The following is a 121,896-nucleotide window of genomic DNA, read 5'->3' as shown; positions in this document are numbered from 1 at the left end:
GGCAACCAAGTTTAGCTGATAATGTGTGAAGCATGAAAATCAACCAGAGTAGCAGCTTTCAAATATATAAACAGTAAAAACCAAGACCGCTGCTACCGTGTCATATTCTTGGACTTAATTCATCCAGTCAACTCTTAATACAAAACTAGAAGCTCTTCCGTAACTTCTACAGTTATCAATATATTTGTCATCTTTTCAATGTGAAATAATACTTTGAGATGATCTATGTACACAAGGTGGTCAATTCAAGTTGTAATATAAATATAAATGTTTTCTTTTAAAAAGTATTTTTACAGACAGCTAATGTTATATACATTTGCTTATTTTACTCCTGGGCTACGAAGGAAAATTAAGGGCACCAATGCATGCAGAAAGAAAAATTACATAAAATATATGGAAGAAATGCATAGGAAGTGAGAAAAAGTTATCTTTTAAAATCAGTTCCTTTTTTTTTGTTTGTCTAATAACAAGGGTACACTGAAGACAGTCCTACTCCAGCCAGAATATCAATTAGGCACCGTCGCTAATGAATTGTGACTAGTTGTAGTGTTTTACGTATCTATAATGAGAAGTAAATGTTTCTTACTTCATGACAGAGCAAAGCACCAAATGCTTTAACAAATTCTCTATGGGTTAATCAGTTCATTCTTATCTGAAAGTTAAACACTTAGTAAGTACAAAGCCGTAACAAGTATCGTACACAAGATACTACCACACAGACACATTCTCTCTCTCCCCACTTCCCCGCCCTCCCTCTGAATTTCCTCAGTTAAGACGTTCACTCCAATTTTGCCTGGGCTGTTAATTCATTTCTCAAGCTAAGTCTTTTTGTTGTTGTTTCTGAACAAAACACACCGTACTTTTGTTCTTGCCCATTCAAGTAAGAGAAAGTTGAAGTTCAAAATAATGAAAACAATTTCACTTTTGTTATTAATCTTTTGTTTTAATCATAGTACTTGATAAACAGCTGAACAGGATCCTAGTTTAACAGAAGGATAAACAAGAACACTGATGACAATTTGTTACAACTGCCTTAACGTACCTTTTGCTTAATGAACATTTGAATATGCAATAAAGTATTTTTGGAGGACACCCCAAAAGAAAACAACTTGCTGGTTGAGCAACAGAAACAATTTCCTTTTTGCTATTATGTTGAAATCAAAGTCATTTATATATAAAAATAAATGTTATGTTCTAACAAGAACATTTTAGACAATTACATCTGTGCTTAACAAAAAAAATATTGGTCACTCAAGATTAGAATAATTAATATTTTAAAGGTTTTTAGATTATCAGAATGTATGGATACAACTCAACACAAACTGTAGCTGAAGGGAACCAGGACTGAAAATATCAATTTGTCCATCTGGAATAAAAATGCGACTAAATTAACTAATTAAATATTTAAAATACTACCATGGAATGTGACAGTAGATACAGTCCATACCTACTGTATCAGAGGGAAGGGAAGTTTAACATGTAATAATTCGTACCTTACACATTTAGTTAAATATAAACATTTGTTATTTATACATAAAGTTGCTTCCAAAAAACTATTAATAAGTGATTTAGTTGCACTTAAAATCAGTTTCATTTCTCATTTGCCGAGTATTAACTTTTCTTAAGCTTAAATCAACTGTCACTAGTGCACTTTTAGTTAAAATTTCCCCTCAGGTAAGTTTTAATCCTTTTAAAAGAGCCCCCTTACCTAAACCATGAATGTACAAAGTGGCAAAAGTTAATCCCTTTTAGTATAATCATAGTTTATATACTCATTTTATAGCCGATAATAAGAATAGGCTTTCCTTTGCAAAATCTCCTTCACAACTTGCAACAAATGCCACGCGCTCAAAGGAAATAGTTAGGCGTGGCTAGCACTTGTAAAATGCCAAGGTCTGACAAGTCTTGTTGCTTCCTCCACATCAAGCATCTCTTACATGAAGGAAGATTCCCTTCAGCTTGCCAAAAACCTTCCACAAATCCAAGTTAGATGCTTCCTGGAAACAAAGATTTTTCAGCTCTGTTTGGCACAAGACTGATTCATCCTGCAGCTTTATGCTTTCCTCCACAGCACCCACACACCTCACCGCAGTGATGGCATGCTCTCAAGGGGAGGTAGCAGCACATACATGGAGCAATGAACGAGAGTGCCACCAGTGCTAACCAGCGTAAGCAGAACTTGTCATCACTAGTGTCACATGAGCAAGGATCAGAAAAATCTCCTTCAGAGTCTGACATGCAGTGATAAAGCATGCTCTCTGCGCAAAGCATGCAACTAACTTGGTAGATGCATCTTTTAATAGGATCTGGCGCATCTTGACATTTTCCTCTGCCATTATCTTCATGATTAAACCTCTCCTGGCAGTATATACAGCGGGAACGTTCACCATCCTCTTTTCTTCTTTTTGAGTTTTTAAATTTTGATGAGGAAGGCTGAGTTTTAAATACCACAGAACTCTTTGAGTCTTTCAGGGAATTCAACTTAGTTCCATCCCCACATGGGTATAAATAGTCAGATTTTTTACTGTCTGATTTAGAAAATGGTATATTTGAGTCTGCGTCATCCCTCTCCAGGTCGTTCTTCCACATATCAGGATGCCTGTAGTCTGCATAACGACGTATCAAAATGTCACGAGGGTTTATCCTAACAATTTCATCTTCATCCTGAAAACTAACATGTCTGATTGACTTCAGTGGCACCTGAAATGGCAAAGCAAGATAAGTTCACTACAGTGTATCCCAAATTTATGTCCACCTACAATGTAAAACTCAGATCAGGAAACGAAAAGCCAGGTTTTTTTTTTCCCCTTGCTGCTTGAAGATAAAAATTTCAGCCTATTTTCATACCAGTACGATTTATAGACTTCCCCACAATAATCATCCTTTTGCATGATATCAGAACCATGAGCTTTAGTATTCTTTCCTGACTTTTTTAGTACCTCATAAATGCTTTGGATATTTTGGTATCCACATAAAACTTCATACTGTTCTTTGAAATATGCTCAAAATTCAGATTTTAACATCTTCCAGTGGCAACTAATTCCACAGATCTATTACCCCTCACATGAAATTGATGATTTCACATCACATATTAGCCACTGCTTTAGGATTTCACATTCCCCCATACATACATTCACTGAGTTACTTGTGTTATCTAAGAGAAGCTTTCCTTTATTCCTGCTCTAAGTTTTCAAACTTCCTCCACTTTTGCAATAGGAGTATTGAATACTGGTTACTTATTTTCAAAGCTGTATTCCAGATAAGGATTTTACCATGTGATGAATAATATTCAGTGGCACGATTAATCAAAACTAATGGCTTAAAAATGCACACCCCCCCCCCCCCCCTTAGCTTATATACAGTAGTTAAATTGATTAGCTTAGGTCACTGGCATGCAAACACCCAACTACTTTTAAAATTCTCAACTTAGAAACTGACCATAATTCAAGTCCTTTTATCTCAAAAGGCAAGTAAAAGGGAATGTGCTAAACACATAGAAAAACAGCAGAGAGATAAGACAGAGTTCTTGTTTATTCTGCCTTAACAATCAAAGGGCATGAAAAAGTTGTTGAAGGTGTCAAATTTAAATAATCTAAACTGAAATGCGGCAGACCTTAGATATTAAGACAGTGAACTGCCACTAAATGTTACTGAAATCACGTTATAAGTGACCTTCAAGAAAAGGTACAAATAATGACAGGATAAACATTTAGGACGTGCATGGAAGGAGCTCATAAAAATATCAGATAGTGAGCAAAACAGAAGTCTCAGTATGCCCTTGTGTTCCTGCCTCATAGACAGGCAGATATTTTCCTACACTGTCGCGCTATTATGATCACGTCCAGAATATAAGAAAGCTTCAAGTCAAATTCCACCTTTTTCTCCTGTCAAGTGCACAGCCAACCATCTCACAGTGAAAACTGAAAAACACCCACTCCTTAACCAATTAGCCTTACAAAGTCTTCCAGAGTCATGAATTATTTGGGAATGCATCTTTGGCATCAGTATTGTTGCTTTGAGAATATTTACCTTATTAGTACTGATTAAATTAATGAGAATTAATGTCACTATTCCATTGTCTAGGACAACAGTAGAACTGCATGTTCCTAATCTGTGGTGTGTAGCAACAAGTTAACACTGTACTGTTTCACTTTGCACATGTCTGTGCTCCTACTACACTAAAGTCTGCAGGCACCTGGTTTTGGGGTAGGAGGCAGAGAAGGAAAGAGGGAAGACAGCTGGGAAAGAGAAAGGAATAGCTTCTTAAAATATGTCAGCTTCTGATTACATAAGAATACCTGTAGCCTGCTCTAACCATCACTTCCCTGCTTAATAATCCTCATGTGTTAAGTACAAAACTGTAATTAGAGCTGCTTTGCCCTGGTAGTTTCAACTAGAGTATGCTAACATGAATAATACTTTTTTTCTTGGTTCCAAGGCATGTAGCTGGACTTCCAGAGGGTCTCAAGAATACAGGATGAAGAAAGGTTATATCCTATTCAGCTAACATAAATGCTCTTCCACCCTTCCACAGGCTCCCACAGAAGCAGTTAGGCCCCCCCTTTGCTTATAAAAGCAGAGTGCTTCTCACTTCTGTTTTCAAACAAAAGCCTATTGTTCTATCATCAATAACTAGCTATGGCTAACTGGCTTTTCTGAACAGTTAACAGCATAAATTTACAGGAAAAACCATCAAAATGACATTAGAATTCTGTATGTTCCAGGCATAAAGGATCCTACTCAACTGTACATGCAGAATACCAGGCATGCATTTAAATGCATTAAATAAAATCCATTGTTTAAAAGTAAAAAAAAAAAAAAAAGAAAAAAAGAACAAAACCAAAACCTCCAACCAAAAAAACCCACCCTCAACCTCCCATTCCCCAGACATCTAATAGCCATTAAAGATCACTACAAATACTAGCAACTGTAAAACCTGACCTCTCCCCAGTCTTTGAAGGCTTTTTATTTGTTTGGGCAGAACACATCACATACACAGAACTCATTTCTTTTTCTCAAGCCCCCAGCCAAACACCTATTAAAATGCTTAAGGTCTGATATGCTACAAACAAGGCAGCATTATGTTCTTCATGCAACTGATACTAAGAAACCATTTTTTAAGACAGCAAGTGGGAAACACTGGAAACAAGTAGGAGAAATGTTGGAAAAGCTTTATAAACGAAGTGCTTACACACTGGGTGTTTAATGGGATCTATACGAAAGCATGAGATACAGGAAACCTTCACAACACTACAGAATCCAGATTCAGTTAGGTACAAATACCAACAAACTTCAACACGAATAATGCACATCGTCCTCTAGGCATTCAAAACTGTAACTCAGTGCAAGTGCCATCACTGTATAACAGCTGAATCAGGAAGGGAGGAAGAATATGACAGCAAACTGAAATCCCATAGAGAATCTCACTATGAACATGACTGACCAACTGGAAATTAGGCAGAAAATTTTTGTTGACATAACTGAACTCACTGGTATTACACCTTATTTGAACAGGTGCATCTTTAAGTAAGACACAGACGCTTGATACTGCAGCCTTTACTGCCTCCCCTCAAACAGATATACCTGAATTTGCCCAGCTTGCAACTCGACAACATGAGGACACCAGCAAAAAAATATATCATTGCCAGGTACTACATATAAGTCAAAGGGACATCAATGTATCAGAAGCTGAAGAGTGGAGGGACTTCCGTATTTTGTAGTAACAGCCAAAGGATTACAGGTAAAAATCTGAACTCTCATTAATGACTTCTCCGGGCTTTTCAACTTACTAGCACAGCCAAACTTATTTATACAAATTGAAACAAACCATGTATTTGCCTCAAGATCTGCTGTGCCACATGGTCACATACATGGCATTCAGCAGAGACAATGTGAGATTTTGCTGGTTTGCCTATGTTCTAAATGTGCAAACCACAGAACCATGCAGAAAGCATGGGGTGTCAGATGCAGGTGGTGCTATAGTATAAGAAAAATAATTTAAAGAACATCTACTTAAATTTCCATGGTATCTCCCGTAACTTCAGTCGACAAGGAATGAACTGTCATTTCCGGGAAATTCCTATTTAATTTTTATCAGACAGACGCTACCCAGAATACCATAGCTTAAATCATCATTTTCTCAGTAGCCAGTTCTATATGTGCTCTTAAAACACACAAGCATTTTAAGACCACCACACTTTCATTTACGATGAAGACTAATACGCATACATCACTGGTTACTACAGCTGTTAAGTGTTAGCCGCAATAACCTGACCACCCATCTATTCTACTCTATGATATTTGAAGGGGGGTAAAGGGGAAGAGGAAAAATATGTATCTCCTGATGCACAGAACAAACAAATATGAGGTGACTCATACAAAGAGATAACTGGAGTAGATCAATGATTAAAAATCGTTAAGTTCATTATTTCAAGTTCCTTAGTTCTTGCTTCTTTTGCCCAATAAAGCAGTTAGAAAACAGCTGATAACAAGGCTTTCATACAGTCCTTTCTTTCTTTGTAATAATGACCAAGGGTATTAAAAAGCTGTATTTCAAGTCGCATCATTTTCTGTACAAGTGTTCACAACTACTTGAACTTGTGTTCTGCTTTGACTTCTGTTAAGCTTATTCTAAAAAGCTTCCCCTGTGTTTGCTTCTAGGTGTAAGACCCTCAAAGTAATTATTATCCAACTCACTATTAAGTCTACTTTTACAGCCTTTAAAAACTGTCAGTTATTTGAGGCTTAGAAAAAAGCAAAATCTATAGTGTTAAAGGAAAAGTTGTAACATTGTCTTTCTAATCTTTTAAAAACATTCAAAAAATGTCTGTACATCAGCCTTCCTCCTGCTAGTGGGTTGTTTTCTGATTCAAGAATCTGTTTACCAATAACTTAATACTTTTCATGCATAACAGATAAACCATTTTCCTTTCTGTACCAAAATAGAATATTTTAGTTCAAACGGGCAGTAAGAAAGTATAAAACGTTTCAATAAACATACTTAGCAAAAGTGCCCCATGGTGTAATGCATCCAAGATATCTTTTAAAGATACCTTTCAACATTTCTAATAAAAAGAAAAAAAAAAATTGTATACATGCAACTGAGATCGAGCTCATGCCCAATCAACATTTTCTGAAAAATTTCAACAGCTTTTCGATGCTGCAGATATTGAGTCTGTAATACAGAAATAAGAGTTCAGAGAAAGTGAAAGATTTATTCATGCTGTCTGCTGCACTACAAGCACAGGTAAATACTTTCGCAAAGCCTTACCTCTGCCATAACAACACTAGTATTTCAGCTGCAATGCTTATATTGATCATTTCAAGAAGTTGAGAGTATAATGCTCCAATACAGGGACTTAGAATGAAAGTGCAGAAACTACACTCTGGTGTTAATGCAACAAGCAAAGTAAGAACTGCTTCTTTTATCAGTAGTCTTACCTGGTTAGGTTGGCTAGGAAAACAGGCTCTCCTGGTGTTGAAATCCTCAAATGCTGAAGGCCTTATATTTGCACTATTGTAAGGTTCACTGGTTACTACAGTTTCGTGTTGGAAAAGGTGATCTTTCATTAATGAACCTGATGTATTTTCTTGAGTAGTCTAGAAGACATAAGAACACCCTTGAAACGATTTTGCATTTACACAAACACACAAACCCCACAACGTTCATGCATGAATGCATTAATACTCTCCATAACATGCTAGAGGCATCTATAAACACAAATACTTTTAAATACACATTTTTAAAGTACTTATAAGTACAGAAGTGTTTTCTTTACTGTAAGTAAGCCTTAGAAAATACGAGTTCCTTTTCTGCTGAGCATACACAAACAACTCAGGCATTAAAGATCCATGCCTTTAACTCAGTTACCAAATCACACTAAAGAAGTTCTTTAAGGAAGGAGAGATAAGCCCAGTCTCTGTGATTATGCTTTCGCTAGCTACGCATGAAGCTGCCAGTATTCACATATATTATACACCTGGAGGAAAAAATTTGAGGCAAATAAGGCAAAAGCTAGTCTTTTTAATAAATTAAAACTAAGATCAGCTGAAAAGGAAAAGTCAGTTTCAACATAAAGTGGCTCAATTAAAATATCTAATTACAGCAAGTGTGTATTAAACAACTAATCACTGTCTTTTTGAAATTAAGGTTCTATCAGGTAATCTGATACAAAAATGAGACCATGTGGCAACATATAATGAGGTATCTGCAGGACATGTGCCATTGAGAATAAGGAAGAGGAAGTACGTTTGGGTGGAATATTGGCTTGTGACATGATCCAATTTCTGAAAAGAATAGAAAAACCAAACAGTTCTCATTTTTAAGCTTAACGGGCTGGGATATACTCAGGATACAGTAGAACATATTGATAAAAATCCCACTGAGCTGCCAAAAAAATGAACAATGTTGTTTTTGTACAACAAAACAACAATATTTTGTTTGCATTGAGAGATGCTGTAAAGTTAACTAGCTACTATCATCTGATATCACTGAGAAAATTCTGGCATCATACAACTTCCTGCAACAAGAATGTTATGTTTCAGCTTTAATGTAAGGATTTGTATATATATTAAGGAAACATTAAGGGGGAAACAATAAAAACCCTCCAGAAAACTACTGAGGCAGAGGCAAACCTGAAGGTTTGGCAGATTAAGTACTAATAAGTACACTTACTATCAGTTAAGTACACTGAATCATTAGTTTTATCAAAATACTTAAGGAACTTACTCTGGTATTACATTAGCACCTCACATACATAAAAGACTAATGTATCAAGTTCTAGTCACCTAGACAAAGTGCAAGTAGCTGTTCTGTAACTGATCTTTGAGAAAGAAAATCATCACATCACTAAGAATATATATATTGTTCAGAAGCACTCTGAGAGGAAAAACATTAGAATTAGTAATTAATAATCAGCTTTAATTAATACTGGAGAGCGCACACCCCATGAAGAACAAGGGCTCAGTCAGGTTAAGATTCTACTGAAAAATTCTGAAGACAGGCAAAACGCCAGGAAGAAGTACTTTTTGCAGATCCTTGGGCATGACACCACCAACTAAGCATTCAGCCCTGCTGTTGTCAAGATTAAATTTTCTGGTCAAACTGCTGGAAAAGGAGTACAAAAGAAACACTGAAATGACTGGCAAGAGTTTATGATTTTATAGATGTATTACGTATTTTAAGAGTAAACCCATCAAATATTAGTGCAGTATCAAACACCTTCCTAGCAGGAGGTACTCCTATAGGTACATTGCCCAATGACATAAAAAGCTTCCAAAACACTGGTTTAAACCACAGGAGAACTAACTGCATTCAGAATGAAGAAGAAATGCCTACAAATATTTTGGGTTTGAGCAATGTTATAAATGCTTACAACAAGCAGAAACTATTGAAACTAGGAACACACTTAACAGCTAGAAGCCATTTCACAGAAACCACAGTGATAAGCACTACCTAACCCCCTTACCTCCCCCCAGCTATTACCAATTTGAGTGGTCTAGGGAGAAGGATAAGAGCTGCGAAAACTACTCCTCCTTCTTTCCCAGGGGAAAAAAACCCACATACTCTTTACAAGCCAGTTTTATCCCTGAGTGAGATTTGCAACAGCCTGCATTATTTCCTGTTCCTGCAAGCGATTCACACCTTTTTTTCTTCAGAAATAAACTACCTACACTATAGAGCAAAAAAGACACATGCACATGCTCACAGACACACACATACACGCTCCCCTTGGCAGTTCAGGAGGGCTCCATTTACTAAAGGATATGGGCACTGATCACCCGTTACAGTGCTAACTAGCAGTGCCATACACTGATGTATGAAATACAGACATTAATCCTAAAGCAAGCATTTGTGCCCTATACACAGCAATTATGAAGGAATGCTTTTATAAAATTCAAACACAGACACCACAATTCAAGCTAATTGACTTCAAGGACAAATTTGGGGGTGGAAGGAGAAGGCAAAGAGAAAGGCATTTGACCTTTGTAAGGCAGACACTCATGAGACAGCTGTTCAGAAAGCACAACACTCAGCCTACCAATCTGCACACTACACGTAAGCGGGCACAGCCTAACTTCTGGTATTTATGCAAAATCAAAAGTGATCAGGTCACTTACGGTCTTATTCAGCCTATAAATACTCTGCACAACCTCAGAAATGCCAGATCAATTTCCTGAACTCTGTATTTTTAAGTAAACTTGTAGTTTAGATATAGCCAAACCATGTTTATTAGTATCAAAAAGCTTTCTTTGCATGTCACTTCCTGCTCCAACTAGATGTTCTATGACAAATTCATGAATACCTGAAAAACCACGTTTATAATGGAAACACCAGCAACCTGTAGGAAGAGGCCCTTGAAACAAAAATGCTATTGTATTAGAAATGCTTTAAAGTAAAAAGCAAACATGTAAAGTTTTCCACAAGAACTAAGCTTGGTATATCAAGTATACAGAACATTACACACAAACACAAATGCACACATTCCCCTTTTCTACTATCCAAAGCAATTATACCTCCCACACTCAATATCCTTTAACCACAGCCTGCAAAGTACAGTACTGGCATAGGTTATTCAGTATCATCTGTAGAGTAATCTACGCCAGTTTTTAATGCACAACGGAAATCTGGTTTGCTCCCAGCTGCTGGTATAATAATTACTGTCCTATGGTTGCTAAGAGATACTCTGAATTTTTTTCCAAGACTACTAAAACATTTCTGTGCGCGCAGGCAGAAGGATGCTGGGTAAAGCAATAAAATGACTCCAGCTGTAGCTCTCCAGCAGAATTCAAAACCAGATGACAGCTGTAGAGAAAATGAAAACCAGATTGAGCTTCTCTTCTTCTTCAAATTTTCTCTTCTTACTTCTCCCAGTTTGCCAAAGTCTGGGAGAGAATTCAAGATTGTTCTGCAAACATTGTTAAAAATGTTCTGCTCTAAGTAAGTTTAATGATTACACAGAAGGATGGATAAGAGACCACATTTCCGTTGCTTCCCAGTTCTTGTATTTACTTCCCATGAGGCCTGAAAATCTGCTGTTTAATGCTAACCAAAACAAGAAGCATTTAAATGTGGGATTATTTTTTTTAAATTGTGAATAAATGATAAAGATTTCAAAAACTTTTGAATAACTTCTGCTTTAGCCATTTCTAAGAGTGATGGAGCAACTATTTTCATATTTGGCAAAGAAACTATTATAATCAGGTATTTAGTTCTAACACAGACTGAAATGTTACTTAAATTACTCTGAATGTTTTGTACAGTGTCAAGTGAAAAAATAAGGCACTTGAGACACCTTTTTCTTTCAAGTCTGTTCTACCTGAATTATATTTTCAGCACACTGGAGGTTTTTAGGGATTCCAAGGAAGGAACTGGTAAACTAAAGCACAACTTTGTAACTTGCAAACAGGCTGCTAGGGATATGGCAAGTTTATATTTGGTAGAGGAAAAGAATCTGAGCCAATCCTTGAACAAACAAGCAAACTGACCTAAGCTGCTTGTCTGCTGCATTCAAATGCTTGGTTTTTCATCAAAAAATCCAAACCTCCTACAAATTCCTCATGTGTACTTCCATATAAGTATATATACATTCCCAGGATCCATTTACAAACATTGCAGGCAGTCATCTAACTCTGCATTACCTCATTTGTGTATTTCTATTTGAAATTAATCCAGTAAAACTAAGGTTTATTTAATGATTTAAACAATTTGCATATAATACGTCCATTCAACAACTAATAGTAATTATAACAATTTTAGCAACCTTTACAAGCAAGTCTGAACACCCTTAGGTGATGGAATTTTTTAATATTAAGATTTTAATATTACTTGGAAACAAGAACATCTAAAGAAGCTAAGTCTTCTTCACATATAAGTTTGGTCTTCTGTAAGAATGCTTTCTCTGTGAGGTTTTATTTAAAAAATATAATTAAAAAAAATAATCTAGTGACCCAAGATTCAAGATAGTGAGCAAAATGCTAGTCTAGAAAGCACAAGAGCTCAGTTTTTGAATTTGCATTTAGGAGTTGCACATACAAGTTTTAGACAACCCCTATTTCCGCCTGCTACATCCACAAAATGTGATAATACTTATTACTAGTAGGCATGAGGTTTCACAGCAGTGCCACTGACTAGATCAGAAGGCTGTGTGTTTTGACCTTATCTGTATAATTTTATTTGCTTTCTATAGCACCAAATATAACCAGCCAGTAAAATAAATTTATGAAGCATGTTTTGCTTTCACTAATCATCTTTACATTCTTAAAAACACAGTTAATGAAATTTATGTATCAAGTACATGCTACATTCATACTTGCACATATTCAAATATGCACTAAATACAGGATTCCAGCTGTGTAAGATGACTGCAACAGCACAGGCAAAACACCTTTACAGCAAATCATGTAACTGACAAAGACCTATTAATATTTTCAAATGTATGCCGGTGACATCCTGGGGACTTTATTTACTACACTAACAAAGAAAAACATGAAACCAAAGAATAACAATACACATGATAGTTACTACAGAGTATAGACAAAAATACAAGCACATTAACAAACAAGCTATAAAAAGTAAGCATGAAATAAACCTTTTCTCTTTCTGATATTCTGCTATCTTAGAAGCATTTTACAACTACTTAGTATTTTTAATTAACTGGAGGAGCTCCACTGCTTGATCTGTTGTATTTCATTCCTTAGAGATTACAAATTATAATTCTGGAAGAATGTTTTTATGAAACAACAAATATCCCACTGCCCTCAGATCCAAGTGTCAACCTGCTCTTTAACATTCTATTCACACTCTAAAATGCCCTTGCATAGATATACTCCAAAACTTACACAAAAATACTATTAGAGATTTGGGAAAACAGTTTACAGAACAGGAAAAAAAACCAAGCAAACAAGAAAAACAAAATATTCTTAGATCTTTCAAACTATAGTGGAATGGGAAGAAGGGGGGACAAGTCAACATAACTCTTCCAATATATAATGCATTATCTTTAAACAAAATGGTCTTATTAGTCCTTCAACTTAAAAAACCCTGGGGTATCAAGTGCCACTTAAAACAATATCAGTCTTGGAAGGGGAAAGAAATAAATCATTTGGAGGACAATGTACACTATTTGGTATGCCCCAGATATTCTTGATGAGTAGACCTGTGCCTGTAACTAAAATGCTGTAGCCTTTCTACACTGACATTCATAATCCTGCAATTACAGCTTTGTTATTGATACATGCACCTCATTTAGATGAAAAATAGCTAAACCAGGTGGGTTCAGCCTTCCCGGCCTTTCTGCCCCCACTCCCCCTTCTGGTATTGTTGCAGATAGGCAATTCTAGTATCATTTAGTTTACTTTGGTATGCAGTAATACAGTTAAGAGAGACTGGCTAGCTTTTTTTTTGCCCCTAGAAAGCAGGCAGTTCTTGCTATCTATCCAGAGCATGAATTTACAATTAAGTAGTATGTGTTGGGTGGTGAAGAAATGGAATGCAACTGATAATTCTACCAGCAGTTTATATTAAACAGATTATTTGTACCTCTAAGTTATATATAGAGAAAGCTTTTTCAAAAAATGTACATATTATTTTAAATATATATAAAGTAAACCTACATAATCTATTTAGTATCTAAATATATCTGTATTTACATTTAAGTGAACACACTTTTCTCCGGTTTCCCAACAAGAAACTTTGTAAATATAAAGAATCACAGACATTTGCTTCAATTTTGGCATCCTTATATAGAAATGTAACAACTAGGCAGCATAATCAAGAGGTAATTAGTCTCCTCTAATCTCATTAGGCCTGTAGAAACTGCTCAATTATTAATCCTTGCAACAAAGTGTGTTTAAACAAGTCTTTTAAAAGCTGATTAAGAACTGCATTAACTTTGGCACACATTTCCTCCACCCTGTCAAAATCTCACTCCTATTTGATATCCAAAATATCTAATATTTATAGCAATTTTACTTTAAAGTGCCTTAAAATAAAGCATTGCAAATAAAGAACAACAAGTGGTTGCACAGCCAACACTTACACAGATACATTTCTCCTACCATAAAATGGAAAGAAACCAGTAGTCTTCTGCATTGCCACTGCATTGCAGTACCCTTTCTAAATACTTGACCCTCAGTCTCCTACCATAATTCAATTCTTACCCATTCTTCAAAGCAGGGTGTTAATTTTCATGGGTTTGTGTTGCAAAGGTTCTACACTGCATCTACCTATGATAATTTAATTTTGCATAAATGACAAAACTCCCCCAAGAAACTAATTACAAATACTATCAGCTTTCTGAATAGTCACTAAGACGCCTGAGTAACTTATTTCTAAATCAGTTCCATTTTAAATTTCTGCACTCTGAAAATTGAATATATGTGCGAGTAAAGCCAAGGCTTTCCCTGAAACTGTAAATAGGAAAGAAGAAATGATACACACACGGACACAAGTACATTTTTACTCAGTTATATCTATTTAACATATATATGTATCCTTAATATCCGTTTATACCGACTTTTTAAGTACATGGATTCTTGCATATTACCAGGTAGTGCTACACGAGTGCTATAGTACCTGTATTTGTGTAAAGCATTACAAACCTGAAGCATAGCAGAAGATAAGTTTTTTACATTTTATGCCATTATGACCTATATTGAATGGTGTAAATATGGATCAAGAAAAATGTGAAACTCAGCAAATGACTAGTTTATCTTCAGTGTGTTTTTAAAAATTAGCTGAACTTCCACCCTTGTTTGGACTAGATTCTTTTAACTGTTAACTCAGCATCTTTTCCACTCTAAGTATATAATGTCAGAAGTGTCTATCACTGTAGAGTGAGATCTGGGAAAAAACCAGGACGTGCATGTAAAAGAAGAAAACTCCTGACCCTTTTATTCTTATTTTCCCAGAATAATATTTCACCTTCCCATGAATTAGAAGAGGACACCTAACCTCTTGAGAGGTTGTAAAAGCAGACATTGTAAACGTAAAAATAAAACTCAGGATGGTTAATCATCCTATTGACCAACTACTTGTCAATAGACAATATTGAAAGCCTTCTACGTAATTGTTCTGGAACTTATTTCATTAAACTGAATTTTGGCACTCCTCTTATTTTCCTTATTCTAATGGAAACAGCTGTTGAATTAATTAAAAAACCTGCACAATTAATTTAAAAATTTAAATGCTCACCTGAAAGCAGTCTTCTGCCACTTCAACATCATTTTGGGAAGGTGGATAACCTACAGAAAAAAATAAAAAGGCAAGGTTATTTGCTTTTTATTTACAGTTTACTGCTTCCAGTAGTCCACACAATCCTTCAATATTTGGCTATAGTAATATAAATATGCTGGCTTTTTTAACCAGTAGATCAGTGTATTTCAAGTTTCTTTTAATAAGTACCATTCATTTACACATTCTGCATTTTATACACTGAGTACTCCCCGCCACACTTCTCTGTCTTGTTGACACCTTTCTTATAAAAGCATTTTCAAAGTGTCATCAGAAGTCAGAAGCAAGGGAATATATTCTTGCTAATATAACATTTTGAAAATTAGAGGCAGATACTTTTGGTTGGTATGAATGCTCACTGTTGTGTATTTTGATATAAATCAGCAGAAATTGGAACTGTGAGACCCTAAGTGAAGAAAGGATTCATATGTTCTCCAGTTATTTCTCTTGCAGGGACATGGGTAGTATCACCACAGTTCAAAAGAAGTCATCCTAGTATGTCAAAAAGGATTTCCCTTCAGAAATGTTTCTCCCTTTGCTTGTATGGTATCACACATTAAATACATAAGTTTACAGTACATCAGTAGCTCAGAATATTTTGTTTAAATTTCTCCCTTTAAGTTACTTTTCACAAGCTTGAAAGAGATGTTCTTTCTATTCAATAAACACCTGTTCTCTTCCCTTCTTGCCTCTCCCTATGCAGGAGCACACTTATCGTATTTTCAGTTCAAAATCTAAGCTTGATGATGTTCTTCAGTTTGCTCACTAGTTTTCAGTTAGCCATATTAAATTCTTCTACTGTCCCATCTAAACCTCTTCTCAGAACTACTCTGTCAGCTGTTAGTAAACAAACAGAACTATTAAATGAAAGCGCATGCAGATAAAAGAGGACTCAAGGAGTCTCAACAGTTTATCCTTTAAGAACATAGAGGCTGTTACAAGCTTCTAGAAAGATCCAAGTAAGGCAAGTAACACTCTAGCTTCCCCCATTTCTTCATCACTAAAAAAAATAGAGGCAATGCTTTATTATGATGGGGTATTTTGAAAATTACCTCATTAGGGTCTGTGAAACAGTTTAAGACACTTAGATCAATGGCACTTTAGAAATGCCTGAAGTACTATTAAAAACCTGTTAAAATCTCAATGCGCTATAAGTCAATTCACATCCTTAAATACTGCCAGCATTAATGTTAAGCAAAGTGCTTTGACTTATTTACTGAACAGTCATGATACCGCCCCCTCCCCTGCCCCTTCATTTGAAATATGTACCTTGAGAAATATCCTCTACTGCTCTCCGAATGCCTCTATCAAATGCTCTTGCATCAGCAGGACTCTGAAATGTAAGGCCAAACTTTTTGTCATCAATCTTCCAGTGGTAAAAAGTAGGAGTAACTTTGTTGTAAACAAGGTCCTTCTTTAACGTGCATTCCAAGACAACCTTCCAGAAAGAAGACAGAAAGAAAAGATATCACTGACCAATATATCAAATTTGAGAACAAAATTTAGTCTTTGTGAGTTACCAGAAAATATACATCCTAAGAGTGGGTAAGGGGCTCTGTTCAAATTTCTTCCTGTTACAAGGATGTAATTTTAACATTGTTTCCATTATGGTCAAATTATTCACTAACCGTTGCTCATAGGTAGTATGGGTTCAGGACACTATTTTTATACAGAGTAAATCTTCCCACCCTCAAAAGTACATGATCCCTACAGCAAGCACTTCTGTCAGTACAGACTTGCTAGATATTCAGCAAATGAAATAGGCCACACTTCAAAAAACATTACTGTGCTGATATCAAGTATTACTCTATCGCTGGTTATCTCTCATTTGTATACTTATTCTATCAAACTTTTAAGCACCAGACTAACTTTATGCTTTCAGGCCACATCAGTTGTCTCCCAGAAAGGCTACCAGACAGGAGGACTGTTTCAAAAACTGAAATTAGTAAGAACTAAAATCTTTTTGAACCTATTACTGCCTGTACCTAGACACAAATGTATTTATGGCTCGTGCTCAACTATAATGAAAACAGTAATTAGGAATAATTAACAGAACTATTTGGCAACAAAAACATATACATGCACATTCAGTTATGAAGCAAAGTTGCAGCTTTCAACATCATTCCCTCACTCTAAATTGCCTGTTTTTAGAAATATCTGCATAATTCATTTATCTGCAAAATTTATGTTATGCAACATTGTTACATTGAATGTTTCTTGATTAAAAACAATCTAAGGTGAATTAGAGGGACATGCACTGATCTTTTCCTGTTGCACTACGTATAATAAATAGCACAGCAAGACAACCCATATTCCTGTATTACTACTAGATTCTAAAACCCTTACTGAGAGATGATTGAGGAATTACAATAGTATATCTTTTTAATATTAATGTAGTTCCAGAATTAAATATTTAATTGTTATGTATGCAGCTTTGAGAGAAAAATACAAAATTTTTTACAGCATGTGGAAAAATGAGGTTAATTATAACAGATAATATCCAAATTTCAAAAGAAATATCTGTCTGAATTTAAGATTATTCTTGCAAATCCTTTGTGTTCTTTCTCTCCTTTCCTTATCAACTGTATTGGAAAACAATTGTGGGTTTTTTTTCCCTCTTGCTCTTCATTACCCTACACCCCATCACTAATCATCTTGAGTTTTACTGCCTTTTAGCTCTGTCACTAGAAGGATGACATTATTTCTGCACATATAAACTCTTCCAGTTTATATGCCCAGAAATAATTTTTGTTACTCCACTCTGATTCCCTAAATGGTCTGCAAGGAAGGAAGCACAGGAAAGAATCTAAATATTTGCTGCAGATGTGCAGGAAAAGGTGCTGCAGGATTAAAAAAAAAAAAAAAAAAAAAAGTGTAGTTCTGCAGTTCTAAGGTGTGTTAAATGATCATTCTTTGTCCCTTTTGATGCTTTTAAATTTGTTTGCTCCTAAAATGAGGAGTTAAAATTTGAAGGTTTCTCAAATCATTTTCTAGGTCTGCGAGTAGTTTTGGGGGGATTTCTACTACATTTAACACCAGCTTTTTCACACTATATTTTGTGTGTAATTTCATACAAAACTTCAACAAGAAGTACTGCATTTTACAGCATTTTAGTGAATACTTCCTCCCAAAGGAGTTAATCCAGATTACTTCATACTGAAAATTCAAATCTGAATGACAAGCATTTTTAAAAGATAATATACCACTGGAGATAAACTACTGGATTAATACTTTACTGAGTCAAAGCTATAATTTTCAAAGAAATACAAACCAAAGCAGAACCCCCCCAAACAAAACCCCTAACCCAAAAAACACTTGTACCATCTCAACCTTCAAACACCCCCCAACCCCCAAACCTCACAATATTTCATAAAACAAATAAAATCGATCATTAACAAAACAAACATTCAATCATTAACAAAACTAGCAAACATCTTATCAAACACCATAGTTATTTTCAGATTGATTTGAGGAAACAAGTTTAATAGGACAGTACTGATTTTTCTGATCTAAAGCTGTATGAAAATAGGCCAGTTAACACACAAGGTAAGTCGTTAAGGGCACTGAAAGGAGAAAAAATTAGTTGCATCAAAATTGTATGTGCTATGAAATGTAAGAATCCATATAGGTGAGACTTTATGCCTGCCCAACCTGAGAGAAAACTCAAAAGACGTAGGTCGCAATTAGCAGCAGGACACAAGTCTATAAAATCCCTGCCTTCCATAGTTTTTGTTGCACATAGAAATATAAAAAACCTAAACCAATCAAAAAAAACCAAACCAATAAAAAAAAAAACAAAATCCCCCACAACCATCACCTAAAACATTACCCCATCATCAACACTTTTACGCTTCACAACGTATTCTTTTCCACTGTTAAACACAATGTCATCAAAAGCTTCTTCACGCTGAAGCATGTAAACCACCAGTAGAACTGGGGAGGCAGTGTCCTAATACATCTACCTCCAAAGCCTGGAACTGGAAACCAAGCCTTTAGCAATACAAATTTTTTTTTTCATGTCTTCAGAACATCCAAAACTCCACATATTTTTACTGACAGTCTGAACTCTCTACCTCACGTTTGAAGATGGTATAACACTCTCCCACACAGCTATCAAAAAACTGCCCTCTGAAACCCTTATTAGGTACACCTTCCCTAGGATGTCCAGTGAAAAGCACAACAAAAGCCCACACCATTGTAAATAAGTGACTACAGCTCAGAACCATAGAATAGCTAGGGTTGGAAAGGTCCTTAAGATCATCCAGTTCCATCCCCCTGCCATGGGCAGAGACACCTCACACTACACCATGCCACCCAAGGCTCTGTCCAACCGGGCCTTCAACGCTGCAAGGGATGGAACATTCACAACTTCCTTGGGAAACCCATTCCAGTGCCTCACCACTCTCACAGTAAAGAACTTCCTTCTTATATCCAATCTAAATCTCACCTATTTAGGTTTAAACCCATTACCCCTTGTCCTATCACTACAGTCCCTAATGAAGAGTCTCTCCCCAGCATCCCTATAGAACTCCTTCAGAACTGGAAGGCTGCTGGGAGATCTCCACACAGCCTTTTCTTCAGGCTGAGCAGCCCCAACTTTCTCAGCCTATCTTCATACAGAGGTGCTCCAGGCCCCTGACCATCCTCGTGGCCCTTCTCTGGACTTGTTCCAACAGTTCCATGTCCTTTTTATGTTGAGGACACCAGAACTGCACACAATACTTCAGATGAGGTCTCAGAAGAGCAGAGTAGAGGGGCAGGATCACCTCCTTCGACCTCCTGGCCATGCTATTTTTGATGCAGCCCAGGATACAGTTGGCTTTCTGGGCTGCAAGTGCGCACTGCTGGCTCATGTTCATTTTCCCGTCAATGAACACCCCAAGTCCTTCTCCACAGGGCTGCTCTGAATCTCTTCTCTGCCCACCCTGTAGCTGTGTCTGGGATTGCTCCTACCCAGGTGTAGGACCTTGCACTTGGCATGGTTAAACTACACGAGGCTGGCATCAGCCCACCTCACAAGCATGTCAAGGTCCCTCTGGATGGCATTCCTTCCCTCCAGCGTATGAACCGAACCACACAGCTTGGTGTCATCGGCGAACTTGCTGAGGGCGCACTCAATCCCACTGTCCATGTCAGTGACGAAGATGTTAAACAAGACCGGTCCCAACACTGATCCCTGAGGGACACCACTCGTAACTAGTCTCCAGCTGGACATTGAGCCATTGACCACAACTCTTTGCATGCAGCCATCCAACCAGTTCTTTATCCACGGACTCACTCATCTACCAAACTGATGTCTCTCCAATTTAGAGACAAGGATGTCTTGTGGGACAGTCTCGAACGCTTTGCACAAGCCCAGGTAGATGACATCAACTGCTCTACCTCTGTCCATCAGTTCCATAGCCCCATCATAGAAGGCCACCAAGTTGGTCAGGCAGGTTTTCCCCTTAGTGAAGCCATGCTGGCTGTCACCAAGCACCTTGTTGTTTTTCATGTGCCTTAGCATGCCTTCCAGGAGAATGTGCCCCAAGATTTTGCCAGGCACAGATGTGAGACTGACTGGTCTAACAAAATAGGTTGTTTTTTTTTTTAATAAACATGGGTTACTGTTCTGAAGGTTTTCTTTATTTAGAAGCTTAATATAAGACTTCAACACCAGCACAAAGCAGCCACCTCAGCATGTTAATGGGAAATGTTGCAGTTATCAGACTCAAACCAGAAGAGCTCCAGATCCACATGATCAAGATCTAAATTCTCAGAGCATAAACAGGGCTTTGTCTACTTACTACTATTCAATGATAAAAAAATAAAAAATAAAAAATCCTTTAATATCCGTGTGTCATTACGTGCAAGTTCACAGCTAACCATAAAAATACTTGCTTGATCCATGTTTCTTTTCTCACTTCTACAAGCTGTATTCTTTAAAGATATTAGAAATTATTTGCCTTGTATAGACAAGATGAATCTCTAAAGTGAGAAATCTTAAAACTCAACATTTCAAACCCAAATACTTTTTAACAAAAATGAGCATATAGGATATTAGCATCATTATCTAGGGTTTATTTCAGAAACAAATAAGCATTTGAGATAAGATTCCTTTTTATCTCAAATAATCGAACCCTACAATCGAACCCCATAATCGAACATGTCTAGATTCTGGATCATAGAATCGTAGAATAGTTAGGGTTGGAAAGGACCTTAAGATCATCAAGTGCCAACCCCCCTGCAATGGGCAGGGACACCTCTTAGGGTTGAAAAGGACCTTAAGATCATCAAGTGCCAACCCCCCTGCAATGGGCAGGGACACCTCGCTCTAAACTGTATCACCCAAGGCCTCGTCCAACCTGGCCTTGAACACTGCCAGGGAGGGAGTATTTGCAACCCATTCCAGTGCCTCACCAACCTAACAGGGAAGAATTTCCTCCTTATATCCAATCTAACCTTCCCCTGTTCCAAGTTTTAACCCGTTACCCCTTGTCCTATCACTAAAGTCCCTAATGAAGAGTCCATCCCCAGCATCCCTATAGGCCCCCTTCAGATACTGGAAGGCTGCTATGAGGTCTCCACGCAGCCTTCTCTTCTCCAGGCTGAACAGCCCCAACTTTCTCAGCCTATACTATAGTAGTACTATTTTTCCGGTTTCTAGCTGTACTTTCAACAGCTTAAATACAGTATTACATGTAGGCAGATTCTCAATTTTTCATTCCCAGCCCTAATCTACAAACATGTAAGCGCATAGGTTTGGTGAAACTTCTGAATGCCTTTTCTACTGAACACTATCAAAGGCTTTTCTCTAGTCTTGGGACCAAGAAGCATGACCCGAGTATATTCACGCTATACACTGTGTGGCCCCAGTGACATGATTATAATCTTGTGTGGGGTTTTTTTTTTTACTAATTCAAAAGGAAAGATAATGTAAGGGCTGTAATACCTCTCATGAGAATCAATCTTTTCTCAATCTTTAAAGCCAATTAAAAAAGTAAATGATTTAAGTTTCTGAACAGCAGATTTTTAGAACAGAACAGTATTGGTATTCAGTTTCAGCTTTGTATCTTCCCCTTTACACAAGTACCTCTTCCTCACAAGAAAGGTTGTCAACTTTGTCACTCCCAACTCATGACCCAAAAGATACCAGTCACTTCTTGTTTTCTTTCACAAAAGACTTGCATGGCAAAGGACTGGAAAATAAAAAAAAAAAAAAATCAAGCAGAAAAGTCTGTTAGACTTTTCATTCAAGAAATGAAGACCTTTAAGTAAAGATCACACTTCTTACTTCAGAATGCAAAACTCACCAAACCCTAAAAAATTGTGAGGCTGAGCCTAAGGTATGTTTAACACTAATACTAGTAAGTCAGAGAGAGCTACTGTAAACACAGTAAAAGAGAGCAGGAGACCTGACCAGGTTAGGAGGGAGTGCAATTGTTCCAAGCAGACTGGCTGGAGCCAGATCTAGGAAGGTGAGTATAACAAAGGAAGAAATGTGTAATTATGTCAGTCTTCCAAGAAATACCCTTACATTCCAAGTCAGATCTAAACAACCTGAGCAAACTACTGGGGAGCATTCCCTTTCATAAATTAATTCAGTGGTGCTACCACTTTGATTTTTTTTTTTCTCAGATAACTAGGATGCTTTTTGTGAACCCCATGACATGTTTTAAGTAGCTTGGTTCTGCACAAAATCGTTGGAACTTCTACATGTAGACTGGAAGTAGCTCATAAAACAGCTGACAGCAATTTAACTCTTGGGTATATAAAGAAACAACAAGAAACTCTCACCCTCCTCCACATTCACTGCCTGCATCACCACTCCACCCCAACAAGAAACTTCAATATTTTGATGGTCAGTCCCAAAGTATTTAATTTATAGAGCCGAGTTACTGACTGGGATCTAGTGTCTTTAATTAATTATTATTAAATGCCTACATAACCTATAAAATATATAGAGAGATCCAACACATTGGAATGGAATTGCAATGCAGTGTCAGAAGCAGTATTTGGAAGTGCAGCAACTAAAGCTCGTTTACAACCAAGAGTAAGAGAAGAGATAAAAAATATCTAATTCTTTTTTATTATAACTATTAAAAAGGCACCTGGAAGATACTGCCATCAATACCTCACCTATGGATTTCAAGTTGCTTTGGAATAAATTCTACCTTCCTACTGACACATAGGCTGACCACTAATACTGGCATTATGATTTCCATATACCTTAGGTAGAAGTAACTATCTGAATACCATTTGCTCTCTAACCTGAGGTATTTCAAACCCCATGCTTCCCTGTGTCCCAGAAAAATGCTCCAAATTTCATGCTGTAGGCTTTCTAGAATAAGGGAATTTCTAAACCTTTTCTGGAAGCTGAGCCAGTTCGAAAAAGATGGACTTATGGGCCAGAGGAAATAAAAATATAATCTAGTTATAAAGGTATTTTAACACTGTATAATGGGGGAGGGAGAGGTGTGTAGAGCGAGGGAAGATTTCATTTTTAAAGATTCCTTTCTTTTTTAATCCATAGGAGTATTTTCAGAAATGGCTGTGCGTACTTTGCAAAAAAAGTGAGTGGCTTGGAAATTGTGATCCAGATGACTGAGCTGTAATGACTTCTGGATACTACAACAGCTTAAGCATTCCTGAGGACACATGCTCAAAGTCTGAATAACAGAAACGTTCAAAATGATTTATGGTTGAGGAGCTTTTTTAAAACAATACTGCCACTTTCTCTCTGCAAATACAATGGCAGAGCAACCAAGTAAACCAAGTACAACTAACCTCAAAGATTATTCAGATATACAGATTTACACACTAAGGCCATTCTAAAATGAGATTAGAGTGATGCTGGAGCATGGAAACAGCTGATTCAGTGTAACTCTTTTTCAAAATCAGATGATCAAAATACCTAGTCCCTACTCAACAGTGAACATGATGAACCCGTAACAACTTCGACTTCATTTTTACAGAAAAAAAAGAAGAAAGTATTTTGTGTCACTGAAGTAACCTCTCTTAGAGAACACAGCCTTCTTCACCCTTCTGTTGAAAGTGTTAATTGCATTTCAACTTCTTGGTGTTATTTTTCTTGGTCTTTGTGTTATGAAATATAATAGTCACCTGTCAATTCTATTTTGACCAAAAACCCAGCTGTTTCACTTCATTAAAGGAAAGGTTTAAATGTGTGATTGAACAGTGAATGTCTTCAGAAAAAATGTAAAAGCATTAATTATATTGAAAACCAAAACAGGGACTGGATCAACAACCAACAGAATTTCTCTTCCACTCCTTGTTATGGTCCTTCTGAAAAGGTGTTATCACCCAACAAGGTCCTCACATACCCTGGCAAAGGATCTTGTTTCTTTTATGCCAACAGGGGTATTGTTGCATACTGTGCAACTGTTGTTAATTTGTTACACACTATTTGTTGTTTATAAATGCATTATTTGAAGTCTGAGGAAATACACACATATACAGCTTCATTTTACTCCTACCAAGCATCACTTGCTCTACAGTATTCTTCCCCATAGCCTTAATCTGAATTTGTTAGTTCCCTAAACTTTATTCAATATACACTGGATAGATGTTCTTCTTAGCTGCATTTCTTCCATCTTTTATCCTATGTTTCTGAGGAACTGACTTCCAACAGCAACTTCCTAAAACTGCTGCAAGATCAAAATCCACAGTGGCAGACTAGTTAGTCACATTTGTGGGCAGCAGGGGGGAGGCCAGATGGACACAGGATGGGGGACACACAAAAAAACCAAACCAAACAAAAAAAAAAAAAAAACACAGTAAAAAAGAAAAACCAAACACCCAAACCAACTGTTCAGGACAGTGTTTGGAAAGCATTCATACTAACCTGAGCTCAATTTTGGACAGGAAGAGGAGCAGAGACATTTAAAGCCTACTACCAGCAGTGGAAACAAAATAAGGCTTGCCTAGGGGAAGCAGGAGAGTGAGTGCAAGCAGATCAGGATGCCGATAGCTATGGCATTTTCATATGCATGAGGGAGAAACATTAAACCAGCTTTCAGTTCTGAGCATTTTACTACCCTCAGATTCTGAAGGCAAGCTGTGAATGTCAAAAGTATTAAAAATTAAGAGAAAACTGTCAAGTATCTCTAAATGCAATTAAGCTCCTCAAAACCAGCCTCAATAAGGCTAAAAAAAGTTCTAAAGGGAACTACTGCAAAGTGAGGAAGGAACTGCAGGTGCACATGGTTGTGCAGGAACACAGGGTACTCTTGCTAACAGCACTACGCCTCCCTGAAACAACTGAGTCAGCAGAATTTCTATTTATATGCTCTCTTCCTACAACAGCCACAGTAAGGCAGAAAACTTCTTCATAGAAGTCATTAAGATGGAGGTTTTGTGCTTTCCTCACTTCTCTTTGTTTCCACAGTAAGACACCGCCCCCATCAGAAACCTATTTAGCACATGAGTAGCCAAGCAACCCTTATGTCTTCCATAGGTCTGCATGTAGAAATGGCTGAGATCCTACCCGTTTTCCTTTTATGAGGCTATTTAAGGCAAGTTTCTGGTATTTTATTTAATGTAGCTGATAAATGAGTACTGTCTACTGTTCATCAAACCAGATCAATTCTTGGGCCTTGTAAGCTTCATGCTTTCATCCAATATAAAAGTTGTTTTCATGTACAATTGATATGTTTTGCCACAGGGAAATTCCACAGTGAATCATTACTGAGGAATTCTTCCAGATCTGTGTTTTTAACAAGTTCTAATTTTCCAACACTCCTATTATACACAGTATCATCGGTGTATAAACAGGTTAATAAGTAGTTTTAACTTTAACCCCCTATTAGAAAAAACACTTGAATAGCAAACAGTTTCCCCAAATGGATGGAAATCTGCAGTGAACAAAAAGTATCTTCTAAAGTTTATAAAAGATCAACGTGCTTAATTCTAGAAATGCATGGTATTACACCTAAAACAAATAAATGGCTCTTTAGGTATATAATCATTGATATGGACAAAAGCTGAGCAGCAGCATTAGGCTGAGACTATAAATTTACTTTCTAGTCTACAAGCAACAATAAACAAACATCTACTCTTAGGTCCTATGTGGTTTTAATAGGAACATTAAACAGATGTAAATTGTTACCGTTTTATCCCTGAGTCGTTCTCCATGGATAAGAAAATCAGCACAGCTATTCTCTTCCTGGGGAATGACTTTGAAGACTGTGACACAGCTTAGTCCACCCCCTCCAAGTGGTAACCATCCACCACTTGAGTCATCCCGGGTCATCACCACAGCTCGCACTCGTGCATAACTATTACTGGAAGAGATGCAAAAGAAGAAATTAGTTTTCCATAAACAAAACCCAGCTAAATGTAGTTAAATAAAAAACCAAAACAATAAGAATAAACAATTATAAGCCCACAACCAAGGTCATGATAACATTGTGGAGGTTCAATCCTTCCGTAACAGTCACCTAAAAGAAACCAGTCTAAGACAACCCGCTAAAAAAAATGTTCCTCTGTATTTTTATGCCTTCATTAGGACTTCTTGGGGCTTACATGCAATTCGTTTTAAAAAAAGCTTAACCAGACAACGTAGGTCCTCAGAGTCAAAACTGATAATCGTCTAAAAAACTTTACAGTCAGTGATCTAGCTAGAGGGTCAGGGATGGGAAGAGAGTAAGAATCAACTCCTGATTTATTTTAGACTAATCATAAAGCCAGTCAGCCACCATGAAATTGCACAGAAAAGAGAACAAGAAAGCAGAAAGAGGTCAGGCCTTCTGCCACTGAAATTTAAACAGGAACAGGCTTCTAGCCAGAAACCCTGCTTCCTTTCATTCCTCCGTCCCTCTTCCCCACACACATAAACCGTCCTTTGCAAGGGTAGGTCAGGACATACACACCGGGGGGTTTGACAACAAAACCAGTTATGGCTACTTAAAACTTACTGTTTGCAGTATCTACTAGCTTGTTCTCTCCTGTATTTGCAGTGTGTGGAAAATTATTTGCATTTTACAATTTAACAGCTTTTTCCATGACTTAATGTTTTTATAAAATAAACAAAATGGTTATTACTTCATTAATTAAAAGCCATATTCCTTTTCCAGAGTCTTGGAAAAATGTTTTGGTGACGCTCTCTCTCAGGTTTTGTTTCTTTTAAAATAATGACACATTTTAGCTTTGGTTATGAATTTGCTGCTACATCAGCTGGAAAGCCCGAAGGCTTACCAAGGACGCTACAAGATCCTACTTTCAAAGTATGGTTTACTGCATGAATGCAACAGTCCATGAATGAAGATTCCAACACTTTGAAAGAAATAAGCTTTACAGTATCTTGTGCAACACACTGCTGATTGAGGGCTTAAGTATTTATGCCAGTTACCATTAGTAATATCAAATTTATGGACTGGACAGGAAACATTAGAAAACAAAAAAGTTGTTCCTTCTGTACGAAATTATTTGTGATATAACCATTTATCCAATTGTTGTATTTTAAAGTGATCACTTCTTGCCTTTTTCCTATTTTCCAAAATGTCCCAAAAATAACTGAAGGTAGGCTTCTTTGCATACTTAATATATTACGTTCTCACACACATGATTCACACATATGATTCACATATAGATATATATATATATAAGAGAATTTTGCTGCAGGCATCTACAGCTTAAATGCATAATGGCTTGCAAAATGGGAAATAAAACAAGACTATCTAATTTTAGTTTATAGGCAAGTGAATTTGTTTGTAGAGACTTTGTTTGCTCCCTCCAAGCAAAAAATCAGCCTCCTCCTCCCCCTAAACCTCATAGTTAAAATGACAGTTCAGTCAACGTTTCTCACCATTTCTGTACCAACATCTTTTAGTGACTTCTCCCACACAGCAGATAAATATAATCAAGAAAATTCCAATCCTTCATTGTATGCATCTATCAATTCTAATAGCCACAAATAAAAATGGCTGTATCTTGGTGCTTAATAAGATTACTGAAAATTGGTCTCTATTACTGTATTTCAGTCAGAGATAAGTTCAGGCTGTAGTTGTACACTTCAGACAGATTAAGTTTTTCTCTCGTATGTCTCAGGTGAAGAGGCCTCTTCTTACAGAAACTGAGCACACTGGGACTTTCCTGTGAAACAGAAACGGGATGCACCAACTAGTTAAACCTACACACTCTTCTCTATTCTCCACTCAAGTGAACCAACAATTTAGCTTAAAAGTTATTCATTCTATAAGTTTGGTCATAAATCTTAGTATTAGTGATCTCTTGTATACCAACAGACCACAGCAGCGGTTTAGTTAAACATCATTTAGGGATATCACAGAACTTACAGAATCACAGAACTTCACTCAGGCTTCATGAAAAAACTTGAACTATAACAGAATAACTTTTTCAATATTTTTTTTTTTTTTTTAATGAAAGTTTACACTCCACATCCATTTTCTGCTCAAGGATTGCTAAGGAGAAGCTAAGACGGAGGATACATATCATACCTCAGTGGCTTTGTTACTTCCATCTGCCGTAAGATTTCTGTCAGTGTTGGGTTTTTTCCCCCACTTCCCTATACAGAGCCACCTAGTCTGGTTTACTTAAAGTTTTTGTGTTTTGTTTTCATGTTTTCTAAACTGCTTTCAACACGATTTACCCTTTCAAATATTCTAGAAACTACTGTCAAATCCACCGCTTTAGTGCAAGAGCCAAAATAAAGCTCCCCAACAGGCAATACCTAATGAATACGTCTTAAATGAAAACAGTTTTTCAGAGAACCACCCTGTAAATTAACTAGAAAAATTCACTACTGTACTTGCAACAATGCCAAAGACTATGAAGAGATTGCTTAGGTTTTGGGTTGCTGCTATTTTTTAAATTTTACAGGGACTCAAAACTGGCAACAATAGTTATTTTTAGTAACAATACAAGCTGGCTTGCAATTAGCCACAAATCAGCAGAAGAACTTATGAGTGATTTCTATTTCCAAAATCCTCTGCAAACAAAACAGCATCTGCCTGGCACATCCCTGGTGCTACCCAAATGCTTGTATCTCTAAGCGTTTTAGCCCCCATCCACATTTGGGAATTTTGTAACAAACTGCTGAACTGCTGATGTAGTTTACCTGTGGGAAAAAGCCACACAAGGCCTCAGTGTTTTCTGGCACCACACCTACAATGTAACATTTCTACCTACTCTTGCATGTTTAACAGCTCTATCAGGAACAACTGAACAAAAGAAAACCAACCAAACTGGGCCATCAGTTGAGCATTGCTCTTTATTACTACCACAAGCATGTGAAACATACCATGAAGAGCAGCACTGCAACAGCAGGCCCAGACCTGTCGTATTACATACAATCTTTCCTGAGATCCCCTGATTTTGGTTGTGGCAACTGGAAACTTGAGGCAGAAAAGAAGTCATCTTAAGATAGAGTAACATACTGTCTCAAGTTTCATTCTAGAAGTATTAGCAAATGAAGATGATTCTTTTTCCAAAAAATCAAAAGCTGGAGTGGGGTGAGCTACAAAGCCTGAGAAAGCATTCAGGGGCAGACACAAAGGGCTACAAACCATAGGTGGATGGGGAAGATCCAAGACTTACAGTCCTTGCCTGCCAGCAACTTTAAGAGCACCAAGCATTAAAATCTGACCACAGGCTTTAAAGGCACTCTCCTCCCTCCAAAAAACTGTGTTTATACCAGTATAATGCTCTTGGGCCCAAAATGACTTATGATCTGGATGACCAAACTGTTGTTCAAGCCCAGGAAGCAAGCCACTGATCTTGACAGGCTGGACTTCAGCTCAGCAACTAATCTTGCATTTGGCGGCTGGGGGAAAGAACAGAATTGTAATTTCATCACTAATTTTTTTTTAATAAAAAATATTTTGATAATTTGTGGCATTCCTTATGTGCAATACCAAGCCAATTCAAGATACCGAACATTATTACAACATTTGGATCACTGATGGAAGAAAGGACAAAAGAGAATGAAGGTTAAAAATTTTCTGCCAAAATATTTTTCCCAAAGAAAAAGGGGAAAAGATGTTAAAGGAGGAAAAGAAAAAAAGCAAAATCTTAGAGAATCATAGAATGGTTTGGATTGGAAAGGATCTTAAGATCATCTAGTTCCAACCCCCCTGCCATGCTTCTTGCATTACATTTATTTTAACCCAGTTCCAACAGTATACAAGTCTTCCCTCTCCTAGATTCAGATTAAGCATTACCATTATTTTATTTGTATTGCGTCCTGCACATTACTATTTTAATACAGGACTGAAAAATAGTAACAATGATCTCAGAAATGTTTGTTAATACAATTGAACTGTAACTGCAAATTGCTTTTAGCACTATAAATCTTACTACCATCATCATCAAGAAACCTGGATTTTCAATGGGAATTATAACCTAAACTATATGAGAAACAGACTCTCTTAGCTTCAGCAAAAATATTTGACATTATGGTTTCTTTCAAAGCTGGAAAGCAGATCTGCAAAAAGGGACCTTGGGTTTCACATGGACAACAGGTTGACAAAAAGCTGGCAATGTGCCCTTGACACAGTGGATGCCAGCGGTGTCCTGGCCTATCTTGGGAGAAGCACTGCCATGAGGTCAAGGGAGCACTCTGCTCAGCACTGGTGAGGGCATACCTGGATAGCCACGTCCAGTGCTGAGCTCCCCAACACAAAAGTGATAAGGAGCTACTGGCAGAGTCCAGCAAAGGCGAGTTAAGATGGCTATGGGACTGGAGCATGTGTCATGAGGGAAGGCTGAGAAAACTGGAACTGTTCAGCCTGGGAAAGACTCAGAGGTATCTTATCAACATACAGAAATACATTTTAACATCAGGAATGACTTTTTCACTGTAAGGGTGCCTGAGCACTGGCACAAGTTGTGTAGAGAAGTTGTGGTGTCTTCATCCTTAAGAGATATTCAGAAGCCTCCTGGATATAGTCCTGGATAACCTGTTTCATGTGGTCCTCCTTCAGCAGGGTGTGGTGGCTAAGATGACATTCAGAGGTCCCTTCCAACCTCAATTATTCTGTGATCCTTTCTTTTATTTAATATCATATTTCAAAGCATAGCAATTTCAATAAAATACAACTTTATAAATATAACAGGTTAATTTATGGGAATTCATGATGATACTTTGAAGTACGAGTTGTCACTATGAACAACTGCTATTTAAACACTTCTGACAAGGCTGAGAAGAAAAAGGCGTTCTGAAAAATCGTGACACACTTTGCTATGAAATTAAACTATCTTTGCTGGCATGCAAAGTAACAACTCCAGGCTGATCTCCAAGTCAGAACTGATGAACCAGTCATGGATCAAGGCTCTTTACCTTTGACTGTCACTTTACACATGTACTTTAATCCCTCTAACTTCTGGTGCAATATACTTGTGCGATTGTAGCCTCACCCAAAGAACATACATGAATCACACTTGGCTTTTTATGGTTCTTACTCTCCAAACATCTTAGCAGGAGATTTTACAATTCCAGCTAGGGAAGTGCTCTTGAGTATGTGCATACCCAGAATACCAAAAAGTAATACCAGATCACTGAGCTGAAGTCTGGTTTACTTGCAGATAACATTTCTTGAGTATTGACTCAATCTAGAAAAAATAAATTATTTCACCGGTATCACATGAACATATCCCTTCACTGCTGATGCTATAAATCCCTTTGTTTCTAAAAGTTTAGAGAATGACTGCCACTGGCACAAAACATTAATGACTTACCTAGAACAGAAGAACACACAAATATAGCAAAAAGACAACATTTTACATCAATAAAACATGACAATATATCCTATTAATTTTTAGGAAAAGGAAACTATATATGTTTTGCCATAATAACAGATACTACATCAGGCTCTGCCTTGCATGACTTACTTTTCTCCTCTCAAAATTGTACCAGCAAATCAGAATGTACATCAAACTATTATGCTCATAGAAGGCAAAACATTGCAGATTTTCTCCTTTAAGACAGAGGCAGGAGGTATTCCTCACAGTTAACACGGGAGGTAACAGCAACCACACGTGGCTACTATGTCTAGGAAGTTTATTTTATGAGTAGCTTAGCAAAAAAAAGACATGGATTTCCAGGAGGAACTATAGACAAATACTGTTGCATTTAGCATGCTGGTACCACATTGATTTACTGAAGAGCTTTGGACTTTGCAGAAAAACCTGAATAGGACATTCCTGCTCAAACAAAAAACCCAACCAAACCAACATAAAATTTTACTTACATAAACTTAACTACCAAGCAAAAGGGCTAGAACCCAAAATGGCAAAGGAAAAAACTATGCGAAAAACTCCACTGCATAACGAAGGGATAACTGGTATCCTGCAAGAGCCAAAAATACTTGATTACACAATTACTATTTATCAGAAGTCTTGTAAAACAAGGAATTTTGACAGTGCACCTACAGTTCAAAGAGAATGAGACACAAATGAACAAGTGTCCAGAATGGGAAACTGTTAAAAACAGTATAGTGCTGTTACGAAGTGTACTTTAGGACACAAAATCAGAAAAATAATAATAGAAGCACTAGAACCACATTCGTATTTGAATACAGACAACTTAAGATTTGTGACTATGTAAAGTAGCCCATGCTACAAGGGATAGTAGCTACTACCGCACAAGTTTTTGCAAAGCACAAGAGAACATGAAGAAGCTGTTGTAAAGAGCTGAAAACCATGAAAACTACAAAGTAGATATTTGACATTTCTGTGAATAGTATTTTAGCCTTGCTCCCCAGCACCTCCTCTTGTTTAGTAATTGTAGCCAGTTTCTATTACTTCTGTATGTCATCTGTGAGGACTGGTTAAATGAAGTAGTATTTTAGCACATTAACTGAGATCATGACACATGCTTGCATTCCACCACTTTTAAAGCAACTGCCTTCTGGAGGCCTAAGTTTTCGTAATAGTACAGATTCTGTAACACCGTCCCATTAAGCTGTATTACTTAGAAAACTGCATCTGATATCAAATACACAGCAAATAAAAAACCCAAACTTGTTTTTCTTTCTACACCTCCCCACAGGAGTTAAAAAGGATCAAAGTAACAGTCAAAGATGGGTCCACAGGTTTTGGACATGCATAGCTGAGCTAAAAGGATGGTTTACGCAGTTCCCCTTTGTAAGAGCTGGTAAGATGAGCTGAACATGGAAGATGCTTTTTAATGCCTTCCACAACTGCCTGCTTAACAAAAGAGGACTACTGGTACCAGGGACTGCTGGATCCATCCAGTTTTAGGGAGATGGGGTGACACAATTTGAGTGGTCAGATCTTGCTATGTATATGCCCAAGTTTAATGTGCTTTCTCTGGAAAACCCTAAAAGTGTTTCATTTTTTACAAGTTGACAGCCACAAACTCCAAGAATATCCACTCTTCATCCCAGCCAGACTTCTCCCCTCTCTCTGTATTCTCATGTTTTTTTTCTCTCATTACCTCAGAATTTCTGTAAGATCCAGAGGAATCTCTTTACTCCATTTACAGCAGAGAACTGTCTGTACCCTCTGCTAAATCCTGTGAAATCACTACTCACTTCTTATCAAGTAGCAATCAAGCTATTGGGTACTGATGCCATGTGTTGTGACTTGCTTACCATGCAAACATGTAAGTAAAGATGAAAAAGTCCACAAATAAGAAAGAATTAAATTTTCAGAGAAGTTACCAATTCTTTCCAACCTAGTAGAAATAGAGGAACACCTAAAGAAATGGTAGGAGACAAGCTTTTCATTTTCCTCCACACTTCAGCAAACCTGGTACAAGCACAAGTTTGTAGCTTAAGGCAGATTCCGCTGAAGCTAAGACAACACTTCCACTAAATGTCAGACAACATCCATCCAGTCTAGAAGGAAACACCTCTTTATTTATTTAAAATTAAGCTTACAGATTCAGATGTGTCTTTTATTTTCCTTGAAATAGCAATGATTACTACAGTTTATGATATATAATTAAAGGAAAGTTTTTCAGGTAATAGTTATATCTGAACAAGTCAGAATTCTCTTTATCTCAGGGCCATTTTCCTCCAGTCTTACATACACACAAAGTCCCTGAGCACTCAAGTACAAAAGTACAATGAGATCACCCTCACAGTCAAAGCTATTTGTCATCTAGCCATCAAGATTAAGGATGGCATAATTCTGGAGACTCTGTTAACATGAGATGTGAACGCATTCATCAACAAGTCATTTTGTAATAAGGTTCCTGACCACTGGAGATGAAGGTAACTAAAACATTGAAAGGAGACCTAGTATGATTCCTTGTGAACAACTTTAGCTCCTTTAAGGATGTGTGACTTCTATAAGAAGGCTGTACTGAATGTGCTATTTTTAAACCAGCACTTCAGTACTTTTTATTTCACAGCCCCTTGTATTTAAAAGGACAGCACTACACAAATAGTCCAAAAAGCCATTATTCTCCTCCTAACACACCTAAGGACTTACTTCACAAAAATAAAGGACAAACCAAGCAGACCCTGCTATACTTTCTCTAACACACCAGAAAACACTGTTTCAGATTTTATATTTATTATATCTGAATTTCTTTCAGCTTGTCAAGGACTATACATTTGCTGGAGCAGAGACCATCTGTAATGTATGCAATTCAATAAAGACCTCAGTACATGTTGGGATTCAGTATACACAGTGTAGCTGGTGAGCTGCTACACACTCTTGATTTTTTGGAAATACACTTATGGAGGAAAAAAAGCCTCAGTCCTGCTGAGCTTACTCACCTCAAGCAACACTTGGTATTCAGTAAGCAACCACAAAATTTAATTTTTAATCTTGTCACATTAAAACAAATTTATAAAAGGTCCAGATCATTCCTGGCATGCATTTCCCACTCAGCCTGCACAAAAAAGGAACAGAAACTTAAACCAAATAAAGCATAACCACGCTTACAAAAATAATCTTCCTTTATCTGCCTTGCTAAACTGTAAGATTGCTAAATGAATGTTGTATAAGAAATAATGTTTTAAAACTATGTGAATTAAAAATGTAATATAATTTGTTGATGCTGTTAGATCTAAAGCTTGTCTCAACTTTTACACTGACGTGGGTCTTCAAGGACTTTAACCTGACCATGTAAAAGTGATCTTGCAAAGTAAATTATATTCAAGGATCCCTAATGCTAAATTGCTCTTTTTAACATAATCACAAATAGACAAAAATTCAAAAGGATGTTTCAAACATATACAAATGGACAAATCGTGAATGCCCAAACCAACAAAACAGAAAGACTACAAGCCACACTGCAAAATGCTTAACAAGTAGCACCAAAACTGGAGTAAAGAAAAAAACCTGAACAAGTTTTAACAAAAATAGCTTGTGAACTTACAAATCTATTTCAAAGGTCTATGTTCAGTAACTGAAAAGAAACTCCTACTCCTTTGCTATGCAGCACCACACTTTGTGGTTTGAACTGGTCTTTTTGTAGTGTTAACAAAACATGAATATTTGGGATAGAGGAAATAAACTAAGAGAAGAAAAAAACAAAGAGAACGACTTCTATTACAATAGTCCATCAAAGCAGAACAAAAGATTAACAAGATTATACAAAATGTTTTAATGGTATGCCCTTCATAACTGCGGTATGTCAGCATGAACAATGTGATCTACACTGCCAATATATACCTGTATGACCCACGTTTGATAATCTCAGTAAAAATTAGCATCCTCACCAGCAGTTTCAAGCACAGAAACAGGCAATTCACAAGTCCTAAATTCAGAGAACATAGGAATACTAACAGTGCATCAAAAAAGCATTAAGTAAGCCTTGTGCAGCTACATTCCCTGTTCCAACTACTACTAAAGCAACACCTTCCACAAATTTCTACACAACGCTTCATACATAAGTCATACATGAGCGCAGCAGAGCAAACAGCACACTGAAAAGCCTCTCAGTTCAAAAGGAAGATTATTTAAGTTGTATTAGTTGCTGCTGTTATAGCAGAGAAGGTTAAAAACTTGTAACCACATGCACAGAAAAAGCACACATGCACCCCCCCACCCAAATATGTAACAAAAAAAATACATTCACACTTCATAAATGATAGCTAGCCATGAGAACTCCTACAGTAATCACTAAATTTCTCAGTCTCCTCAGCAACTGAAAAGGGATCCACCAGATTAATTTTCCTTGTTTTGGCAACAACAAAGTCCTAAATCAAGTATTACAACACTGAGATCAGGAGATAATTTAGTTTAGTTAGTTTCTGGTTATATTTGGTTGCTTCCTCTTTGGATTTTTAAAATTAATAATATAATTAGAAGATACGGGTTTAGGGTGGGATTTCACCGTAAGAAGGAAGTTCTGAAAAGGGTGCTGGAGATACCGAAGTTAAAATGCACAAATATATGAGTATCAAGAAAGCAAGTGCAACATGACATGACACAAACTCAAAACAGGTTTTTAGACAGTAAAATCCAAGCAAGAATTAAAAGTCTTTCTGCTCTAGTCAATCTATAACACAAAAATGTCATGTAGGAACAACTAGGCAGATTTTTTTGGTGCAGCTCTAACATCTATGTTGCACAGTTTTACTAAGCAAAACAGATTGCCGACACTAAAACTGTCTGAAGTGGCTATTTGCCACTTCTATTACACAAAATAGGATATGATAGTTTATCAAATCTAGTATAAAGTAAAAAATAGAAAAATCTTACTAAGTCAATAAGATATTCTGACTGCATAATTGGAGAAATACAAATAGAAAATTGAGTATCTCTGCTTAGAGAGACAGAAGACAACATTATATATTCAATAAATATAGAAGAAATCAGACTGGTAGAATGGAAGAACAGGTATAGAAGAGGAAGATTAAGCTCAAGAAACAGAAATTGAAATTTGGCCATTTAATTTGTACTGATGTATTTTGCTAGGGACTTTTGTTCTTATTCCAGCAACAGAGGAACCTTCTCTATTCATATCTGAAGCGGAGGGTCTACTACTGAAACAGGAAGAATTAAAATTCATTTTCCCTTATTATAAATGACACTGAATTTTGAGTATTTATCTGCAGTGAGATTGTCCAAATAATCTCAGTAAATTAGAAGTCATTAACTGCTTTACTAGCTAACAAAAACCAAACAGCATTGTAATATGCATACTAAAAAGCAAGGCCAAAAGACCAGTAATATATTACAAGTAACTTCTTCACTGATGCTAACAAATTATCTAATTTTGAGCCAAAATTTTCACTAAGGAATTTTAAGCCTGAAGGACAGGCTGTGGCATGAAAGTTCACCTGGCAGAACCCTGTAGGCTTTGCTCACAACCCAACATTAGAAATACATTCATCAGCATATAAACTTTCAATACAGGATATACAAGAGTGTGTTTGAGAACTCTGCTTTTTGAATTTGGTTGCTCAAACATTGCAAAGCAATTGTATTTGAAGGGAAGAGAAGATATTCCCTAGTCATGCAATAATTCCTAGTGTGCATTCATTTGCCTGTGATTTTTATCCATTACTCCCAGTGTAATTAAAGACTTGTTTATTAAAAAAAAAACCCAAACAACTACTGACTAAAACAAAAATCAAGAGAAGCGATTGTTTCAGTCAAAGGATTGTAGAATTGTCACTCTGCAATTTTAACTACCTGATGAGTAAAGTAGCTCATCCTTGCTTTCTTCACCCATATGCTGACTGGAAAGTGTTGTGTATTCAGTATTCCACACAACTATACCTTTAAGGCATTTTCACAAAAGACTTAGGGGAGGAAAGATATAGAAATATATATATATATATATATATAGATTATTCCACATAAAAAGCTGATCTTTACAAAAAAAAAGCTGACACAGTTGCTTCTTTAGGAAGCACAAAAAAGAAAAGATTGCCCAAGAATTATTTAAGGGGAAGAAAGGGGAGCTAAAAACGCCAGAACTCAAGTAACAAAAATGAAGTAATAGAAATTTCAAAAGTCAGTGACATGAAAAGACTGGGATGGGAGAGAAGAATACAGCTTGCGTAAATTCTTCCCTACCAAGTAAATAATATTTTAAAAAAGGGGACAGGGGGACGGGGGCACAGGGGGGGAGAGGGAGGAAAGGATATGAGGGAGAGAGGAAACAACATCTGCTTTTTCCAAACAAGAAGCAGTCACATGAGGAAAAACTGTGTGCCCTTCTTTAATGTGTACAGCACAAACACAAAGTATTTAACTGTATGAGAGAAGCATAAACACAAAGCATATCACTGTTCAGCACGCAATTCATATGCTATGGCTTTCCACAATAGACTTAATTTTTTTCTACATTAAAAGGGAAGTATAAGACCTTGTAGCTAAATCTAAACTAGTAAAAATTTGTTAGATTGGGTCCAATTAAAATACTGATTTTTTTTTCATTTTTAACTGTGTATGAAGTAATTTTCAGTGAATAAAAGCTATTATATGACAATCGCTATCAAATTTTTTCCTCAGCACTGGTGAGGCCATATCTTAAATACTATGTTCAGCTCTGGCCCCTCCCTGCAATGAAGGCATCAAAGTGCTGCGGCAGGTCCAGAAAAGGACAAAAAAGCTCATGAAGGGTCTAGAGCACAAATCTGATGAAGAACAGCTGAGGGAACTGGGGCTGTTTAGCCTGGAGAAGAGAAGGTTCTGGGGGGACCTTACTGCTCTCTACAACTACCTGAAAGTAGGTTGTAGTGAGGTGGGGGTCAGTCTCTTCTCCCAGGTAACAAGCAACAGGACAAGAGGTAACAGCTTCAGGATGTGGCAGAGGAAGTTTAGATTGGATATTGGGAAAAAAAAAAAATTCACAGAGAAGGTGGTCAGGCATTGTAACAGGCTGCAGATGGAAGTGGCGGAATCACTGTCCTTGGAAGCCTTAGAAAAACGTTACACTATCTAGTGATGGTTTTGGCAGTCCTGGGGTAATGTTTGGACTTGGTAATCTTAAAGCTCTTTTCCAACCTAGTTGATTCTATGATTCTATATTAATAGTTTTAAGTAACACAGGTCAATAACTTCTACGGATCGTAAGGGAGTGGAAAGAAGGGTTCTAAGAAGCATCTCCACAGTGAGTAAGCAGAGACAGATGAAAGTGCACAGCAATCACATCATCTTATTTTTCCTGTAACCACTTTCTGCAACCTCATTTCAGGAGAACAAAGACTACTGAGAAAATATAAAAGTGGTGACCATTCTGCACTATCTTCTACTAAGAAGTCCAAGGCAACTTTCATACCTGCACTTACCATTATTGTTGCAGCATTTTAAAGTTACATGATTTGGCCCAATTGCCAGAAGCACTCTCTACCCTTCTCTTGCCCCAATTGTTTATTTATTCCTTTCTTCACCATTTATGCAGCTTTGCAGTGATCAACACTGGGAAGCTATCTGAATCAAAAGTAATCCAGAAGAAAGGTTAACTTTAATACAGAACAATTATCCAACTTTAATCAGTAAATGACTGGTTTTCGTCACAAGGCTCTCTTGTAACTGTTCAAAGTGGGTCTGTAGATATCCTACTTCAACACAAGTTCCAGAGCAGTGTCTGAACACATGTATGACTGCTTCTCCATCTGCAACTGCTGCCAAACTCTAATTCACATAAGTCTGTATGGATCAGGAAAAGAAGGGGTCAGTCATATTACAGCCCAGTTGGAGCTTGATTGCTTCCCTACATTGTATATGTATTTTGAGATTAAGCCACAAGCAGTCATATGAGAACCTAGGATTCAAGTCACAAAGTCTGATCTCTTTCTGCAGTATCAACATAACTTATGTTTTAAATTTTTATTTTTTTCTGGCTTCGTGCCTGTGGGATGATGAGCACTAAACGTGTAACAAAGTTATGAATATTTTCCTTCCTCACAAGAAATGTACATTTTCTTTCTCAAAATTCTTACCGTGAGAGGTTTTGGCCCTCTTTGTACTTAGCAAAGCCTAGCTTATATGCTAACAAAACAAGCTGAATTTCCTTTATGCAGTGACTAAATACACAAAGGGAAAGCCCTCTTGATTCCAGAAGATGCAAGGGGATTAACTCTGATAGCACAGAAAACAGATACTCTGAACACTGCAAAAAGTTTATCCCCCAGCGTAGTAAAAACAAGATGCAGAGAATCCACAATTTTCAAGAAACACAACTGAAAATATATCACAATACCAGAATACAGGAATACAGTACACTATGCACAGCACATAAATGCTACATAGATCTCTCATTTTGTGAGGTGCTTATTAACTGTAAGGTTTTATTTATAGATATCTAAACAGTCATACATGAATTCTACCAGTGATTCTGCATCTGTAGGTCTGCAGCAAAAATTCTTTGATTTTGTAGAATAACAGGAAGGCAACTAAACCTACTTACCTAACTCCAGCCTGAATCCCTAACCCTTTTCTTCTCCAGACTTTGGACATAGTTCTGCTTCCTTTGTGTTAACTCAAATCAGCATGCAACTGTGAAGCAAGCTGCTCGTGCAACCAAAACAGAAAATCCATCATGCCAGAAAGATTGTTCTGACAGATCAGTGCCCCAAATCACCTGCAGTCATGTGCCCTTTAGATGTTAAGGCCAAGGCTGCGTAGGTGAATACAAACTATCCCCTTCAGCAGCAGCCCAAAACTATACTTCATCATTAGAGATGCAGATCCACACAACTATTTAAAGACTTATCTAAATTATTCATTTGGGGAGGGGGTGGGGGATTTATATATAGATTATTCTTTAATTCAGAGGAAAACCATAGAAGTTGTTCTCTGGTCCATACACAAATTTTAATTCTAAATAGATTTCTTTGGGTTTGTTTTTCTTTTTTTAACTTTTGTTTACTGCTTTAGCTCTGGTTTAAATCAGTCTAACTGATGACCAACAACACAGCCATTTGTGCAACATAAAAATCTGTTTGTTCTTCCTGTACTGCACTGGAACAAATAGACAGAATTACCCCTTTGCTTTTTAAGATACCTAGAAACTAAGAAAAATATTCTGTTGCCTTTGGCGTATTTCAATCACTGCAGATACCCTATGCATATTTCCACCACCAGGTGTGAATCTTAGGAAAGTCTCATGTCTCATTCAGTAAAGTTATTGCTACAGTAGCTTTCCAGATACAGCCAGCAGTGCTTACATTCAGTTGTACATAAAGTTTGAAGAAAAAAAAAAGGGGGGGGAAATTGTTACTAATTTCACAATAACTAGAGGCTGAGAGCATCGCATATTCTTTCAGATATCAATTACTTTTATCATTATAATTTGAAATTAGCCCTCTGAGTCTATTTATGCATTTACTCTTGATCCTCATGTTACAGCTTCCAGCAGCAGTTACACGGTTAAAAGCAGATGCCTATTAGAATAAACTTCTGGTGGGAAGTGCTAAGAATTCACCCTGCTGCCTACCAAACCATCCAGAAATCTGTTCTCACTCCTACTTCCTCCTGTCTGTTCCTTTCTGAAACAGCAGTAGAGGGGCTGGGAGTTTGCCTTTCCTCTACTGGATCATAGTTGTGTACATGAACTATACTGGACCATTTGGCAATCTCTTTCAATTCGTAAGAGGCAAAACAAGCTTCCTACCAACCCAATCCAAACGGATCCAGGTAAGAGAGAGCCAGTGTTCACAGCTCCATGTTCACAGAGACGGGTTACTAAATTCTGCCAATATATTAACGTAACAAGAAGGAACTACAGAAATGCTGCTTCAGGGATAAGAGCAGCCATGCCCATATTCACACAAGCATTTACAGTATGCTCCAGCTTCTCTCCCCACCACACACAGAAGTAGCTACCTGCCTATATGCAACTTCAAGTAGTCCAGAGAAAAACCAAAGACTCAGATGCACTATTCAGTACACAGGAAGGCTTTGACATAAAGAAAACTACTGAAGGAAACACAGTGCCTGTTTAATGAGCAACACATGCAGAGGATAAGCCTACTCACAGGAGAGTGAAACTGAAGAACAGAAAGGTTGAAAGCTGAAAAGAAAACAACGGAGCTGCCTGGGAGCTGCCAGAGACAGGCCAACCAGAGATGTAGTGGAGATGGATTTTCCTTTCATGACGGGAAAACATTAAAATTTTATTGAACACCAAAGTGCAAAAATCCAATAGGAAAACAACCCCCAGACTCACCACCTCAGGAGAAATCCCACTACTCACTCTCAATGAAAAGGGGGTAACTTCTCAAAAGGGTCCAAACTCTGGATACAGGAAGTTATGTTTAGCTCTTTCGTAAAATTAGGACTGTCTGATCAAGTACATTGAATAGGATCTTGCTCATCTCCTTTTCTAGAAATTAAAACAGATTTTTAAAGATAGTTGTTTTCAATCTTACAAAATAATGATTTCATTTTACGACTGCTTTTAGGCCAGCAACCAAGTTCTTGTGTAAAACAGCACAAAATTTTGTCTGCATTTCCACACTAAGTTTAAGGGCACAGAACTTACATAAACATACAAGGAACCAACATGACAGAAAATAGGTTCCTCAGCTGGAGCTGCATAATTTTTACTTTTTAGTTTAATTCAACTAGTAGAGTCATTAATTATACAACTAAATTATATGTGTATAACAAGACACCTAATCTAGTTTTCTTAATTTTACTGTTCACTACTATGTTCTGAAGTTCTTTACTACGACATAGCTTAATAAGAGTAAGAAGCATCTGTATCAAATGGAGAAGGGAGCAAACTGAAAGCAGTATAAGGTGATGCCCATTACCTGCCTTAAAGAAAAATGAAAAACACTAAGACAGGCATCTGCCAACCAGCAAGATATATCCAGGATCTAACTCTATTAAGACATAACTACAATTAAAAAAACACCTCGACCATGGTTTGCCATTGCATCATTTCTTCTTCAACTTTAATATTGTACACAATGTAGAGAAAGACTTGGGCCATACAGGATAAGACTGAATAATATTCTACCTTTAATTTATAGGTGTTAATGCACCTGTAATCTGCAATCATAGAGCCATGACATTTGATATAATAATACCAGAAGTGCTATTGTAAAGAACAATTCACTCCTGATGTTGAGGTTAAATATTCATCCTTCGCAATTTAAGAGAACTGAGTATTTCTCTCTGTTCACATGTCATTAAAAAAAAAAAATAAAAACCTGTAAGCAATTAAAGAAATAAGGAATAAAGTGGCCAAGAGATTTTGACAAAAATCTCTAAGCACTAAACTAAGAAGCATGATCACATCTGTACTTGCCTTAGAAAAAGTCATACTTTATGGAAACACTGCCCTAGACATAACAAAACAGTCACTTCCAGAATAATGGAGAAAACCAATTTTCACTGATAAGCAGCTATAAGAAGGCACCTTTGTATTTCCTTAGTTCTGCTTTCTGTCATAGTTGCATGTTAAGAAGATTAAACATCCCAAAGCCTTAAAGGGTCAAACGTTAAGTGTCAAGAAGCTGAAGAGCTGTAACTTTCCCTAACTTAAACCTTAGAATGAACACCAGCAAGAGGATGTCAAAGGTGTCACTGGCCTATCACATTTGCAACATTCAGAAGACAGCTGTAAAAAACCAACCAACCAACCAAAAAAGCCAAATTAAAAAACAGAACAAAATCCCCAAAAAAAACAATCTTTGAAGAAAATTCAAAATCCATGCTTAACAGCTGTCGTGGTTTAACCCACAGCCAGACAGCTTGTTACCCACTCCCCCCCCCGTTTCTTGCCCTCCCCTTACTCCTGGAGGGACAGAGAGGAGAATCAGAAAGAATGCAACTCCCACGGGTTGAGATAAGAACAGTTTAGTAACTAAGGTATAACACAAATCACTACTGCTACCACCAATAATAGTAATGATAAAGGAAATAACAAGGAAAGAGAATACAACACCCCATCACCAGGCGACTGATAACTCGCCCCCCCCAGCCTGACCAAGCACCGACCGATACCTCCTCCAACCCTGCAGTCCACCCTGTCCTTCCGGCTAACTCCCAGTTACATCCTGGGCATGACGTGCTATGGTATGGAATACCTCTTTGGTCAGTTTGGGTCAGGTGTCCTGTTTCTGCTTCCTCCCGGCTCCCCTCCTCCCTGGCAGAGCATGAGACTCACAAAGTCCTTGGCCAAACCAAAACATCATTTTTATCAGCTTTGTTCCCAGCTGAAAGTCAAAACACAGCACTGCACCAGCTACCAAGAAAGAGAAAAAATGACTGCCACTGCTAAACCCAGGACAACAGCAATGACCTAAAATACTAAATAGTCTAAAAGTTAAAATACTAAACTTCAGAAGTCCTACAGATTTCAGAAAGCTCACAGAAATTCTTTAGGAACAAGGTTCTCTAATTCACGCCACAATAATTTAAGGTTCAGTTAGTGTCAAGCACCATTTCTTAAGGGCTTTTCTCAGACAGATTATGTGTCAAATAGATTTAACCCCAGAGATGTAACATGATCTTATAATAGTTATGACTAAATTACAAGTTTTAAAGTAGACAGCCATCGAAGTAAGGAGAACAGGCAATCTTGGATTCAGGAAATGTACTTTCCTCCATAGTCAGCTAATGGCAACACTAATAGGATGTGATGGACCTCTCTCCACCAGGACAAAATACTGCCTGCATTTCTGCTTCAACAACCCACACCAGCTGACTAATGGAGTTATATTTTTGTCTCGTATGAGGATGGTTACTTGCCCATCCTCTAGCAGTTGCAGAATGAAACGCTAACAGCAGCTGTGGAGAAAACAGAAAAGCTGCTCTATTTGGTAGCCAAGATTCAAAGCACGGGCCTTTCCCCTCAAACAGTGGAGCTCATTTTCTGTTACAATGTGACAAAAAGACACAGCACAGAACAAGGCCACTTTTAGGGCTTAAACTAGCTAGCTGAAGATACTTTTAAGGAGTAATAAATCTTCACAGGAGGATTTGCAAAAACCAAAATTAAGGTTCTCGGACAGATAAGAGCCCTGGGGAGCCTAGAAGTTGTTATTGGAAAGAAAAACTGATGAATCAAAACAGGTTTCTTAAAACAACTCTTATCAAATACTATTAAACGTAAAAACTCTTTACCTTGGCATAATAACAATGTTAATCATATCAGACCAGTCCCAAAGAAACACTTCCGCCACACTACTGAATAATCAGCATATGCCTGCAACTAGAAGCATCTTTTTATGCAATCACTTGGGCTTCAGTCCTGCAAAAATTTAAATATATCACTCTGAGTAGACCTACAGATCTCTGTGGAAGTCTGTAGAGTTTATCACACACATAAAAGCTAACACATATTTGTAAGTCTTGCAGGATAATTGCTTTTGGCAGAATATAAATAACATTGCTTTAATGTGTTTCAGCATCATGGTCTCCTGCATTAAGAACCAGGTGCTCTGGTGAAGCCTGTCATTCTTCATATAAAGAGTGGCAGATGCATAGCCCACAGAGACATTTAAACTTCCCTTTGCATTTTCTTTGAAGTTTCAGAATAGTGTTTGGGCATTATTTAAAAGTAGCAAGAAAGCTAACAAATGAAGCTGATACAAATTGCCTAGAAATGCTTTCTTACTACCGCCATGGATACCACTGATGAGACTGGAGGCAATTCTTAGACAAACTATCTATAGCCTCCAACACTTCCAAACAGTACACCAACATAGGCTGTGGAGTTTACTAGGTATTTTTCCAGAACCCAATGCACTGGGTGACAGGGAAATAACTCAATATGAGAAGCAGTCTTAATAAGGGATTCTAATGTTCACTGTACTACTACTCAGTGAAAAAGCTTAAAAGACTGCTACAAGAAGAGCTTTCAGATAGCAAGACAGGCATCTGAAATAATTTTAGAAACTTAATGCCAGTAGTTTGCCTAATTAACTTTAAAATGCATACCTAAAACTAGGCCTTGGATTTCTCTCCTTGTCAGTCTTCTTGATCTTTTCAGCATTGTCTTCCTGTCTCTACCGCCTTTCACTTTAACTCCCAGCAAGGATAAACTTGAGCAAAGAATAGGAACTTTGGTAACTGTCAATGATATTGAGAATTAAAAGAATGGTATGTATCACCTCTTGCAGTCCCTACTGCTTCTGCAGGCCCTGCTGGAACAGAAGATCTGTCTCGGCAGAAGGCCCAGCTCTAATAAGGGGAAAGGAATGAGTATATTTTGTAGACACAGGCAGCTCTTACAGCAAGGTTAACTTTTGTCATTACATTCCCCCTCCCTCCCCTATTTTTATTCAATAGGTTAATCGCACTAATCACACCACACACCAAAAAAAACCCACCAAGCAAAAACCAGGAGTTTCACTGATGATGTATCATAAAGATTTTACAGCTGAGAAAGTGTTTCATGCAACAGCAGTCCAACAATGCTAACAGCAATGAGGGGGAAAAAAGTAATTTAAAATACTCAGCAGCTCTCTCAAACCTGTGACTTCACATTCAGAGCTTGTAATTCGTCCAAATAACCACTTAGAAATTCCTTGCATCAATTGGTTTCCATTAAGCACATTTTATTTTGTTCACAAAAATGACACAGACTCACAGGTAAACTGGATAGACAGATATATTTTTAAGTGCTGACCTAACTCTTTCACAATAAATCCTTTGCTTGCACCTCAGATGTTACCCAGTGTAAAGTAGCATCTTACAAAAAAACAACCAAACAAACAAAAAACCCACAAAACCACAAGTATTTTCAAGAACGGGAAAACAGATGACACAGGGAATAACAGTCCAGGCAGTCTCACCTCTGTGCCTGGCAAGATCTTGGAGCAGATTCTCCTGGAAGGCATGCTAAGGCACATGAAAAACAACAAGGTGCGTGGTGACAGCCAGCATGGCTTCACTAAGGGGAAATCCTGCCTGACCAATTTGGTGGCCTTCTATGATGGGGCTATGGAACTGATGGACAAGGGTAGAGCAGTTAACGTTACCTACCTGGACTGTGCAAAGCCTTTGACACTGTCCCACACGACATCCTTGTCTCTAAATTGAAGAGACATCAATTTGATGAATGGACTACTCGGTGGATAAAGAACTGGCTGGAGGGCCGCACACAAGGAGTTGTGGTCAATGGCTCAATGTCCGGCTGGAGATCAGTAATGAGTGGTGTCCCTCAGGGATTGGTCTTGTTTAACATCTTTGTCGCTGACATGGACAGTGAGTGCGCCTTCAGCAAGTCTGCAGATGACACCAAGCTGTGTGGTTCGGTGGATACCCTGGAGGGAAGGAATGCCATCCAGAAGGGCCTCGACATGCTTGTGAGGTGGGCTGATGCCAACCTCATGAAGTTTAACCATGACAAGTGCAAGGTCCTACACCTGGGTCGGAGCAATCCCAGGCACAGCTACAGAGAAGAGATTCAGAGCAGCCCTGTGGAGGACTTGGGGGTGCTGGTCGATGAGAAAATGAACATGAGCCAGCAGTGCGTACTCGCAGCCCAGAAAGCCAACCGTATCCTGGGCTGCATCAAAAGGAGCATGACCAGCAGGTCGAAGGAGGTGATCCTGCCCCTCTGCTCTGCTCTTCTGAGACCTCACTTGGAGTATTGTTGTGCAGTTCTGGTGTCCTCAACATATAAAGGACATGGAACTGCTGGAACAAGTCCAGAGGAGGGCCACGAGGATGATCAGGGGACTGGAGCACCTCCCATTATGAAGACAGACTGCGAAAGTTGGGACTGTTCAGCCTGGAGAAGAGAAGGTTGCATGGAGACCTCATAGCAGCCTTCCAGTATCTGAAGGGGGCCTACAGGGATGCTGGGGAGGGACTATTCATTAGGGACTGCAGCGATAGGACAAGGGGTAACAGGTTAAAACTTAAACAGGGGAAGTTTAGATTGGATATAAGGAGGATGTTCTTTAATGTGAGGGTGATGAGGCACTGGAATAGGTTGCCCAGGGAGGTTGTGAATGCTCTATCCGTGGCAGTGTTCAAGGCCAGTTTGGACGAAGCCTTGGGTGAGATGGTTTAGTGCGAGATGTCCCTGCCCATGGCAGGGGGGTTGGAACTAGATGATCTTAAGGTCCTTTCCAACTCTAACTATTCTATGATTCTATGTTTCTATGATTCTATAAATGGGCCACCCCTGAATGTCCGTATTCAAGGCAAAGCCCAAGAGCACCCAAACCTCCCCATCTCCCTTCTCCTGCCAAAACACTATTTTAGCATCAGAAAGCAAGCAGATGACACTGACATGACCATAAATTCAATGTATTTCCTAACAAAGCTGAATTACTTAAGTTTTTTCCCCTAGAATATCATGCTAACCATTTTATTTCATCGCCTTATTCACATGATTTGTGAAACACAGTTTCAAGAAAAGAAATACCTATGCAGTACATAATGCTCTGAAATACTGTTTAGATGTTAAGACTAATTTCAAGTTCTAACATTCAAATCTGAACAGCACAGTACACCAAAAGATTAAAACTGAATAATCTGGCACAGCAGTTTCAGTTCAGTTCAACTTCTGGATGCCTGAAAACACACTTGTATTAAGAAAAGATAAGGCACCCAAAACTAAATTGCTGCTAAAGTAAAATGAGGTCCTACCAAACAAACACATGTCTACATTTTCCACTAAATAATCAAGAAACAAATATATTTCAGCTTAAACTTCCTGATGAGGAAAGAGATGCATGTGGAATCTAACCAAGTATAGCAAGCAGAAAAGTCAGACAAAGGACTGCCAGATCTTTTATGGCAATTCTTATATAAAGCATTAACACGCATTAATATTAAGGTAATACCAGCATTAACACTTCACAAATTATAGTACTAAATTATTATTAATTTGTGATGTCCTTAGAATACTTTGCGCAGATATTAATTGCATCTCTGAAGGTCTTCAGGATCTCAGTTATCAAGTTTCTTCAACATTCTCAAAGGGAGATTTCTAACCTCCCAGAAAGGAGAAACCATAGCTGACCCCTTTGTAGTTTTATCACGTAGTTCTGAACCATAATCTGCCTTGTCACAAAAACTTCCCCAAACCATTTCAAACCACAGATCTGCTTTAAAAAGCAAACAAGTGAGCAGTTAAGTTCAGTGGATTTTAAATAAATCTACTCCCACTCTTCCTCATTAACTGATCTCTACTGTAAATTTGCTTTAGATGCTTTAGGTGGCTATTAACTGTATAAAGACAAAGTTACTTCGTGTGTCAAAATGACAGCTCAAGTACTATTTATTTAGTGGAACTGGATTTGTCAGTGTTAATAAATCACAAGGCATTAATGGAATTCTTTGTATTTCTGTCTTAAATGGCTTGTGTACTTATGCAACTTTAGCTTATTCTGAAATACTTCACGTATTCACAAGAAAGAATCTGAACACACTTCCCTCCAAAAAAAAATATAAATCCTAAACCCATTCTGAAGAGTCAGATTATGTAAATAGTCTATGAAAAAACATTAACATAAATGCACCCACAGCAGGTGTCAGATACATCACTACAAAAATTCCTATTGTTTGGGGCGGGGCATTTATAAAGTAGTTCGGATTTATATCTCAAAAAACCCCACAGAATTACAAAGATTTGCTTGCAAGTACCCTTTTCTCAACAGTTTTACAAAGGAACATCAACTTCTAGACCTTCAAACTTACAGACAGATAATTTAATTCAATCCCAAATAGTATCATTAATACTGAATTTGACTCTATTCCTGTGGATCTTTGAACCTCACTTGCAGCAGCCTCAACCACCAGATTCAACAACTGCTGCTGCAAGGCTACATACTGAAGTGAATAAGCCACACACAAAGCATTGCCCATTCTGAAGGAAGTTGTATGTAACGGAGCTCACAAGACTGAAGATGAATGAACAGAAGTTTTATCTTTAGGAAAAAATACCAAACCATAAAAAAAAAAACAACAAAGAAAAAAAAACCCCACAACCAAACAACCCCTACAGAAGTAATGCATAATCTTCCCTACTTCTGTCAGATATTACAGTAATTTCTGATAGTGAAGGCATACAAATACTACCTGATTATTTAAAACTTAAGATATATCTGAGCTTCATGTGATTCTACTGGAATAATACACAAAGAGAACTTCCTGCTTTTTGACCAACATTGTTATTGACAAGGTCAAACAGAAGCAATTCCTGACAAAATTATTTGCTGAGCTATATTAAGAACACGTTGCAGAGGAAAGGAAAAATAGTCCTTTGGAGAACACCATTTTCCAGGGTAAATAAAGACAACAAAAGTTGCATCCTACTGAAGACATAATACAACTAAACTGAATTTCTTGGTTAATGATAAAAGCTTGAATAGCATCCTTCAGTTTAAGTGTTAAAACAGCATTTCTCAGGAATCAAATATTTTATTATATAGACAAAATAAACTAATATCTGTCTCAGACAAGGAATACCAAAACTGGAAAGGGAAAAAAAAAATATCCTCCTCACCAAATACATCCTAAATCACAGATATTAATGCTGCAATAGGGAAATGACAGTTATACTCTCTCCACTGTAAAATATCTAAACTGTAAGTTAGACAAGAAACAAAATGTAAAAAGCAGATGCATTCTACATAGGATGCAACCATTTCTGCACTATCTGGTTGTAACTGCCTTGGAAACCAACTGTGAAGCAATCTCAGATAAGCTGGCCAAAATTACTCCTGCCCTTGAGAAGTTACACTTGTTCCTTCTTTTGGCACTGGAAAGTTAGTTAGAACACCTCTTACAACTTCTCTACTGAAATGATCTTTTCCTGAAGTACATGGAGAGACTTGGATCACCATGCCTTATTTGGGATGATACACTGATCAAAGCTCACTGTTTGCACCCTCCAGTTGGAAGGAGTGTGACGGCTTTAAAGCTTACTTAAAAGATTTTATTTCATTCATTGAGCTTCAGCTGTGGGATCAAGCTCATGCAGCACAGACTTGCCAAAAGCCAATCCTGTACCTTCCAGTAGCTGCTCAGGTCTAAAAAGCCAACTGAAGTAAAGATATAGTAAACTTATTTCCAATCATTCCACAAGTCTAATCCATACATTTTGCTTTTGTTTTGACAAGCTACACATATAGCTGTAGTTCTACTTCAGGAAGATTTGTTCACAATCATAAAAAGTTGCATTTTCTGCAGTAGAGAAGTCACTCAGCATTGATTTTCAACAATACTGCAATTTCTTCTCCTTTCACCCCTGAAAGGAGGATGAACTTGCAGCCTGTGGGAAGCATTCTGTCTTTCTTCAGCAAAGGAAACACATCTTTTTATTTAGGTTATGTTTTTTATGTCCCATATTGGCAAAACACAAGCTTCTTGCTAGCACTGCTCAAGGGTAAAACCCTGGTATTAAGACCTGTGAGGGTGCTCAGTGGGCCAGTCAAGATGTCTTGCAGAGACAATAACCAGTGTCTTTGTTTTCCAGAGAAGCCTTTCAGGATAAGCTGTATGAGAACACTGATTCAGAGAAATGCTCAGAAAAATGTCTTCTAAAATGCTAAAACCAAAACTAACAAGGATAGCTCTCTCTAACAGGCAACACACTTCAAAACACAGATATGCCGCTTTCAGCAGTAAAAACCAAAAACCCAAACAAACCAACCCAAATAATAATAAAAACCAAAAAACCATAAACAACAAAACCAAACCCTCCCCCACCACTGAAAAAAAATGCAAACAAACAACAAACAAAAAAACCCCAAACACAACAGCCCCAAAATAGTTAATAACAAAATAACTAATTCAGGAAAACTACAGTTTTAAAAAGGTACAGCAGACGAGAGGGAGAACCTGAAAAGCTCCTTTAATTAGAAAACTAAGCTTACTGGTCTTCCCCTAGTTAACAACTTACTCCAGGAGAATAAAGGAAACTCCCATAGGAAACTACCCTTTACTAAACTATAGCACTCCAAATTCCTGTCTTTGTTCTGGAACAGCCTCCCTGAATAGACTTGTTCTTCATTCAGAATTCAACTAACAGCTGAAGAAGAGCTCATATTTTCTACTTTGCTTCAGGGAAACGACTGTGGGACATATTCTCCCTTTGCAAGATTTGCAGGCAGCCAGAACAGAGAAATAAAAGGTAGTGATATCCTGCAGTGTGAACCTAGGGACTTCAAAAGAAAAACAAACCTGGTGTTATATCAGGGACAAACATTCAACACACTTGCACAAGCATCACCTTCATGCTGTGCACAGCACCCAAAGTGTATCATATGAGGCACTTAAAAGCACATGATGAGGCAACATTACTGCAACTTCTGAAACCATCTCCAAAAAGTCCTCTTCACCCCCAAACAATCTGAAAACAGAGAATCATCTAATCAGGTAACACAAGATTCCCTCAGCCTGCCTGTAGCCAAGAGGCCAGGGTGGAGGTATGGTCATGGACTCAATTTTCAGTGCCCCAGGCAAACGCTTAACTGATTTCTACAAATCCTCCATTACCTAACGCAGGGTTGTTAACATGCACGATTCCTTTCCATCACCATAGTAACAAAGCAGGTGCATTTTAAGGTGCATATGGGGGCTCTTCTAGAGGATGTGTCAAGTTGAATACAGATAAGACAATATAAGATATTTTAAGCTTAGACCCGTTCAGTACAAATACAGAAAGCATGAAAGTACTGTGATAAGAGATCATCACAGGATTGTTTAAGCAGTGGTTACACATCCATTAAAAAGTTTTCTGAAGGCTGAAAGAAGTAGAAGATGAAGCAAGATTCAGCCAGGACATTTATGCGCCTTAATGCGTACGAACAGCTGTGTAACAACAGCCTGATTTTAGACTCTCCAACATCTTCAGGAACCACAGAGCAGAACATAGTAAATGTTTTTAAGAACATTTTACCTGTCAATTTCCATTTAAAAAAAATCTACTTAGGAAAACACATTTACTGATGAAGAAATTACAAGCAACTGGCATTGTAGTTTCAATGACAGCTGCAAGTACTTTGCACTTACATGCCTGAAGTATGACGCTATTCCTGTAGGACACACGAGGACACCACAGAAATCCAGTCTTAATGGCAACCTGTATGTAAGGTGCCTCCATGGCAATTACGGTCATACATGCCAACAGCCTAACCAGCTCTGCGCGACTGACATCCCACGGCGGCACGACTTGCTCATAACAGATGTCATTATTGCCTTAAAAGAACCAAACCAAAAGTCCAACATTACTAAGATGTTATTCCCTAAAATAATTTCTCATACTACACTAGAAAGAGCTTCCAAACTGGGAGGAAAAAAAAACCCAAACCAAACAGAAAACACTACCAAACCCCAACTTCCAAATAGGAAGAAATAAGAAAATCATGCTCGTGAAAGCATGCAAGAAATACACTACAAGTCCGGTTAGAATAACAGCAGTATTACCGACTGAAATACTCCCACAGTTGAAATGGAAGGATTAAAGACCAAAACAAGACTAAACTGCAGAAGCAAACAAACAATAAAAAAAACAAGCAACACCTAACAACCCCTAACTAACTTAGAACATTGCCTTTTCAGTATTAGTATTTATAGAATTTTAGCACTTATTAAGATGCAGTCTTCAATTTCACAGCACCACCTGTGTGTGATCAGAAAGTACAGATCTCTGTGGCACAGGATGAGCAGCAAATGAAGCAAGGGGCAGAAAAAAAGGAAATGTGTGTTTCCTAGTACTGAAGTTTCCTAGTACTGAAGGTTTGAGAGCAGAGCCCAGGCAACCTGATCATACTCCTGGCTCTGTCTCATTATCAAAATTATCAAAATTCATGCCCCCTGGCCACATGGATTATATCTGCACAAACAATCTCAGATCTCAGGCCTGACAATTCTCAAGCATTTAATTTTACAACTTTACATTTCCTTGGCACACTAATTATGTGTACACTGGTACCAGCCATCATACATCACAGTTTCTTCTACAGTTGTTCGGGATTTTGGGGGGTTGGGTTTTTTTCCTAAAAAAAAAAAAAAGAAAAAGAAAAAAAAAATCTACATTTTCAAAAAAAAAAAAAATTCTACAAAATTAAAGTAAGAGACAGCACCCCAGTGTTTTTTTCTGAATCACATCAGTAGCACAGATCAGTAACATCTGAACTACAAGTGGAACTCGTAATAAAATAGGTAACTAAAATAGGGGAGACTCAGTCTGGACATGAATAAAAAATTCATTACAAAGAGGGTAACAAAATACTGGCACAGACTGCTCAGAGTGGTGGTGGATGCACCATCCATGGAGACATTCAAAGCCGGCCTGAATGTGGTTCTGGGCAACCTGATCTAGTTGAAGATGTCCCTGCTCATTGCAGGGTGGTCAGACTAGATGACCTTTGAAGGTCCCTTCTAAACCAAACTGTTCTACAATTCTATAAACTGCTCCGTGAAGAAGGCACAAACGTACCTATCTCTGTTCTACCCTACTAGGAAACGTCCAGTCTACCTATTCCTGGTCCTACAGGGAGCAAAGACCAGTGATTAGCAACAGTAATTAGTGCTTAAAAATACATAGATTTGGTACATAAGGTCAGCCACTTGCACAGATTAAAAAACCCAAAACAAACCATGATTACCCGTTTTAAAAGGGTAATAAACCTCACCTCTATATCCTGAATTACCTCCTTTACACCTTTCAGAAACACATTCCTGTCCAAGCTGGAACATACCACAGGCTCAAGCTGCTATCACAGGCTTCATATTACAACATGCTACACTGGGATCCAGAGTGAGCTTGCTGCTCACAGAAAGATATACCTAAGGCACAGAATACTTTATCATGTCTGAAAGAGTGAAAAGTTTCTACGAAGCTACATAAATATTCCTAAATCACAGCAGACTCTGTAATCCCACTTTTCCCTACCCTTACTTAAATCCTTTCAAAAAGTTAAAGGGAGAAGTCCCTTCTGCCCTCAAGGTTTACACCACTTCACCAAAACAGTTCTGTGCAATTTCTGAAAGAGAAAAAATCCCAGGCAGGAATCCTCATTGGGAATTGTATTTCACCAGTTTTCGGTTTATTTAGGAAAGGCAGGCAGTCTCAGTAACAATTTTTACTAACCCTTACCCCCATTTTCAGTAATTATTTGCTTTATTAATAAAAGTCTCAATCCTTCTTGTTGCTACACTTGTTTATTCACAGCATCTGACTTTACTAAAACTTTACTAAAACTGAAATAAATCAGTTTAATCTTTTGCCTTGACAAACTTCAGTTAGTGTAGCAACTTGTCAGTACAAGTGAAAGAAAAAGGGTAACTGTCAACACTTGTCAGATCATCCTGTAGAAAACTTATTAAACTTCTTTATTTGGTACCATTTTTCTAGAGTTTCTTAAAAAAAAAGAAAAAAGAGAAAAAAGGACAACTCTGCCACAGACCTGACACCTGCTTTCACAAACCGTTCAAGCCAGACATTGGTGCAAACAACTTCTTTATCACAAATAGCAGTAGCCAAACATTTCAAACACAAGAATGAATACACCTGGGAAGGTGTATTCATTCATGAAGGAGGGGAAAAAAATATTACCACCTCATTTTTCAGTCGGTTTATATGTTTCAACGGCACACATTTGGAGAATTCTTGTGTACCTCACACACAAATATTTTCTTCTGAATGGAAGTCTGGTATCAGCCAACAAAGCAGCATGGAGTACAGTAACTGCGGAAGTTTTTATGGCCTATTTTCCTTGTTTGAATTGAAGTATTTGCTGTCATACGACAGTGAGTTCTTAGAGAAAAAAATGCTTGTGATCTTCTTGCATACATAATGCATTTATCATCATCATATTGGGACATTTTTCTTATTTTCCCCACCTTATTTGGGAATTTGGGCCTGCAACTGTGTGCAGCAAGTCAGTTATTATTTAATCAGAACACATTCATAAATAATTTTAGTACTCACAGCATTTAAATGCACATCTTTTGTCCCCTAGCATATTTAAAGATGTATTGGCTAGTTTTTTTAAATTCTTTTCTTGTCATACGTAGGAAGAAAACAGTGAATATAAAGCACTGAATATAAATAAATGAATATACATTATTTTAATAAACTGGTATCACAGATAGCAGCATGACCATTGTGTGATAAGCTTGAAAAGATGTGAAAACACATGCACTTAAAATGTCTGCTTATTTCCTACACGGAAGTGCTTCTCAATACCATCATAGTCTTACAGACTGATTCTTATCACAGATATTTGTCAAGTATGAGAGGTACCATGTCTACCATAGACCATAAAATATGTTACCATATATAACATAATACTACCTCACATATGAGAAAAAACACAGGGAGTAATGCCAGCCAACAGATTTTACTAGATCAGAGTCTAAGCACGAGCAGAAAAACAACAAAAAAAATCTTCTCTTAGGGAGTATAGAAAAAGAGAGCACAACAAATACACGTACTTGCATTGTCTTAAATCTAGAAATATATGTTAACATAGCATACTGATAGAGCAGCCAGTTCCCTTCCTTCCCTCAAAACCAAACATCGCTAAAGATTATTTCTGCTGAATACCAAGACTGGTTAGAAGATACACCTAAAAAAGTATTAGAAAGCATAAAATAATGTTGCAAATATGTTAACATCTTACTGAATTCTAATTGTAATATTTGTGCCACATTAGTCGCCAATACCTAAATAAATACTTCACGACTAGAAGTGCTTTCAGAAAGAGAAATGTGTATTTCCAAGGGAGAGAAAGGAGGAACAGATTTTGTATTTTCAGGCACCATTTATTTTTTGTTTACAACCAATTCCAGCCATTCAGTGACTGTGCAAACTGTGCTAGTTAAAATTTGCTTGCTTAAATATTGTTGCACATTAGAATAAAGAGGGAAAAGACACAGATAGCTCCTTTTTAATATAACCCTAAAGAAACTGGGATCCTCAAAAACATGGCAACTCCCAGCCATCTTTCAAATTCCTTTAAGGAAGCTGCAAACACATTTCAATTAAGAAAGAAGAGTAGCAGGGAGAAAGCAGACATTTAAACATTAGAACACCAATATTTAAGCCAAAATACATTGTATGCCATATCACAGTTACATTTTTTCAGTCGGGGAGTAAAAACCAAAAAAGACAAAAATATTTCCTTTGACTCCTCTTTAAATTTGTGCCAATATTCTAAAAGGTATTTTTTGTTTCTGATGTTTCTCATATCCCATCAAGTCATCACCAATGCATACAACTTTCCCAGATGTACACAAGACTGGGTAAATAAGAAACGAAAATGCCAGTGTTAAGCCTAAAACCCACTAGGAATGCCCTCTGCTTTAATCCCATGACTTCTTATCCTATCAAGATGTATTTCTTTCAAGAAACACCTCTACTTTTGAAACACAGGCTGGTGTCTTCACTGCCACTTAATGCTTCAAGAATGTTAAATTTTAATTGAATAAACAAGGCAAACACTCAGCATTTTTTAATTCAAGTATCATCACTGGCTCCAGTTATGCTAAAACATCCAGAAAATATTTTTCTGCAATACCACAGTAATCAGGAAATGCTAAGGTGAGAAAAAAAATATTCCAAACCCAAAACAAACAACAACCAAAAAAAAAAAACCCCACAAAAAAAACAAAACAACAAAACAAACAAAAAAAACCCAGAACAAAACAACCCCCTGACTCACAGATTATATAACATGCAAATATAGTTGCACCTTCAAAATAGTGTCGTGTAACATAAAGCCAAAGAGACAGCAAGAAGTAGTTCATAAGACTGGAAAAGCCTCCCCAGGACTCTATAGGAGCCATTCCCCCAAAAGAAAATATATCAGGATTGCAATGATTTCATATAATCACTTGGTTTAGAAGATGTTTTCCTTAACAAAAATAAAATCTTGCCTCTTTTTACAAATTACATTAAGGGATGAAGAATTCCAAAGTTTATAGATATGCCCTAAATAGCAGAAAGAAAATTAGCCTGCTGAAAAGTGTTTAAACCCTCCAAGAGCTAATAAAACCAAACTAGTTGGCTTTACTTTCTGCCATATGATTTCATGTTTATCTTTCAGTATTTAGGCATGTGATACAAGAAGTTCTGAAGCACAAATGAAGCATAAACAGCATTTTCATAAATACTGAAGGAAGATGTGAAGATACCAAGTATTTTAAAAATTTAGTTCAGCTTTACTTTTGAAATCAACACTGAGGATATTTATAACACCATAATCTAGAAGCTGTTAAACAAATAGCATTAGTATGTATCTGTATATCTGTGTTTCTTTAATTTATAATCTCTTTAACTATCTAGGAAAATGAGTGTAAGATCACCTATATCTATGTAGCAAAATAATTAGCATATGACAGTCTGAATCTGTAGAAGCAAAGTACACAAAACTAACTCTGGATATAATTCAAGATCATAAGCATTCCCTGAAAAGGAAAGAGGCCACCTGCAATACAGAGGAAAGTAAACAAGCCAATAAAACAGCATGCCTACTTTTCAATAGCAGCAACTCAGACTCCATCTTAAGTCTGTCATCATTCATCCCTGCTGAATGGGGACTACCTAATGTAACAATCATTCTGTTTCACCTAACACTGAAATTCAGTAGCATTTATAGACAGCAATAAAACCTGCCACCAAATCAGGAATTTTGGTACAGTGCTTGCTGACCTGCCTGCTTTGACATTATTATGTTAAGTTGCATGAACAGCAATTTGACCCACAAATCCCACTAACTGCTTCCTTTAGAAACTGACAATATTTGTGAACACCACACTGTGTTCATGCTGACCACAGTGACTGCAAAACACTACCGGGGAAGCAAAAGGGGGAGGTAAAACTATCTGGAGGTACAGAAATACTCTTATTTAACTAAAATCTAACTGACAAAAACAACAACATACAAGAACTGTGTGAAAATCACCAACGAGGACTCATTCATGACAATCATAATTTTTCATATGGCTGCCTTGCATATGCTCATGGCTGACAAGAAACCTAGTAGTTCTTAATGCAGCTTTTTTAATTAATCTTTTTCACCACCAGTGAGAATCTAACATTATTAACTTAGGTCAGATTCTACACACTACAAGTATTTATATCTTACTCCATAACATGAAGTTTTATAAACAGAGAATAATGTTCAACTACCAGAATACTCCCAGTAGCCACAATGACACAAAATGCACTGCAAAGTACCCTTATTTACCCTTATATGCCAAGAGATTTGTTAATGAAGTCAAGGCCGCTGATGTCACCAATTATACTGATAAAATCAAACACAGTGAATTTTTAATATATGATGAATCTCAATTGGTAGATCCACCTTATTTTCACAAATGGATGTTTGGAGTTCCAAGCATATTTCCCCGTCATTTCAAATGACATGTTTGTGCTATGTGCAAAATAAACCAAAGAGAAATGACAACTCTGGCCTCCCCAAAAATGCTGTCAAAAAAAAGGGCAACTGAAACAGAGAAAAGCAATATTTTTCTTATTTTTCTTCTGATATTCTCATAACCAAAGTTAAAAGAATCTACTATTTGAGAAAAAGCACTGTTTATAGTGTAAGGTTATACACATTCAGCTTTATAACACGGAGTTAACCCAAACCAAATACTGTACATAAGATTTCCTTTCTCATTTTAAGTAAAGATTAGTAATCTTTCAGGTATTCCCTTAAATTGCACTACCAACAGACTTCTCCACTCCATAAATGTACAATTAAAGATCACTTTAGCGTAATTTGTTAAGATAATTAAATAGTGTATTCATGAGCACTGAACATCACCATTTTAACACTGGCACCACAAAACAGTTACATCAAAAAAATACACTCTCTGCTTCAGGAATGATTCATCAAAAAGTTTCATTCAATTTGTTGCTGGTTTGTTTGGGGTTTTTTTGATTTTAAAAATATTTAAAATCAAAGTCAATGCACTGCCCTCTAAACAGTTTCTGCCACATTAAAACATTTCTCTGTTATTTCAGAGGTTTCTTCAGCCACGGCATAGGTTAAGGAGAAATGGCGACAACTACCCTCCTGCAAAATCCTCAATGAAAACAGGGAAAAAAAAAAAAACAAAAACAACAAACCAAACCAAACCACAACTGCATTGCTGATTTCTATCAATTTAGTTGTCTTCACTGTTACCTGCATTTTGTAACAGGCAGTATTTTCATGTCTCATTTGGTACGATCGGTTTCCTTCCTACACTATGCTGATACCTTGCAGATACAAGACGATATTGTTCAATAAAATGTAAATTGGCCAAAATGTATTAACATACTGTCTTGAAAACACGTTCACAATAACGACTATGATCTTCAATATTCTGGTTTTGAGTCAGCGTCTGGAAGGGAAAATATTTCAGTGTTTTATGAATAAAACTCTTCCCTGCTTAAATGTTAGACGGCACAGCGACAAGGCGCTTCCGAAATAATGCTTCTTTACAAGAAAACGACAAACACACGCTATGAAAATGCCCACTCCCCATCTTCAGTGCGAGCTCCCCTGCTCGCAGCCAAGAGCCTTCTTTCTGCCGCCCTCTCCGCTGCGCCTGCCGGCCTGGTTCCTCTCCCTTCCCGTGCAGGTCTGATCCGCGGAGCCGCTGAATGCAGAGGCTGTGCTGCACTGTGAATGGACAGCCAGGTATTTTATGAATGGAGCTGATCACGTGCTCCCAGCACCTCCCCGAGCTGATATTTCCCACATAACTGTGTCAACAACCAGCGAGCAGCACATATTAATACAGCCGGTCCTGGAGACCTTCCTCCGCCGCCCGCGGGAGGGTCCCTGCACCGTAGCAGCAGCTCGGGGCATTATGCAGGGCAGGTTCTGCCGCAGGTCAGCCGCGATGACGGCAAGGGTTGGTTGCTGGTGATGGGTTTTTTTTCTTTTTTTTTTTTTTTTTTGAATGGAGATTGTGGTATGTAAATGAGAGCGATTCACAAAAAAGGAAACATGGCGGCGGCCTCGGCTCCCCGCTCCCGGCCCCGCGGGCGCCGCAGCAGCTCCCGCCCGGCCCGGCCCGCGCCCCGCTCCGCGACCGGCAGCGCGGAGCTCCCCGGGCTCGCTGCTGCTGCCCCTTGCCCGCACAGCTCCCTCGGGGCCAGGCCGCCACGCTTCGAGGAGCGCCAAGGAAGCCAGGCAGGTTTTACTGCGAAAGACAGCGAAGCGGGCAGCGCCGCGCTCCCGCCGCGGAGCCGCTTGGCGGTCGCTGCCGCCCAGGCGCACCACCGACGGGCGCGGGGCTGCCGCCGCTCCGCCATGGCCGCGGCCACCACCCGCATCATTCATAAAATCTGCCCGAGCCAACGCCGGCACTGCAAGTCGTAACGCTAAGGCTCGGAGACTGCAGCGACCGACCTTAAACGTCCCGATCGCAGCGAAAGTTTCAAAATACTTCTTGTTCGCTCTTCAACGCCATAAAGAACTCGGATGTTTTCTGACAAGCATTTATCTCCTCCGACCCAAAATGTATTTCAAAGACAGACTACATGCAGGGGGATACAGCCGCGCGCACACATACTCTCTGGATTTCCTCCAAACCAGTCACATTAAAAATACTGAGAGCCTTGAACTGTTCCCTTCCTCTTAAAATAATAATAATAAAAAAATAAATCAAGAATTAAGATCGCAAGTGCTTATTAAAAGGGGAAAAAAATGCTCCAGGGTAGGTTTTAGCTGTATTTACATTGACTGACTCATCCAATTAAAATTCAGGAGCAGTTTCCTGCAGGATGAAGCTCCCACACACTAGTTTCCATGTAAAATATCTACAAGTAATAGGATTATTATCAGAGGCAGTACGTGCCGATACCTCTCTCTGGGCATTCGCAACCCTTCCCCTTCCATCTCCCCCGAGACACTGTCGTTACCTGCACCGTTTTCTATCGGGCTTTAATTAAAGCACGCTTTCCTGACCCCCCGCTCGCAGCCCTTCTGCACTAAGCCCCTTCACAAAGAGAGAGCTTCAGGGCTTCCATGGACGCGAGCAGAAATGCGCAGTACGCGCAGCGGTTGACCAGGACACGTACGTGCGCAGCGAAAGGCCCCCGCGGGCGTGGAGCCGCGGGACGCCCCGAGCCTCGGCCCGATCCCGAACCCGGGGGGGAGCCACCGCGGCGGCGAGCAGGGGGAACGGCCGCTTACTCGTTGTTAGAAGTCGCCGTCTCTTCGCTCATTTTCTCCTCACCGCGATCCGACAGGGAGACGGAGCAGCACCGACGCAGCCAGGGCGCAGCCAGAACTCACCAGAAACTTCACCATTGTTACCCCCCGGGCTGCCGCCCCCGGCCAGGCCCTGGCAGCGCTGAGAAGGGGGGGGGAGGAGGACGGAAAACGGTGTGGTGAGCGATCTTTATCCTGGAAACAAGAAATCCTGTTGTCTGGCACTGTAGTGTATTTCCCCTGTCTTTAGAGATGACGATGATGATGGTGGTGAAGGCAGTGGTGGAAACAGCAGAAACAACCACGGATCTTCTGCTCTTGAGCTGGTTCCAGTTAAAGGTGGACAGAGCGGCACAGACGAAGGAGGGCTCCGCGATGCAAAAAACTGCACCGCACCGTCCTCCCGCTGCAGCTCATCTCCTGTTGCAGCTGCCTTCACTGCTGCTCGACTGACTCCCTCGCCCAGCCGGGGCAGGCGGCGGCAGAAATTCCTCCAGACACCGGAGCCACCACAGGCAGGGGCAGGCGCGGAAGGGGGGGGAGGGGGGCCGAGCGGCTCGGCTGGGCTCTCCCACCCCCTCCGAAGCGACGCTGAGCACTGCGGAGGGAGAACGAGCCGGCCCCAAGGAGAAGGCTGGTGACGGGGGGAGGGAGGCGTTTTAAACCAGCCTGGGGGTGGGAAGGTGGGGGGGGGGGGCGACGGAGGAGAGGGAGGATGCGTCACGGCTGTTTGTGTGAGGAGCGGAGCGGGGAGCCTGGGAGAGAGGAGCTACCAGGGCCAGAGAGGAGCCCCGGCCGCAGGACGAGGGGCAGGGGAGAGAGGAACCCCGCGGGGAAGTTCAGCGGCCGCGCTGCCTCCTCGGCAGCAACTCCATTAGCTACCGTCTCGGCTCGTCGCAGCCGCCTCCGCCTCCGTCTCCTCCTCACAGGAAAACTGGGCGGAAGCGTTGACTTCAAGCTCCTTCCGCCGCCACAGCTTGATCCAAAATAACCAGGGGGGAAAGGGAGGAGGGAAAAAGAGGGAAGAGCGAGGGGAAGAAAAGTAATCCCCTTGACCCTGAGCCCGCGTCGGACGGTCCCGCGGCGCCGCCCTCCCAGCGGCATCCGCCGCTGCCCTGAGCTCGAGTTTCGTGAAAGTAGTTCCCTCCCTGCGGCGTTGCCTCGCGCTTCCCAAGCAGCCGCATCCGCCGCAAACGCACGCACGGCGCCGCGGAGGGATACATGAGTTGTCCCGCTGTCGCCCTCCTTCCTGCGCGGAGGTCGCGGGGGAGGCAGCGCGCGGGAATCTGGGTGTGTGGGTCTCGTCCCATCAGCTTCCAGCCCAGGCCAGCCCGGCCCAACCGGAGCGCCGGGCTGGCGGCAGTCTTCAGCGCGGGGCCGCGCAGACCCCGGGGCAGCCGCTGCGGACCGGACCGGACCGGACCGGGCTCGGGGTGTGGCGGGCTCGGGGGCCGTCCCCGGAGGTGCCGAGGGGCTTGGGGCAGGCGTGACAGATCACAGGCGGGTTGGGCTTCCACTGTTTTAACTAACTTCTCTGAGCTGAAGCGTGCGGCAGCCCCTGGGGAGCGGAGGGTCTGGCGAGTCGGAAACCCGTGTCCCGTTCCCTTTAGCTGGCGCCGGTATCCCCTCCTTCAGCCAGCCGTGCAGCGGCTAAGCGGGTGGACGGGCGGAAGAGGAGGTGCGGGGAAGGTAACAGGGGTCTCCGCTATTCTAAGGGGTGCCGTGTGAGGGTGGTAGCGGAGTACGTCCATGGACGAGCTGTGCGAGGGTCACCGCCGCCTCCTGGAAGAGGAGGGAGCCCTTCCGTAACGAGTTCCCTAACTCTGGAAGCCTGAGCGCGGTTCTAGCTGGGTGATGGCATCGGGTTGTGTACGAAACCGTGACCTGGCCCTTCGCTAAATGCGCGCTGAAACTGAAACGTTTGTAGTTGATCCCAGCATGCAGTGAAATGAAGCAGCAACAGAACACGAATCCCTTTTCAGGAGCTTGGAAGGTAAATGTACTGCTTGATCTGGTGGAGAAGTGGAGCAGTGCTGCAGACCCCGAGGACTTGAAAATCATGAGTCAGACCATCAAGTAAATTAGGTTATAATAAAAGATCAGATTGTGGGTTTGTCTGTCGGTTGGATTTTGATTTCCTCCTGCCTAGTCTTCACATGCATGCCTGCCAACTGATACATCTCACTGTCCGAAATTTATGGAGTAAAATATGGCAGTGCTTCTGTAAGACATTGCTTCCCTGGTGCACATTTGTTACCCTCCGTGTACTCGCTCACTTTTTCACAGCTGCTCTCCATGAGCCTTCTCTGTCAATGCTAATCCCATTCTGTTATTTTCCTGTAATTGTGGGATTTCTTCCCAACTCTGGTGGTGCCACAGGCACAGGGATGAGCTGTTCTCTCTTCCTGTCTGAAAAAGATGAGGTGATACTCCCTTGGCAATTGTAACACGACTGATTCCCACACTTCTGTCGGTTGGCTGCTTTTCCCAAGGAAGAGAAACTGGACCATGGGAAATCAGAAGGAATTTTCACCCTTTCAAGGGAACCTGCAGCGCCTCACGTCATTGTAGGCCGGACTACAACCTTGAGTCATCTGAATGCTCAGAAGCAGGGTTGTATTGCTTTTACCAAGGGTATTTGTTAAGGAAATTCTTCCTTTTCACTGAAGTTTCAAGGTACCAATTCGTCTATGGGTCTTAATAGTGTCCAAAATTTTTCTTGAAGGCTTCCTTTTCCTGTGATTGAAAATGGTAAGAAAATGCTGCAGTGTGGAAAAAGCATATATGGTTTCTGTCAGGATTTTAAACATAAATTTCATTTTATCTTAGATAGCAGGCAAGAAAAGACACATTTAATTTCTAGATGTTATGTTCGTTGGCATTCCTATGGGGCAAAATTCTGTGTTTCTACAAAAGAGTTCTCCCATAGACGTAATGGAATAATTACAGTAAAAAACAGCTCTCAAGCTCTCTCTATATGATAAAAGCCCTGTAGTGCGTTTCAAGCAGCACGCATCCCAAACCTGCAGTAAGAAAGCTGGCTTCCTTATTTTGGGAGGCTTTGAGAGGAAAATTTCCAATTGTTTTGTAAAAACTGCAAAAATGGATCAGTTATTCATGGCATGATCTCATCCCAACACTAAGAATTCATTACAAACCCATTTTTATGCTATTCTGCAATTCACATAAATCAGATTGAGTATTTGATTGTACCCCCTCAAGGGCTTTGAAAATCAGTTGTGGGGACATAATATTCTCCTTAGCAGTGAGAATAGTTTCAGCGAACTTCCTGTCTTGTGACCGGCTGGTAGTATGACTTCCTGCTAATTTAATTCTGATTTTCTACTGTCTTCAAAGTTGAAATATGTAACATTCAGTAAGCTAATGGCTTTATAAAGATGATTTGATTAATACAATCCTGTACAAGAATGCCCAAGAATCAGCTCATTTGGTCAGATGGTGGTATAGCTCTATTCAATGCATCTTATAAAAAAGACACAATGACAAGAAAGACCATTAATCTGGGTACATTTCTTTAAATTTCTTATATATATTCAATGTAAAAGTTATTTTCATCATGGCCATTCAATAAAATACGCTGTTTTGTAATGTAAATAATTTCAAATCATTTCAGTCTCCTTAAGGTTTTCATGAGTGTCTTTATTAATAAAATGTGTATTCAGTTGTCAGCTGAAAACTGTGCCTTTTATTTGTCTTTGTGGAGGAGGAAAGGGGAGACAGATCCACTGCTTTTTCACCTGTGGCTCTTCAACTTCTGCAAGCAGTCTCATGCTGCAGTATGCATAGCAGGGATGTTGCAAACAGTTTATCTCCCTTCCCTTAAAGACCATAAAGAGGACAGAAAATCTGCACTAGTCTTGAATTTGAAACCCTGTTTGTTCGTTTACGTTTGCCCAGGTTGGAAAGATGGGGCAACACAATCCTGGAGTATCGGTGTCTTTTGGCTGGCAGCAGGTTCTTTCAGGGCTGGTTTTGTTTTTTGGGTTTGGGGTTTGGTTTTGTTGTTTTTTTTTTTTTTTTTGAGCAGAAATAAATAATCAGGTGTTTTCAGTGCAAATGGTTTATTTCAGGAATATGTGTGAGCCCTGCCTGTGCAAACAAGGCAGAAGTGGGCTAGACATGGGTGACACTGTTCAGAAACCTTAGACAAGTGACCACTTTGTGTTCCAGGCACCACATGTTTTGAAGTCTTGTCTTTCTTTGCACATTCCGTGTCTCTCTGCTTTCTGTGTGATTTAAGTGATAATCTGTTGTTGAAATCTGGCCTTCCTCTAGATGACCTGGAAAAGATACCTCCAAAAAGGAAAGCTGCTAGTCCTTGTCACTAGCAATGCTGAGGTATATTCACTTTCTGGTGTAGGTACAGATGACTCCTTAGCTAAAGACAGGATAGGCCCAGTCAGTACAGAATGGGGCAAATGTGGTTAAAAATCATCATTTCTTTACAGTGCTTTTGCTATTTTCCTACATCCAATGCCTACTTTAGTTGCACTTTACAAAAACTATATGTCAATACCACTGCCCCATTGTAACATTTTGATAGGTGTGGACCTCTGAGGTGCAAATATTCTCTGGGTTGCTTCTAGAGACCCTTGTAAATGAGAAATGGGGAAGCAATAGTTACTTCTAAAGGACAATGAAGACAATGTATGTAATTAGGAAGCCATGTGCCATGGAAGAAGAAATCTTATGTAAGCAAAATAAAAATCTGTATTCTGAGTTTCTCTATTTTTGTCATTTTCACACATGTATGCATCCCAAACTCATCAGCGTTTGTCCTTCTGTGACTAACACTAGTCTTAAAAATGCTCAGTTAACCAGGAGTAATTATGATGAGGCAGCAATCTCCTCTGTGTTACAAAACATGTTTACTTGACCAAGTGGAACTAAAGCATTTCTCATATAGTTTTGCTGAGTGTAGACCCAGCATGCATTTGGCCCAGTATGCTTATTCACCATTTCTTGGAATGGTTCCCTGTGTGTCTGTGGTTGTCTCTGGCAACAGAGGTGGTTAGGAGTGGCCATGGAGTAGCAGGCCACAGTCTGTGGCAGAAAAATTATGCCTAGAAGAGCTATGAGGGGAGGTTAAGTTGCATGAATTCTTACCAGATTGCATTCACACTATCTTAAAATCCCTTTCAGGATCAGTGGAAGTTAAGTAATGACATCCAGATTAGCTGGTCATTGCAGGGTTTAAGTGACCAATTCTCAGTTGAGGTTTTAACTCCTGAATACGAAAGTTTTGAACTCTGCCTCCACTAAACACAATGATGCTTATATTTTTATCTAGATACTGATGATAAATTTACAAAAAAAATGAAGGCTGGATGGATGTTCTGCCATTTTGAGGAAAATTACTAGAGGTCATTTGGGAATTTCTTCTGTAATAGCTTTCATTCAGAATCCTAGTGGGAGTTAGACTCTGGGTGGTCTTTACACACATCTTAATGAGGATTTAGCTAAACTGAGCAGATTAAATCTATATTAGTCTTTCACCAAAGTCAGATTTTGTGAAGTTCTAACCAGGAATCCTGTTATTGCATACAAGATAAAAAAGTTCTTGTTCTACTTGATGCTACTGTCTCAAAAAATATTTTCCAACAGAATAAAGACCACATTAAATTTTTTCTCAATTCCAATATATTTCAGATGGAGCTAACTCATGGGAATATCAGTTTTGTACATCATTCCAGTTAGTGATTTGTAACAACATAGAGCTATTTATGTGAGATTAAAAAATGCTATCAGTTGCTGTTATGTGTTGGAAATGTATGCTATGTATGCTGGAAAAATGGAGACCAAGGTGGGAGGATGCAGCGGACATCACATGACTTTTCAGATGTATCAGCTGTTACAGCTTTGATGCGGCAAATGTGACTGGTGTGCACAGCAATCACAGTGGTGATCTGAGGTATCTGTTTTTCAGTAACTTCATTCTTGCCTTTTTGGGCATGCTCACAGGATGTTTGGGGATAAGCATATGTTCAGTTTTTTGTGGAACCTTATATGCTTTGTGGAACCTTATATGCCTTAGGGTGGCCAGCTAGGGCAGCACTGCCACTGAAAGAAGCAGCCTCACCTTCCTCCTACTCTGCTCCCTTCCCTATCTTGCACCTTAGGTGGCCCAAATATTTGTGTGTTGAGCAATGAACTGTACTGGGGAAGCCACCCAGATTAAAACTAGCATGGGAAATAAAAACTGGTTACCCTTTCAGTATTTCCAGTTAACAGTGCAACTAGATAAACAGCCATGCTTGCCCAAGAATGGATAACAGAGAAGGGGGAGCAAGAAAAGGGTGGCACTGCAAAACTGCTTTTTATGGAGGCAGTGGTGAGTTGGCCAACCTGAGGTGAGGCTTGATAAAATACTGCAAAACAGGTAAATAAACAGAAGAAAACAGACAATCTTAGTACACAAAAGAATGAGTGCAGTCTCATTGGTTTGCTAATGGTTATGTTAAGCAGTAAATACTCTGTGAAGAACATGCAAAATAATGTCATTCTAAATTTAACATAATCTTTCATGTTTCTTTTTTGGACTTTTTGGCCCATTATTATCAATAGTCACTTAGAAAATCATGCCCCAGTATCCTCCAAAAGGAAAGTCCCAAATATACTCAGAAATTACAGTGGTGCCTGCTGGCCAGCAGCTGAGGGCAGATTCATTGCAGTCCTTTCAGTTTATATAAAATAGGAACTGGAGACACATTTCTGTTCCATATGCAGAAATGTGTTGTCTAGAGGAAATTGTGGTCTAATGCTCCAAACACAGAATGACCCATCAGCAGTTCTGGTTCTCCTCCCAGCCCTGCCACCCTTGTGTTGTGCGGTCTTTGGCAATTCATTTAAAAACCAGTGGGGTATGGTACAGTTGAACAAGAGCTTCAGCTGAGAGGCTGTGGTCAATTGTATGCAAACTTTTAATTAATTTCAGGGCAGAGCTGGGCGATCAGTTTCAACCCTCCACCGCAGGGAGTTAAAGCAAACCTGTTTCTTTTGCAGCAAAATGAACAAGGAGAATCTACACATCTGTTTAATATGTTCAGCCATCAGGAAGTAGGTTCCTACATCTCTCAATTTCCATGGTAGAACTTCCATGGGACCCTGGTTTCGCTCACTTCTAGAAAATCCACTTTATTTTTAAAGGTGCCTCAGAGGTTCAAATGGATACTTAATTTTCTCAAGCTTTTCCATTCCAATAGAAGCAGAAGGGAGGCAGAAATGGATATGTAAGGTCTGAATGGAGTGTTAGCTCGAGTGCAAGTGAACGTTGCACATAATCTTTGCTGTAAAAAATAGACTGCACGGTACCAGGGTTGCAAAGAGAGAACTTGCCCTGCACCACTTCAGGCACCCAGTTACTCCTGTATCTTCTTCCACCATGCTTATTATTGACATTTTATTGAACTTGTTTAATTTAAAAGAGTGATAAAACCTGAGACTTTCTTCATTGTGCTTGTTTTTTTTCCTACAAATGGGTATGTGCTGCAAAGCAGTGCGACAACTAAGCTGTATATGCCATTATTTATAGGAGCCGCACAGAGTTGTGCTAAATTAACTAATGGCATGATTATACCATCAGACAAATACAATTAAATTGTTATATGAGCATACTGCTTTTTGTAGAAAAACTTTAACTTGGGGAAGGAAAGTAAAAATTTAAACCAGCAGCTAATAAACTAATTTAAAAATCAAGCATCCAGTATGGAAGGTTTTTTGGTATTTATACTGCATGTTTCCATTCCTCCTTCTTTACTACAAATCAAATTCACGCTTCTATTTAAAAAATCACAGTGTTTCTTCTTAAGTAATGGAGATTATGAATATTACTTTAGAATTGTAGCGTACTTCAGATTTGGGATACTTTTATTTCCAATTGCCTACAAGATTTTTCCTTTGTCCAAGAAGGTCTTGAAGCAATGAGTCCTCTTGCTTACTTCCCCAATTCAGGCTCATCATGTGTAAGCCTAGAAACTCACTGTTTCTAGTTATCAGCACTCAGGCTAGGATGTATCTCTGGTTTAGTGACTGGCTTAGAGCAGACACCCAACTTTTAGACGGCTAAATGAAGTCTACTTACAAGCACTTTCTATACTTTAAAAAATGATCAGTCTAGCAAATTGGTATCATTTTCCAGGGTCTCTCAGATCCTGAATTGCTCTGATGTCTCTCAGCTGAGAAATAAAACGAGGTCCTGATTAGCAGTGTTTATTAAAAGCCCTGTGGCACTTTTTGCCAGAGCTGACTGTAGATGGGTAATCACATCTATGGTTACATAACGAAGATAAACATTTGATGGCGTTATAAACTCTCCTGCTGTGAAGGATAAGCCACCCACCAACTGCCTGATTTTAGGAAGAGCCCTCTCTGTTACATAAGTGTTCAGTATGGGGGTTTCTTGCACCTGCCTCTGAAGCATCTGGTACTTGTCACCTTCAAAAACAGGATTTGAGACTCGATGGACAGCTAATCTGAGCCAATGTGGCAAATTTTATGTAACCGAAGGCTCTTTGTGATAGGAGGATGTGCCATAGTTCTTGCTCATGTATTTGCCAAATTCCCAGGGCTATTTAAAAGGTGTATTGTATGTTCTTCCTTAAAAGTTCATTTTTTAATGTGCTCAATGCAAGGTAATATTGTAGGATTCACTCTACAAATGTGCGAATGAGTGGGACTGTATTCATATGTGTGATTGTGGGTGACTTTTAAATACATTCCTGTTCATGAAGAAGCAATGAATTGCTAGCAGAGAAAGTGGGAGTACTATTACATAAGTTGGAGCTATCCAGGATATCTTTAACTCGTTCTCATGTGCTTTGTGCATTTTTGCTTTCTTTGCAGAAAGGGCAGCACAGGTGTAACTGTTTAACATCGGCTGCCCCTCACCCTAGAGTCAACTCCTCCCTACAGTGCTTAGCTAGTGTGGATTCTGGTTGCTTTCCCAAGTAGATCACACAAATGCTATCAACATGCCTGTGAAAGAATTTACACAAGAGATCTGTATCAGAGGATTTTATCATTTATAGGAAGAAAAATTTTATGTACCTTATACTGGCGTAGGATCTTTGCTTTCAAAGCAGTCTTCAAATTAGAAACCTGTTATTTTTCATGAGAATGTATTAGGCTCTGCAATGGTAAGTAGTCATGTTTAAATCAAGATATTTGCCTCTTAGTCCCTGTTTAAGTTTGACTGATGTTTCTGAGAGTTAAGCACATGCATAAAGCTAAGCACATTTTTGACCACTTTGCAGTTTTAGGAGAGTGTAACTTGCTGCCTGTAGCAAAACACAGCATTTACTAAAGTCTCGTAGTGCATAACAACACGGTGAAACTTTTTGTTGTGGGACATTAACAATACCATATCTAATTGAAACATAACACTCTAAATAAAAAATTGGCAGCACTAGATTCTGTATACATGTTCCTTGGTAATGATATTTAATATTTTAAACATTAGATTAATCCAAAGCTCTCCAACCAATAGACTTCATGAAAAGTTCTCCAAACATTTTCATCCATTTATGTGGGTTCTGAATGTATCGGTTCTTTGTCTTTTTCCTGGTTGCACTGATTGCAACTGTCACTGAGTCACACAGCTTGCTTTTGGGCCTGCCGCCAAGTTGATTACAACAACTTGTGAACCATAAAAAGGTAGTCTCAGATCGCAGAGCTGAATTATAAAGAAAAAGGACACACTAAAATCAGTTGCAAAAAGGGTGGACTCAGTATTTTTGCTTCATTCCCACGACTTTCTCAAGGGATAAATTAGTTATCAATGGTGAAAATAATTATTTTGAGATGCAGCTAAAAATGAAAAAGACTTTGAAGCTCTCTGTGGTCTATCAGATGTTAGAACAGTACCTGTTGGTGGAAAGGTCACAGACACACAGGTTTAAGGGCAAATGTGCCAAAATAATTTCTTAGTTACTTTCAGTGTATTTCAGTGTTGTTTATTTTTCAGTAAATTACTGCTCTACCAGCTGTCTAGGAATATTTTGACATCTCCTGGGTGTAAACAATAAAATTAAGAAATTACTTTGTACAGTAACATTTACACCCATGTTCTTTATACAATGGATGGTAAACATACCAAGTCAGTAAGCTGCTGTCTTCTTGGGGCCCTTAAAAGCACTGTTATTAAGAATAATACCACAGCCTTTTATGGATGACTGACTAAAAAGTTTTCTCTTCCACAGCACAGCATGGCTCACATAAATAATTTTTGGGAAAAATACTGGAGTTCCCAATGTTTTAACCCATATATTTTAATTGCAGGAATTCAGTGTAGATTGGTGTATAGATAAATTTTAAGGGTTTCAGTCCATATATTGAAACGCCAATTTAAAAATGAAGTTTTGCATTAGATAAGCTAAAAGTAGTCTGTAAAACCACACAGAGCAAGATGTTGATGTATGTGGCTCTGATGACATGAGCACCTACGTTACATAATATTTCTTCTGTATTGACCAAACGTCATGTTAGAGCAACCCAATTTGTTTGCTCTCCATACTCACAGTGAGAAGCTGATCTCTGTCTTCATTCCCTAATTAGGAGAAAATATCCTAACTTCCAGCCTAAATTTGTCATGAGAAGATTATACCCACCTGTTTTCACGACAGCACTGTCTGCTATTTTAAATAGTTAGTTTCTCCCTTGATACATTTGTAGTCCGTTATATCAGTCCACATATTCTAGAGGAACCAGATCATAGTCTTCCATTTTATTCTCATATGCCAGTCTCTCCTTTTCAAAGACCAGTTGAATAGCCCAACTCTGCAATGACTTCAGCTTGAATTCATCCTTCTTGAACATGAAATGCAGTAAGTGTGCAGAATAGTTCATGTGAGGTATTGTCAGTGCTGTGCACTAATGGTATTAATCCTTCCATGTCTCTGATACTGCGTTTCACTGCTTATAGCAGATTGGCAGCTCAAATAGTTTTATATCCAGTTAATGTATACATGTAATTCTCCTCCCCAGTTGCCTCTAGCTGAAGACCTTAGATTTTATAGAAAAATTTTTGTTCTCAGTTTTTGAGTGCTTGATTTTGGCCTTTGAATTTCACTTCACTTCTATTACTCCAGTCCTCAAAAGTTACCCAGTTTTTCTGGTGCTATATCTTCCTCTTGTGATCACTTTGCTTTGGCAGTCCATCTCATAACCACAGATGTTTTCTGTAACATCTACATCCATTCACATGCAAATAAGACTGATCCCAAGAGCAGTGCTTAGTGGAGAGAAACTCCACTAGCTGCCTCTGTCCAGCTTGATGCATTGATTTCAATATTTGATGAGGATCATCTGCTTTTTGCAAGGTGACATGGAGACCATTGCTCCTGCTTTCATTTTTAAATGAGATTTTAGGATGCATTTTGTAAACAGAAGAAGTAGAGATAGGATAAGAGTTTAAAATCCTCATTTAAGGCCTTAAAGCTATTTTAATCAGCTGAAGTTCCCCCTGTTCTCTCAGATTGCTAAGTTTTGCAGGCAATTCACTAGTTTATGTGAGATCATTTTAACAACTTCAGAACAATTAAGGTCAAATAATATTAATTTTCACATTGAGTATAAATAATTATAACCTAATTTTGATGCTTCATTTGATTCAGAATTCAGATTGGAAGTCATTAGAAAACCTACAGCTTGTCTCCCCTTTCATCCAAGTTTGAATAAAAATTATGGAAGTAAAACTAAATGCCTTTGTGACAAAGAAGGTTGCCAGGTTCATTCGGATCCATGAATTCAAATACATCTTGGAACAGTAAGGCAGAAACCATACTTATTTCAGTTTAATCTGCAAACCACTAAGCTGCATCAGAACTAGCAATAATTTATATAATTCTTTACAGTTTCAGTATACAAGGCAAGACCTAAAGACTAAACTAACACCTACTATCTGCTTTCTCTCATTTCTTAGGTTGTAAACTGTTTGAGGTAGGGCTAGTTTTAAGATTATTCTGTTTCCATAGTGCTTAGAAAAATGGGCTCTTATTCCTAGTTGGCACTATTGCAGGAAACACCGTTTCTGAAGAAATATGGACAAAAACTGCCCTGTTGTCAGTGAATCATGTATAATAGTAATGCTTTACATATTTCCTCTTAGCCTCCACATTCTGTAAAGTTAAAGAAGAAAAAATCTTCCATTGTGAATAACAAAGTGCATGTCTTTGCTGTACAAAGAGCAGTGTTCAGTTAATGTAATGACTAAATCCAATCCACTAATACACAAAAAATTCAGTCAGATTTTAGAAGCTATTTTTAATTCTTTCCATTGTACACACAAGCTGCAACATATATGATCTGACATTCCTACATCTCTGATCTCTATAAGAGAAGAAGGGGATTTTAAACCCTATTCTTGATTTTCTGGGATCGATTAAAATGCTTCAGCACAGCTGAATTGTGCAGGTGTAAATTGTCTGTGTGTGGGAGGAAGAGACAGAATTGCTTCTCTTCAGCCTGATCTGACTTACACTACAGCAAACAGCCTTTTCTCCTCTACAAAATGTGTGGTAGTCAAGAAGCATCCTGCTTCTCTTGTGATCTGGGGTACTGACAGAGTGTTTCCAGTTATTCATTCTAGATGGGAAATGCAGACAAGTACAATGCATAACACATGGCTGGAAATGTGCTTCAGGTCTTTGGTGGAATTCTTCTCTTAAATGTATATGAAGAGCCCTTGTTTTTATGCTTTCATATACACATGCTCATTCACATACACGCATGTATAGCCATGCACACAAAGATGTGTGTGTGCCCACAGATATGCATACATATGCATGAATGCCTATCTGAATTGTTCCTGAAGAATGAAGCATTTATAAATTAATAAACCTTTTCAGCTATTTTTCTTACACAATATTTTATTTACTTTGCAGACTTTGAAGCTGCTGGTGTCAGTGCCTACAAGGCTCAAAGACGTGAGCTTCGCTTCACTAGCCATTGATGTGCCCACAGGAGAATAACCAAAAAAGAGTGCAAGTCCAATAGCATTTGCAGACAGTAATAAGAGGCACATACAACTAGTATTTGTCCATTGTGTGGAGATTAGGGAAATTAGACTGTAAGTAGAGCACTTAGATCATATGACTGAAGATATCTGTTGTATATTTTTTCATGATTTTAGTCTTAATATGTTAACCACAAATCATTCGCCTGCTATTACTAGAAAATATAGACCTGAAAATGCTGTCTATCTGAGATGCTGGGGACTGTTATTTAGCTTGTCTTGCTATGAATCAATTTAGAATGGTAGAACTGGGCACAGTAAAAGTGGATTGGTAAAGCATTTTGGGAAATTGAGAAATTTTAAAGGCCCCAAGGGAGAATCAAAGAGCAAAACTTTCTTGGAAGTCAATGAGGAGAGCAGCTGATTGACACCTATTTCATAGAGAAATCAAATCCACCCTGTGTGCAAGAACAGTTGTTAATGGAAAAGCAAATAACCTTTGTCTTAGATCTAGTCACTTGGCTAGAAAGAAACTTGCTGTTCACAGGACACAGACTACACGGAGAGGTACAAAGGGTCATCCAGAGGAAAATACACTTTGAGGATGTTTTCAGGCACAGCTACAGGCTGGGCAGAGAAGAGATTCAGAGCAGCTCTGCGGAGAAGGACTTGGGGTGTTGATTGATGAGAAACTTAACATGAGCCAGCTTCAGTGTGTGCTGGCAGCCCAGAAAGCCAACAGTATCCTGGGCTGCATCAAAAGGAGCGTGACCAGCAGGTTGAAGGAGGTGATCCTGCCCCTTTATTCTGCTCTCGTAAGACCTCACTTGGAGTACTGTGTGCAGTTCTGGTGTTCTCAACATAAAAAGGACATGGAACTGTTGGAACAAGTCCAGAGGAGGGTCATGAGGATGATCAGGGGACTGGAGCACCTCCCGTATGAAGACAGGCTGAGAAAGTTGGGGCTGTTCAGCCTGGAGAAGAGAAGGCTGCATGGAGACCTCATAGCAGCCTTCCAGTATCTGAAGGGGGCCTATAAGGATCCTGGGGAGGGACTCTTCATTAGGGACTGTAGTGATTGGACAGAGGGTAATGGGTTCAAACTTAAACAGGGGAAGTTTAGATTGGATGTAAGGAGGAAGTTCTTTACTATGAGGGTGGTTAAGGCACTGGAATGGGTTGCCCAAGGAAGTTGTGTATGCTCTGTCCCTGGTGGTGTTCAAGGCCAGGTTGGAGAGAGCCTGGGGTGACACGGTTTAGTGTGAGGTGTCCCTGCCCATGGCAGGGGAGTTGGAACTTGATGATCTTAAGTTCCTTTCCAACCCTAACTGTTCTATGATTCTATGATTCTTTGGACTCTTGTCTGTTTAGATTCCTGTCAGTGAAGTCTTGAGATAACATCTCTTTGCTGATGTGCCCTCCTGAATGAACATAGTAATTACCTCTATTAAAATAGGAAATACCATCTGAGCAGCACTCCTATAAATGACACTTCAGGTTTCAAAACAAAACCAAAAATTACATCTATCTTCAGCAATTAGGAGGAGTCAAGCAAAATAGTCATTCAGGACATTGTCACTTTCCTGTGCCCTAATCTGCTGAAACCGTCACAAAGATTTTGCTGTGGTGTTTTTCATGGTGTTAATAATCTGATAGGATAAATGGCATTTCATAAAATCATAGCATGTTTTGGGTTGGAAGGGGCTTTAACGATCATCCAGTTCCGACTCCCCTGCTACAGGCAAGGACATCTCCCACTAGACCAGGTTGCTCAAAGCCCCATCCAACCTGGCTGTGAACACTGCCAGGGATGGGACAGTCACAACTCCTCTGGGCAACTTGTGCCAGCACCTCACCACCCTCATAGAAAAAAACTTACTCCTAATGTCTAATCTGAACCTACCCTCTTTCCATTTAAAGCCATTCCCCTTGTCCTTTCACTACATGCCCTTCTAAAAAGTCCCTTTCCAGCTTTCCTGTAGGGCCCCTTTAGGTACTGGAAGACTGGTATATGGTCTCCCTGGTGCCTTTTCAGGCTGAACAAGCCCAATTTGTTAAACAAAAAATTAAAATTCCAGGAAGAGAATACCTGTGACAAAGACGTAGTAGAAAAATATCAAGGAGTGAATTTTTCTTGGTCTAGTGCTAAATCTCTTAGTACTTACAAGCTTTCAAAGATCAGCTGCTCTATTTTGCAGTGGAGAACTTGGATACAGTACCTAGAAATATGTTTTTGCTGGTTTTTATTAGTATAATGTTGTCGTGGTTTAAGCCCAGCCGGTAATTCAGAACCACGCAGTCTCTCTCTCACTCTGCCTCCTTCCTCCCCCTCTGCTCCCAGAGGGATGGGGAGAAGAATTGAAAGAATGCAACTCCCAGGGGTTGAGATGAGAACAGTCCAGTAACTAAGGTATAACAGAAATCACTGCCGCTACCACCAATAATAATAATGATAAGGGAAATAACAAGGAAAGAAAATACAACTGCTCACCACCCACCAACCAATACCCAGCCAGACCCCGGCAGTGCTCTCCCCCTTCTGGGTAACTGCCCCCAGTTTCTAAAGTGGGCATGACGTGCTGTGGTATGGAATACCTCTTTGGCTAGTTTGGGTCAGGTGTCCTGTCTCTGCTTCCTCCTGGCTTCCTCTCCTCCCTGGCAGAGCATGAGACTCAGAAAGTCCTTGGCCAGAGTGAACATTACTGAGCAGCAACTAAAAACATCGGTGTTATCAGCACTGTTCCCAGGCTGAGAGTCAAAAATACAGCACTGCACCAGCTACTAAGAAGGAGAAAAATGACTGCTAGGGCTGAACCCAGGACAAGTGTTTATGTAGTTTTTGACTCTAACAGCTAACTTGGACTTTCAAGCAGTAATTGTGTATGGCCTACTATTCTTTTATGTGTTCTGAAGTTCTATGTCATGAATCCTGGCAGGACTTTTCTGTCCTCTATTACTTTTCTAAGAAATGTTGCTAATATTCGAACTGCCGGATATGCGTATGTTTACATGTATGTATTCAGTTTTTGCTTTTAGAAATGTTACTGTGTTTTCTATGGCTTACAAAAGGTTTGGGATGAAATTTATCCTGGTGTGAGAATGTAGAATTGTATTACAGAAGAAATATTAGCTCATGGCAGTCATAAATGTATATGAAATGTAAAGAAAACATAATCTTCTAGATTACAGAAAATATGCTCTTTGATATCATCTTCCACCACCCCAGCAGTGCAAATGACATTTCTGGAGGAAAGACATTGTTACTGGGAATATACAGTTCTGATAAAAATGCAGTCTCTTGATCTAATGTTTTAGTTTAAGTTAAGGCAGCCCTGAAGCGATCTGACCTTGGGACCAACAACTTCAACAGTTGGGGAATGTAAAAAGAGCAGTCTCTTGCCACTACTAATTCTCTGAACGTTGAAACTACATTCAGCTAGACCAGAGGGGTTTTCCTTTGTCATTTAATCCTTCCACAACTCTTTCTTCCTCCAACAATGTCAATGCTGTTGGATTTTGTTTTATTTTCCATTAGTAATAGGGTCACAATCAATGGCTTTCTGGATTGGTGAGCAGCTGACATTTGCTTTGGGATTACCCCAAACTGTCAGACTGCTGCTGTCTCCTATGTTGACCATGACCACATTTCACTGCTTATACAGATGCTAGCTACTATATGGTGATTGCTTGCATTAAATGAAACACATGGAAGAAGCTTTGCCAGCATCTTGATGAATCTTCTGAGAACAATTCTCTTGTGGTTCAGCTGCCTTACTATAGTGCCCACATCACTCCTTTTCAAATCTAGCACTTATTTTTCCACAGACTTTTGTCATTTGCTCACAGATAAGGCAAAGAAATGTGAAGTCTGAGAGTTGGTGTATGCCGTTGCTTTCCAAATCCCACACATATTCTTCAAGCACTGTAGACCACAGTGAATTCCTTAGGCAAATCAATCTATTTTAAAGGAAAAAAAAATCAGATGCAAAAAATGCTGATGTAAAATTCTATACATTTATGATTAAAGTGCTCTCATGGGATACAGAAACACACGGTATATGCTGCTCTCAAATTACTCACAGGTTTGTTAAAGAAGTCATCCTGTTATTCTTAGAAACAGTTCTGAGAACATTTCTTTTGCTGTATGATCACAAATAAATCCTCCTTCATCTCAAAACCCACAGAGATTCAGAAGCCCTTTCTGTGCCACAGATTGATCAGGATACCTCATTCCATGATTTTGTATGAATCACTATATTTTTGAGCAAGATTGTTACTATCACATAACTGCCACCTGGATAATAGAAGTCTAAAATGCTATCTCTCATTGCTGACTGAACAATCACCAGCTGGAAAAAGCAGTAGCTGGTACCAGGCAATACACAAAAGGCAGGAGAATCAATATTCATCAGCCAATGTGATGAAGAACTGAGCTGGAGTATTTTTCTCTAGCTTCAAATAATTCTCTTTATTTTTCATATTACATTTTGAACAGGAGACTGAATAACTGTATAGTCATTCATGTGGAGGCTCTTACATGAATCATGGTTCTCAGGCTGCACCTTACAAGGTTCAATCAGCATTTAAAGTAAAATCTCTTTCCTGACCAGCTTGTCTGCAAATAATATTTTAAGGAGAGATCCCCTGTACAGGACATGAGTTGTTCTGCTCCTGTTTGTATGTGTTTGAAAGTGCTCTTTCTAGATTTCAAAACTGTCCCTGACTTGGCTTCATACCTTCCTGATTTTGTGTTCTCTTCTTCCCATCCCATTCATTTCCCAATTTTAGGTTTTTTTCTCTCTTTCTGCCTTTCTGTGAATAATTCTTCCATATGTACTACACATCCTTTCTTCCAAACAAATGTGGTTGGTTAACTCTTATATGGAAACTAGAATTGGTGAAAACTGGAGTAATGCTTCTGAAAAAGCTACAAAATTTTGACATTTTCCTAATGGTTTCACTGAAGATCTCAAGTTCTACTTTAAATACACTTTCTGTGCAGTATGTTAATAATTCAGTATACTGAATCTATATACATAGATATACAAATCTATCAGGCTTTGTAATGCAAAAATACATAAATAAGCAAGTTCCTAACAATCAGAAAGAGAAATTATATCTTCACAGTGAACAGAAATGTCCACTAAGACTGACAGTCTTAGTGTATAATTGTCCCTTAGCCTTCCATCAGACTCTGCATGAGAAAGCCTTCCCTAGTATAGTTCAATTATACAGTGCAGAATATTCCTATGAGGCATATGGTTAAGGTTTCTTGTACCACTTCCATGTTGTGCTATTTTGGCATGACCATCATTAGGCTTTTGAGGTCTGAAACAACCCTACAATAAAACACTATTTTTTTAGTATAGTTATGAAACAATCACAGCATGAAGTCCATCACTGTTTCCTCATACACCACAAGTTAGGAAATGGTGCGGGATCACATATGCCTGTTGCTATTTCCTTAATGTAATTTGTATTTTTTTTTATTTATTTTTATTTACAATCCTTGTATTTTCCACAGAGGAGAGTGAGCTACTGGAAACCAGCACACAAAAAGCTGCTCAAGACACATGACAAAAAGAGGCCAAAAAACCCGAGAGATGAGACAGGTCTGAGTAGAGCAGTGCTGTGTTCTGTGAGAAGTAGGCAGTGAAACATACTGATCATAAGTAACGTGTGCCCATTCTTCTTCCTCTTGTTTGAAATGCAGTATTTGATGCTGTCTGAGATTAGAAAAAACACAAAACCAAATCTACATATGCAAGTAATTTAATCAAAGGGATGGGAGGGGTGACTAGAACAGATCAAATGCCAAAACCATAATTTGCCACAAGAAAAAGTGTGGAGCTAGGAATGGAGTGGGTAAAAAATTTAGTCCACGTGGTCTAATTACTGATGTTCAATGTCTTTGTCATATGCCAAGTGCAGGGAGGTGCAACTGCAAGTCTGTTGTCCTGGCTGAACTTTCTGATGGTTGCTTTCTCCATATTTCTGTTAAGAGTGCTAAATCACCATGAACTACTGCATAACATTTTCTTCTTACTCAAGGAAAGGCTGTGCCTCCAGTCTTCTCTAATAAATACAGAGTCTATGGAAAGAAGGGCAAGAGGTCGTGGGGTGTTTCTTACTGCCTGCTGGTGGCACCTAAGGGGGTGCTTTAAGCAACATAATTTTTCTTCTGATTTGGCAAAGATTCAGTAGTAAAACCACAATGTACTTTTGAGAGCCCTTGGATCAGGACAAGCTTCCTGCCAACGGGACACATGCAAGAGTCCATGCTGAGCTTGCTCAGGGAATGTAGAAGTTCTGGTGTTCAGGGAACTGAGCCAGGTGACCTCTAGAAAATGGACCTTACAGTTATGGAGAGACCAGTGAGATATTTTCCCACTGACCATAACTGTTTACATTATCCCAAATTCTCTCAAACTATAAGATAAGGATTGTGAAACACAGGGGCAGACCCTTTGATGTGGTTCCCCTCGGAGCGGGAAGGAAAAGTGAGCAGGAGGTATGAAACCACCTACAGTTTACAGGGTTAGCATTCAAATACTGCTTAAATAGTTGACACCATTGTGATTAATTCTCATAAGCTATAACTTCAGACTGGGAGCTGTGTGGCACAGAGACAGTGCTGGCAGTCTTTTCCTTAGGATTCAATTTGGCACAGGGGTGCGGGATGGAGGATGGAGGGGCTGTGGGACCCAACTGGCTGGTAACACAATACAGGTGAGCTGTGCTGTGAACAGCTTGGTACTCGTCCTCCAGGTTGTCTCATTGTTCTGGTGCTTTATCACAGCTGCGTGGGATGTGTTTTTCCCTGCTATGAGAAATAAATTTATCTCGCAGTACTCCTATTACTCAAATGGGCTGAGGCATACATGTTTAATATCAGTGCTGGCATTTTTGGAAAGCTTTCCAGATTATGTTTCCTGCTGTGTTCAGAATTCTCATCTGCTCAATAAAACAATTTCTACCCCTGTTCACCTCCCCTCCCAGGCAATCACAATTGCCAATTTTCAAATCAAAATACTCTAGCTCTTTTGAGCTTCTTCCTCTTAGAAAAGGCATATCTAGTGCCAGTACTAATAATTAGATTTAGTGCCAAGTTTCTGCTTGATTCAGTCACACATATTAATCGAACTTTCAGAACTGAGTAAAGCATTAAGCACACTTATTTTACTATTAATTCTTTTGTGAGTTATTCAATAAGTATAAAGCAATAATTGGCTACTGTATGTTGTGACAGATAGCCTCCACCTCCACTAAGCCACAAGTATTCAGACTCAGGTTGTTCATAGAATCATAGAATGGTTATGGTTGGAAAGGACCTTAAGATCATCAGGTTCAACCCCCCTGCCATGGGCAGGGACACCTCACACTAAACCATGTCACCCAAGGCTTCGTCCAACCTGGCCTTGAACACCGCCAGGGATGGAGCATTCACAAATGTATTGTTGTACAGATTTTTTTTCCAGGTAGGCCAATAGCTGACATCACCACTTATGGGCAAGAGCATTTTAATCCAGATAAGGATTAAACATCCAGCTGATGTTTACATGAGTTTTACCAGCAAATTCAACAAAAGCAAGGTTATCTTTTAAACAAACTGTTGGAAATCGAACCAAATGCACTTTTACTACCCAGATTTTAATCACTTATGTGTTATTGGTTCCAGATAAGTTCAAGTCCATGAAAGGACAAGTATCTGTCATTTAGCCCTCTAAAAAAGGTGTTGTATACAAACTGCAATTTGCACCTTCCTACTTCAGTAAAAACGGTATGAATAGCTCTGATCAATGCAGGGAACTATGTTGTGCTGCAGAGCAGTCTAACCAATTGCCAGTTATTAGTTTCCAAATCAAAGCTGATTATTAGACATTCAAGAACAAATCTATGGACAAGCAAAAGTCTAATTTTTAAAGGAACCTGAATAACTTAGAAATAGCTCTGCTTACCAGGTGAGAAAACCCAATGCCATGAAAACTTGAAGTAACAAATGTGTTCCCAGGCTGAAAGTTCTAAGGTTGCAGGAAAATTTAAATATTGTCTATAATTTCATATAAAGTGGTTAAAGTATTACCATTATAGTTCTGAATATTTGCCTTTCTTGCATGAGTGTAATGACAGTGAGACCTATACTGCTCAGAATAATCAAATTGTATTGTGATGATACAGAGAATAAATATTGCAAAGGAAATCATATAATTTCTTTCATTAATTCTGCATGGCATACTCTCTGGCTAACTATAATAATGTCAGTGAAACACAGAACACCTTGTCTTGCACATATTACACTTTAAATGAACCAAACCTGATAATCTAATTAACAATTATCTTGATATAAAAGACCTTCACTCCATTTTAGTATGTTAAAAAATACAATAAAGATTTCTTAAGTTTTAAATCCGTATTTCATGCAGCAAACAGGGAATAACTCTGCTTGTGCGACACTGTTATCCTGGAACTTCCCCTTCCTAGCAAAGATCAGTCAGATTGGTTGTACTGGTGACTGAAGTGTTGCAAATGTAGGGAGCCATATGTGGATTGGCTATCTGTGCATATTTAGGAGTTCTCACTTGAACTTATGCGTGTGTTTCTGTGCACACATGCATGCACACATGTGTATGCACAATCGAAGATGGAGGGGAATGTTATAAGTAACTTGTAAATAAGTAACTTGATAGGACACCTGCAAAGAGAAAGTTACCTTAGGGGCAATGCAAAAGCTTTATCTGTAGCTTTGCTGTAGTGGAAGCAGCTGTGTTGACTGTATTTTTTGCAGTGAGATAGCAATGTTCACAGAAGCTCCCTTAAGGTAGATTTAGACTTTAGACAAGCTCATTGAAGGATTTTGTGTGCTGTAGAGAGTTTATGCTCACTATTAACCTGAATTAGCTTTTTTTTTTTTTTTTTAGTGTTGAGGAAAAGAGAATCAATGTAATTATACCAAGTTTTAAATAACAGTTCTCTCCTCTTAGGCACAGGTAATAAAATGCTGAAGGTAGCACAGTTACCAAAGGTTTCAGGAAGTGCTTAATTTTGGTTAAAGGCTGGCAAATAGGTTAACTGATTTTATGAATGAATTTAAAAAATTTCAGGCTAGTAATATATTGAAAAAAATCCCAACCAAAAACCAAAACAACAACCCAAACCAAAAGCCATTTCAGAGTTTCACAGTAAAACCAGTCCTATTTTATAGCTGACCACAAATATATTGCCAGCTATTGCATGACCAGTGATATAGTTCTGAAATGGAGCTTTGACTCAAAGCAACATGACAAATAGTGAAGCTGCAAAATAAGTAACAGTAAAAAAACCTCTTTGTTTGTGTTGAATTTATATGTTTTACCCCATAGAGCATGTAATATAAGCAGAATAATACTTGCCTTAACTTTTCTTCTTGAAGTCTTGTTTGCCATTCATTTTTCTCTTGAGTAATGATTTGCACCCGAGCTAACTGAATGCAGAGAGTGTAAAATAACATCTCCACATTTAGAATCATTTTATACCCAATCTAGGCTGGCATTTGTGGAATTGTTGTGCAAGAAGAACAATGAGTGAAGCTCTTCAACTGTAAAAATGGATGATTCAGCAAACTGTTACTTACATGAGTCATCCTTACTCTGCTGAACAGATTTTTGATCTTAATCACTCTACACCATCCTGAGAAAGCATCCTGAAGAAAAGCTGTAAGAGAAGTAACTCCCACCCATTGAACCCTTACTTTGCAGGCAAAGAGTACACATTACCTATAATGGTCTGGATCCAGCTGGCAGGTAATGAACTGGCTGTGTTCAAAATCACTCGTCTTGCTACAATATCCATATTCTCAGGTTTCTTGTTCTTGTATATAAACCCAGTATTGCCAAATTAATCTGCAGCACAGAATGGTTTTGTTTAACAAATTACTAATTTATCACTGGGACAAAGCTCATTTCTATCAACCAGCTTGAGCAGTTAGTCTAGTGACCTTGTGTTTGCATAGAAATACTAAGTGAAGGACTTATTATGCATTTCATACAGCATGAAAGGATAGAAAAGCGAGAAGATGGAGTTCAGAAAATATTTTAAATGCTTTTTAGGGTCAGATTTATCTGCTGACTCCTGACAATTTAACTTCTTAGTTACAGAAAGGATTTATTGCCCTTTTGGTAAAATATTTTCTGGAATGACCTCCATGTAAATTGAATTCTCAAATCAGTTTTTGGTTCCATATGACCAAAACCTATCAGTTGAAATTGTGGCTTTTATTCTCAGGTAGACATTTTCTATGCAGGTCATAAAAAGTTCAGTCCTAAAAGAGAAAGCTTTCAAAAGTTGTGTCCAATTACAAAGCAGTAATTTAGGTGAGCATGGCTGCGTGGCCAGTTTGTAAGGTGAGATGATGCAAGGACTGGGTAACTGAGTTCACCATGGAAATGGTATTTTTTAAAAAAGGTAAGCCTAATTTCCCGAGGTTGGTTATTTCTATATTTGTAGGGTTATTTATCCTAGTAAAGAGCACTGCTCAAGTCTAGGAGTCTTTGATTTCTTATCTACCCTATTTAGATAATTGGCAATGACCTGCGTGTGAAAAGTAGCAAAGAATTCATTCACTTTTCTGTGTTGAGAGGCATCTGCCAGAACTGCATGTTGTCTTTAAAACTGGAGGTACTTTCTGATTAAAAAATACTTTACTTGGCAAATTTCAGTCTTAATCCTACAAGCATACATACCAAATGTGGAAACCTTCTAAATCCTCTGACATTTCATTTATATGCCAGAACTAAAGGTGTAAAAGGTCATCCATTTTGCTGGAACTCATCAGATAGACTACTCCTCCATGCCATACATCAGCTTGCCAGGATGTCTGTACTCATGAATGGGTAATTACTGGGAGGGCAACAGCTGCAGTCCAGCCAGTTTTGACACCCACAAAAATGCTTTCTTTTTGTGCCTATGATGAATGGCACATCAGAAAGGTTTCTTCTTTTTCTTTATTGTTGGCATCCTACTTCTTACCTAGATGAGTGCATATGGTACATATCTAGATGAGTACATATGTGTACATATTGTAATATGAGTACATATTGTACATAAGCTTACAAAATATCCAGCTTTAAAAATCTGTTTTCTTACTACCTAAATAATAGTTTAGAATAGTCATTAGGCTGAGTCCAGAGGAGGTTGCTTTTTTAAACAAACATCTCTGAGCAACAGTCTTTTGATTTTATTCAGTACAATCACTAGGGTAATGCATTTTCAAAATCAAGTACTGATCATGTTCACTATAATAAAACTCAGGTACTATAGAAACATTTTATGGATTTATCTTGGCATACTTCTTTGTAAAGTTTAACACCATTTTAGAGATAGGGAAACTGTGTGAGAAAGATAAAGTGACAAGGCTGAGGCCATGAAATCAGCTATACAGAGGCAGAAAACAACTGAAGCTGTCAATGTCAGAGTACCTGAGCCACACTGATGTGGGATTTATATCACTGAATCACAGAATCATTTGGGTTGGATCTTTGGGACCTTAAAGATCATCTAGTTCCAGCCTAGTTCCTTTAGTTCAAGGAACACCTTTTACTAGATCAGGTTGCTCAAAACCGCATCCAACCTTTCCTTGAATATTTCCAGGGATGGAGCAGCCACAACTTATCTGGACAACCTGTGCCAATGTCCCACTACCCTCGCAGTAAAGAATTTCTTCCTAATATCTAATCTAAATCTACCCTCTGTCAGTTTAAAGCCATTCCACCTTGTCCTATCACTACATGCCCTTGTAAAATGTCCCACCTCATCTTTCCTGTAGCCCCCCTTTAGGTACTGGAGAGCTGCTATAATTTCTTCCCTGAGCCTTCTCTTCTGCATCCTGAACAACACTAAGTTTCTTGGCTTATTTTCATAGGATAGGTGCTCCAAACCTCTGATCATCTTATCTCATGGTACTCTACCAAGCAGATCCCTGAAAAGGGCAAAGTCTGCACTCCTCAAGTCCAGGGTGGTGAGCTTGCTTCGCACCTTCCTTGTGGCCCTAAGGATCTTGAACTCCACCATTTCAGTGCAGCCAAGGCTGCCCTCCATCTTCACATTCCCCACCAGCCTCTCCTTGTTAGTTAGAACAACGTCCAGCATAGCCCCTCTCTTCATTGGGTTCTCTGTCACTTGGAGGAGGAGGTTATCATCAATTCATTCCAGGAACCTCCTGGTTTCCCTGATGTGCTGTCCCTCCAACAGACATTGATGTCATTAAAATCAACCATGAAAATGAGGGCTTGTGAATGTGAGGCTGCTACTATCTGTCTGCAGAGGTCTTTATCTGCTGCTGTTCAGGCAGCCTGCATCAGACCCCCACTGTAATGTCATCTGTCCCCACCCTCCCTTTAATCCTGACCCATAACTCTCAGTTGGCTCTTAATCCATCCCCAGGTGGAGCTCCATGCACTCCATCCAGTCACTGACAAGAAGAGTGATGTCCCCTATCATTTTTGATAGAAGAGTTTCAAACATTGGGTTCTGCTCTCAGCTTTGGAATTTTGAGTTGTGATCTCAGCTGAGATTTGTCTCTAACTAACTGATTTATGGCTATTTAATACTAGATTATCTTTGGAAGAGTGAAAATATACGTACTGTGTCTCATATTGGCTAATACCGAAACATGCTTGAAAAGACAGGGAAGAGAAGGTAGATTAAGAGGAAGGTGAACACAGCTAAAAAATAAGTCTTTGTGTTTACTCAGTTTAGGGCTTAGTATACAACCGAGTCCCACCAGATGACAGGTCACATTCTCCTTCAGATGTGGTGACTCTGGAAAAGAACAAAGAATGGACAAAGAAAAAAAACTTCATTCAGAGAAATAAAAAGATCACTACTTAAACACCAGTTTCAGGCAGACATGAGTCTGACAGGTATATATCCACTTTCTCCCAGAGAGCCATTTATGCCAAGTCTTTGGAAAAGGGAAAGCTGAAGATATTGTAGCCACTGAAGCTGCTTTCTGACCACCTGGGAGTTCTTTATATATAAAGCCTATCAACAGTTAAAACTGTTTTGTCTCACGGGAGTACTGCAGAGCTGCTAAACTGGCCTCAGGGTCAGTGTCTTCATATTACAGATGAGAAATTCAGAGCCTCCTCAAACTATAACATCAAGTAAAGAAACCTGATTTGTGGCCTTCATAAATCCAGTCTTCTATTTAAAGAAGAAAAAGGCTTTCAGGTTGATTACCCATGCCAAGGAGGGATTTGGAAATATCAGAGCAGAAACCTCTAGCATTGCTCTAGTTCAAAAAGATAATTGTTAAGTAAACAGAACTTTCAAAGCAAGAGCTTTGCTCTACATAGCAAATAAGCACTTAATCAGGCATGTAAATGGAAGAGAGGCATCTCAGGTATTTTCTGAAGGTAATCTAGGGGCACTTAGGACTGCTGTTATGTGCTCCAGTTGGTACCCCTACTAGATTTATAGAAGTGGTCAAAAGAAATCTTCTGAAACTCGATAAAGGTTCTTCAGAGTTGCACAGAAGACAAGATAATCCTGAAAATGCCAAAATTGATGGGTAGTACTTCAGATTTACTTTTCCTCCTTATTCCTGGAAGAAAAGGCTCTGATTAGTCCTGTGTTTGAGGAACATGGAAAGGTTCTTGCTAAAGTAGAAAAAGGGTAGTATGAAAAACCACAGAAGCTGTGTAATAAAGAATTGAATTGTGCATGTGTATATTTGAAGTTCTGTATTCAGAAGGAAAAGAAGGCAACAAAGGACATGAGAAAATACTGGGAAGAGAATGAAAATATGCTGACGGGAATTATTGTTGCTCATTTCTCTTCCTCAGCTGGTCAGGCTGCTTTTGGGGAAATTACTGAGAAGATGCGTCACAAATTACATATCTATCACTGCAGGGATCCTGCTTAAAGGTGGACTTCACACATGTAATTTGCTCAGGTCTGTTGCTTACAGTAGGGGTGGTTGGGAAAGATGGGTTCCTAGCTGAGCAGGAAATGTAGCAGCGCAGGCACTGGCAATGCCTTCTGGCAGGAGATCACTGAAGGCTGTACCTGTACACAGAGGTATCTATGGGTCTGCGCTCCTAGCCAGCTGACCCACCTTCACAACTCCATTAGGTTTTGGGTAATGTTACTGAAGAAGGAAGCAACATGGTTGTTCTCCACTAAAAGGACATGTTCTCTAGGAATTCTCCAGTGCGCACACAGTGTAAATTCACTTGGGCAGCTGAGATATGACTCTGGAAGCCACTTCTTCATGTTCTGCATTTCCTGTTTAGCAGCGATCCCCACCAGTTTCCATAAATACTTAACAGGGTGCAATTGAGGTATGTTTTCCTATGGATATACCGAACATGTTTAGAACAATCACATTATTGATTTCCCTCACTTTTTTTTTTCCCCCAGTACTGTGAAGGAAAGCGATCTCACTGCCAAAATTGGACAAGATTTGTCCAACTCGTATTTTTTTCAAATTTTGACTTATGCATCCATAAAAAGAAATTAATTCTAAAGCTAACAGAATTTTCTTGTTAGCTATTCACATTTCCAAATGAAATAAATTGCTTTTAGAGACTGTCTCCCAAATGAAGCTAAGTTCAGTGGATAAATTGAATGATGTTTTTCATGGCTCTTCAAATAAAAATATCCTTTGTTAAAAAAAAAAAGCAAACAAAAAAAGAAGAAAAAAGAATAATGAATATAAAAAAGAGCACTTAGAGTAGAAACAAACATTTAAAACCAGGCTGAGTCTTCAGCCCATACAATAAAAGACACGTACCACCAATGCAGGATAATTCAGTGGTTCTTAAAATTACAGTCTATTATAGTGTGCCAATCGTTTTCTAAATCTGCCATCAAAACCACATACCTCACTAAGAGAATTTTTTTTTTTTTTTTAAGGCAGCAAACCTGTTATTTTCATGACTTAAAGCCATATGGTCCCTCTCAGACTTTCCTCCGCAGCACAAATTCACTTGTAATATTGATATTAATTCTCTGTTCAATAAATTAAATGCTTGTAAATCACACCTTTACCCATCTGCCATCCTGTGTCAAAGAAGTCACACTCCTATATCCACAAACATTTCATTCACCTTGTTTTTTTGATTGTTGCTCTCAGACTACATTTTCCACAGATTTTATTTTTATTGATTTTTTAGTTTCATGGCTGTCTGTCTCATGTGTTCAGCCTCTTGCAGTGGATACTCTAAAATGTGATTGTAATTGGTGAAATCACCAGACTGCTGAACTGGATTTTCTGAAAACAGGCCAAATGATCCCATTTTAATAGACAATAGATAATAAATTGTCCTCCCACAGGAGTTCTTTGTATCACCATTAAGCAGTTGTGCTTGTAAATATGTAAATATTACTTTACAATTTGCAATTAATTAACTTTATTCTCACAAAAACTGATTTTCTTCCCACGTGATAGTAATGTCCTTAGGTTGTTTGCAAAAAAGCGTATAGAATGCAATTCTGTGTTGAATTTTGATTCTTCTTAAAGCATATTTTGGCAACTGTGAGTACATTACTTTCCAGTTGCCTACTGAGTGAAATAGGTAAGGTTGCTCTTTAGGAAGGAGACGTTCCTTTTCTCTGTGTGTGTATATATCTATACAGAGCCTTCTATAGTCCTTGGAGATGCCAGTCCTTTGCTGGAGCTCACAATGCCAACTGTATAATAAGAATACTGTGACACTGGGAGGAGAATAAGGAACATAAATCAACAATGTTTTATGTTCCTCATGACCTTTTTTAATAGATACAGGTTGTAACTAAGTTGACACCATGCTTAAAATATCGAAGACCTGTTCTTGTTCCTGTTTTCCCAGGTCTTGCCACTGTTATGTTAGAATTAGAAACTACTGGCTTTACTTCCCGTGTTGGTTTTCTTTTTTTCTTTTTTTTCTTTTTTTTTTTTTTTTAATTCCTTTTTGCTACATAAAAGGCTGCTGACATTTCAGATGGCAAATCTAGTTTCCTCCAGTTCTCAAAAGAGGAAGCCTGACTTCAGTGAGCATGTGAATCAGATACTGCTGCCAAATGGAAATAGTGTCTTTTGGGGCTAAAGCTTCTAAGAAGGGATCCTGTATTAGCAGCATTGTGCTTACTGCATATCCTGAACACAAAGCCAGGTAATAACATTCAAATCTGAATATGCAGAAGGTACCTTTACTACCAGGTCTCCCAATTCCCACAAGAAAAGAGGGCTTTGAAGCCAAATTAGGGAAGTTCTGCAATCACTCCCATGTCCATTAGACAAGGAAAAGCTGCACCAAGGTATAAAAGGACAATACAGGTGAGTAGTGAGGTGAATGTTATTTTTTTCTGTCCTTTTAAGTGATAAGAGGAGTCACTGGATAGATAAATTAAGTCACAAGCCACAAGGATCATTTGATGACTCTTCTACTTTGTTAAAGCTCAAGTGGCAGGGAAACAGGAGTTCAGTGAGTTTGCTGAATTGCAGAGATAAAGCTACCCATTAGTTTCACAAAGAATTTTGGTATCTGAAGAGGGAAAAATTCCCTTCTAGTGAAACAGCCTGCACTGTTTCTCTATCATTTGTCTCTACAGGGTTGCCTTTCACAAGCTTTACTATGACTGGGATGCAAATGAAAAGACAGGGTGGGGAAACATAAATTATGACCTATGGTAGAGAATTTTAAAGCAGAGAGAAACTTAAATACAAGTGTAAATAAAAACAATGCAGTGTAAATAAAAGTAGAGTGAGTCACATCCACTCAGCACAGTCACTGCTGATTTTATTGTGGGAGCAACAAGGTACTCCAGCAGAAGCACAGATTCCTGCTGTGCTCTCTGCTGCTCAAAGACAGAATGTAACGGGTATCTCTGCCACCAGGAGCTTCTAAGTACAGCCTAATTTTATTCAGCGTCTTTACAGAAGAATGTGTTCTAAAAGAAAGCCACGTTTCTTTGGAAGAGTGAGGACACCGCAGAATATTACGTGCTGTCATAAAAGGAATTGTGTCAGAAATGCTTTCACTGATTCCATTGCAAAGAGAACAAATTTATATTTATATCTTTCTTCACATAGATCTCTTTAGATATCATGTTATTTTCAGTACTCAGGAAAGTACAGCCTTTCCCAACTCCCTTTTGAGAAAACTATATAATTATGGAACAGCGCTCAGTGGCCTTGGAGCAAAAGTGTCCAGTGTGTTCTGAAAAAAACTATATAATGTGTAGGAAACTATATGAATCATCTTTATTATCACAAAAGGAAGCATCCAATTAGAAACAGACATCTGAAATTTTGAGTGAGGTCATGGTAGACCACAGCGATCGGTAAAGTGAGGAAAAAGCATAATAACATGCTTGTGTTAGGCTGGTATACCATTTGGTACTAGTGCAACTGTGGATCAGAAAAATGTTACTTGCCAAATAGTGTTTTTGCTTTAGTGGTCTGGCTACAGTTACGAAGTAACTGTGAACGACAATCTTGGCATATAAATCGTTAGCAGATATGGCAATCTTGGCATATAACTGCTTAGCAGGTATTAATTCCAGAATTTAGGCAGCTGTCTGGTGCAACCTGATGTATTTTGTAAGTAGTTTTCCACATAAAATATCTCACAGAAGGCTTCACAGTTAATCATCCTTTGGGTATGCATACACAAGAGGATAGCAGTTGCAATATAATCCGGTTTTGGCATATAGAGGTATAGTATAGGCAGAGGCCAATCAATTAGGATCTACTGTAAAAGCAGACACTAATAAACAGCAGCTAATTAAGAGTTTATCTGCATGCCACTATGCACAACAAACCATAATATTTCAGCAAAGCATAATAGCGTGTGCAAATTCAGCTGTCATAGCTCGTCAGATTGGAGGTTTATGTGAGGTGAGGACATGACACTGCACACAAGACTGCTGTATGTGGGAGTAGCAGGGTAGAGTAGGACAGGATGGTTCTGCTGTACATTCTCTACACTGTTTACATTTTTCAGGATTAAAACCTTACAGAAATGCCTCCTCAGTACAACCATATACCTTTAGTGAGGTAACCCATTGTGCTTTTTTTCCTGAAGTCAGAAAGCAAGAACGGAGTGTAATATGAATTAATACAAAAATGTAATTAATATGAAAAAGCATTCTACAGCATTAGAAGGCAGATGCTTTCACAACACCAAAGAGGCAGCAGAACAAAGGAACACCATCATTAAGTGCTTCTGGACATTCAACAATGTGCACAGTGCTGCTGGACATTCAACAGTGTGCATAGACTCTTTAGAAAAGACAGGCCCAGCAGACGGGGAATGGGAATTGCTATTTGTGTCAGTGGTAGGCTGGAGAGTATGGAACTCTGTCTGGGGACAGGTGAGCAGTCAACAGAGTTTGTGGGTCAGGGTTAAAGGGAGAACAGTGATGGGGGACACTACTGTGGGGATCTATTACAGACCACCTGATCAGGAGGACTCTGTGGATGCACTCTATAGACAGATAGGAACAGCCTCACATTTGCAGGCCCTTGTGCTTACTGGAGACTTCAAACCCCCTTCTATCTGTTGGAGGGACGATACAGCCCGGCACAAGCAATCCAGGAGGTTCCTCGATTGTGTGGAAGACAACTTCCTTCTGCAAGTAATAGAGGAGCCGACAAGGAGAGGTGCCATGCTTGACCTTCTGCTCACTAACAGGGAAGGGCTGGTTGGAAATGTGATGCTCCAGGGCAGCCTTGGATGCAGCGATCATGAGATGGTTGAATCTGAGATCCTCAGGACAGTGAGAAGAGCATGCAGCAAGCTCACTGCCCTAGACTTCAAAAGAGCAGACTTTGGCCTCTTCAGGAACCTGCTTAGTAAGGTTCCATGGGATATAGCCCTAGAGGGCAGGGGGGCCCAAGACTGCTGGTTGATACTCAAGGATCACCTGCTACAAGCTCAGGAGTGTTGCGTCCCAACTAGAAGGAAATGGGGCAAGAAGGCTGGGAGACCTGGATAAGGAGCTGCTGAGGAAACTTTGAGGGAAAAAACAGGCTTATAAAAGGTCGAAGCAAGGACAGGCGGCCTGGGAAGAATACAGGAATGCTGTCCAGGAAGCTAGAGACCAGGTCAGAAAAGCTAAGGCCCAGTTAGAATTAAACTTGGCTAGGGATATTAAGGATAACAGGAAGGGATTCTATGGGTGTGTTGCGAATAAAAGAAAGACAGAGTAGGGACAACTTGGGCCCTCTTCGGAAACTATCAGGAGAACTGGCTACCCTGGATTTGGAGAAGGCTGAGGTTCTTAATGACTTCTTTGCCTCAATGTTCACTGGCAAATGCTCTGACCACAACACCCAAGTCTTGGAAGGCAGACAGAGGGACTGTGAGAATGAAGACCTTAGGCCCACTGTAGGAGAGGATCTGCTTCAAGACCATCTTAAGAACCTGAATGTGCACAAGTCCATGGGACCTGATGAAATCCATCCGTGGAACCTGAAGGAGCTGGCGAATGAAGTTGCTATGCCGCTGGCCATCATAAAATCATGGCAGTCAGATGAAGTTCCCAACAACTGGAAAAAGGGAAATATAACCCCCGTTTTCAAAAAGGGGAAAATGGATGACCCAGGGAATTACAGACCAGTCAGTCTCACCTCTGTGCCTGGCAAAATCTTGGAGCAGATTCTCCTGGAAGGCATTCTAAGGCATATGAAAAATAGAAAGGTGCTTGGTGACAGCCAGCATGGCTTCACTAAGGGGAAATCCTGCCTGACCAATTTGGTGGCCTTCTATGATGCAGCTATGGAACTGATGGACAGGGGTAGAGCAGTTGATGTCATCTACCTGGATTTGTGTAAAGCGTTCGACACTGTCCCACATGACATCCTTGTCTCTAAATTGGAGAGACATCAATTTGATAGGTGGACCATGCGATGGATAAAGAACTGGCTGGATGGCCGCACACAAAGAGTTTTGGTCAATGGCTCAGTGTCCAGCTGGAGAACAGTAATGAGTATCTTGTTCAACGTCAGTGACATGGACAGTGGGATTGAGTGCGCCCTCAGCAAGTTTGCAGATGACACCAAGCTGTGTGGTTTGGTTGATACGCTGGAGGGAAGGAATGCCATCCAGAGGGACCTTGTGAGGTGGGCTGATGCCAACCTCGTGAAGTTTAACCATGCCAAGTGCAAGGTCCTACACCTGGGTCGGAGCAATCCCAGGCACAGCTACAGGTTGGGCAGAGAAGAGATTCAGAGCAGCCCTGAGGAGAAGGACTTGAGGGTGCTGGTCGTTGAGAAAATGAACATGAGCTGGCTTCAGTGTGTGCCCACAGCCCAGAAAGCCAACCATATCCTGGGCTTCTTCAATAGGAGCAGCGTGACCATCAGGTCGAAGGAGGTGATCCTGCTGCTCTGGTCTGCTCTCGTGAGACCTCACTTGGAGTATTGTGTGCAGTTCTGGTGTCCTCAACATAAAAAGGACATGGAACTGTTGGAACAAGTCCAGAGGAGAGCCACGAGAATGATCAGGAGACTGGAGCACCTCCCATATGAAAACAGGCTGAGAAAACTGGGGCTGTTCAGCCTGGAGAAGTGAAGGCTGCGTGGAGACCTCATAGCAGCCTTCCAGTATCTGAAGGTTGGAAAGTTCCTTTCCAACCCTAACTATTCTATGATTCTATGTGATGTGACAGTACAAAGTATGTAAGCACATCATTCAGTGGGAGAAACATGACAGAACTAAAGTGGTGCTTCTTAGGCCAGTATGAAGAATACTGTCATTTCCTTCCATTTTCTGTTAGTCTTACAGAACCCTCATTTTCCTCACCACAGAGTAGCAAAGACCGCACAGCAATGATATCATTAAATCATAGAATTGCAGAATGGTTTGGTTGGAAGGGACCTTAAAGATCATTTAATTTCAACCCCCCTGCCATGAGCAGAAACACCTTCCAGTAGACCAGGTTGCTCAAAGCCACCTCCAACTTCGCCTTGAACACTAACAGGGATAGGACATCCACAACTTCTCTGAACACCCTGTTCCAGTGTCTCACCACACTCACAGAAAAGAATTTACTCCTAATATCTAATCTAAATCTCCCCTCATATATGAAATGGATACTTTCTATTTAACACTTTAACTTGTTATCCCTCCATCATAATCACCAATTGCGCACCTTAGGCCTCATTCAAAATCTCATGTATTGCTGAGGGGTCAGCTAGGACAAAGTCAAAGTGTCCTGAATGATCAGACTTCAGTCTGGCAGTGGGGAGTCTCTAACTGTCTAATATCAGTATCATTACAAAGTCCTGTTTCCATGTCTTCCAGATCTGTTTTCTCAGAATTGGAAGAAGATTCATTACTCACTAGACAGAAAGTGCTGCTGAAATCCAAAAACTCTGAGGATAATGGAGGAGCCTTTCATCTGGAAAACCTCTAAGAAATGAAAGAGACTGTCCTTTCTCTCAGTGCAGAAAGAAGACCTGATGGAGTCGTTTGCCTCTTGGAAAGGGAAAATAGGATTCAGAGCTACATCAGAATCCAGCTGACTATAATTTTAAACCTTCTGACATTTAGTAACAAGGACCAACTCTTTACAGTCTCTATCGTATGTAGAAAATACTGGCTACCAAATGAGGATATTAGCACCCAAGTTCAAAGCACAATGTATAGTGGACCTGTGGAACTTGTTACCAAAGGACACTGAGGGTGCTGGAAGTTAGAGAATTTCAGAAAATGTTGGCTAATGGGGACAGATATTTGTTGGTGGATCACTGAACAAATGGTATCAGGCTTTGGAAGCCTTCCAATCTGAAAGAATCAAGGGGGCTCAAGGAGTACTAGAGAGTATATGTTTGATCTGTTTTTACTGGGTTTCATGCATCTATTTATGGACATCTTTGGAGATAGAATATGGGGCTAGACAAACCCTAGGTTCTTCTGTTCTTATGTCAAGAAATTTCTGAATTACCAGCTGCTGATTATCAGGATCTTTCAAATACCAGGGAATGCTGACAATATCCTATTCTGACATTCTTCTATAGGTCCCTGCTGTTGACCAGTGCTAGAGACAGGATGTGGGACTACATAGACCTTCGAATCTAGTGTAGCTGCTCTCATGCTTAACAACAGCAATCTAATTCAGGATACTACTCTTCCAGTTACCTTTTTTATCAAGACTCTTCAGAGTAATCCAGAGGCATCTTCTGGCATACCCTATTACTTTTCATCTGTCAAGTAATCTCTGTGGGTAATTCCAGAAATGGGAAGTAAAAACAAAGTACTTAGGAGAATGACTGTGATCGTGGCTTGGTTCCACAGCTACAAAGCTTTGAAACTACCCCACTGTTCACAGTCTCACAGAATATAAGACCATTACAATTGGTCTCAAAGATTTGAAGAATAGTTCATATAACAACCCTTTTATCTTCAAACAATGTCTTTTGGTCTAAATACTGCACCTATGATCACAAATTTCTGCTTATTATGTGGCTTAAAATAAACAAACAAAGGACAATAAAAAAATTGCAGTAGGGCCTTTTGCTTAATTTCCTGAAAATACAGAAGTGGCTTCTTGGTGGGACTTTCCAGACGTATGTACTCAAGTCAGTATTCTCTGAAACCACAAAAATGTCTGTTTGTAATTGTACATTTTAGAATGTTTCTGATTCTGTTAGTCAGAACTTGATGAAATATTACAGGAATGTGTACTTCATTTTTTTTCTTATGCTAAAGTTAACAAATGATGATTTTCAAAAAATATCCAAGTCAGGCATCTACTCTCCTTTTCAGAAGTGAATTTCAAAAGTGAATTTTCCATTTAGCATCCAAAGTTCCAATGAAAATGAAAGTCATGTATTTGTGAGACGTTTAATCAAGGAAATAAATGTTTTAAGTAACTAGGACTGTTTTTACACTGAAATGTAATGTCATCTGAGGTCACCAGCTAAACATGTAGGAAAGGCTTTTTTCTACTCATATTAGTACTGCATGTAAAATACATGGTAAAAAAAAAATTACCAGAATGGGAATTTGAAACACAACTTCAATAATGTCAGAACAGAGACACTTGGTTTCTCACCATCTTCTACATTATGAAATTTATTAACGTCCATGCTTATAAACACAATGAGCCTGAATAAAGGTTTCCAAAGGCCCATGGTGACTTTCAATGACCATGAGCAGCAAGGTAGCAAATACCTAATTTCAGCTTCCTTGACATATCGCCGCTTTCTTTTTCACTGAGTCATGGTGGAATGTGGCACTTCCTCCATGTAATGAGGACTATGTATCTTACAGTCTGTCCATAAGCATGCTTCAGGTAAGTTGTGGTCACATTTTTCTTGTTTCATGTGAGACACTGCAAATCTAAAATATGTCAAACTTTGTCCTCAGTATGTAAAAAGCATGTTCTGTATGCTTAAAACAGCAAGTATTCTGCAATGTAACTATTTCTGTGTCATATGCATTTAGTATTTCATTGAAGATATGTAAAGATTTTGCAAGAAGGCACAACTAATGTAGCTTTACCAAAGAGGCTGCTAAGTTAAGTGGCAGAGATTTATTATACTAAATGTCATTGTTCACTAACTTACTCATGTGCTTTGTGTACATGAAGTTCTTTTCATGTTGACCAACTGAAAAGAGTTCCTAGATTCCTTTAATAAAACTGTATTAGACCATAAAAAAAAAAAAATCTTGAGTTAAATAGGAAAGAAGAAGAGTGGAGGTAAAACTTCAGAACCACATGGCTATATTCTGGAAGCACATAACAAGTGGCATTGCTCAGAATCACTAAAATCCCCTAGTCTTAGTGAGTCTGCATCTGACTTTATACATAAATGATACAAAGACTGAGTTTCTAGTTTTTAGGAGGATCATAAAGAAGTTTTAGAGGATCATGAAGAAGACAATTTCTCAAGTAGTTTTTTTTTGGTTTTGCCTTTTTTTTTTTCTTTTCTTTTTTTCTCAAAATAGCACATGGGAAATGGCAGCTGAGAAAAGGAATTAAGCCTGAGAGGCTTTTGGGAATTTAAATGGGAATTGACCTGCTGTGAATGAATGCATTTGTAAATTTTTTGGTAAAATTTACTGGAGAAAGATGTAAAAGCACAGTCATTTATGACTGATAATGTAGGAGTGGTTACATTCATTTTGCAATCTTAGTTCTTGCTAGCTACCTCTAATTTCTCATAAAATTCCAAGTAAAGCATGAATAGAAGGTCAGGTCTCATCCAGAAAACTTGAGCCATTTTTGTAGATTTACGTTTCAGTCCTGTTTTTAAGCATTGTAGAGCATATGGCTCAGATTTTTGGCTATTTTACAAATACCCTGAGAGTATCTGGTACAGAAATGGTCTAGTTCATCCATGAGATGATAAACAAAAGAAAGTTTACCCTGAAATTCAGTGTATCTTGCAGCCCCGTTCATAGAACAAACATGTGAAGTAATTAAGAAACAGACAATCTGCCTCCAGAAGAACACAGTACAAGTTGGTCTCTTCTAAAATGAAATAGGACAGCTTTTCCTTAATTTGCAAAAGAATGATTTTTCAAGTATATACATTTTTCATAGGTGTCTTGACAGAGAACTGTTCACAGCTGTTGATGTTAGATTTTGGCCTCCACATGCTCACTTAAACAGGGAAGCAAGTAGACTGGTGAATGGGCTTGTATTTGAATAGCTAAGACAGAAGTGATTCGTAAATACAGATTTTGAAAATACCAAAAGCAGAGCCTCTCAAGGAAGTGTTAGGAAAATTCTGCAGTACAGTGGTTATGTAATGTACCTCAAGAATTTCCAGGAACCAGACTGTGTACTCCTTGATGTCTGCTACATGCCCTTCATAGAACAAGTATTTCTGTGACTTAGCCTTTAGTCACATTTACCATTTCATTAAAGAATGATGAAAATTTGACAAGAAAACACAAACAGGATGCTATCTGCACATGTAACATCCAGAAATTTGTCTCTCCACATAAAAGCCTCATCTAATATTTTTTTATAATGTCTATCAATGGCTAGACAGAGCCATACAGAGCATATTTCAGTAAATTTTCTTACCAACAATATGTTGCATGCTTAAGTCTTGAGATTTTCTCTGTTACATAAAGTGTGGCCATTTATTCCTATATAAGACAAATATGAATAGCTACCAAGCTATTCATAAACGAGACTTTTTCTTTGATCACTGTACACAAAAATCCATAATGAATTTTTCTTCCAGCTATTGATGTGTTAAATTTCCATTCAATTCGTATTAGGAACTCTACTCAGGGAGAGATAGAAGGGAAACCTCTGGAGCCAAACTGAGGCAGCTTCTAATAGAGTATTTGTGCAGATGACTGTGAATTTGTAGGCATCCAGACCTGTAGGTTATGCAAGAGACCCTCAATCCATGAAGACAAAACTTCTTTGCACGTTCTTGCATCCATCTTTACCACCGTGCTGGTGAGTCTTCTTGGTCGCAGCTGCAGAAGTGGCCTCAAGGAATATTATGCTTCTCCTCTGAATTATCTTCCTATTAGTTTTTTATAGAGAAATCCGGAGAGGGTTGTGATTCAGAGAACAGCTGCTTCCTTGATTTGCCTCTTCCTGTTCTCACTCAAAGGCTGCTGTACGTAAGCAGAAGGCATTGGCAGGGTCGCAGGCAGGGAGGAGTGGAAGCCATGCCCGGAAATAAGTCCTGCTTTCCTCAAAACAGAGGCGGAGACACACTTAAAGATATCTGCTGCTTTTTTTTTATTAAATTCAAAGAGGAATTTGGCATAAGTGCAGCATAAAGTTTTTCGGACACTGAGTAATATCCCAATTCCAAAGTAAGAAAGTAAGAGGAAATAGTGTTGTTATATCTTGTAACTCCTACATTTTAAAGTATCAGTGAAAATTCTTAACTCAGTAAGGAAACATACCCTCATTGTTCAGAATGAGAAATAATCTGAAAGTCTTCATGAAAATCTGGGTTAGAGTTTATAACCCACTCAAAATATTATTTCCCTATGCTTCACCAGCACCTGGAATCTAGCATATTTGACTACCCATGGTGGGCAGAATTGTTTAATTTAGTTTTCTATATACAGCTTGTAGGTTAGGAACAGGCGACAGTACTCTGCAATTTTAGTGATTGTTGTCTGTTTACTATAATTACAGAGATATTTTAAACTTCCACATTTTGTTGTAGGCATAATATTAGGTAGGGAATAGCAGCAGAACATTTTGAGTAATCTGTTATTGTGGACACATCCTGAAGTCTAGCTGATGCTATATTTAGTCACTATGTGGTTAGATGAGACTAGACTGAGGATGTTGTTTTTTTGCTTTGTGTTTGAAGTTGCAGACATTGATTTTTGCAGTCTGAAATTGCTCAATTAAAAGAAATAATAATCTCAGATTTTAATTCAAAACTGTGCATATGCACACACAAGCAGATTTTTCTTTTTACTTTCTGGTGCCTAGTCTATATTGCTGTAGCTCAATTTAATTAAGTTTCTGTCAAAGTAAAGCTGAACAATATAAAAATATGAATTCACATCCAACTCCAATACAACCTCTGTTATGTAAATATTCTTAATATATTCTTTTTATATATGTATCCAGATCCTGCATGCTGACCTTGTTACTGCTAAATACAGTCAAACAGAAAACACTGTAGAGGAGCAGAAGTTTAAGAAAAGTGTACATAGAAGTTACTCAGCAGGTATATTTAAAGTGACAAGTCTTTTAAAAGACCTTTACAGCTTAAAAAAAAATATTTTTGAATCAGTAGTACTCCTAGCTGCAAGGACCTGATTTAGCATTTTGAGTTAAACTGTGACTGCTATAACATCCTCTTAGTTTTGTGGCTACTGTAAGTAACAGGGGTAATTGCAGCTGCTATTTGGGGAAGTTCAGGAATTCCTTTTCTGCAGGATCAGGAGGTCAGAGACACAGAGGGATAGGGAAGGAAGCTGAATTATGCTGTTTCCTCTGCACAGGACAATGCAACTCATAAATTATAGGCATTATTTGCAAAAAGCATAGGTGAGCTGTGGAACAATTTAAATTAATTTTGAGCTAAGTCTGAAGTGATGTTTTTATCAAAGATTCCATTTACTGCTCTGAAGCCAGAAAGGTACCCTGAAATGTTTTGGCTAAAGTTTACTGAGATGTGAGATTAATAAGTGTTTATACAATTTTGTTATATGTGTGGAACCTATACCTATATAAGTTCTTATTTGTTTCTACTGTAATTTCTTTTACTTCTAATAAACAGCATGGTTTGTCTTAGTAAGATGTACAACATGTACTTTCTTAGGACACAAATGGTCACCACAGAAACTCTGTCTTTCAAACCAGAATTCAACATCACAAAAGAGATATTAATTTGCAGCCATCAGTCAGTGCTTCCAGATATTATCTTTTCTGAATTTGTCATGACCTCTTCACAAAAAATTTCCTTCCCTGCTTCTCTACCAGTAGAGCAGTTCACAGGGATGCTTCCTAATCCACATCAGGCAAAACCAGGAGTTAGCTCAAGTGGACTGACTAGTTTTAGCACTGTGAGTTGGGGAGCGTTCCAAGGAACCTCTCTCCTGACAAACTGTGAGGACCAGCAACCTTAAAAACAAGAGAGGTGATGCATCTAGAGACATAAAACCTATGTAACAGCATAAAAATTGTGAATTGCTCCTGCCTGTTTCAAAAGAGTACATCTGCATACGTCACATAGGTTCTCCTCAAAATTTTACCCTTTGTTAGTCAGAGATGATCCATGTTTCTAGGAGATTCAAGCACGTTAATGATGTGATGATCCTAGTCATTGCAGGAGCACACCTGTTGTTTTCCAGCTTACAGTATGTACTCATTTCAAGGGACCATTCTAGAGAGAGTCTGAAACAGTAACTCTTGAAATACACACTGTTTCAAATCCCAGTGACAATTTATTCTCCATATCCCTTCTCCTTTTTGGCTTCTCCACTTACTTGTAGCCACTTCAGCCCTGAATAAATCAGAATTGTTTTGTCAGCTTTTTTTTTTTTTCAAAAATAGTCTTTCCAAATTCAATTTAGACAGCTGCTCTACCAGATTTGCTTCAGATTTATGCCCTAACCTTTTCTTTGTCATCTGTATGCCTCCAGCCTCTTTTAGCTATTCATGACCCCTATGATCTTTGGAGTTCTATCTCTGCTCCTTATCAAAACAGTCAACTGTTTAGTAAAGACTATGAGGCATGCTCACAGAAGTTAACTTTAGGGATACATAGGGATACTCTTCCTCAGTCATGTACATTAAATGGAGAGAGAAGGCCTCAGGAGTCAGGACTGAGGATGATAAAGTGATAAAGTAACTAGAATTGTCAGCTGTTGAATAACAGAATGTCAAAACCCCATATTATGTACAGATGAGAAAATCCTGCCTTCAGAGGCATTCATAAACCTTTCTACATGCCAGACAAAAAGGTGCTCTCTATTTTCAGTCAAATCTGCAGTAACAATTGTAAACTGCTTTGTAAAGTGCAGGTAGCTATAATTATCCTCATAGTATAACTTGAGCACATAAAGGCACAGAGAGATTTAATGGTTATTTGAAGATATGAAGTATGTCAGCATCAGCAAACATGGTTGGTTGACTTCTCTGTATCATTTGGCCCCCTTACAAGGCATACCTTCTCAAGGCAAAACCTGTATTACAGTAAGACAACAATACAGTTTAAGCTAAAAAAGGTTATCTGGCAGAAAGTCAGTATTAATCATGATTAATACTGCAGCCACCCAGATCCAGCTGTACCCATTTCAATATAAGATAAATAAAATCTTCCTATATTACGTGTTGGCCACACCCATATGACCTTGTAATGGTCCCCTGTGATGTTCTACAATCACCGAACTGTTGAGGTGGGAAGACATCTCTGAAGATCATCAAGTCCAACCCCCTTCTCAAGCAGGGTCAATTACAGCAACAATTACAGTTGCTCAGGGCTTTGTCAAGGTCTGTTTTGAGTATCTCCAAGGATGGAGATACCAAGACAAGACTCCGTGACCTGCCTGTGCAATCTGCTCCACTGTAAAAAAAAGCTTTTTTTCTGATGTGTAAATGGAAATTTTCTCTATTTCATTTCCTCCCCACTGCCTATTGCTCTTTCACTGAGCAGCGCTGAGAACAAACTGGCTCTGTTTTTACTGCTCCTCACGCCCAAGTATTCATTGACAAGACAGCCCCTGAGCCTTATCTCTCTCTACCTGAAAAGAGGTTGCAGTGAGTTGGGGGATCAGTCTCTTCTCCCAGGTAACAAGGAATAGGAGAATAGGTAATGGGCTCAAGCTGTGCCAGGGGAGTTTTAGATTGGATATTAAGAAAAACTTCTTCACAGAGAGGGTGATCAGGGATTGGAACAGCCTGGCCAGGGAAGTGGTGGAATTACTGTCCCTGGAAGTGTTCAAAAACTGTGTATAGTAGGCCCTCAGTGACATGATTTAGTGATAGTCTTGGCAGTACAGGGGTAATGGTTGGACTTGGTGGCCTTAAAGGTCTTTTTCAACCTAGTTGATTTCATGATTCTGTGATTCTCTGATTCTATGATTCTTTTCTCCAGGATAAAAAATCCCAGTTGTCTCAGCTCCCCCTTGTGTGGCAGATGCTCCAGTCCCTTAATCATTATCATGTCCCTTTGCTGGGCCAGCTTTACTAAGCTCATGCTTCTTGCCAAAAGTGACACAGCGCTCCAAGTATGGCCTTAACAATGCTTAGTAGAGGGAAATGATCACCCCTGTCAGCCTTTTAGCAACGACTTTCCCAATGTAGCCCAGGATGTTGGATGCTGGTCTTTGATGCAAGGTCACATTGCTGGCTTGTCTTCAACTTCTTGTCCAGCAGTACACCTAGGTACCTTTCTTCTAAACTGTTTTCCAGATGGTTGTCCCCAGGTTGTGCTGGTGTCTGGAGTTATTTCTCCACAGGTGCAGGAGTCTGCTCTTCCCTTTGTTGAACTCTATGAGATTCCCATCAGCAGTGCAACAACCCGGTGTATTATCTGCAAAGTTTCTGAGGGTACAGTCTGCTCCATTGTCCAGATCATTAATGAAAATGTTAAACAATATGTGGCATTAGCACTGATATGTATGATCACACACTAGATTAGTCTGAAAGTGGCTGCAATGGATTATAAGAGTCTGCTGCTGTTCATGGTGAAAAACATGATTTTATAATTGCTTCTTAAAAAGGGTGAAATGCTATTATTTTCCTATACCACCCTTCTCTTTTTTTTCGTTTTCCTTCCAAGTAGGAAAACTCAACACAGTTCCATTCCTATCTGAGTGAACTTTTTCATTTTTCCTTGTAGCAGTTCTTTTTCATGGTCCATCTCATTTATTGCATTTGGCCAGCATATCAATGTTTACCAGCTGCTAGCTGTTTAAAGAAAATAAAGAGTAGAAGAGTCCATACTAAACCATTTTTCTGTCTTCCATGAAAACAGTTTGCATTCTGCATGAAAGATTCATTCATGGTGTAAAGGAATTGACGTCAGTACTGTTACACCCAGGATTATTTTGGCCCTGCATATCTACTATGCAATACTTTCAGATACACAATTCTGTGATGCACAAATGACTGCCAGATGTAAAAGTAGTGTTTTCTCCTTTTTTGGGGGTCCATGAACAAGTTCCTCAGTGTATGTATGTGTACATAGTTTAAGAATAACTATATATATAAAAATTTAAAATGCAACATAGGAAACAATAACAAAAGAAACCCTACATTTATTGCACTTAAAAAAAATAAAGCTCTGATAACTATATATATAAAAATTTAAAATGCAACATAGGAAACAATAACAAAAGAAACCCTACATTTATTGCACTTAAAAAAAAATAAAGCTCTGATAACTTCCTTTCATACATATGTTTTTCATTCCTGCCAGCCAGAAACTGTCAACTTTTAGCAAACTGATGACCACCTCCAGCTTTGTGTTAGAAGCCCCTAGAAACAAGAGAAGATAAAATTGGTATCTTGGCCTTTTGCTGAAGTCATGATGGAATGCTGCATAAAGAGACCTGTAGTTAAAGATGATAGATGTCACAAGATGTGTGGAAAAGTCCAGTGGCAGGCACCTGTACATCAGCTTTCCAAGTATATCCAGAACATTTTTCAATGAAACATAGTAAACAATCATGAAGTTTTCAAAGGTGTATGTCTGCATTTAAGCAGAAATGTCCTGCATATTCATTGTTCCTATGGATTTAATCTTGATTTCATGAGAGCAGGTCACTGCAATGACATGTTTTTCAAGGATAACCACCAAATACTGTTTTCTTTCCCTTATGTTTATCTCTGCACTTTATGAGAAAAGTCTTGGGTTGCTGGTTCTTCTTGAAAGGATTTTTCCACCTAAACAACTCACTTCACAACTGCTTCTTTCACCTGCTGACTAGGATCCTAATGCTACTGGTAACCACCTCTAGGAGTTTACTGCAGAAAATAAATAGTTTAAGTGAGAAAAAGGATCCTTCCAGATTATGTTTTCACATAAATGTATTTTGTTGAAATGTCACTCACTATAAATGTGGGTGATAAGTGAAAAACATTTATTCTTTTATCCTTTATTTTATTCTTTTTGCTTGTATTGGGTTTGCAGGACAATGTTTTGGTAGCAGGGGGGGCCTACAGGTGTGGCTTCTGTGAGAAGCTGATAGAACATGTCCAATAGAGCCAATGCCACATGACTCCAAGACCCACCGCTGGCGAAGGCTGAGCCCATCAGCAACAGCAATAGCACTTCTGGGACAACATTGTTAAGAAGGGGACAAAACTGCTATGGAACAGCAGCCAGAGAGAGGAGTGAGATTATGTGAGAGCAACAGCTCTGCAGACACCAAGGTCAGTGCAGAAGGAGAGGAGAAGGTGCTGCAGATGCCAGAGCAGAGATTCCTTTGCAACCTATGGTGCAGACAGTGGTGAGTCAGATTCTCTTGCCAGCAGCCATGGAGGTCCATGGTGGAGCAGATATCCACCTGCAGCCCATGGAGGACCCCACGCCAGAGCAGATGGATACTTGAAGGAGTTTGTGACCCTGTGGGAGGTCCACGTTGGAGCAGGCTCCTGGCAGGACCCGTGGCTCTGGAGAAAGGAACCCATGCTGGAGCATCCTGTTCCTGAAGGATGGACTGTTCCTTGTGGAAGGGACCCACACTGGAGCAGTTTGTGAAGAACTACAGCACATGGGAGAAATTCATGGAGAACTGTCTCCCATGGGAGGCACTGCACACTGGAGTAGGGAAAGAGTATGAGGAGTCCTCCACATGCAAAGGAAGGAGCAGCAGAAACAACATGATGAACTGACTGCAACCCCTATCGCCCTCTCTTGCTGGACGGGAGGAGGTAGAGACTTCAGGAGTAAAGTTAATCCCTGGAAGAAGGAAAGGGTGGGCAAAAGTGTTTTGAGATGTGCATTTATTTCTCATTATCCAACTCTGATTTGATTTGCAATAAATTAAACAAATTTCCCCAAATCAAGTTTGCTCTGACCATGAGAGTAATTGCTGAATGATCTCCCCCTGTCCTTATCTTGACTCACAAGCCTTTTCTGTCTTTTCTCTCCAGTAGCCACTTGAGAAGGGGGAGTGATAGAACAGCTTTGGCGGGCATCTGGTGTCCAACCAGAGCCAACCCACCACAGTGCTAACCCTTCCCATGAGCGCCAAGTTGGACTCCCAGTATTTATAGCTGGGACTGAAGTATCACATGTGTAGCTAATTCCCATTCTGAAGAAACTGCATGCGAAAGTGTTGTGGTTTAAGCCCAGCTGGTAACTAAGAACCATGCAGCTGCTCGCTCATTCCCCCATCCCTTCCTCCCCCCACTCTTGTGGGAATAGGGAGGAGAATCAAAAGAATGTAACTCCCATAGGTTGAGATTAAGAACAGTCCAGTAACTAAAGTAGAACACAAACCACTGCTGCTACCACCAATAATAACAATGATAAGGGAAATAATAAGGGGAGAGAACACAACCACTCACCACCCACCGACCGATACCCAGCCTGACCTGAGCAGTGACCTGGCCCTTCCGGGTAACTGCCCCCAGTTTATATAGTGGGCATGACGTGCTGTGGTATGGAATACCTCTTTGGCTAGTTTGGGTCTGTCTCTGCTTTCTCCTGACTTCCCCTCCTCCCTGGGAGAGCATGAGACTCAAAAGTCCTTGGCCAGAGTAAATATTACTGAGCAACAACTAAAAACATCGGTGTTATCAGTGCTGTTCCCAGGCTGAAAGTCAAAAACACAGCACTGCATCAGCTACTGAGAAGGAGAAAAATGACTGCCATGGCTGAACCCAGGACAAAAAGCCAACACATTATTACATGATTTCAGTTCTGTTTGCAGTACATTCAGCACTTGAAGCTGAGTCAGTCTCCTGCACAGACTGGTTGTACTCTAAACAGTAGCAGCTTATGCTATCAGTACTGCCCGATGCTAGCAGTGAAGTCTCCCTCCATGCAGTAGCCCATTCCTACTGCCCCCACTGTTTACTACATGTGTTGTAAAGCCAGACTAACAGAAAAGACATTTTTTACAAGTAACGTTATTCATGAACATTGTATTCAGCAAGAGCTAAATACAACAGAACCACGAATCACTAAGAAATGTCTGATTTTAAGCCTTTCTCAGCTTTATCAGTAGTGGATTTTGGCCAAAATACCTGGACCACCAACATCGAACAGACATCCTCGGTATGTACTTCCCATTTCTGCTTTGCAGATACTGAGTTTTTTTTCTTGAAATTCAGGAGAATTAGCAAAAGCAATGTTTTGCCACTGAACAGCAGTGTTCAGTAGAATCATAGAATCATAGGTTCATAGAACAGTTAGGGTTGGAAAGTATAATAGTAAGCCTTTTCAGTTTCCCATCCTAGCACTGTTGCTTTCAAATAAACTGTATGACATTTCCTAAACTTTAGGACACTAGCTAAAAAAGTGCAAGCTTTATTTCTATACAGTCCTATCCTAACCATGGAGAGCTAGACCTGGCTTCAGCTGTATGTGAAAAGCAAAAGTAATGTAACTAAGAACTTCAGGATTGTGATGAAGAAGCACCAAGAGATTCTTTGAACAAGAAAGGGGGGTTTGGGCACAGATTCCACATTTTTCATATAGCAATTGGGTAAGAGAAGACCTGAAAATAAACCTATGTATCTAAGATGTTTCTGAATGGTAGTTCTCCTTCTTTGGGATTGTGTCGGATTTCCATCTCTTGTCTCCATTAAAGCTAGGAAAAAGTGTAGAAGCTTATAGGAAATAATTAAAATAATTAAAACTTTAAAGGACCACTTCAAATGGATAGCTCAGGCACAGAGACATTTGCGTCTGCTGTAGGAAGTCTCAGTTGCTGCTGTGTGTATATTTTCAGACACAAATATCTTAACTAAAACATGCTTTCCCTGTGAATCAGGATTAACTATTTATTTCCAGCTTTCTGGCTGAAGAGAGAAATGTATTCTTCTTGTGACAGACATGAAGCAAGATTCTGTATAAAGCAATGCTCATCTCCTAGTCATGCCCAAACACACACTTATATGGGGATGGTAGAGAGCAAAGACTTACGGAGGGCACTAAAATCCTGTGTCTGGCAGTAACAGAACTAACTTGAGAGATCCAAAGCAGCAGTCAACCGGAAGGAAGGGTGCGTAAAACAGAATTGCAGAAGCAGAAATAGTCCCCAGGTGAGAATCACTCTTGGGTGGCTCAGCCCATTATGTTTTTCATCTTAGAAACATGGAGGACTGGAAAGCATGGAAACACAGAAATGCTCAGATGACAGAAGGTCAACATACCTAAAGCAGAAACAGACTGTTCTAGTCAGTGTTCCACATATGCATGCATAACAAAAGCACTACCCAGTTCATCACAGAATTAACAGCCTAGAGCTACTCATGATGGATCCAAAAGGAGAGCAGCAGAGGAATTGTGGACGAAGGCAGAGCACTAGAGCTGGGGGAGCTGGGGAGTTGTCTAACACCTGCTTGCAATACTATTGGCACTAGCTACCGCTCTGAGACTGTCAGTTTCCAAGCTTTCTAAAAATGCATAATGTAACAATCTTAAGACAAAAGGAGTGGTATTTCTACAGAATTCCCTTCTCTTATTCACAGCACTCGATACACTAACCAATTTTGGAGATCATATATTCAGTATCCTATGGAACTCTAATGAATTCAGTGAAGTTATTTAGGGTGTAAATCAGTCAGTTTTGCTCTGTTTCCTTTAGATTTGATATGCTTATTACCCTCAAAACTAGCTTGCCCCTCCTCCTTTTATTTCTCCAACTCGTTTCTCACAGCTGTAGTATTTATTCAAAACCCTTGGCTGCTTGTTTCACCTCTCTTTCTGCTTCCTGAATGATTTGACCCTCTGGAGTATACCACTTTAAAACTGTTGTACACACCAGATGAGGCATATTTTTGCACCTCTTTTCCAAGAAATGCAGATATTTTCCAGATAAGAAGTGAATTTATTTCCGGTTAGGTGGCTAAATACTGATATACAGCGTTTTGGGGGGGTCTTTTCTTCAATGTGTATCTGTGTTTTTCCTGTATATACATTGAAACACAGACTCTGACATCATTATTAGGGCCACAAGCACGAGCTGACTGGAAGCCAGAGTATTGCTTAAGACATTCTGGGCAGTCAGTGAGGTAAAAGCAAGTAATTTGTTTTGTATATCAGGTGTCTTGATGTTATTTGTGTTTGTCATGCTAATATTGTTCTAGATCTCTTCTAGATCAACCACAGTCAGGAAACTAGTCAAAAGTGGTGTGTACATTTAGAAACAACAAAAAATAGTTACTTTGAAGATGCAGTAAGAGCAGTAACTGTTAATTTCTGAGGTCCTGGTGAAGATAACTGTTTTTAGAATGGCTAGCACAGAAACAGAATTACTTAAGAACATTTTCTCGCATTCTCTGTTTAAATTTTCGAAGGAAAATGTCCAGGATTCATGGAATTGACAAGTCTTCATTTCAAATATAAATATAATATAAATACAGATACTTAGGTCAAAATGTAAGGATTGACATTTCAGTTCTCTTTTCACGATGACACCTTTCTAACCACCCTTCATCAAAACATTCCTACATGTAGGATAACTCTTAGTCTGGTTCCTCTGAACTTATGGGGTTTTGCATATTGATATGTCTTATTCTACAGCTACTGCTTCAGGTCTGTCAAAGTTCAGGATGTAAGCTCAATCTGTTGGTTGTTTTTTTTTTATTCAGTTGGTTTAGTTTTATATCTGTTAGCCTGAATTCTGACAATATATTTCAGCTGAATAGTGACCTGTACCACTAGGCTCAGAATTAGGACCTGGAATGTAGCTTGCCATAGACAAAAGCTGGAGACCACATGTGTCAGCTAGTTAGGTTATTAAAAATGTTTTCACTGATATTTATAAGAACCTTATTTTGTGGAGTATTTGTCCATACATTCCTTCATGTATATGGATTTATCTATATTATGTATATGTTTGTTTTGAAATATTTTGCACATACACAAATGTATGTGTTTATATACGTATGTATACAAACATGCATATACATCTAATAAGCATGAATATTTACATTTTATTACTACTGTAACCATTACTTGGCATTGATTTGGCATGGTAGAGAGTAGAAAAGTTTTTAGCAGCTGTCTTCTCTGCTCTTAGGAAGATTCTCACTTTCTCTTGACAGATACTAAATGTTTCTATCAATTTGACCCTTTCTGTGGTGCCTGGAGAAATCTGACAAACCTCCCTCTGCTTTGCAAGTTGAACTATTTTACAAGTTAGCAAGCCTCCTCTCTGCTTACACTGTTTTACTCTGCTTTTCCCCAGAAGTATTTGTGAAGTAATGCTATGCATTTCTCTATCCAGTTTTTAATTTTTATTAGTCAGTGTATTTAGGGTCAAATTACCTCTTCAGTCTTCTGTGCGGCAAATGCAAATTGGTGACAATCAGCAAGTGATCGCTCAAGGCCGTTAAAAAAAAAATACCATTAGTTTTGTAGCAATAGGGTGATCCACTCATGGCTTTGGACACTCAGCAATCAATTGTTGCTAGTTACTAGCCAGCACACAGTTTTTGAGCTGTAGCAGGGGGGTAGGATGCCTTAGGGCGTACTTTGATCTCATGTGCTTCAGCAAAAATGGAACATGAGGCAGTACAAACAATAAAGATATTCCCTTTAACTTGCTAAATAGCATCCTTTAAATTTGGAGCAAGCAAAGTTTCCCATTAGATGTTTCTCATTACCATTGTCAATGCAAAGCTAATGTTTAAGACAATGGTTAGCACATTAATCATCCAGAGAGTGGAGGAAATGTCCTAGCTGAGCTGACTAAGCGGAGGCATTCTGGAGAACGTTTGCTCTAGGAGTTAGTCACCCTTCCACAGTCACAGAGCTGGCTTCCCCTAACAGAGAGGTTGCTGGCTGTGGGGCTGACTATTTTTAGTATGAATACATAAAGATGACTAACACTGCACCATGCCTTGGAGTGAACACGTAGCATTTGTCAGAAATACATGTTGGACAGAATTTAAGAAATATCATAAGTGACTGTATCTGTGTCTAACAAATTTACCACAGAGAGGAAGTGACTGAGCATACAAGGCAACATCTAGGTATGAAGAAATATGAAGAAATAATGAGTTTTCTGAGCAGAGAGGACACAATGTGCCTCTTCTAAAGTGATCATCAAGAAAAAGAAAGTAATGAAATAAGCCAGAAAGATCATCCTGCTACAAATTGTCCTGCTATCTTCCATGATGCTAGTGAAAAAGAAGTCCAGTGGAAGTGGGGGCATATATGAGATTGACCAAACTTCAGCAGAGAGGATGTGATCTGGAAACAAAGAATGAATTTGCGTTAAGTACACAAAAGATATAAAGCTTGTAAAGTTGTAAGATGAGGTGCTGAAAGGATATGAAATATGTCTTTTTGTGCTACTATAATTTCATCACGTAGAAGAAATATTATTGTAATAACAATCAGTGGGTGTATAAAGCTGAAAAAAGGAACAGAAAACCCACATAGTGATGAAGCCCCTAAATTACCCCTTCTCCATACACAGACACAGTACCTCTTTTCAACAGTCAAAAGGGCAGGTGAAATTCAGCTTCTAGTGCACAAACAAGTATAGCAAACACTCAATCGACTTGCATAAACATGAGAATATAGCATGGTAAAACACTCAGCCAACTTTATGACAGCATGAAGGGGAAAAAAGGAGGAATAAAAGGAGTGAGCTAGTTCAGAGCAAACAGCCAATAGTCTGTCATGCAAATGGAAGTAGTCTTTCTCATATTATGTGCAAATCACCTGCAGATTTGTTTCTATTTTTGCACTGTGTTCACCTATTTCTAACTTTCATTATTGATAAAGAATGATGGCAGGTACTATCTACATAAAGGGGCTTGTTCTCCACATCCTGGCATACTGCACTGAGTAGTGAACAGTAGATGAGAACCCATGGTGTCATTTTGACCTGAGGACCTTTGTAGCTTCTAGCTTGTCAGAATTGCTTGAAACAGACATGATTTGAAATAATCAAATATGAGCATCAGAAAATAAAGACTCATGGTGAAAATAAAGTTTGGTGAAAGTATTAGGACAGAAATTCTCTCAGGTTTCATTCCATATAATTCAGTGACTTTTGTACCCTTGTAAAAGTAGATACTAGAGATAATGTGGTCTGTAAAATCCACAGTGCAATCGTGACAATTCTGATGATTTCCACATACTGTGAAGGGTCCTGAAAGGGTCCTAAAATTAATCCTTTTTTTTCCCCCAGAAATAGCATCAACTGTCCTCTCAGTATGAAAGAATGCAGTTACTTATATTAAACAAAGGATGCTTATGTTTAAAATCACATAAATATGCTCTCTTATAAAAAAAAAAAAAGATGGGATACAGACTGTCATAGATGTGATGAGATGATGAAAGTGTTCAGTTCTCATAAGGGAGCTTGAGTGCCCCACAGGAACTAGTGTATTATAGACCATGTGTGGAAGAGCACGCAGTCAATGAAATTTCATCGTTAAGTTTTACAGCTTTCTGACCTAGGTCCAGATGTGTCCAGTGGAAAGGTAAGGGGAAGAGATACATTTTGCAGTTGCTTCTCCTTTTCAGCTGGATGTGTTTCAGCTACAGCACACAAAGTGGGCCTTTGGAAACCAGACATGCCATCTTCCCACACGGGAGAAAGATGACCAAACACAACACAAACTGAAAATATAGCTCAGGCAGTGAGTCACTCGTTTGTGACGTTTTCTGCTATGGTATAAGGAGAAACTTCAGGATGTTCTTTTCCTGTAATGTTAGTTATAGAGCTAATTTCAAATGAAGCCCCACACATATCCGACACACCCAAACCCATGCTTCATTATAAGGGACATCCCATGTTTTAGACCCAAATTTACATCTGTCATGTAAGGACACAGCATTCTCATTTCAATTATAGTAAATTACTTGCATGAGAAACACTGAATCATAAGGCTTAGGTTAAAAGCCTTCTTATTTAATTTTAAACCCTTTGCACTCTTCAGTTGTATGTTCATTTTAGAATTCAGGCTATGTCATCAGGCTTGATTACAAAACCTCCCTAAGCCTTACAGAATATTGGGAATAACTCTTTTCTTATAGAAATTAAATCAGTAAATAAATTCGTAAACAACACTTTGTAAAAAACTTGCCTCAAAAATACATTTTTTGTCATCATAAGTATGAAATGATAACATTTGAGCTCACTGGCGATATACCTGCTCATCCGATTATCAAAGAAAGTTCTACAAAACCCAGGAAAGTATTTTTGGAAGAAACATTCTACGGCATAGTAGTCTACCTTTGAAGAAAAATCTATTGACTACTTGCTGTTTACTTCTGTTTTCTGAAGAAATATTTTTGCAAGCAAGTTTTCTAAATGGCATTTGTTCTGGAACATTTTCTTTTAAAATATCGTATTTGTTGTAGTAATGTTTATACACTCTTTTGGAAGGGCTCAGATGCTTCATAACCTAAATTTATATATCTGTCACTGCAGCCATCTCTGAGGTATAATATAGAAAATACTCTGGTAGCAAAAATGTTCACTATTAGTATAATAATAGCTCCTCTTTTATTATTTCTGCTTTAATTGTGTACTAGTTATTTAGATGATTGTATACTGAGAAACACCTACTAGCATTACTTTTCAGTAAACCCAAATCTGTAAAAGTAGTTTGCCTCATTTTGCTATAAATGTTATTTGTTTCTCAAATTTAAGTCAGCTTTTCACAAATTTCTGAATGTTCACTGTAAAATCAGACAGCTGTGATATCCCAAGAAATGGATGAACCAGAGAACACAGGGGTAAAGAGACTGTTTCCCAAGCTGTGCACATTCTTAATATGCATATATAATTTTTGGTCTTGCTACTCATTTAATTTTGTATTAAAGTGGTCTAGGTTCCTGTTTCTGACACCTAAGCTATGACAGATACAGGGAGGGAGATCAAGCTGACAAATTCAGATACCATCATCATTCTGATAACATCTCTGACTCAGATACAGTCAAATTAGCAGGTACTACACTGCCTGCTAACTACCCTTTAACCTCGGTCCAAAAAAAACCCAAAGCAACCAGAAAACCAACATATAGAACAGGGCCAAAGAGATGAACTGGAAAAGCAGAAAGGAGTCTGGTTTTTGTTGTGATTTAGCCCTAGCCAGCAACTAAACCCCTCACAGCTGCTCCATACTCCCTCTGTGGTGGGATAGGGGAGAGAACTGAAAGAGTAAAAGTGAGAAAACTCATAGGGTGAGATAAAGACAATTTAATAAGTAAAGCAAAAGCCATGCATGCATGAAAACAAGGTGAAACAAGGAATTCATTCACCACTTCCCATACACAGGCGGGTGTTCAGCCATCTCCAGGAAGAGCAGGGCTCCATTCTGAGTAATGGTTACTTAGGAAGACTGTTGCCATCACTCTGAAAATCCTCCCCTTCCTTCCTTCTCCCCCCAGATTTATATGCTGACCATGATGCCATATTACATGGAATACCCCTTTGGTCAGTTGGGTTCAGCTGTCTCCACTGTGTCCCCTCTTAACCTTTGGTGCATCCCAACCTACTCGCTGATAGGGTGGAGTGAGGAGCAGAAAAGCCCTTGACCCCTTGTAAGCGCTGCTCAGCAGTAATGAAAACATCCCTGTATTACCAACACTGCTTTTAGAAAAAATCCAGAACATAACCCCATGCTAGCAATCCGAAAGAAAATTACTGCTACCTCCGCCAAAACCAGCACAATTATCTTGCTTTTACTGTGTTTAACAGTAAATTATGTAGATTCAATTCACATGCTATCAAGCTTTATCTGAGAACTGTGCAGAATTCAAGTATGTTGTGAAATCAAAGAAAGAGCATCAGATGAAATGTAAGCCCATTTCTGCCTTAAACACATATGCTTGACAATAGTAAACAGAACACATCACTGAGTCATAAGCAATGGCAAAACACATGCATTTTTCTCTATATTTTAAATTTGTTTACATTTGCTTTTGACAACAATTTCACTTCTTTTCCTATAAAGTCTACACCCCTGTTGTTTTGCGGATCTTTCAGACAGCACAAAGGATCGTAAGAGGAGAACAGGATTCTGGGCCATACTCCAGTACTTGAAAGCTCTAAATCTTTTCTTTTTTAAGAGCTAAGATTTCAATAATTGTGATATTTTGATTAACAGATAGTAACTGTGTGTGCACATACACCACTGGAATTACACACTGGGCCTGGATTTTGCTTATTCTCATTCTACGAAAATGTCAACCACTTTATATTCAAAGCCTTATATAAACATTTATTTATTCATCTCAAATGCTAACGTGTGAGATCAGTCAATATTACAGATTCTTTCCGCCACTACAGGAAAATGAGGACTGGAAGTACCTTATTCAAAGCTACAACAGATTTAATTAAATTCCCAGGATTTTAGGCCTGCAAGTGAATTACAGTATTGAACTTCTTACAGAACTCTTGCCTAATTTTTTTTTGCCTTTATTTAAATGCCCTGAAGTTTCTAGACCTTCTCCCATTCTCCCCTCCCAAGCACCACCTGGCAAGGATGCAGCCTCCTACAGCGATCAGACATATTTTAAATACCAGTTTCTTTCAAGAATGCTTTTAACTACAAAGAAGCAATCAAGTACCAATTAAACTGACCTACCATTTTCACCTGGAAAAAAAACAGAATTTGAAGTTCAGTTCTTGAAGTAATTACCTGGCTCTAACAGGGAGGACTTGACTGAATCTTGCCTTGGGCAGGCTTTTCTTGTACAGCAGTTAGCACAAAGGGGGAAAAAAACTAAACCAAAACCTGACAGATACATGAAATCAGAAGACTGAAGCTGGAACTAGATAGGAAAGAAAAGAGTGCTCAGGATTTTTGTCTCAACTAGACTAACTTTTCCATGTCACCCTGCATAAAGCAACAGTGCCGTGTGCCACATAAGCCTTGAACTTTTAATAGGATTATTTTTCCTACACAGAACTTCACTGACTTCACGGAAGTAAGGATCTGTTTACATTAATCTACAGATCCCAGCCACCAGACGTTGATATGTATCACTGACTTTATTTTTACTTTTTTATTTTTTTTTGGTACAGCTGCCTCCAAGAATGGCCAGTTATGACCTTTTAATTTTTTTATTATTGTCCTTGTCTGCTCATAAGTTTTAAAGACATGTAAGGCCAATAGCATCACAATCTTGCACAGATGAAGATAGAATTTATACAAGGATGAAATTCCTGTATACAGAAGCTGTCCAAAACAGCGCCTAAAACCACAGCGCCTGTGACTAATATCAGATTTGTGAGACTGAGTTGAAAGGGACAGTTATTCTCCAAATGCATGGATTTGTTAGTTTTTCATTTATATTTTCACTTTGTTATAAAATTCATTAGACTTCTTCGGCAGTTGCTTTGATTCCTTACTCAGACCGATATAGATGAACACTGGTATGCCCATGAAATTAAGGATGGTATAACTCCTTTAAAAGATCAGAATCTTTTGGGTGTTCCATTTGCTGGACTCCAAGAGGTACAGGGAGAATTAAGACAACTTTGCAGCACTACATTGTATTTACTAGGCCACTACAGTAGTATCAGTTGGCTGACTAAGCATACTTCAATTTATGGCAGGTGTTGTGCACTTTTAGTCATTAAGCTGCAGTTTGCAGTATTGCCATTCTTTCATACTCCTGCACCTGTGGCAGAGGCAGAACTAGTGAGTATTGCTGGAAAAGGGTAAGGTGCTCAGGCGGAAGTGGTATTCTAGAATGTTAAATATGATTAGAAATAATGGGTGAGATTTTGACTACAAGAACTCTACAGATGAAACTAACTGCAGGACCATTCTGTGGTGTGAAGAAAGACACCGATCCTGCAGTCAGAAGAGCTGACTTCCAACATTATCACCATCACTCCATAAACTTGAAAAAGTAATTAGTCAGCTTTTCCATTCATAACTGAGGATGATGATACTGTCCTAATTTCACAAATAGAGTCAGACAACTAGTATGTAAATTATATTGACCGCGTAACTTCAATGTCTGATGGGAAACTAGTGCTAGAGAGGACTTATTGCCAAGAAGTACTTAAACAATTGTGTTTAAACATGTGATGTTATGCTACCAAAGGTTGCAGATCTTCATGTCTAATATACAAGGCTGCTAGATTCTTCAGATGTCTAAATAATATAATTTTTTTCTGAGAATTTTATGGACTGGTTTTATTTTTAAGCTTGCTCTATTGCACAACAGTTGCAAAATCACATTTATTTATGTCTCTGTATTTATAAATCAGGCTAATTCATGTAATTCAATGCTGAAAATAACTTGTTTGGGTTTTACACCGTGAGAGTAGAGCAACTTTTTTTCTGCTGGTGATAGTTCAATATCACTTCACCCAGTATGGTTTGTCAGTGGATGGTTACAGAATTGCCACAGAGAAAAGGGAGAGGTAGTTTTTTAAAAACCCTCAGGCTGAGAAAGACATTAGTCTTTCGTCTCCTGTCGTAAATAATGTCACTAATCATTATCAGAAACATATCTGACAGTGAGTCAACTTCTGTTCTCTGTGTAAGAACGAACCATGTCTTTTAGAGGCAGCTCATGTTTCTGGAGTGTTAATGCACAGAGACTGAATTTCAACATACAGTCTTACAGTATATCCTAAAGAGGGACAAGTTTTCTGGAAGTTCCAGGAAAGCCACAGCCAGTATCATGAAAACACAGAACGTGGCAGTTTGAGCATTAAGACCTGTAGTTCATCTTACCTCTCCTGCACATGGCAAGAAATAAAACTGGTATTCACAAATCCCTGCATAGCAAAACCATGAAGTGTCACCTGACCTAAAGCTGCTTAAGGAATCTGGGAGAGCTGCAGATCATTAATCAGTTGAATCTGTCCATGGTTAGTGTTTGCTGCTGTATTTAGTTTTAATAAGGCACAGACAGCAAAAATGTATTCATTTTCTTCGCTTTTTTGTTTTGTTTAAATTTCAGCATTTCTTGTGTAGTTTCGACTTTCACAAATGCCACAGGCTTATCAGTGTATTGCATTGCTTTAAGTTGCCTAACAGCTGGTTTTGCTTTTCCTCCAATCACTTGCAATCTTCACAAAATGATACTCCTTCAGTAGGCTATAATTCGTGATGGATTCCTGTAGACTTCCACTTTCTGTTTTAGGTGTCTTTTAAAACTGCTCCTAAGTAGACTATGGGAAAAATGTTGTAAGCATTATTTCCTTGATTAGGTCACTAGACTCTACAAAGTAAGCTGCCCATCAGGAAATCCAGCAAAAGATGTTCAGAATCCCATTAGGTGAAAGTATTGTCTTTTTTGCTAACTGTGTTGTCTTGGCACACATGATTACAGTTATTTTAAAACCATCCTTCAGTTTAGATAAGCAATCAACTCAATGAAATCAGCGTTATAGAGATGCTAAACTAAATCTAGTCATTCATCTGAGAGGAAAGTAGATGCCCGTCTAGGAAGTCATCTTGCAACAAGAAGGTCAAGATTGTGTATGCTTAATTTGTCCCACTTCAGCTTCATTAGGGGCCCTACTTAAATGCCTCTGCATATGGACATAGCATGGGAAATAAAAGGAGTTGGAGACATGAACACACCTGCAGAGCTATATCTTACTGGCATTGTGGACACATGATGGGATGGCTGCTATGACTGTAGTGTTGGAATGGAAAGACATGGAGGGGACACAGGGAGAAGGTATTACCCTCTGTGTCAGTGATGAACTGGAGCGCATGGAGCTTTGCCTGGGGATGTGTGAGGAGGTGACTGAGAGCTCATGGGTCAGGATTAAACGGATGGTAGGGACTGTTGACATTATAGTGGGTGCTTGCAGGCTGCCCAACCAGAAAGACTGAGTGCATGAGGCCCTTTCTAGACAGGTAGGAGCAGTCTCACATTCACAAGCCTTGGTCCTTATTGGGGACTTTAACTACCCTAATATTTGGAGAGACAGCATAGCAGGGCATAAGCAATCCAGGAATATGTTGATGATAACTTCCCTTTCCAGGTGATAGAAGAGCCAATGAGGAGAGGAGCTATGCTGGACCTTGTTCTCACTAGCAAGGGGGGAAAATGGTTGGTGGGGAGTGTGAAGCTCAAAAACAGCCTTGGTTTAGTGGAAGGTGTCTCTGCCTATGGTGGGGGGTTGAATCTAGATGATCTTTAAGGTCTCTTCCAACCCAAACCATTCTATGATTCTATGTCAACTTTATGAAATGAAAAAAAGTCTGCCTCACTGATGCACTAACACCTTTCTTATTTAAAATGATAAAAAAGTGAAATTTGCATGCCATGAATACAAATTAAAATTATAAAAGCTAGAAATCTTTAAAATTTAAAAATATTGTGCAGGCAGCAAGTGTTTTCTGAAAAATTCCACCTAATACTGTCAATTTAAGGAAGCGTGAATTACTTCAACTTGCAACAGCAACTTGTTGAATTTGTTGACCAGTTCAAGAAAACTTGGAAATTTGGTCCTTAGTTAAACACTGAGATTAGTAATTCTGACAGTATTAGTGTATCTTGTCACAGATATTTTAGTTTTGATCTATGTTATATGACGCTAAAAATGTAAGTACCTTTTCTGCACGGAGGTTATGATAAACTGTTAGTAGTGTGTATGCATGACTGCCAAAAGCATCAAGTGAAATATATAAATGCTTTAATTCTTTGTTAAAATCTGAATTTTACTCTCTAAATGCATGTGAAAACTGTAGCTAAAGGAAACGCTGGTTTGATATTTTCACTGTTGTGAATAAATAGGTACTTGTACCGGACAAGTGCAGCCCTTCTTGTTATCAGAATGAATGCTAATGATATTTTTGAGTAAGTACAGTGTCTATTATAACACCAGAGTTATTCCCTTCAGTAAATGTAGCTTTAATGGGGTTTCAGATACTCCTGTAATTCATCCTGTATAATCTAGTAATTGCTAAGAACAAAGAATAGAAACCAATTGGCATGGCAACTTTACAGCTGAGGAAGAGCAATGAAAAGCAGTAAGAATGCAGCAGTGAAAACTAGGTCTCCATCTGAGCTCTCCCTTATTGGTTTCTTGTTGTATTGCCTCTTTGCTTGCCATGTGGTCTGACAAAAGTCTTCCGAGCCAAGGTTTCCATCAGCACATATTGACTGAGTACCAACCAGGAAAGATGCAGTCCCACTGATGATGAGGAAGCTAGGTAACTGCAGTATATTTTTCTGAGCTGAA

At 38.9% G+C, this 121,896-nt stretch overlaps 1 protein-coding gene across 2 annotated transcripts; it reads right to left on the bottom strand.

Annotated features, from left to right (window-relative positions):
- Positions 1-922: 922 nt before the first annotated feature.
- On the bottom strand, positions 923-63,359 carry SPRED1 (sprouty related EVH1 domain containing 1). Of its 2 annotated transcripts, none has more exons than XM_061367696.1 (6): positions 62,185-63,359; positions 26,340-26,514; positions 16,502-16,670; positions 15,194-15,243; positions 7,441-7,548; positions 923-2,700 (listed from the first exon to the last, which is right to left on the bottom strand). In XM_061367696.1, exons 1-6 carry the CDS (start codon positions 62,214-62,216, stop codon positions 2,041-2,043), a joined length of 1,194 nt encoding a protein of 397 aa, XP_061223680.1. In that variant the 5' UTR covers positions 62,217-63,359; the 3' UTR covers positions 923-2,040. The 2 variants fall into 2 exon arrangements, with proteins under 2 accessions (XP_061223680.1, XP_061223679.1); XM_061367695.1 differs by having other exon boundaries at positions 7,441-7,599; positions 62,185-63,355.
- Between the last annotated feature and the right edge of the window lie 58,537 nt (positions 63,360-121,896).

Source organism: Neopsephotus bourkii, unplaced genomic scaffold (assembly GCF_033783945.1).
Source record: "Neopsephotus bourkii isolate Nb327-2 ecotype Australia unplaced genomic scaffold, CSIRO-AGI_Nbou_v1 NB_1388, whole genome shotgun sequence".
Taxonomy (NCBI): Eukaryota; Metazoa; Chordata; class Aves; order Psittaciformes; family Psittacidae; genus Neopsephotus; species Neopsephotus bourkii.
The sequence above is the reverse complement of the archived record's forward strand: the minus strand, read 5'-3'. Positions and strand labels throughout refer to the sequence as shown.

What these genes read in the sequence shown, in the direction of transcription:
- SPRED1 (XM_061367695.1), bottom strand. Translation starts at nt 62,216, where the DNA reads ATGAGCGAAGAGACGGCGACTTCTAACAACGA. An exon ending in TGGCAGAAGACTGCTTTCAG is followed by an intron (nt 7,600 to 15,193) that starts GTGAGCATTTAA and finishes TATGTCTTCTAG; the next exon opens with ACTACTCAAGAAAATACATC. An exon ending in TTCCTAGCCAACCTAACCAG is followed by an intron (nt 2,701 to 7,440) that starts GTAAGACTACTG and finishes TTGCCATTTCAG; the next exon opens with GTGCCACTGAAGTCAATCAG.